Source organism: Balaenoptera physalus (assembly GCF_965194825.1).
Source record: "Balaenoptera physalus genome assembly, chromosome: 20".
Taxonomy (NCBI): domain Eukaryota; kingdom Metazoa; phylum Chordata; class Mammalia; order Artiodactyla; family Balaenopteridae; genus Balaenoptera; species Balaenoptera physalus.
In genome coordinates, this window is record NC_138901.1 from 64,520,620 (window position 1) to 64,649,649 (window position 129,030).

The 129,030-nt window shown below is 58.8% G+C and overlaps 4 protein-coding genes and 3 long non-coding RNA genes across 13 annotated transcripts in view; 4 read left to right on the forward strand and 3 right to left on the reverse strand.

Moving 5' to 3' along the window:
- The window catches only part of RAI1 (retinoic acid induced 1), a 106,934-nt gene extending 91,871 nt beyond the window's left edge, over positions 1–15,063 (reverse strand). For all 3 annotated transcript variants that reach the window (XM_082441322.1, XM_082441318.1, XM_082441321.1), the window contains exon 1: positions 14,630–15,063. The gene's annotated coding sequence lies outside the window, so the exon portion shown is untranslated. The remainder of the gene's footprint in view (positions 1–14,629) is intronic.
- Positions 15,064–47,762: 32,699 nt separating this feature from the next.
- PEMT (phosphatidylethanolamine N-methyltransferase) lies at positions 47,763–94,720 on the forward strand. Of its 4 annotated transcripts, none has more exons than XM_082441682.1 (7): positions 47,763–47,784; positions 56,517–56,624; positions 85,641–85,756; positions 89,850–89,995; positions 91,774–91,885; positions 94,088–94,162; positions 94,460–94,720. In XM_082441682.1, the coding sequence occupies exons 2-7, from the start codon at positions 56,532–56,534 to the stop codon at positions 94,515–94,517; spliced, it is 600 nt and encodes a 199-aa protein (XP_082297808.1). In that variant the 5' UTR covers positions 47,763–47,784; positions 56,517–56,531; the 3' UTR covers positions 94,518–94,720. The 4 variants fall into 4 exon arrangements, with proteins under 4 accessions (XP_082297808.1, XP_082297807.1, XP_082297805.1 ...); XM_082441679.1 differs by lacking the exon at positions 47,763–47,784 and adding an exon at positions 47,987–48,197; XM_082441680.1 differs by lacking the exon at positions 47,763–47,784 and adding an exon at positions 51,119–51,254.
- LOC309650399 lies at positions 76,522–83,771 on the reverse strand. Its single transcript, XR_014257557.1, has 2 exons — positions 83,695–83,771; positions 76,522–82,711 (listed from the first exon to the last, which is right to left on the reverse strand). It is a non-coding gene; the product is annotated as an uncharacterized lncRNA (long non-coding RNA).
- Positions 94,721–97,902: 3,182 nt separating the features above from the next.
- Positions 97,903–99,712, forward strand: RASD1 (ras related dexamethasone induced 1). Of its 2 annotated transcripts, none has more exons than XM_082441678.1 (2): positions 97,903–98,335; positions 98,638–99,712. In XM_082441678.1, exons 1-2 carry the CDS (start codon positions 98,050–98,052, stop codon positions 99,312–99,314), a joined length of 963 nt encoding a protein of 320 aa, XP_082297804.1. In that variant the 5' UTR covers positions 97,903–98,049; the 3' UTR covers positions 99,315–99,712. The 2 variants fall into 2 exon arrangements, with proteins under 2 accessions (XP_082297804.1, XP_082297803.1); XM_082441677.1 differs by having other exon boundaries at positions 97,906–98,335; positions 98,564–99,255.
- Positions 99,713–100,840: 1,128 nt separating this feature from the next.
- Positions 100,841–107,776, reverse strand: MED9 (mediator complex subunit 9). The gene is made up of 2 exons (XM_082441683.1): positions 107,480–107,776; positions 100,841–102,559 (listed from the first exon to the last, which is right to left on the reverse strand). Exons 1-2 carry the CDS (start codon positions 107,698–107,700, stop codon positions 102,343–102,345), a joined length of 438 nt encoding a protein of 145 aa, XP_082297809.1. The 5' UTR covers positions 107,701–107,776; the 3' UTR covers positions 100,841–102,342.
- On the forward strand, positions 106,846–110,987 carry LOC309650402. The gene is made up of 2 exons (XR_014257560.1): positions 106,846–107,190; positions 110,334–110,987. It is a non-coding gene; the product is annotated as an uncharacterized lncRNA (long non-coding RNA).
- Positions 110,988–122,923: 11,936 nt separating this feature from the next.
- LOC309650401 lies at positions 122,924–126,249 on the forward strand. Its single transcript, XR_014257559.1, has 3 exons — positions 122,924–122,948; positions 122,997–123,049; positions 123,127–126,249. It is a non-coding gene; the product is annotated as an uncharacterized lncRNA (long non-coding RNA).
- The last annotated feature ends 2,781 nt before the right edge of the window (positions 126,250–129,030 follow it).

Sequence of the window (129,030 nt, forward strand, 5' to 3'; positions counted from 1 at the left end):
GACGGCAACCAGTGTGGCACCTGGTCTAATGCACAGCACAGTGTCTGGCAATTAAAGGCGTCCAGGGGCTTCCCTGGTGGCGCAGTGGTTAAGAATCCGCCTGCCAGTGCAGGGGACACGGGTTCGAGCCCTGGGCCGGGAGGATCCCACATGCCGCGGAGCAACTAAGCCGGTGCGCCACAACTACTGAGCCCCTGAGCCACAACTACTGAAGCCCCTGAGCCACAACTACTGAAGCCCGCACGCCTAGAGACCGTGTTCCTCAACAAGAGAAGCCACCGCAGTGAGAAGCCCGCGCACTGCAACGAAGACTAGCCCCCCCGTTCACCACAACTAGAGAAAGCCGGCTTCACAGCAACGAAGACCCAATGTAGCCAGAAATAAAAATAATAATAAGTAAATTTTTAAAAATAAAAAATAAAAAAATAAAGGCGTGCAGGACACACTCGTGGGCAGGCGAATGAAGGAACAGACACCTCCCTCTGCTGCAGAGGGGCTGGGCCTGACGCTCTGGCTTCGTCTCCTCCCAGCTTCCTTCAGCCCAGGGGCAGCCTCTGTGAGAGCAGGAGGTGGGGCCTGAGGGCAGGCTCCTGGGGTCCCCTGGGGCAGTGCCTCTGGCATTCCAAAGTCAAGGCTGTAGCTTGTGATGTCTCGAGGGCCCTGGCGGGGAAGGCAGAGAGCACTGGGAGAGGAGACACCGGCTGCCTGAGCTCCGATCAGAGGTGATGGAGCCGCAAGGGAACTTCTAGCCCCTTCGGAGCCCAGAGAAGGTGGGCAGTGGCCTGGGGCCACACAGCAAGGGTCTCGGTCCCCTGACTCATTCAAGTCCTAGCTGAGCCTTTCAGGGGCCGGCACAGCCCAGCCTAGGCACAGGACGCCTGCTCTCTGTTAGAGAAACTCTACAAGTTTGGCCCATGCCTCTGTCTTGGCTCGTGACAAAGGCGCATCCCCACACGGGAAAGTGTAACAATGCAAACAATTTAATTACTGTCTTTCCTGCTTTGGCCACAGCTCCCCAAGGGCAGGGCTTATGAACAGCCAGATCACAGCTGATTTTAGCCCCGGCACACAGTAGGCCTGTAAACACATTTATCGGCCAGATGAAGTATTGTTACTACAAACAGTCGCAGCGCCAAAGAAAAATGTGGCCGGTGTGGGCTTTCCTGCCTCCCCAAAGCCTTCGGGCACCCCCTGCCCCCAAGCAGCAGGCTCAGGGGCCTGGACGGACCTCAGTGCCCTCGTGGCTGGGGCTGCAGGCAGGAAAGGGGCTTGCCCCCTCCCAAGCCTGACCCTGAGGCCGGCCCACCCTCTCAGCTGCCGGCTGGCCTGCAAAGGTATCATCGGTCCCGGGGGGCCCTCGGCAGCCTCATTAGGAAAGTAGTGACAGACGCGTTAGCTGCTGAGGTGGGGGGAGCTGAGGGCTGTCACGAGGCTGAGGAAAACCGAATGCCACTGGGCCGCGTCTGGGCCGGGAGCTGCAGCTAGCGAAAGGACAGAGACGACGCCCTGGTGCAGAGTCACCCCCAGAGCTGGGACGTGCTCCTGGGACTCGGGGCCCAGAGCCGGGTCTCCGCATCATTCCTTGCTGTTCTTGCTGCCTGCCTCCAGGCTGGACTCAACTTGACGAGTGACCCCCGACGAACCCCTGCCTGCTCTGTGCCTTGGCCTCTGTGTGAGAGGAGCATGGCTGGGAACCAAGCCCCCAAGCACGGAAGAGGAAGCTGAAGCCTGGGGGCTGGGGGGGGGGGGCTGCCGGAGCCATGCCCGGCATTAGGGGCTGCCATGGCCACCACAGGCTGTGTGCCCTTGGACCTCGGTTTCCCCATCCGTCAAACGTGGGCCCAGACCACCTTGACTCTGGAGTTCCCCCTGGTCTCTGAGTCACAGGGCAGGGAAGGCCCGGTTCTGCTGGAAGAGGCCCAGGGCCATCTGCCTCCCTTGAGTCCCCAAGGCCAGTCCTTCCTGGAGCCTGAGGCCCAGCCACACAGGGGTCGCAGAACACAGGCGTGCCAGGCATCCATCCCTCCCAGTGCCCGGGGCTGTAAGTGGATGCTCCGCAACCCAGCCGGCGGCCACTGCCTCTGCCTTTGATGTAAAGTCCTGCGCCACACTCCACGTGCACACAGAAACAGGATGCGCGCACACACAACAGACAGACAGACTCAGCCACACGTGGGGCCCCACTCACAAATGCAGACACACAGAGGAGCACGTGTGTCCTCCCCCCCGTCGTGGACACCACCGCACATGTAAGCACCCAAGACACGCTCGCAAAACCTGTCCCCTCAACTCGTTTCCCAACCGAGACACACACGCACAGACACCAACACAGACACCCCACTGTACACACAATCACACACACGAGCTCACTCTCAGCAATCCGACACACACAGACTCACACACGTGCCTGGATGCAGGAACCATCACCCTCCGTGTACAGAGCCCCCCAAAGACTTACAGACACACGCCACATACACACAGCCCCCAAGCCCAGGAACACACACAGACACACACCTATCTTGCCACTTGGTTAAATTCCACATGGCAGGCAGTGCCCAGCCCAGAAGAGCAGCTCCAGATAAGTAAACTGCTCAGAGCACCAATCTCAGCCCCAACCCTGCCGCCTCCTTGCTACAGGTGAAGTGAAGCAGGCCTTACATATTTTATACATGAACAAACTTGCTGAAAGAATACAATTTATAGGGCCATTGGCTGCAGGCTCCCAACATCCCTCCCGCATCTTTTCACTTCGGAGAGCACACGGCAGTGACGGCAGGTGGTGGCCAGTGGGGCATGCTGTGTGGTACCCCACCCGCCGCCCCTCTGCCTAGGGTGTTATTCCAGGGAAAGGAGCGTTCTGTGATTTTCCATCCACTAAATCCTGCTGCTGCTCAGGGACAGGGCCCTGTGCTCTCTTGCCTCTTCGGCTTTTCCCAACCCTTGGATGCCTTTTAAATGCCAATCCATCCTTGGCAACTCTGATTTTCCAAGGTCTGTTTCACACAGGGCTGGGATGTGTTAGAATCGAACTGTTGAGGAATGGGGAAGAGAAGGCCTGGCAGGAGGGACGGATGGGGGCAAGGGCAGCTTGTAGCTCGAGAGGCAGCTGGGCAGAGGGAGGCTGTGCCTGGTGCCAGGCCCGCACACTCCCGGGGAGAGGCTAAGGAGCCCAGGGCAGCAGAAACCTGCTCCTAGGAGGTAGAGAGGGAGCAGAAGGTGGGCCACAGGACCAACAAGGGGTCTTTGAGTCCGAGTGTGCTGGGCAAAGGAGGCCCTGGATGAGGCTGAGGTCTGGGACCTCGGTGTGGCCTTGCGGTTGGAGCCTGGGTCTCAGCGAGGGCCACAAGTCTTAAACGTACCTGTTCAGGCTGGGTGGCCCCTGCCCAAGCTGCCGATCAGAGTGAGTGGCTGTGGGGAAGGGCTCCTGGGGTCGGCAGATGGGGAGAGGGCGAACTAAGTTAGGAAGCAGCCCCCCAGCCCGACTCTTGTCTGAAGCTCTCCCAAGACCTGGTTGCAGTTCCCTCCAGACTCACAGACTCAGGAAAGAGGAGCAGGTCCCACAACAGGAGGGGAGAAAAGCAGGATGTCAGATGGTACACAGGGGAGGAGTGGCGGCATACTTAAACAGAGACCCCGTGAACGGGGGGCGAAGAAAAGTCAAATGCAGCTGCCTTTGGAGACTGGGAGTTTGGGTGAACTGCTTTTCTTTTAACCTGCCTTATTTTCCAAAAGTCTACAATAAGCCTGTCCTCCTTGTATAGTGATTAAAAAAAAGGTATTAAACCACCAAGTGCCTTACAAAACCAAATATATAGCATGACTCCACATCTTATATTTATTACATTTATCATATGTTGTTTATCACATGCCTAGAGAAAAAATGTTGACAATGGTGTGTCCTGGGGGTAGAATTATACGGGGTTTTTACTTGTTTTACGGCATTTTTATGTTTTTCTAAAATCAACATGTTTATAACCTGGTGATTTTATTAACAAGCTCAGGCCTGAGAAGTTCTTTTCCATATCAAGTCCCTCCCGCAGCTGCTGAAGCCCATTCTCACCCTCCCGGTGCGCGTGCCCCGGGCGAGGCTCGGGAAAGGCCAAGGACGACTGCCCCCGCTCAGAGCCCCCCTTCCTTCCAAGGCCCAAGGCTGCACCACGTCCAGCGGCCTGCCCAAGCCAGGTGGGGGCGGTCAGAGCTCAGCGAGTGCCCCGGGAGAGAAGGCAGCCCGGGAGTGACTAGCGGGCCACCGAAAGGCCGAGGCCCGAAGGGGCGCCAAGCAGGACCGGCGGCTGGCGGGCGAGGGGCAGAGCTAAACCCAGGCCCGCCCCGCAGGGCAGCGCAGGACGCACGGCCGCAGCTCCCCAGCAACCGGCACCGGACGCGGGAGCAGAACCCGGCCGAAGCCAGACCGCCCGGAAGCCCCGCCCCGCGCCCCGGTTCCCGGAAGCCGCGGGCTGTGAGGGGCGGGGCCTGAAAACCCCGCCCCCCCGCCCGGGTTCCCGGAAGCCGCGGGTTGGCGAGGTGACGGGCAGGGCCTGGAAGCCCCGCCCCGCGGCCGCGCGGGGCACGCCGGGAGGGGCGCTGCCATGGCGACGCAACGGCAGCCCCGCCCCGCCCTCCCGGTGTCGCGGTCTCGGCCCCAGCGGCGCTCATCCGCTCGGACGCGCGGAGGCTCCGGCGCGGCCGCGGTGGGGGCGCCGCCGGGAGCTAAGGGAGGCCAGAAAGCGCGGGCGTTTGCCCTCCCGAGGTCGGGGAGGAGAGGACATGGCCCCGGAGGCGATAATGCAGCTGCCTGCGTGTCTGGCCTGCCCGCTCCTGCCAAGCCCTCCCCGAGTTGGAGCTGCGCGCTCCTGGACAGGCGGGCCAGCCCCGCTAGGATCCAGGGTTTGGCCCCGAGATGGCCCCTCCACCACAGTGCAGACGTTCCGCGCCAGGGCCTGGGGCCCGAGATGCTGGCCTCTGCCCACCCACACGCCAGGCATCTGCTGCTGGACAGTGCAAACTCCTCTGCTCGGCTGCCGTCCAGGCCCCCGCAGTGCCCTCCCAGGAGACCCAGCCAAGCTGGCAGCCCGCCAGGCAGACCCTGACCCCTTCTTGGCCTGCATCCCCATAGGGTGGGGTCTCACACGACAGGCCAGGCCAGTCGGGCCGGATGACTTATCTCCCCAGTCCTGTGTGAGTGGCTCTGCCCGGGTAGGTGGGCAAACAAGCCCAGATCTGTTAAGGAGTGAAGTGGCAGGGCTGGGACTCGGCCAGGCTGACTCCAGACGCCTGTCCACACACAGTGGCACTCCCTGCTCCGTGGCCACCCAGCCTGGGCTGCTCCAGCCACCTATCTCTGCCCAGAGCACTGGCCTGGCCTGCGGTCCCCTCCTCCCCCTCCCTCTCCCCCTCCCACCAGCCAGCTTCCCTTCTGAGCCGCCAATCTACAACCACACAAAGCCCTGTTTGTTTGCTTTCTCTGCTGCTCCCCCTGGATCCGATGTCTTTCTCTGCTACCTGCCGGCCTGGCTTCCTCTCCATGCTGCCTTCCCAGCCTGCTGAAGGGAAGGAGGGGCCGACCATACAGCAAGCCCTGCCTCGTGGCCACCCCGTCGTTCCTAGAATCCACCTCCTTAGTGCTGGAGGCTGGGGACCGGCCAGGGCGATCTGACTGAAAATGGCTTTGCAGCCCCCTCACTGCCTCTCAGAATGTAGGGTGTCTTCTGGGTGGGGCAGGAGCGATGCCTGCAGCCAGGGGCTGGGACAGGGGGAGGGGAGCCAGAGCGGTCCAGCCAACCTCCCCTCTCCTTTTGTGAGCAAGGCCTGTTTTGTTTGTCAATCAGGAAGGCTGCCCCTGACTTCCCAGCAACCCAAGGGGGCTGCCAGAGATAAGGAGATGAATGGGACCAGAAACGCCAAATTCGAGGAGGCAGAGGGATGCCCCAGTTTCATGGCCTTCACCCACCCTCACTCTTTCTGGGGGTCCACAGGCTGCACTGGGAGCCTGGCTTGGTAGGTGCCCCCTCAGTGCCCACCCTAGGCAGGCACCTGGGCAGACCCCTCAGCATGGCAGGCACCCTCTTCAGTGTCTTGGGAAGCCCTATCGGCCTGAGCTGAAACAAGGCTTTCACAGGCAAAGAAAAATAAACACCCGCATTCCACACCACCTTTTTCTACCTGCAGAGTGGGGCTGCCCTCTCTCCCGGTTCAAATAAAGAAACCCAACACCGATACTGCACGGAGATACCACAATCTCTCCTGGTTCCTTCTACCCAGGGCTCTTTCATTGCGCCCTGCCGCGCTGGGTGGCCCAGGGCAGGTCCTAACCTCCCGGGGCCTCCCTCTTCCCCTTCCTGTCCCCTTCCATGCACAGTTTAACCCTTACAGCAACTCCAGGGTAAAGGTGTGGTTATGCCCGCTTGACAGATGAAAGGAAGCTCCAATTTCCAGAGACTAAAACTGCTCCGGTCAGAATTCAAGCCCACTTCTGACTCTAAAAACTTCCCACCAGGTCACAGTACTATCTCACAGTCAGACATTATCTGCTGACTGGATGAGTGACCACCATGAGGAGGTGAGCGAGCAGCAGGCAGGGCCTGGCTTTGGCACCCAAGAGATGTGGTTTCCAATCTCAGCTCTGCATTTGGTCGCTGTGTGACCTCATGCAGGTCACTTAAACTCTCTGAGCTTCAGTTTCCTTGATAATCTGTATGAGGCGGTTAATAAGGCTTAGAGAGGACCACCCAGTGCCAAGCACAAAAGCAGGCACTCGTTAAATGATGGCTTTGCTCCACAATCCCTCTCAGCAGCCAAAGAGCCAGGCATACACTTATTAGAGGAACCAGGCCTCTCGCACCTCTGCCTTCTCCCATCTGGCCCTGCTGCCGGGCATGCCCCCTGTCACCATCTCTGGCCCTCCGGAACGCTCAAGCTGAGCTCCCCAGGCTCCTGTCCTGTCCAGCAGACCAGGGCCTCTCTGTTTAATCTGCCAGGGAGGGGGCCCCAAAGGTCAATGTCACCCTAAGGGAACAAAGCCAGCTCCGTCCACATCCTGCTGGACTCGACAAGAGAGAGCCACTCAGTTAAGTCTGATCTGGCAAAACGTCTGTTTTTAGTGCTATTTTGGGCCATGGTGGGGATTTTCTGTGCTCCTCTCAAAGGTACCCTAAACCGAATTCCTCTCAAAGGTACCCTAAACCGAATTCCTTTCCATCTCCCCTATCCCTATCTGCGTTTGAAATGAAAGTATTGTTCTTCCTCTCCTTTTTTTCCTGCTTCTCTTTCCCACCTATCAGATGGATGCAAATGAGGGAAGGGGCAGAGCTGGGACCCCTCAGAGGGCAGCACTCCCCCCACCCCCAACCAGTCCCCCAGAGCACAGCATGCTAGGAGACGCAGTTGCCTCAAACCAGGCAAAGCAGAAAAGTCCTCGGCCTTCCGGTTCTGGAAGCCCTGAGGCCGGGTCATTGTCTGCTGCCGCCCCAGACACACACCAGGCGTCTGCCCCTCCCACCACACACCTTTGCCTTTCTGCTTCTCTGCCTTTGCTTGGGCTGCACCCGCGCCACCGGCCTGGAAGCCCTCCCCCAAGGCCTCCCCTGCGAGGAGCGCCTTCTTAGCTGCAACACGATCACAACTGAATCCACATCTATGAATCATGTCTTTCAGGTACTGTGGGCTTCAAAAGGGCAGGGGCGGCCGCCATGTAGTCACCCGTTTCTCCAGGGCAAGGCGGCTCAAACCCCATCAGCACTCTTGACATTTGGAGCCAGGTAATTTGTGGCGGGGGTGGGGGGGGGGTTCCTGTATATCCCAGGGTGCTAAGCAGTATCCCTGGCCTCGACCCACTGGATGCCAGCATCCCCCGCCCCCGCCCCATGAAGACAACCAAAAATGTCTCGACAGTGCCTAGCATCCCCTGAGGGACAAAATCACCCACAGCTGAGAACCACTGCCCTGAGGCCTGGCACCCCGCCCCCCAAAATGAGTGAATGCACGACTCTCCCTTCCTCCCCCAGTAGAAAGGGTGATTTTTATTTTACCTCTTTTCCTCTTATCATAATCATGTACAAATTTCATTTTCCCTAGCAGACCAGAAGCTTCCAGAATACAGGCCCATTTGACCTCAGCTGTGTATCAGTGCTGATCACCAGTTACCATTTTGCTGCAGGAATGACTCTCAAAGCATCAGAGAGCACCTGACTAAAACCCAGTTCTGCTCTCCCTTCCGCACCCTGCCCTGGGCTCCCGTGTGACTTTGCTTCAGCAGCTAAGCTTGTCTGGGCCTCAAAGTCTCTGCATCATTGTAACAATTCTTTGTCCTGTTAGCTAGTGGGAGGGTTACAACTTCACACCTCTAAAGGAGCTGTAGTGCCCAAGAAGAAATCTTTCAGATGGTTTTTAATTTACATTTTCTGAGAATTATTATTACTAATAGGCAACATCATTAAGCACTTTGCTATGTGCCAAGTACAGCTGATTGCTTTACAGGCATCATCTCATTCAATCCTCTTAAAAGGGAAACGATGATGTCGGTACTAATGTTTCTGCTGTCTATAAATGAGGAAAGAGAGGCCCAGGGAGCTGGAGGAACCTGCCTGAGGACATCCAGAGGTGGTCTGCTGGCCTCTGGCAACTGAGGATGTCAATCAGAAAACCTGTTCAGCTTCAACCCTCGATACTGAAATTACTTCTCGAAGTCTGAAGCCCACCTGGTACAGGGAGAGTTAGACCTTCCCAGGTGGACAGGCCTCACCCACTGGGCTCCTGCTACAGATACCTGGCCCCAGGGCCGCACGGAAGGTCTGACTGGAGAGGTACCTGGCGCAGCGGCCTGCCTGGGCCAGGGCTTGGGGGCGGGGCTCGGAGGGCTGCCACCCCCTTCCCGGGTGTCAGCCCTCTCCGGAAGGCCCTGGCTGGACTGCCTTCCCTCAGTGCCGAGCAGGTGCTGAGATTCTTCAGGGCAGGAATAAAAAAGAACCATCCTCGAGCACCTTCTGTGTATTTCTATGTATTAAAACAGGCTCTGTCTTAAGAATTTTATCTGCATCAACTCACTAATTCTCCCAACAACCCTATGAGGCAAGCGCTGCCATTTCCCCCATTTTACAGATGAGTAAAGCAAATAAGTAACTCGTCTGAGTTTGCAAGCGGCAGAGCCAGAATGTGAACCCAGGCAGCTGAACTCTGAAAGGTGTTCACGGCCAAAAAGTCTGTGTTTACGGCTGTGTTCCCAGCACCCTGGTGTGCGGGAGATACTCAGTATGTGATTTATGAATGAATGCACAAAGAAATGAATGGGTTTGTGGTTACACTGCCGCCCAAGTCCACCTACAGCACAGGGGCAAAGCCCCTTTGCAAACCGAAACTCTGGCCGGAAAACTGTAATTCTCACCTGCCCCACCGGGGGACAGAGACACGCAATCCATCCACCTCAGCCTGGCTGGGGAAGGAACAGGCACCAAACTCCTGGTTTGGGCCAACGTCGCCGCAGGGAAGGCTAGGGGAGGAGTGATAACAGCGACCCCTTCCCCCACAGTCCTTCAGCAGAAAGAGTACTGGTCCCTGCCGAGTCCACGCGCCAGCAGCCAGGAGGGGCCTGTGACTGTGCCCGTTTCAAAAGGGGGGAGACGGAGCCCCTGAAAGGACGGTGGCACCTGGATGTGAACCCGGGCTGGCCTGTGTTTCTGACCCCATGCTTTCCAGATCACAGAGCACACTGAATGCAGCAGTTACCGCCCCCTCTCGGACAGGAGGGGAAACGTGCTGGGGCGGTGGGGGGGACTGGGGAGGGGGGATGGAGAGGGCGTGACTTTCCTGAAGCAGCAGCTGGAACTCAAACCCTGTCCTGACTCCAAACCCAGGGCCGCTCCCCTGCTCAGCCCTGCTGCCCAGACTGGACTGAGGCATGTCTCCAGGGAGGGGACGGGAGGAGAGGGGGCCAAATGCAGCGTAGTCTGCACCAGCTCCCTTGGGACCCCCAGCCTGGGGCCCGTCCTCACCCTGAGGGGCCCCAGCCCCCCCCACTGGGCCCCTACACCTCCTAACTGACAGCTCCCCTCCGGGCTTGCGGGACCCCTTCCCCCTGAGGCCGATCACCATGCAGAAACTGGACGCCTGCTGTCCACTGGCCCTGAGCATCTCATCTCCGGGGCCGGCAAGCCCAGGGCCAAGGGGCAGAAACGTGGCGGGGAGGGGGTGTCTGCTGGGTGAGCGACGATCGGCTGGTCACGCCAGAGCCCTGGTGCTCCTGGCCCGTCCTTCTGTCCTTCCTGACTAGGCGTCCTTTCCCACGTCGCCCTCTCCTCCTCCTCCCCACCCGCCCCACCGGTGTCCCACCACCACACACACTATCCACACAGATTCGAGAACCAGTAGAGCAAAAGCTCTCCTCTGGCAGCCGAGCCTCATCTGCACCTCCAGCTGCTGGCACCCACCCTGGTGTCACATTCCAGTCTCGGATCCCGGTGACCCACCCAGGCACGGGGCACGGCTCTGCCTCAATCCCGGGAAACAGGACGAGCCAGTTTCTCCTCAGCCCCCCAGAAGGAGCAGGGGCCCCTCTCTGGCCTTGCCCGTCTCCTCTGAGGGTGATGAACAGAATCCCCTGACTGGCGCCCCAAGAATCCCCAAGATCCCACAGGGGCCCCCGAAACAATGCTGGGCTCCCCCGCCCCACCTCACCCAGCCCTTCCTGCCGGGAAGACTTCTGAGGGCCCTGCGCCCCCGGCCTCACCCTTGGAGCTGGGGCCGCAGAGAGGAGGCGGCCTAGCTCTGGGCCTGGATGCCCTGGCCTCCTGGGGAGGACAGACACCGACAGAATTACCGATAATTCTGTGATAAACGCTATGCCTCAGCCGTAGACAAAGGGAGATGACTCAGTTCTGCCGTGGAGGTCAGAGAAGGAGGGGACAGGACGTCTGTTTGGGTCTCGGGACACAGGGAGGAAGGTGAAGGGCAGCCCAGGTGGAAGGAACAGCTTGGGCCAACGTACAGAGGCAGTAATGCCAGGGCTGCATCCTGGGAGGGGGCTCAGCTGTGGCAGGAGGGGACGGGGCTTGAGTGGGGCCAGAGCAGGTGGAGGACCAGAAAGGCCTGCACGGCGTGGGAAGGACTCCAGAGCAGATCTTGATTCAGAGGGCAGCAGGAGCCCCGGGGAGTCACTGCCGTGGTTGAGAAAGGGCACTCTGCAGTGTGGCCCACGCTGGGAGGGGGCAGGATGGAGGCAAGGAGGCCAGTGAGGAGGCCGCGGCAACAGCTAGCCTCTCCCACCACGTTCTTTCTGAGCCAAGTCCTCCCTCCTGGCCACAGGACACCGGCCATGCCCGCTGCAGCTGCCGAAGGATCGTTGGTGCGTTCCCTTTGCCAGCAACGCCCCCTCATCCCCTACCTGTGCTCCAAGCACCTGCTCCAAGCCCCCTCTGCCAGGAAGCCCCCACCTCCACAAAGCCCCAACTCTGGTCAAGTTGGGACGTACTCACCCCTGGATCCTAAAGCTCAGGCTACCTGCCCGCCACCCTGGAACTGGATTCCGTGGTCCCCTCTGCCCCTCCCCGCGTGACCAAGTCCCGCCAAAGACACCGACCCACTCCTTCCCTCGTTGTCCCCAGAACACCTGCCAGTGTTTCCGTGCAAGGCCCTGCTTCCTGCCAAGACCTGGCACGAGCTCCCACTTGTCCCCTTGGGTACCATCTGGTTCTCACCCCTGGGCTGTGACCTTGGAGGCAGGTGCATTAAGCACAGGACTTTGAAACGGGGGGCCCTTGGAAAATACCTGGTGGGCCAGTAAGCCCAGGTGCCTCTCCCGAAGGAACGCTGCCCGGTGTGCAGGGCTCCGCCTGGTCCTGCCTGCGGAGCCACGCGTCGCTGGGGGGACATCCCTGCCCAGCCACAGGCGCCATTAAAGCAACGAGGTGCAAACGTGGACGGCCATGGGAAGACAGTGGTGATAATAATGGTGACAGTGGCAGCTAACGTTTATTGGGACAACTACTGTTCTCAGCTTCACGGGTTGACGTGGACTCACTCGCTTGTTAAAGCTTCACCACAGTCCTGTGAAGCTGGTACTGTTATTACCCCCGTTGCACAGATGGGGACACAGAGGCACAGAGAGGTGAGCAACTCATTCAGGACGTGGTGGAGCCAGGAGACACCCAAAGCCTTGCCCTGGAGCACCTCACCTGTGACCCCGCCAAGACAACAGGAAGGAAAAGGGAGCTGACCACTAAGGGCCTGAGGGGCGGTCTCGTTTGGGGTAAGAGGAAACTATGTATTTGTGTATATGATACATGTATGCATAAGAGAACAGCAAACCATATTCAAGGTGTTAACTGGGGTTACCTGGGGGGGGCACTTTTACTCTGTGTACTTCTGGGTTATTTGCATTGTTCGCAATGAGAACAAATCCATGTCTTACCTGAGTAATTCAAAAAGAAGAAATTGAGAGAAACTGTCAGGGCCTCAATTAATGTTTGTTGAATGAATAGAAGGCAGACTCATTTTCTAGGCCTGTTTTTTCAAACTCTGGGTAGGACCCATTAGTGGATCATGAAATCAATTTAGTGGGTCACAGAAAGCAATTAAAAAAAAAAACAAAACCCAAATAGACTAGAACAGAAAGTATCAAACCAGGGTACATAACAGAGTAAAGAGCTATTTCACTAAACTTTTTTTTCCGTTACACACAGTGGGTGTGAATGGAATTGTGACCTAAAATGCATTTCTTACTATAGGTCACAGCTGAGGGTTTGGAAGCCACAGTCCAGACTAAAGAGTCTAAGGAGGAATAAGCAGGGTCCCTGCCTGCAGGGGCCTCCTGGTCCACAGGGAGAGAAAGACCCTTACGGAGCGGGTGACCCCCCTCTGTTTAGGAAGCTACAAAAGCTTCTGGCTGTTGGGAAAGGTCACACTCAGCCCACTCCATACTCGGCTTCTGGGGCCAGGATCACCCCTGGACACATTCTCCTTCTTTCCAAGCCTCTTGCCTGTGAGAGCCTTTGCCACAGTTTTGGGGCTGAGCCTCCCCCAAACCAGAATGTCTATGTCCACTCCTCTGTTACCCAGAAGGCCACTTTTCCTAAGGACTCCCTTCTGGACACTCCTGAGGCCCTCACTGTCAAGGGGGAGGGGTGGGAAACTAGAAGATTCCTTTCCAGCTTCCAGATCCTGAGGCCACGTCCCAGGGAAGCCTCTGGAAATGCAGCTGTGTGGTCAGTCGGGAGGGGCCTCCACTGAGTCTGCAGCGAGGGCTGCCCCCACCCAGGGTACGCCTGACCCCAGGCAGAGCCAGGTCTGAATGGAGGATGCGGTGTGGGGAGAGAGGCAGAGCCCCCAGCCTGGGGCTCCCACGGCGCTGGCGCCTCCACATCAGAATTCGCCTAACCCACCCCGCCTCCCCTCCCCGGGCAGCAGACAACTAAAAAAAGATAAAATAAAAAGAAGTAATTCCCCTGCTCTGACGTCAGCGCGAGGTCTTAACAGCCCAACAGCGGCATGAAACTGGATTGCAACCAGATGTAATGCCCTTGAATCCTCAACACGCCGCTGCGTTGGAAGACAAATGGGGGGGGGGCACTCTGGGTGGAGGGAACCGTGAGGGTCCCGCATGGGTCCCGGACCGGAGCCTGCGGAAAGCCTGGGAAGCCCGGGGCCCGGGTCGCCATTCAGGCGCGCTGCCTCCCCTCCCCCAGCCCCCCAGTAGCGCATTGTTACTCTCGGCAGCCGTCTCCATTCAGGCCCTGAGCCCCAGCGCCGCGCCCGTCGGGGGCTGCCCGAAGCAGGGCACGGCTCGGGCCGCACTCCGGCCCCTGGCGTGGATTTGAGGACGACCCAGAGCCCAAGAAGGGAAATAGCTCGCTGGGAAAACGGGCGCCCCAGGAAGCTGGGGCCGCCGCGGCCTCGGGCCTGTCTGGTGTTTCGCTTCCCCTCCGCCCCTCTTCGGCCGCCCCCGGCGACCAAGGCTCCAAATGTCAACTCCGCGACCTGCAACTCCCCCCCCGCCGCGCTCGGCGACACTGCCTTGCGCCCGGTCCCCGCGTCCTCCTCCCGGGTCCCCTGCCTCCCAGGCGCGGAGGCGCGGGGCCAGGGACCCGACCGGCGCGCCGCCGTCCGTCCGGGGACACGGGACTCGCGTGGCCGGAGCCCCCACCGTGACGTCACCCCGAAAGGCCCGCGCGCCCCGGGCCTGCCCGCGTCGGAGCTCCCCGGCCTCCGGGGCCGCTTCCTGCCGGGTCGCGCGGCCTGCGCACAGGCCCGGGCGCCGCCGCCCGCGAGGGGGCACCGCCGCGGGCTCCGCTGAGAGCCCCGCGCGCCACCCCTCCCCACCACGGCCCTCGCCGTCCCTCGAGGCCCTGGCTCCCACGCCGTGGCCCCGCCAGGCCCCGAGTCCCCCCGGAGAAGTCGGCTCCCCGCCCCCCACCCGGACGCACTCACAAAGCTCGCCTCCGGCCCCGGCGCCGCGCGAACGCCCCGGTCCCCACCCGCACTCGGCTGACCCCCGGCGCCACCGCGCGCACAGCCCCCGCACCCGCGACCCTCGCTCCTCGCGCCCGCACCCCGCAGCTCCCCGACGGCCATCCGGTGACCTCGCGCCCCCCGCACACAAAGCACTTCCCCGCAGCCCCCCGCCCCCCCGCCCGGTGCTCACCTCAGCGCGCGCTCACTCGGGGGCCCGGGGTCTGGCGTTGCGACTTCTCTGCCCGGAGACCCGGGCGGCCATGGGGGTCGGGGCGCGGCGGCCCGGCCGGCCAGCAGCCAGGCAGGAAAGAGGGTGGGCCTCGGCGCCCCCTCCTCGAGCCGGCGCTCGGGCGGCGGTCTGGGCGGCCTGCTCGGCGCGCTCTCGCTCCGGTCGCGCCTCGCTCCGCACCTCGCCTTCCGAGCGCAGCCGCGGGCAGGGGCGGCGCCCGGGGCGCGGGGACCGGGCCCTGGCTGCGCACTGCCGGGCCTGCTGGCGTCGCAGGGCCGCGGGGAAATGCGGTCCCCTCCGCGCAGGAAGAGCCGGCGGCGGGCGGCGCACGGGGGGAGAAGACAGCGAGAGCGCGAGGAGAAAAGTTCCCGGCCGCCTGGCTGCGCTCGCTCGCCGCCCGGGAGCCAGGTGGGCCGCGCGCCCCGACAGCACCCCCTGGCGGCCCGCGCCCGCCGCGGACCTGGGGGGAGGGGGCTTGGCCGGGGGACTCCGGGGGAGCCCTCAAGGACTCGCGGGCCGGGGTCGGGGTCGGGGCCGGAACCTCGGGCGGAGGACGTGGACCGGCACCGGTCTTCAGATGCTCCCAGGCTCTGGCCGGGTCCCTGGGCCAGGCTCCCGCCCTCACCCACCACAGCCCTCCTGTGACCTCCCCTTCACAGTCTGGGAAACGTTCCGACCTCTAAGCTCAGTAGGCCGCCGAGCATGGATTTCTTCACTTACTGGCACCTCGCTGGACGCAAAATCAGCAGAGACAAGTGGTCCTGTCGTCATGGGGCTGGCACCCTGGTGGGCAGAGACAGACAGCAAACAAATGCTTCCACACGTGAGGAAGATCGTTCCAGGGAGTAATGAGCGCTAGTCATTAGTGAAGTGAAGAACAGGGGCTACTTAGCCAGGTGTGGGCAGGGAACTGACCGTTCCTGGCAGGGGGAGGAGCAAGTGCAAAGGCCCTGAGGCAGGAGAGAGCAGGGGGACAGGCAGAGCCGTAGGGCTACCAGGGCCTGGTGGGGATCTTGGATGCAATTCTAGTGCCATTGGCAGAGCTTGGGCAGAGGAATGCTGAATGAATGGGTGAGTGAACCTATTATGAGCTTACAGACTCCCTGACTTCCTGCCCCAAAGCCTCCACTCGCCACAGCTGAGGCAGAAGGCCTCCTGCTTCCACCCGGCCTCTGGGGTCTGTTGGTCCCACGAGCAGGGGAGGGTTCTCAAGGAGTCAGGGTCCCGGGAACTTCAGCATCCTCACCTGTAGGTAAGGCCAGGTGGTGGGTACGGTGCTCTTACTCTGTGACAGAGGACTGTCCCCCTGTCTACACGTCCTCTCATCTGATCCTGACACCCACGGCCCCTCCACCCCCCAGGAGGCAAACCCACCACTTTTGTTCACGAGGAAACTGAGGCACAGAGCAGTGAAGTCATCTGTCCAGGGTCTCAAGCTAAGGTGACAAGCAAGACCCAAGACCTGCACCCAACTCAGCCACCACCCCCGAGGGCGAGCTTGAGAGCCGGACAGAAGTGGGATAAGAGGGTGCACAGCGTGGTTTTAAGCACAGGTTCTGGAGGAGACAGACCTCGTCTCTAAGTCTGGCTTCTCTGGGCCCAGCTGGGAGGCTTTGGAAAAGCCAGTTAACATGCTGAGTCGCAGTTTCCTCATCTGTAAAATGGGGGTAAGAGTAGCACCTACTTCCCGGGGTTCCTGAGGAATAAAGGAGGTGGGAGTGTGGAGCGTCGAGCCCGGAGCCTGGAGGCTGTGAACGCTGTTAGTACTTTAGGTCACAAGCTAGAGGAGGGGGAACGGGGCTTCCATACATCCAGGGGCTTCTACCCCCTGCCGTGTCCAGCCTCCTGCCCTCCCTGCCCTCCCCTGCTCTGGGGAGAACCCAGGGAAGGCCTGGCACCAGGGACCTCAGTGGGCGGTGACAAGAGGGGGCGCCCCTGGGGGAGGAGGAGATGGCGTGGTCTAGGCACTAACCACTGCCATTCTGAGCGCTTGTTGTGCGCCAGATGCTTTCCGTGGGTGTGAGTTTCCTAGGGCTGCTGCGACAAATGACCACACATTTAGTGGCTTAAAACAACCCAACTTTATTCTTTACAGTTCTGGAGGGCAGATGTCCGAAATCAGCATCAACAGGAGAGTCCGTTCCCTGCCTTTTCTAGCTTCTGGAGGCCACGTGCATGTCATGGCTCGTGCCCCCTTGGTGACCTCCAGGAACCAGAAAACGCAGGAAATAATTGCTTCTGTTGTCACAGCTCCTGCTTCCTCCCTTGACCTGCTTGCCTCCTCTTATAAGACCCTTGCGATTCCATTCGGGCCGCCTGGATAATCCAGGAGACTCTCCCATCTCAAGACCCTAATTTAAGCACACCTACAAGGACCCTCCACCCCGTGTTTTGCCACATAAGGGAACATTCACAGGATCCGGGGATCAGGACCCGGATATCTTTGTGAGCCATTATTCAGCCTCACACTCCATGCATCCTCTCAGTGCTCCCTCATCACAACTCATTGTACAGATGAAAGAATTGAGGCTCAGAGAGGTCAGTCCCTCATCCAAGGTCACACAGCAGGTGAGCTTATTCACCTCTCCCATGCATATTAATTGAGTGCCCACCGTGGGTCAGACACTGGGTTAGGTTCTGGGTTGCCATGTAAGAGCTACCTGTGAAAAACATGCTGTGGAGCCCAGGCACGAAGTGTCATGACCTGGTCCTGTTGAGGAATTCAGGGAAGGCTTCCTGGAGGAGGTGACCTGTGAGCTGAGATCTGGAGGGTGATCCTTAGGCCTCTTCAGAAGGCTGGGTAGCCCAATTTAGGGAGGGGAGGCTTCTGAGCAGGAGCGTGCTCAGTCTGCTCTGGGCACCATCAGGGGTCGGTCAGCAGAGCCAGCCCCCGGGAGATTTCTGCTGAGAAGCTACTTGTCACCTTTCGTGAGATGTGGTGGGAGGTAAGGCGGGAGTGGGCCTGCTGCCCAACACAGACACGCAGTAAAGACAGTGTTGCTACAAAGATGTCGAACTTGCAGCCCCGAGGTGGGATCCAGGCTGCGGGCTTGTTTTGACTGGAGAGAAAAGTGTCTAAAGATTTTGGAGTTGAAATACCTTTAAGGAATCTAAATTCTTGTGGCCCTACCACTACCCACACCCACATTTAAATCACCAACTGCCCCCAAAGGCACTGGATTTGAGATATCCTCCCCCCTCCCCAGGGGTCTTAAGACTCAGTTTTGCATCTGTGCCTTGGCCTGGAACTCCCCCTCGGTTTTCTCCTAGGCCAAAAGGAGACAATGACTCCCTGCTGAGGGAGAGAGGTCCCCGGGGCTGGAAGACAGGGAAGCGGGATCCACCTCCGGACAGACTCCCGTACCCTGAGGGACTGGCTTACTGGTGGCTCGCCTCCGTGGGGACGTCCCCAGTTCGGGAGCCCCCCTTGCTCACACGGAAGACCAAGCACAGGGAGGGGAGGCACCTGGAGTGGGGTGTGCAGAGTGGGCTGCAGATGCGTCTGAGGGCCCAGCTTGAGCTCCGCGCAGCCAGCCTGCCTACCCGAGGAAGCTACATTAGGGAGGGATAAAGCCCTACCTTGTCTCAGCCGTTGTGGATCTCTGTGACAGAGAACCTTTGTCCCAGCTCACACACCTGTCTCTTGGTGGTTATCACACCTTGATTTCCTGGGGGAACATTCCTTCCCACTATCTGCCCATGTGGTTCAGCCTGGGCTGACACTATCTCTGGGAGAACAGAGATGTTCATAGGATTCAGGTTTAACCAATCAAAGTGCCCCACTTCCCTGGCTACAGTGGCTGGTTCAGGGATGGCCACATGACCCAAGGCTGCTGGCAGTTTTGCAGGAAGCATTGAGCTTTGCTGGAACCTCCAGGGGGTGTTAAGCTGGTTGGTTGTGGGCCTGAGAATAAAGCCAGTTTGTAGGAGAGCAGTGTCAAAACACACGTAGAGACATCGGCTGGGCACCTGGATCCAGCTACGCCTGAAGCTCAATTACACACAAGCCAATAAGTTTACCTGTTTACCTAAACCAGCCTAAGTTTGTTTTCTGTCGCTTGTCTCAAAGAGAACTAAGGCTGATTAACCTGGAGAAGAAAAATTAGGGTGAGGAGGACAGGGGACTGACTTCTTCAAAGATCTGAAGGGCTGCCCTGGCCTTGTGTACTCACATGCAGGTTGTGGGTTTCCAGTGAGTGGAAAGACCTGAAGCAGCATTTTGACTCTTTATGTGGCAGAACTTTCCCACAATAAGAACTGTTCAGAGGGGACCATGCACTGCCTCAGGACAGAGGAAGTTCCCTCCTTGGGGCTGTGCAAATAGGCAGGATGTGGTGGAGGGGAGTCAGGCTGGCTGCAAGGACAGCGGTCCTGTCATCAGATGGATACGAGCTGGGACCTCAGACCAGCTTTAGTGGACAGCTGGGGATCATCAGTGACTCCCAATGTTTAATTGTAAAATATTTAAGATAGTCAAGAAGGTACGAGAAATATTCAGGGATCACCCCTGCATCCACCACTGTCAGCTCGAGAAATAAAACCTCATCGATACAGCTGAGCTCCTGGTCATAGACCCCCTCCAACTTCAAGCTGTTACTACGTGGGCACCGTCCTCAGGCTTGTGCAGGTCACAGGTCTTTCTCAAACAGAGGTTTGAATTGCCATACTTTCAGGCTGTACAGATTTTTTTCTCATTACCAGTGGTGAAAACAAAAGCACTTAGGTACTAATAAAACATGAATATTTTTCTTCCTTCCTTCCTCCCTTCCTCTCTCCCTCCCTTCCTTCTTTCTTTACTTCTCTCTTGTAATAAAAACCTATGACAGAAGCAGTCCCCAAACCATTTCTTACCTAGTTTATATGAAAGCTATTGCGCCCCTCCCCTCCCAGCCCCTACGCCCCGCCCCCTCGCCCCCTCGCCCCCCTGCTCTGTGTCTGGGCTCGGTCTCCCCTCTGCACACTGTGGACGATCACACTTTCAGGGCTGTGAGGACTGAGGCTGAGATGAGGCACACCCAGCACTTGGCACGTCCCCTGGCGCGTGTGTGGTGAGAGCCAGGCTCTGGCGCTAGTGAGGATGACGGTTATCCAGGCGAAGTGCCCCAAGCTCTCCGGCCCCTCCCCTGCTCACCCGCCTGGTCCAGGCTGTCCTGTATCCTGTCAGTTCTACGCTCTGCTCCCTCCTTGGTCGCGGCCTCTGCAACTTGTCTCCTCGCCCTGTTTCAACACCCCCATCCACCCTCTTCACCGTGGCCCTGCTCTGTTCTGCTGGGTCCCTCCCTGGCCTGCACTCCCCACACACACACCCCAGGGCTGGCCTGGCCCGTGCACATCCTTCCGGCTCTTCCCTGCAGGATGCCTTACAGGTCCCTCAGTTGCTTCAGCTCCTATCTTCTCAGCGTCCCCACATGCCGTTACCTCTGCCTGAGACACCCTTCCCTCTTTGCCCTATCTGGCTGCTCCCGCCACACCTTACCAGGCTCAGATGAAGAGTGGGCTCCTGGGACTTCCCTGGTGGCACAGTGCGTAAAAATCCGCCTGCCAATGCAGGGGACACGGGTTCGAGCCCTGGTCTGGGAGGATCCCACATGCCGCGGAGCAACTAAACCCGTGTGCCACAACTACTGAGCCTGTGTGCCACAACTACTGAAGCCCGCATGCCTAGAGCCCATGCTCTGCAACAAGAGAAGCCACCGCAGTGAGAAACCCGCGCACTGCAATGAATGAAGAGTAGCCCCTGCTCGCCGCAACTAGAGAAAGCCCACATGCAGCAACGAAGACCCAACGCAGCCATAAATAAATAAATAAATAATTTTAAATCTTTAAAAAAAAAAAAGAGTGGGCTCCTCCAGGAAGCCCTCCCAGACCTCCCCCGGTCACCTGAGGCCCTCCTGTCACATTCCGGGTTATCACTATTCTTTGCGAGTCTCTCTGGCTCCAGGTGGTGAGTTAGTTCCCTGAGGGCAGGCGTGCTGTCCTCTTCAGGGCAGACCAGTTTTTTGCACAGTCATTTTAAAAACAATACTTCTCAGTTTTCTAAGTTCTTTGCACTGTCAACTCAGGTCAGCCTCCCAAGAGCCCAGGGAGGGGGCACTGCATCGGCCCATTTTACGGATGCGGAGGCACCAAGAGGGCATCTCCCGTGGCTGCCGTGACCACTGCCACTGACCTACTGCTTTAAGACCACAGTCCTGGAGGTCAGGAGTGCAGCTCAGCATCACTGCAGCTCCAGGCGACAGTGGTGTCTCGCCCTTTTCAGATTCCAGGGACCGCCTGCGCCCCTCGGCTCGTGGCCCCTTCCTTGCCTCTCTGCTTGCATCGTCACCTCTCCTCGCCTGTGTCGGTTCTCCCCCGCTTCTCTCCTGAAAGGACACTTGTGATGACATGTAAAGCCCACCCGCATAAGGTGGGATCATCCCTGCATCTCAGGATCTTTAATCACACCTGCAGAGTCCCTTCTGCCACCTGAGGTCATACTCACAGGTTCTGGGGATTGGGGTGTGGGTATCTCTGGGGCCATTATTCAGCGGCCACAGAAGCGTCCCCAAGCGGCAGAGCTGAGACACCACCGGTGGTCTGGCTCCAGTCTCTGTGCCATACGTAGTGCCGCCTCCCATCCTGGAGGTTTGTGGCCTGGCTGCCCGCGTGGGGCAGGGCACTCGAGGCAGAAGGAGGAATGCGACCCCAGCCTGCAGGCAGGAGGAAAATCCACACAGCTCTGTGGGGTGGAGGGAGAGTACAGGTTACGTGGGCCCCATGAGGCATCACTGTCCGCGGCGGGCCACGTGGAGGCCGTGGCCTGGGAGCCTCCGTGGCGGGTGGGGCACAGCTGTCCCTCCCACCTCCTCCCACCCCCACAGCAGGGCCTGGACGATGGTCCTTCCAGAGAATGCACCGTTTAGGATGTGCCAGGCAGAGGGCCAGACAGTTTTTCCTGTCTCTCATTTAGACTTGACAACCCTAATCTCTCGTGTACCCATTCTGCAGATGTGCAGATTGAGGCTTATCTACAGTGGCTGGCGTTTCTTGACCACAGCCAAGCCCTGTGCTCCCTGCCTTTACAGGTCTAGTCTCCCAGGGTGCCCATAGTGCCCTACAGGGAGGAACTGTTCCCCGTCTGATTGTATAGAGGGGAAACTGAGCTGAATGATCAGAGGATTGTCACAGACACAGAGAACAGTGCCTGGCAGAGGGATGAGGCCCAACTGGCCTCCAGAGCTGCACTTTGGTGTGGAAGCAGAGGGCCCCAAGGTCACGTTTGGGTGGGCTGAGGGGCCCCGAGGCCGCTCCCTGTCAGGCCCACAAAATGGCAATGCTGAAGCCACCAGACAGCAGGGTGGGAGCTGTGGGGAGGGGACAAGGGGAGCGGGGGCACCAGGGGAGGGAGTGGAGGAGGGGGAGGGGAGGGAGTGGGGAGGTCCAGGAGGGTCACCATAGTAACGGAGCCAGCTCTGCTCTCAGGCCTGGCTGCCCCTGGGGAAGGAGATAAAACGTTTTCTATCGATTTCTGTGTGGAAAGTCATCGGTGATAAGCTCCTCCGGCCAAGATGGGGCTGGAGGCCTGGTTGGTGGGAGCGTGCGTGGTGACGGCACACTCCCGGGCTGCGGAGTCGGATTGGGAGGTGACCAAGCCAGCAGGGGCAGGCTGGGCGGGGAGCCACATCCTGGGCTTCAACCTCCCGCCTCAGCCTCCCCCTCCGCTCGATGGAGCAGCCGCACCTGGGCTGCCTGCGTCCCTCCTGGCTGTGCTGTGTCAGGGCTGAATGACAGGAGGAGAGGGGCTGGGGCCCGGCGGGCGTGGTGGACCGCGGTGCTGTTCACCTGTACCGTCTCCGTGGGTGTCCACCTGCATCTGCGGCTTCCTGCCGTCCACAGGCGGTAGGGTCTGCCTTGTGCCAGGTGCAGGACTGGGCAGGGAGCAACGGTGACCAAAGCAGACGCAAACTCATGTCCTCGTGGAGCTGACATTCTGGGGGGTGGGGGGAGACAGACAAACACATAGATAAGTAAATACACAGGCTAGTTGTGAGGAACTGGCTCTGAGTTACTTAAGTAGGAAGTCGTGGAGAGCTGGAAGGGGGTGCCTGCCCTGCCACGGGAACAGCAGGTGCAAAGGCCCTGAGGCCGGAGTGAGGGGGACGGGAGGAGCCCTGTGGGCCAGAGACGGTCAGGAAGGGCATGGGTGGCCACGGAGAGACCTCTGGCTATGACGCTGCGTGAGTGGAACACCTTCCAGATGGGCAACCACAGGGACTGGCCAGGGTGTGGGCCATGGGGTGTGAAAGTTCTAATCCCAGATATATTCTGAAGGTAAAATTGACAGGGTCAGAAAGAGAGGAGTCCAGGGCACTTGGGGGCTTTGGCCTGAGCGACTGTCCTCGTGCTTGCCTTAGGCAAGGGGCCCGCTCTTTGTGGGTGTCTGAGGCCCGCAGGCCCAGGTGAGTGAGGGTGGGGTCTTGTGTCTGCACATGCGGCTATGGGCATGTGCCCTCAGAGTCTAGGGCAGGGGTCTCACCCCTTCCTCCACGCCTCCTGCTTTCCCAGGTGGGGCACCAGCCCCAGCCAAGCAAATCCCTGCCCACCTCCTGTCTGCAGCCCCCAGGGCCTGGGGGCTGGGAGCTGGCGAAAGGCAGAGGGAACGGGCCGGGAGGGGCCGTGACAGGCCCTCAAGAAACACTCGTTGGGTGAACGCGGGCACTGGGGATCCAATCCCTCCGGGGGTTGCTGGGGTCCGTCCTGGGGCCCCGAAAGGAGGAATCTGCCCCACGAGCCCTCACACCCCGGGCCCCTCCCTCCGGAAGTCAGGAAGCATCCATGGGTCCGTTCAGCTCCCAGAGTCCCTCCACTCCCCTCCTCCTCCCCACATCCTGCCCAGCCTCCAAGACCAGCTCAAAGCCTGGCTCGGGGAGCCTGAAGAGACCCCAAGAACGCGGGGCCTGGGCCACCAGAGGGGCCCACTGCTGCCGCCTGTTGCCGTGTGTCCTGGGGCAGGTCTACCTTGTGTCCACCTCTCTGGGCCTGGAGCTGCGGCGCCTGTCCCGTGGGCTGGTCCTGCCAGTTTCTGACCCGTCAAGGGGGCTTCGGGAAGGTAGGAGGCGGCCCGGGTGCCCTCCCCATGGTCACTCCCCCCACCACCACCCCCGGTCCCATTGCCCCCATGCCCTTCATTCTGGGGGTCCCCCCAGGCAGGCACCGCAGGCCCCTGAGGCCCCTGACGTTGGTACCACACAGGACCCGGGGTCTGTCGCTGTACACGGCCTCCCTCGGTCATGCACTGGTCACGGCCAGAGCCAGCTTCAGGAGTGGGCACAGCTCAGACCCCGCGTGGCTCTCTGTGGCCCACTGAAAATGGCCCCCAAAGACACCCACGCCCCAACCCCTGGGACCTGGATGCCACTTACATAAACAGCGAAAGGAGTCTTTGAGGGCGTGATTGAGTTGAGGACCGTGAGGTGGGGAGGTAGTCCTGGACCATCCACGTGGCCCTAAACGCCACACAAGTGTCCTCTGAGAGCGGCCGAAGGGGTGTGATCCGCCGGGGAGGAAGCCACGTGGCCACAGAGGCAGAGACGGGGGCGGGGCTACAGCCACGGGCCTAGGAAGCCACGGAAGCTGGGAGAGGAGGCAGTGTGCCCGCCAGCACCTTGATTCGGCCCAGCGATACTGGTTCTGGACTTCCGGCCTCCAGAACCGGGAGAGAATAAATGTCTGTGCTTTAAGCCACCACGTTTGTGGGGCTGTGTTACAGGGGCCACAGGAAGCGAATCCACGTACATTTTAGGACTTCTCGGCTACCACCCTGAGCCCCCTCCCTGCCCACTGCCCACCCGGAGCTGGGAGGTGAGTGTGTAGGGTGGGGGGTGGTCACTCACTCCTGCAGACCCCCAGGGGCAGGTGGAGGGGAGGGAGGTGGCCGGGGCCCAGAGCTGCTGGACCCTGAGCTCAGGCCTGGGCTCCTGGGGATGCCTGACCTCGGCCCAGCTCCTGAGTGTCAGGGTGCAGCTGGGGTCACCCTGGAGAAGGCGGCAGGGTTCCTCCTGGCCTCGGACCAAAGGGCACAGGATGTCGTTACCCCCAACCCTTGCTGGGAGCTCGGCAGGAGGAAGCCCACAGAGCAGGGCTGTGTCCACACCTGCGTGTGTGTGTGTGAGTGTGTGCGTGCTGGGGTGTGGGGCACAGATGCGCAGCGCTCCCACACTGGTAGGGAGCAGGTGTGTGTACCTGGTACAGACCCAGCTGAAAATGCAGGCGTGCCAGAAGCAGCCGGCTTCCTTCCTGTCTTTAGATCGGTTTAAATCCTGTGCTAAGCCCGCCTCCAGCTGGCTGCTGGGCAACTAGATCTCAGCCGTTACTGGGGCTCCCGTCCCCTTCAGTGACGCGAAGGTACTCAGGCCACTCTGAGTCTGGCCACCTTACCTGGCAGGGCTGCGGGTCAGGACAGGTGACCGCCTCTTCCTGGCCTAGAGAGACACCAGCAAAACTCCCTTGGAGAGGAAATGCCGGGGCCACCTGCCTGCTGGAGCGGGGGAAGGGCGGGTAACTAGCAGACAGAACAAAACCAAGATGAAAACCCACGACCGTCTGGAGCCCTGGAGGTGGCTGCTTGTAGAGGTGTCAGTAGCCACGTGGGGCTGTTTGAATTTCCACTCATTAAAGGAGATAAAAAAATGTTTTCTGTGGTTTCTTGGTCACACCACCCACAGCTCAGGTTTTCGAAGCCACGTGTGGCTACCTCGGGGGACATCACGGAAAGCGGGTGGTCCAGCACGACACGAGAGCCGTGCTTTTGAGTGGAGAGGCCTGCCCGTTTTACAGACGGGAAGGCTGGGACCAGATCCAGCCCTCAGCCGCTGGAAACTACAGCTCCTCCAGGCTCCATCCCACAGTAACCCCAGGGCGGCCTGGCAGAGTGAGCGACGGTGCTGCCCTCTGCACCCCTGGGCAGACGAGGGCTTCAGGACAGTGCACCTGCCCCGGCGGGAGGTGGAGCCCCCCGAGCCCGGCATGTTGAGGGGCCCTGTGGCTCCAGCCCTGCCTGGGGCTGGCCACCTCACCCTTCTGTGACTCAGTTTCCCTTCCAGGAGATGGGGACTGTGACAGCCTCACAGGGCTGCCATGCGGTTTCTATAGGTTAATATCTGTAAAGTGCTCAAGTCAGGACACAGCCTGGTGTGCAGCAAATGCCAGGTCCGCTCTCTGACATTTCAGAGACAATGGCGTTCCGTGCAGAGGAACAGGCCCTGTGCTGTGTCCTAGTGACCACGGGTGCCGGGCTCCTCTCCCAGAGGCTGGGCTGGGACTCGGTTGGACTCAAGCCCCTACATCATCCGTGCTTTAGCATTCACCTGACAAACGTTTACTGAGCTTGCTCTTGGGGGGCGCCAAGCTCATGCGATATAAATCTGGAGCTCTGGGGGCCATGCAGGCCAGGGAAAGCTGATCTGAGAATAAAGTAAACCAGCAGAAAGGGAAACCCAGAGGAAGGCTCCTGATGACGTCTGAGAACTGGATCCAGCTTTATCTGAAGCTAGTTTCTTTCCAGTTACATTCACCAAATAATCTTTTTGTCATTTGCAACTCAAAGACTAATGGGAGGCCATCTCATCCAACCCCTCGCCCCTGAAGCCAGATCCTTTTCCGTAAAAACTCTGACAGCTTCTGTTTGAATGCCACTCATGAGGGGGATCTCACTACCTTCCAAGGGATGGCCAGACTGCTTGCTGCTGGAGAAACCATGCTGCTGAGATGGAGCCCAGGGCAGTGGTCCAGGGCTTTCAGCCCTGCTGGCTACCTGCTGGGTGACCCTGAGCGAGAGACTTTCCCTCTCTGAGCCTCCGTTTGCCACCTGTGGAATGGGTTCCCTGGCAGCGCTCAACTGGAGGACACTGAGGACCCAGGGAGAAAACGTGTGTGAAGTGCCGGGCCCACGCCGCACCCGGCACAGACCCTGCGGAGCTGGAGCCTCGTGCCCGACGTGGATGGGGAAGTGCGGGTTCCACACACGTCTGATAGGTCAGCTCGCGGCCAGGAAGGGCTGGCACCGGGGGTCTGTGGGGAGCCCAGGAGCATCGCCACAGCCGTGATGCACACGGTTTGAATCCTTCCTGGCCACTGTGCACAGCCCGAGCTGGCGCTGTCCGTTGTCATGGTGACGGAGGCCCGCTGGAGTCCTGGGCTGTCAGTCACCTGGGCCTGTGCCGTGGGACGCGGGCGTGAGTGGTTTGTGCGCCCGCGTGTGTCGGTGCGCCCATGGAACGCCTGTGTGCAAAGCTGCGCGAATCTACACGTGGTGACATGTGGGTAGCGTGTGTGCATCGTGTGTCTCTGGCCTGAGGCCGGGTGGGCGAGGGGTGGCCCAAGTGTCTGACTGCGGCCCTCGTGGGTACCCCTTCTGAGCCGCAGTTTCCTCCTCTGTGGACACAGCAGGTTGTGAATGGCAATCGCACCCGATATTTCACATAATCTTCACGTGAGTCCAGGGACGGCAAAGTTATTCATTCAACATGTCTTTATTGAGGGCTGACTGTGTGTCAGGCCCTGTGGACACAGCGATCAAAGTCCCTTCCCTTGGGAATCTTCAGCCTGATGGGAGATGGACAGCACGCAAGTCAGCCAATAAGGACAGGGCATGACGGGTGGTCAGGGGGCAGGCCTGTGAGCAGAGGCCAGAGGAAGGAGGGACATGCAAGCAGAGGGAACAGCAAGTGCAAAGGCCCTGAGGTTCAGGGGCTGTGGGGCCGATGTGCTGGAGCAGTGTGGGCTCCACAGCGAGGGGCCTGTCAGGTCACCGGCAGTGACGGGAGGGAACAGGGGGACCAGGGCTGTCCACAGGGCCGGGCAGGCCGGGGCTTGGATGCCAGGCCTGGGGAAGAGGTTTAGTTAAGGCCGAGGAAGCCTGGGCCGCTCTTCACCTTGGAAAGGCTCAGTGAGCCTGGGGACTGGTGTGGAAGACGCATGGGGGTCCCAAGTGGTGGGTGACAAAGCTGTCTGCTGGTGGCAGACAGCTCCCCTCCCCTCTTGCCCGGAGTGACTCTGCTCCGGGCCCCCTGCAAGCTCTGCTCGGCAAAACAAACCCAGAACCTTCACAGCTCGGTAAGAGGACAAACAACCCAATCAAGGTGAGCGAAAGACCCGAGTAGACACTTCCCCACAGAAGAGGTACAGAGGGGCGGCGAGCGCAGGGGACAATGCCCACCACAGCCACCAGGACGGCTACAAGGGAAAAGCGGGTAACACCAAGCTCTGGTGAGGATCCGGGACACGGGACCGGGGGAGCGCACACATGGCTGCGGGAATGTGAAATGCAGAGTCACTTTGGAGAACAGTCTGGCAGTTCCTTATACGGTTAAATATGCACTCACCATACAATCTAGCCTTTCCACTCCTAGGTGTTTACCCGAGAGAAGTGAAAACATATGTCTGCACATATGCTTGTGGCAGTTTTATTCATAATTGCCCCAAACTGAAAACAACCCAAATGTTCGTCAACTGATGAATGAATACGCAAAACGCGACACATCCCTACAATGAAATATTATTCAGCGATAAAAAAGAATGCACTGCGGGATAGGCAGAGCCATCAATGAATCTCACATGCGTTTCCCTGCACGGAAGGAGCCGGATCGTGAGGCCGCAAACTGTGATTCTGTTTACGTGACATTCTGGGAGCGTGGAAATGACAGGGACAGAAAATGGACCGGTGGCTGCCAGGGCCTGGGGGTGGGGGGAAGGCCAAGCCAGGGGGCACCCAGGAACGTTCGGGGGGTGAGGTAAGCGTTCCATGTCGGGACAGTGGTGGTGGTTACACGGTTTTACATATTTGTCAAAACTCATGGAAGTGTACACTAAAAACCGGTCAGTTTACCTGTATGTCATTACACTGTACTGATCCAGCCGCAAAGCCTGGGGCTCATGACTTCCCACCCTTCACTAGAGCCACGGAGGGACCTCCAGAGACACCACTCTTGGCCCCGTTCCGTTCGGCCGCCTGGGCCTTAATCTGGCTGTGAGAGAAGAATCAAACACTCTCAGTGAACGTTTGATTGACTGTTTTGGAAATGATTCCCTCCCCAAATTGAGGGCCTTTGTTTTCAACAGCTGAGGAACAGCCGGGCCAGAATGTCAGGGGGTGCGGAGGAGGTGGGCTTGAGTGTGCTGTGTGCATGAGGCAGGGTCCGTGTGGTCTCCTGTAGAATGTGGCGTCTGTGACCACCACGGGCGCTCTGGTTCCCCTCCTGGCACCAGGCAAGGTGGCATGGACGCCCCCGCTCGCTTTGAAGTCAGGGTGGCAGGTGACTTGCTCCGGCCAATGAAATCGTGCTCCAGGAAGCAGCTTCAAGAGAGGGATTGCAGTTCTTCCCTTTCCCTTTGCCCAGACCTGCCCACCCTCACCAAGACAGAGCCTCGGCAGCCTGGGTGACTCTGACGTGTGGTGTCTCCCTGCCCCTTGGGTCAGATGTGCAGCGTGAGCGAGAAATCACTTCTTTCTTTTTCGTCCTTTCCGCCCTTCTCATCCTCTTGACAGTGTCTTTCACAGAGCAGAGGTTTTAAATTTTAATGAGGCCCAACTCATCGATTCTTTCACTGATGGATCACGACTTGGTGTTGTATGTAAAAAGTCATTGCTCAGCCTTTGTTCTTTTAAGGCTTAAAAGCCACTGAGATTTCGGGGCTGCTTGCTACTGCGGCAGCATAACCTCATGTGTCCTAACTAACGCAGCAATTTGAACAGAACTGTCGCTTGGCCTGCAGAGTCAGGCTCCAGAGCAGACCGTCCAGCTCTGCTGCAATCTGGACAGTGGGGACCCGGGGACCCCCCGCCCCTGCCAAAGCTGGGCCAGGATGCCGCCACCACCACAGCAGCAGCCCCCCAGCGGTGGATCCTGGAGCCAACACCCCACCCCCAGGCAGGGAGGAGCCCCTCCCTCCCTCTCCTTCCTGGTCTGAGGGTCAGCATGTTGGCCGGCCAGAGCAATTTCGAATCCAGAACCCAGCTGCAGGGGATCGGGAACAGGGACTCAGCTTTCTGGCCTCACTGTCCAGAGGGGCGGAGAAGGAGTGGGGGATGGGTGCTGAGGGCCACTTGGCTGTGGCCCACAGTGGGGGTGGGAAGGGGGGCACTGTTGCCAACAGAAGAGGCTAGGGGTGGCTGGTGGGAGGGGAGAGGGGCTGAATGGGCAGGTGGCAAAAATATGAGGGTGCTTGGGGGGAGGGCAGGGTGAAGCTTGGCCCTGGAGAGGGCAGGAAGGTTGGGGAGGGGTGGGAGGGGGTCCAGAGATGGATTACTGTTTGATCCTGGCTGTGGTCCCGGAGAGCGTTCCCCCCAAAGTCATGTCCACCTGTACCCACAGAATGTGACCTCGTTTGGAAACAGGGTCTTTGCAGATGTACCTGGGTAAGGATCTCAAGGTGAGATCACTGTGGATTTAGGGCGAGGCCTAAATCCAATGACAGGTGTCCTTATAAGGGGCAGATGCTACACAGAGACACCCGGAAGGCTGAGGACTGTGGTCGTCAACATTCCCGGTCACGGCCGGGTCAGTGTCCCCGGGGAGCAGGTGTCACCTGCCTGCACGGCAGAACTGAGGGGAAACTGAGGAGTTCTTCCAGAATCCTGGCTTCCCAGGCCTGGGGATTCCTGTAAGGGGACAAAACCAAGTCCAAATTGAGGGTTAAGGGTTACGACACGGGCTCAGCGGTCCAGGGACACCGTGTGGTCTGCAGAGCCGGAAATATCCGCTCACTGGCCCTTTACAGGTTTGCCGACCCCTGTGTGACTGGCCGTCCACCTGGGGCCTCCGGAAGGGAAAGGGGGCAGGGTGCCAGGCGTCAGCAGGCCGGCCCAGGAAGGACAGGTGCATGGCTTCCCCGTGTCCCCGTCGGTGACACGCCTGGCCCTGGTCGCCAGCCCTGAGGTGGGGAGGGGGCAGCGTGGGACCCACCGGTCAGAGGCGCTCGGGGCTGGATGGGCCTGTCCAGACAGGGACCTGGGGTGGTGGCCATGTGGGGGAAGAGCCCCAGGAAGCCCCGTAGGGAGGAAGGAAAAGAGGAACCAGCGCCACAGTGTCGGTGGCCTGGGTGAGGCTGGGGTCCTGGGGCACCTGGGACCAAGCTCCACCGGCCACCCAAAGAGCAGTGCTGGTCATGCCCTCCACAGTCCACCAGGTGGCGCTGCTCCCATGGCAATGACTCCCTCCCACACCCTTTTTAAAAAATAAATTTATTTGTTTATTTGTTTACTTATGTATGCCTGCGTTGGGTCTTCGTTGTTGCTGCGTGCGGGCTTTCTCTAGTTGCGGCGAGCGGGGGCTGCTCTTCATTGCGATGCACGGGCTTCTCATGGCGGTGGCTCCTCTTGTTTCGGAGCACGGGCTCTAGGTGCGCGGGCTTCAGTAGTTGTGGCACACGGGCTCAGTAGTTGTGGTGCACGGGCTTAGCTGCTCCACAGCATGTGGGATCTTCCCCGACCAGAGCTCGAGCCCGTGTCCCCTGCATTGGCAGGTGGATTCTTAACCACTGTGCCACCAGGGAAGTCCCTTCTGCACTTTCTAAAGGGCCAGAGACACCAGGGTTCCACCTGCAGCCCCGCTCAGATGACAGCCCTGCAGGACCACCTCTTCCTTCACATCTGCTCCTGGCCTCCACCCCACAGGAAACCAGTCTTCTGGGAAAATCCATGCTCCCCTCCCCTCACGGCTTGCCTTCCCTACCTGTCTTGTTGATAAAATAGAGGGTTCCGAATCCCTCAATGGCGGGGACTGTGGGCTTCCCGGCCCCAAGTCCACGGCAAGTGCAGGGGACTCGGTGTGGAGCCCCCATTGGGAGGAGACCCGCAGATGAAGAAGAGCTGGAAGCTGGGGAAGCGGAATCAGAGGCAGAGAGAGTACCTGTTTCCGCTGGAACTCACGGACACAAACAACAGAAACGTATTCTCTCCAGCTCTGGGGGCCAGAAGCCTGAAACCAGTACTGCTGGGCCAAGATCCGGGTGTGGGCAGGGCTGCCTGCCCCCAGGCTCCAGGGGAGGGTCCCCTCCAGCAGACCTGCTCCAGCTTTGGCACCTGGCACCCCCTTGGCCGTGGTGTCCGCCCCCCCAGTCTTCAAGGCCAGCACCTCACCCCCCTACACCCCGCCTCTCTCCTATAAGGAAACAGGGGACAGCAGGCAGGGCCCCGCCTACCCAGGACAACTCCCATCTCAAAACCCTCTACTTAGTCACACCTGGAAACCTCTATTTTTTATTTCTATGTATTTTTTTTGCTGTAAAAGGGAACATTCACAGGCTCTGGGGATTAGGACATGGACGTCTCTGGGGCCGTGCTTCAGCTGCAGCAAGTGTCCAGGGTGGAGGTGCTGTCTCAGGTAGGGGATGTTGAAGCAGAGGCCTGAAGGCGGCGGGTGAGGGCGTCCAGCAGGCCCCAGCCTGGCCCGTGGTAGTCGCCCAGTTGGCCGGTTCACCATTCAATCAATAATTAACAGCAGGCTGCCGTCCTGAGCACGTAAGCGTGGCTGCAGCTCCACGCTGAACCTGACGCAGGTCCCAGCAGCAGGGATGTGCAGCTGCATCTTCTGGCAAAGCTGAGCGTCAGAACGGGACCATCCACAGCTCGGGGCCCCTCCCCACCACCGCGGGCTCCCCAGTGCACCTGCCCACGGAGGCCAGGGCGAGGATGGAGACTGGGCTGCAGGCTGGCTTCTGTCCTCTGAGTGGCACAGCCTCTCCCCCGTCACTTAGTGCCGAGCCTTCCCGGGCCAGGGGCTCAGTGGCTCCCTCAGGGCCTGCAGTCTGGACTCCCCGCAGCCCCGATTCCCTGAGGCTTCACAGGAGCCCCTGCTCCACGAGGCCACCTGCTCTCTGGACACTGGTGGGGTGGGCCTGGGGCTGTGCTGGGAGGTGACCGGCCCTGTGGCCGCGGGGCCAGGCCAGACTCTGACCACTGTCTCCTGGCCCTTCCCCCCCCCCCCCCCCCCCCCCGAGCCTGGTGCCGAAAGCAGGCAGGACCGGGCCTCAGGGGTTTTGCACTTGAAATGCATTTCCCGCTGCCCTCCAAACCCGCCCTGAAGGTCCCGCCCTGGCACCTGGGATCACAGCTGACCCGCCACGGATTTCTGTAGCATCCACTGAGCACGTCCTGAGGGCCGGCTCTGCCTCAAGCACTTGGCGTGGTTCCCCTCGTGCCCTCACATCTGCTCTACGAGGCCTGAGCTCACCGTCGAGGGGAAGAGTCTCGGCAACCAGCCCAGGAGAGCGGCCAGGAGGTGGCAGAGTCAGGAACTGGGCTGGGTCTGCCTGGCCGCAGCGCCGGCTCGTTCCCTGGGGCTCAGTGTCGGGGGCTGGGTTCAGCCCCGGAGCTGCCGGTGTGGCCAGCACTCCCTCCCCGCCTCACCTTCTTCCCACTGCTTCTGGGGTGGGGGTCACCTCCCACAGAAGTCACTGCTCTGGAGCCCTCGTCTTGGGGTCTGCTTCCGAGGGGACCCAGCCTGAGACACTGCTGAGCCCCATGTGGGCCAGGCCAGTCACATACGTGGCCTCACTTACCCCTCCAGGGTCCGCCCTTACCCAAATACCCAGTAGATATCTGCCCTCAAGGGTCCATCGGGCGCCCAGCCCGACACAACGGTCCCCCCAGTGATGCGGCACCATCACATCAGGCTGCTACGTCCCCGCCCACTCCCAGGACGGGAGGAGCTGCTAGAGGCCGCCCCCAGGGCTGCAGCAGCAGGATGAGCACTTGGCATTGATCCGGGGACAGCGGAGGACACGGCCTGCAGGGCTCACCTGCCCGGACCTCCCGTCACAGCCAAGGGGGCTGACGGTGGTGGCGTGAGGGCCCCTGGGCGTGACCCTCTCGGCACCTCCGTGATGCTGTCCAGCCCTTCTGTCTTTGTGAGATTAACCAGGGGGGCTGCCCCCTTGCCTCCGGCAGCCCCGGCCCCCGAATCTCACCCAGGCCATCCCCAGGGGAAGCTGGGTGGGCAGTGAGGCAGGCAGGGGCGCATTGCCTCTGGCCAAGTGGGTCCCCCCACTGAGGGCTGCCTGCCTGGAAGCTGGACTGCTCTGAGTGATGGAGATCTGGCTGTTTATTATTCTTTCCATTTTCCTGTATTTTAGATATTTTTCTTACAAAGGAAGAACAGAAGAGTCAGTAAGACGTGCTGGCTTAGGATGGGCATTTGGAGGAGGACCGTGCAGCCTGGCTGGGACTGTGTGTGGGTGGGTGTTCGTGTCTCCCTCGTGTTCCAAGAATGAGCACAGGGATCATGGCCAGGGCTGTGGTTACCCAGCTCCTGAGGCCGGCCAGGGCCCCCCGCGCACACCCCATCCCTTCCAGCAGCTCCATCTCTAGTTCCCACTTTGCAGAGGAAGACACCGAGGCTCAGAGAAGTCCCACAGCCAGGCCCAGTGGAGCTGGGATTCCAGCCCAAGTCTGGAGGGCAGGTCATGTCTGCACAATTCCGGGGGGGCGCTGTGCCCACTGCAGATTCCTGATGTGTGGGCACAGCCCGCGTGGCCCAGCGCGGCAGCCCCAAGGCCGAGGGAGGCGGGGCCTGCCTGGCCTGTGAGGAGTCAGGTCCTGCATGCACGGGGAAGGGGGGGGTTGGTGGGGGTGTCCCACCGCCCAGGTGAACAGGGCGATACAACACAGCTCCTCGGAGGCTGGCGTGGACCTTAGAGCTGACATTTCCCTGGCCAAGCTTTCCTTCTTAGGAGGAAATGTAGGGTGACTCCAGCAGCTGTGTTTAAATGCCAGAGTTCACTTGACCTTCAGAAGCAGAGAAAACTGGCTTGTTTCTCACAAACATTCCCATCTCTCAAGGAAACTCCTTTACTTCCAAACACAGCAGTTCCACACTGACCAGGCCTGCCAGGCATTACTGTGCAGGCTGTGCACTGCCTAACCCTAGGGAGGATGTCGGTCATGTCCAAGTCTGCACATGTACCCCTGTTGGGTTGCACAGTGCCCAACCTGTGCAACTGGGCATGGTGGCCCTGAGCCCCAGAAACATCTCCACTAGGTGCACAGGTGAGTGGGTCGCCTAAAGCTGTGAGTGGGCAGGTGTGCTTACCTTCCCGTTGATATACATCCCACAAAAAAGGACCTGGAGGTTGACGGCCCACCTCCCAGTGAGCGTTGTGCATGCCCTCCTCCCAGTAACAGTGGTGTGTTTAAACATTTCTTTTGTTTCTCCAAGAAGGTCAACCCAGACCTGGAGCTTATCATACAGGGATGGTTTGGAGGGGTCAAAGGGAAGCTCGTGGAGTGGGAGATAACAGCCTTCGAAAAGCACAGTGATGGGTGGGAACGAGCAGCTCAGGGCTCGTAAACAGCCACTGGGAGTTGTGCTCAGGCTTCACCTGGACCATCTTATCACAATAACCCCATGAGACTGGAGGTATTATCACCATTTAACAGATGAGGAAACTGAGGTTTAAAGGGATTTGCTCCAGACATGTAGCTCAAGGGCTTATTTCCTGCCAGCCCTTTTCTGAGAGCTTTACTTGTGTTAATATATCGAGTCTTCCCAGTGAGCCTATGAGGTAGGTACTGCTATCAGTTCCATTTTATAGATGAGGAAACTGAGGTGCAAGGGTTTCACGTACAGCCAGGGAACCACAAGCTGGGAGAACACAGAGCTCACATCATAACCCCTGACAGCTCCGGTGTCCCTGTCTGTGGATGGGGGAGATGACAAAACTTCTTTGGGTTGGCTGGAGGCTCCAATGAGACCCTGATGCCTGGACGAGACCCATTCAGTACCTGGCACACAGTAGGTGCCTGGTCCGAGTTCGCTGTTGTCACCCTGTTCTCAGTCCCGGACTCCTCCCTCTGTTTCCCACATTTGGCTAAACGTTGTCTGCCTGGGAGCACATCCTCCTGCCTCTGGCTATTTTTAGTTCCATTTCCTTGGAATTCTGGATTCTACCTGTGAGCCCAGTGGTTATTTGCAGCTATGGTGGAGCGCCTTGACAGTCCCTCAGATAGGAGTAACTGAGAATGCTGTGTTTATTCTGCAGAATCCACTGATTCAGCCACCACCTTCACTGGGGGAGTGACTCACGGACTTTCCTTCCATCTCCTGGGGACAGAGTCCAGCTTTGCCAAGTGACTGGGATAGTCTCTGCTGGGAGAGGCCATCTGTACAGGCTGTAGAGGATACACCAAAGGCTTCCTGGGAAGAGGCACCAGGACAGAGCTGCGGGCGGACGGACGTGGGAGGGTCCCGCGGATTTATCCCCACGGAGCCTCAGGCCTGCGGAAGACCAGGCGTGGAAGCCCTGTTGATCCTAGGAGAAGGGGACTTTCTGGCAACAGCCCCAGAAATAGGACTGGAAGTTGAGGCGGACATCGTCGGCCTCTTTCCTAACACCTATTCCTTTTGTGCTTACAAAACCTCCATTAATTTTTAATACAGTGTTCTAAGCCAGTCATGATCATTTTGTTACCAAATTTCCCAGTGTCTCGTGTGGGTTGTGTGACCCAGTTCTGGCCAATCAGTCCTAAAGTGGAAGTCTGCTGTGGGGGCATTTCTGGGAAAGCTTTTGCTCACTTGATGAAAAGAGACAGGTGCAGCTACTGTGGCCCTTGACCTTTCCCCTACCTTTGGCTTGTCTGGAAGCCAAGTGTGATGACTAGAGCTATGGCAGCCATCTTGTGACTATGAGGCCAAAGCATAAGCCTGAGAGGTCAGTTATATTAGGGATGGTGGAGTCAGGGTCCCTGGTGCTAGCAACTGCCTGCCTCTAGTTGTGTTGTGGAAAAACGAACCTCCTATCAGTTGGTTTAAGCTTCTGTTGGTTGGATTTTGGTGTTTTGCAGGTAAATGTGTTCCTAACTGATACAGACTTGAAGGCAGGGTGGGCAGCTGTGAGGGCCATCCCTGCTCAGAGGTCCACAAACAGCTCCTGGGACTGCCCTGTGCTGGGGCCTCTGCTGGCCCTTGGTGACATCCGGTGACTCAGGCCCAGACCTTCACCTCAGGGGGTCACAGCCCACCAAAAGACACGACAGACAAATTGTGCAACTGGTATGAACTGTTGCCAGCTCTCAGGGTGCAGGAAAGCCCTTTTCTTTTGAAAACCAGATTGAACCCTACTTTTGTGCCCATGTGCCAGGGTTGGAAAAACTGCACAAGAATGTGATGAGGAAGGTGGGGCTGCTCATGGTCAACACGAGGTACGGGGGCGGGGAGGCTTCAGCTGGAAAAGCCCAGGGACCTGGCCTTGCACGCCTGACACCCCCGCGGACCCAGGAACGTCCGGGTCCGAATCTGGGCCTGGTTTACACCCGGTGTCTCAGGGGCTTCCTACGCGCGGGCCAGGACCGGAGAGTCAGCTGCTGCACGAGGGTCGCACTGAGCTGGGCTCATGGGTCAGGCCGGAAACGAGCAGGGTACCACCTCCTCCCGCTCATTGGCTGCGACACAGTCACGTGCCCACCCCCCCGCCCCGTGCCTTGGATGCACATGCGTCTCCCAGCGCCACGCCCACCTGACCCCAGGCCTGCCCTCCCCCAAACCACACCTGGCTGTCTCGGCGTTAGAAGCTTCCTTGACCTCCGCACCGTCACGTCACATCCTGGGCGGGATGATCTTGGCTGAGGGGCTGGACCCCGCGCTGTAGGAGGCTGAGCAGCGTCCCCGGCCCCGGCCTCGCCCTACCCGATGTCCGCAGCACCTCCCAGCTGTGACAACCACAGTTGTTTCCAGACGGCGCCCCGGGTCCTTGGGGGAGGTGGTTACGTGGCAAGATCACCCTGACTGAGAACCCTGGACTTCCGTGGGGCGTGGGGGACTGGCTGTGTCTCCCTGTGTCTGTAGCAGCAGAAAAGGACAGCAAGACGGCGATTCAGTTCCCAGAAAGTCACAGATAACATAATAATTGGGTGAGATCAACGTTGTGATGGGGTCTCTGTGGGGCTGGGGGTGTCTTAAAGGCAGGACCAAAGGATCAGCTCCGTACAGGGGGTGGGGGACTTGGCAAATGAGGAGACACTTCAACTAGGTCTGAAGGCTGGGAGAGTTTGCCAAAGGGTGGGGAGCCGGGGCGGGGGGAGGGTGGCTTTGGTGGGTTTGCAAGGACGGCAGGTGCATTCTGGGAGTTGGAGGTGATTTGAAGTGGCTGGAGCAGGAGTGGGTACTGGGGAGCTGCCCCCTCTGGGAAGCCCCCTGCTCACTGGGTCCGGTCCCCTCCTCTCTGTCCCCACTGTCTCGCCCAGGCCCACTGTACCGCTGGCCACCCTGTGAGGCCTGCTTCTCCTCAAAGCCCTGTCCTTTGTTCACTGTGTCCCAGTCCCTTGCACACAGTAGGTGCTCAGAAAACTGAATGAATGAAGCAACGAATGAAGGGTCTGATTCCTGGAGGGTCTCCTGTGCCCGCCTGCGATGACCGGATCTCGGTCTGGGCAGTAGAGCCACGGCAGGGCTCTGAGCAAGGGCCACCTGCTATCGGTGGGGGATGCTTTGGAAACGGGGGAGGCTGGGAGGCCAGGTACCTTGATAGTCCAGGTGGGAGCTGATGAGGCCTGAGCCTCAGAGGAACAGTTACTCTGAGGACTGATTCCTTGTGGTGGGGAGGGAGGGGGCAAGGGGGAGGGGCGCTGGGTCGGGGACCAGGGAGTGGAGAGGGCTTCGGGCAAGGTGTCTGGAAGACATCCCCCCGCCCGCCCACCCCCGCTCCCCCCCCACGCTGGGGAGGAGTTCAGCATGTGGAAGGAATCTGGAAGAGAAGTCAAACGAGAAATGAAAAATTAGGAGTCATTCATGTGTAGTGATGGGCAGAAAAAACACGTACGTAATTCTATTTTTAAGAAGCAGGCAGTAGCTATTTCTGCGTTCATACGAGGTGGCAGCAGCACTAATGCTTAGAGGAAAAGCAGCTCTTGGCTGGAAAAACACTTTGAGAGCCCTTGACTGGGTGGAAGGCCTTGGGTTTGCCTGGAAGCAACCTCCCAGGGGAAGGCGTGCTCCGTCCTCCCTGGAGACGCACAACAGGGGCTCATGTCCAGTGATGGGGCTGACAGCCCCGAGAAGCTATGTCCCGCCTTCCATTTTAAAGACTCCTGATGTGTAATTACCCTTTACCTTAGAGCTCAATAATATAAAGGCAAATAACCAATTGAAAATGGGCAAAGGATCTGAACAGACATGTATGCAGAGGAGACGTGCAGATGGCCAGTAGCGCAGGAAAAGATGCTCGATAGCATTAGACTTCAGGGAGATGCAAATCAAAACCACAGTGAGGTACCACCTCACATCTGTGAGAATGGCCATCATCATAAAACCAAGAAGTAAGTGTGGAAGACGTGGAGAAATTGGAAACTTCGTGTGCTGCCGGTGGGAACGTAAAGTGGTTCAGCTGCTGTGGAAAACGGTCTGGAAGTTCCTCCAAAGGCTAAATATAGAGTTGCCATGTGACTCAGTAATTTCCCTGCTAGAGAATAGCCAGGAGAAATAAAAAAAGTGTCCATAAAAAAAAAACACCTGTACGTGAATGTCCACAGCAGCCCTGTTCACAGGCCCCAGAAGGTAGAAGCGACCCCGGTGTCCGTCAGCAGGTGATCAGATGAACAAATGTGGTCCATCCACACGGTCGGATGTCATTCAGTCAGAAAGAGGACCGAAGTACTGACACCTGCTACAACGTGGGAGAACCTCAGATACATTGCTCTCAGTGAAAGACGCCAGATGTAAAAGGTCACCTATCGCCTGGTTCTGTTTACATGAAACTTCCAGGACAGGCAAATCCATGGAGACAGAAAGTAGATCAGAGGTGGCAGGGGTGGGGGCCAATGGGTTCGGGTTTCCACGTGGACGCCGGAAGTGTTCTGGAATGAGTTGGTGATGGTGGTCGTACGACATTGTGAATGTGCTAAAAAGCACTGAATTGTACACTTCAGCATGGTTAAAATGATTAATTTTATATCAATACAAAACCTTTTTTAAGTGTATGGGAACTCTCTGTACTTTCTGCTCAATTTTTCAATAAACCTAAAAGTATTCTGAAAATAAGGTCTGTTAATTAAAAAAGCAGAATAAAACATGAAGTGGCCACGAGAAGGGTGCAGTCTGTGGCCCTGGGCCCCGCAGTGCCACCAGCAGGCCTCTGGGCACTGGGACCCCCTCGTGCACTCAGGGTCGTCAAGGCCGCCCGCGCCTCCCGAGCCCCCCAGCTCACCCCGTCCTCTTCCTGAGCAAAGTCTGAGCTTCGGACGGTCCTCAGAGGCCGTCTGCCCGGAGCTGGATAAAGGGCTGCCGCCTTTGACCCTCACGACAAGCTCATGAGGAACTGGGGGCCCAGAGAGGTCAAGGCATCCGCCTGGCATCAGTCAGTGCATGTGTGCAGATCTGGGCGGACCCCAGGTGTGCCCGGTCCCCGCGTGGGCAGGAGGGGAGCCGCTGTCGGTCAGCTCCTGGCCTCTGGTTGGCAGTGCTCTGAATCAGAGATACACAGCCATGGCCCTGGAAGCACAGAGGTACACTGCCACCGACATACACAGACCATACTGACACACCCATTCACACACACTTGCGTGGATGCTGAAGCAGACTTGCACACGCCTGGAAACACACAGACACACACACACCCACACCCGCACTGAAACAGACCCAAGCGCTACCATCACACGACACACACACGAGGGCCTGGGCCCAGAGCTGGGCTGACGGAGGGGGAGGCCTGTTGGGGTGGGGTGGGGCTAGGCTGGCTTTGAGTTCCCCGTGGTCTGTGGGTCACAGTGCCCCGGCCGGTCCTCCCCACCATCACAGCCCACTGTAGGTGCCGCTGGGCAAGTTGGGATCAGGGGAGGGGCAAGTCCAGGACCAGGCAGGGTGCTCCGAGAGCTGCCCCGTAGCTGAGGGTCAACTCTGCTTCCAGTTCATTAACCTCCGACGCTCTGAGTCCTCGAGGGCAGAGCCTGGGTCTCCTCACTGGACCCCGGGCGGCACAGCCAACGGTCCGAGCAGCGGCTCTAGTGACAGTAGTCACGCAGGACAAGCGTTTACTAAGTGCTCTGCATGCGCTGGGCCCTGTGCTGAGAGCGCAAGCCCCTCCCACCCGCCCCACAACCTATAAGGTCCGTTCTGTCGTTGACTCTCACACGGATGGGAAACAGAGCTCTGCAGAGGCGGAAGCACCTGCCCAAGATGCTCCTGGAGCCGGGCTGTGTCCGTCAGCTACTGCTGCAGTGATTCTGCAGAAAGACTGCCCACACCAGGGCCTTATGGCCACGAGACTTACACTCAGGCTGCGGTGCTGCCTGACCTGGCCAAGTCCAGGCCTCCTCCAGGGGTGTTTGCTCTGGGGTCCAGGCCATGTGCTTCTCGCGCTGGTCACTGGAGCCCAAGGAGCCCAGGCAGATCACGTGGGCCACGTTCAGGGCCTTCGCCTCATCTAACGGCTCTGTATGTCCTGCCCGCTATGGTTCCATCAGCCCGAGCAGCTCCCAGGCCCAGGCCCGGGCCCAGGTGGATGGCACGGGGACATCCACTCTGCCCTCAGTGAGAGGGGAAGCGTGAGGGCCAGTGTTTGCTGAGCAATAATCCAACCTCCTGCTTGGGCTTAACTCAGAACCTGGGGCCACACGAGCATGTGACGTGGCCTCCATTGGCGGACAGCGGGAACAGGGGGGGACACAAGGGTCAGGCCTACGGGGTCGCGGTCCCGGCTCCAACTTGCTGGGCCTCACTTTTCTCATCTGTAGAGTGGACAGTTGGGCGGTACAAACGGGATAAAGTGTCTCAAGTGCTTGGCTCAAGGCCAGCTCAGGGGAAGTCCTCAATACATAGTGTTCTCTAGCTGTTCTCAACAGGGGCCCACACACCCCTCCTTGGAGCCATTTGGAAAGGTTTGTGGGGCGTTTCGGGCTGGGGGTGTATTTCCAGGGTGAGGGCCAGGGATGCTCATTTTGCCCACAGCACAGAGCGTTGTCCCACTTGCCCTTGTCCAGAAACCTGAGCAGATTCTGACCCGGGCATTTCCTGTCTGGCCTGCGAGGGGCGGGGGCTGGACCAGGAGGAGGCCCAGCATCGCCCACAGATCCAGCGGGTCTGCTGGCTGCTGGGACGCTGGTTCCTCCATAGGGATTTTCCCCTTAGATGTCGGAGATGTCAGCATACCAGGGACGCATGGACCAGGCAGCAGGGGCTGGGGTGACAGCCCGGACCCTGGCTGCCTCTGAGCTGCCCTCCTGAGTTGGACTATGAAACCCCGGGAGTTTTGTGAATCGGTGAGAACAACAGGCCAGGGCGACGGCCGAGCAGGTAGCACAGAGGAAAGGAAATAGCTGAACCCGTGCATCTCCGTGGAGGAGAGGCCCATGCCCAGGGGTCAAGCTCAGGCACCGGGAAGGGCAGCTGGAAGCAGGCTCAGAGGTCGCAGCCCTGAGGGGACGCTCTGGCCCCGAGACCACCAGACAAAACCCAACTGAGGGCCGGTCTGCTCACCAGGACAGTGGGTGAAATTAGGACGTGGCCTCTGTATCCACCAGAAACCCCCTGATTGTAATCATTGTATCGAGGTTTCCCAGGAGAAGGTCTTTGTTCCTAGGAGATACGTCCACTGAAGGGTTTCGGGGTGAAGAGTCTGCATGTACTCTCAAATAGTTCATATAAAAATAACTCCATATAGGGACTTCCCTGGAGGTCCAGTGGTTAAGACTCTGCGCTTCCACTGCAGGGGGCACGGGTTCAATCCCTGGTTGGGGAGCTAAGATCCTGCATGCTACACTTGCGGCTCAGCCAAGAAAAAAAATACACCCCCCCCAAAAAAAACTCCTTATAAACAGATAAAGCAAATGCTGAAGAATGAAAATGGGTCAATCTAGGTGAAGGGTATAGAGGTGTTTATTGCATAATTCTTCCAAATTTTTTGTGGGTTGGAAAATTTTCAAGGTAAAAAAAATTGTTAATCACTTAAAAGTTACAACGGCCCAATTCATTTAATTAAAAAGTTCAAGAGATTGCTAAGACTGAGGCTCACAGGTCTTTCTGAAGGAAAGCCCAGGAGGTGCACTGTTAAACAGCGCAAATGAAACACTATTCTGATCAAAAGAAAAGCAGGGGCTTCCCTGGTGGCACAGTGGTTGAGAATCTGCCCCCCAATGCAGGGGACACGGGTTCGAGCCCTGGTCTGGGAAGATCCCACATACCGCGGAGCAACTAGGCCCGTGAGCCACAGCTACTGAGCCTGCGCATCTGGAGCCTGTGCTCCGCAACAAGAGAGGCCGCGACAATGAGAGGCCCGTGCTCTGCAATGAAGAGCGGCCCCCGCTCGCTGCAACTAGAGAAAGCCCTTGGACGGAAACGAAGACCCAACACAGTCAAAAATATAAATAAATAAATTAAATTAAAAAAAAAGAAAAGAAAAGCACATGGGAAAATGTCCAACATCACAAATAATGGGGAAAAAACAAGTTAAATAAGGTATAATTATTCAACTATTAAATTAATGGAAGTATATTTGGAATAATAAGATCCCACGCTGGTGAGTAAGCGAGGCACAGACCTGTGGAAAGAGGTCGGGCTGACCGTATCCTCTGTGCTCCCAGCAATAGTCCTAAACACGACTCCGCACGTGGAGCTGACCCTGTGCGCGAGGCCCTGCCCCGTCCTTAGCGCTAATCACGGCCGCTTCCAGCTCCTGCTCAGGCTGTGCCCAAGAGGCAGCCTGCACAGTCTCCAGCCTGAAGACCTGCTGATACTCCACTCGCCCTGAGCTTTGGGCCAGGACTGCTGGTTCTCGCGCACATGCTCAGCCCCTATTACTCCCCGCAGCCCTCAGAGCACCCAGCGCCCCGCCCCGCCCCCTCTCCTCCGCTCCTGGAACCTGGGATTAAACAGGAAAGGCCCCTCCTCCAAGAGGCTCCTTGCAGCCGTCTCCCCTGCCTGACCCACTCCAGCCAGGTAAAGTGCCTGGTGGGTCCAGGGAACTCGGAGCAGCTAGAACTTGTCTCCGGGGTTTAAGAAAAATGTTTTGGGTAATTCCCAAATGTTGGGGGATGTGGTAGTTGTCGTCCTGTTTTCTAGCTTAATCCAACCGTGTTTGGGAGAATAAACTATGTGATCGCAATCCTTCGAAATCTATTGAGATTTGCTCTATGTGCCTGCATGTGGTCGATAGTGGCCAATGCTCTGCGTGACCTTGACAAGAGCGTACACTCTGCCGCTAACGGGAGGAGGCTTTGTGGGGATCAAACCCTGTGGGGGTTTCCCTGACTTTCCTCTCAGGGACCAAGATAAATATTTTAACTCCCACAAGATGTTTCTATTGTTACAAGCGTCTAATATTGAGTAGCTTTATTTTTTTCAGTGCTCTTCACTCCTTCCAGCGTTCCCAGGTTCCTGACCAGCCTGCTGGGGATGAATTCTCTTAACCTTCCTTTATCTGAAAACACCTTTACTTTGTCTCCATTTTTGAGGGATAATTTCACTGGACTGAAATTCACTCACTCACCGTCATTCACTCGTGTATTCATTTGTTGGGTGAGTATTTGATGAGCCCTGACTGGTGCTGAGTGTGTGCAGGTGCAGGAAACGCCCTTGCTCTCCAAGAAGAGAGGGAAGTGTGTGCCTGGCAGAGGGAGAGGGATGTGCAAAGGCCCTGTGGCTGGAGCACAGGGAGCAAGAAGGGCTGGGGAGGCGGCTGCACCTGGACCACTCGGGACCTTGTGGGCGAGGAATCATGCTTTGTCCTCGTCCTTATAGGAGCAGTGAGGCTTCTCAGAAAAGACAAAGCTTTAACTGGCCCGTGAAGGGTGCACGCGGTGAAAAGAAGCTGAGAAGGGGGCAGAAACCTGATGGGGTTGACCACTGACTGTCTGAACCAGTGCTGGCTCCTGTAGTGGGTCCTGTGCTGGGCTTTGGGTCACCTGCTCCATCCTGGTGGTAAAGGCCAGGCTTGGCTCTGGGCCGGCAGTTTCTAAGCCTGTCACTCATTTGGCTGTGTGACTGTGGTCCCTTCCACGTGAGTCAGCTTGCCATCTCTCCTTCACAGGGCTGTTATGAGGCTCAGAGAAAACGGTGCTGAGCGCTGGGCCTGCAGCTTTGCAAGAGTTCAAACATCTTAGCTCTTGTTTTTATGGTTAGGATTTTCTCGTCCACTGAGAGTCAGAGAGGGTAAGTCGCTTGCCCTAGGCCACACAGCCAGGATCCTTCACCCTCTTCATTCCACTGACAGGGTCCCTGAGGCCCAGAGAGGTGGTTTGCCCAAGGATGCCCCAAATATGGGAGTGGCGGAACTATTCACTCATTCACTATTTATTGAGTGCCTGCTTTGTGCCAGGCGCGACCCAGGTGCCAGGGAGGGAGTGGTGTAGAAACAGATAAAACCCTGCCCTCGGGAAGCTCATATTCTCCTCGGGGTGACTGATGCTACACAGAATAAATAAGTAAACCAAATACATTTGTTAGGTGGCGACAAAGGCTTTGGAGAGAAATACAGTTGGGAAGGGGATGGAGAGTGGGGGGAGGCTGACAAGTCCAGTCGGATGGAAAGGTGGCACTTGACCTGAAGGAGGTGAGGGAGGGGCTCTTAGGACATCTAGGGGAGCAGCATTTCAGGCAGAAGGCACAGTGTGTGCAAAAGTCCTGAGGTGAGAGTGTGCCTGGGGTGCGCCAGGCACAGCAAAGAGCCCGCAGCGATTGCCGGTGCTTCCTGGGCCTTGGATTCAGGTGAGTCTGCTGCGAAGCCCTCCTCCCAACAACAGAGGTCGCTGGGGAAGGGGCTCCTCCCAAAGCCCCGGTGGAAGGGAGGGTTTACTCTTTATGAGCAGTGCTGCCCTGCCCCAGCTCCCACCCGGCTCCTACTGAACCTGCCGTGGTCAGGGTGAGGGCAATCAGGCCTGGATGTAGGAGGGGAGCTGGGCATCATGGCCGCGGCCCCTCAGTACCCTCCTGGTTTTAAAGAACTCCCGATGACCTGGTTTCCGGTGACCTGCGGTGCACGCCACCGCGCCAGCCTTCCCCTGCTCCCCACCCCTCAGGGGAAGCTGCCCAGCCTGGCTCCTCACCCACGCCCTCCCGGGGACTCGCAGGCCTCCAAGCTAGTACCCGGCTCTCCTGGGCCCCCGTCATGGGCCAGTCCTAAACCGCAGCGTGTTCGTGAGTGTCAGGAGTATGATCTTAGGCGAATCTTGATTGTATAGAAAGGAGGGAGACAGGCATCTGTTGAGAACCTACTGCGTGCCGGGCATTTTGTGCACATCGTTACCGCTAATCCTAACCACAGCCTCACTCGGGAGATACTATCGTACCTATTTTATGAACAGAAAATAGACTCAGTAGGGGAAGGTTTAGGTTTTACCCAAGGCCACTCAATAAGCAAATGTTAATTTTAGTAATAAAAGCTGTTTTTGGTGATTGCTGGGAGCCAGGCAGTCAGACCCAGGGCCACTGGGGCAGGGAGGACGGCAAAGAAATGGCTGTTAGCTTTGATCCCCTCCCAGCAAAGGTCAAACTCCTGGCCAGAGAGGTCATCTGGAGATGTTTGTCCTGGAGCTGACTGGGAGACACTCCTGATAAATGGCTCCCATATCGGAAGAGCTATCAAGGGGCAAAGAGAGATAACCCTGAGGGTAGAAAGGGGCTGTTTGTTAAAGCTCCAGCAAGAGGGACTTTGGGTCGGGATCTGGAACAAACATCCTGTCCAACAGAGGAGCATGCTGCCTCAGAAGTGACTTCTCTGTTTGCCAGGGATGCCGGAAAAGGCATATTCCCCCGAGAGAGGTCGGCCTGGGGACTCCCCTGCACACTCAGACCTGGGAGTTTTCAAAGGGCCAGGCAAGACTTCTGCCCCCAGATATCTTCAGCAGGAGGTTTTTGATCTGAACAGTCCCGATCGATCACACTGGAAGCTGAGTTTGGCTTCTGCACGTCTGGGTGTGTTCCTTTCATGGAGCGGGAGCGGTGGGGGTGGGTTAGGGGTGGAGGAGTGGATTCCTCTAGTTGCATCAGCTATGGTGTGACCTCTGACATTTACCTTTCTTTGTTCCCAGATAAACCAAACACACAAAAACTAATTTTCCTGGCTTAATAAAAGAATGGGGGGTGGGGGGGGAGGAGAGTGGCCTGGTAGGTGGGGAGAAAACTGGGGCTTGGGTGAAACAGACTGTAGTGGGGGGGGGGGAGTGCTTCCTGGGGGCCCTCCCCCTTGGCGGGCTCCCCAGAATTGGCTCTGGTTCCGGAAGGCCCTGCCTGGACACCCTGATGGGGTGGTCAGTGGGCGAACCAGCCCTGCAGCACCTGCTGTGCACCCAGCGCGTTCGTGGCCAGTGGTTCTCAAGCATTTCCCACGGGTCAGGTCCTGTGCCGTGGGTTTTACCAGCAGGTATTTCCCTTTTACTTTTGAGAAAACGAAAGTTGCCTCCAACCACAGAGCTAGTGCATGCACCAAGGCCAGCACCCTCCCTGTCTCTTGGTGGGCCTGCCCCATCCTAGGGATGCTGTGAAGGTCAGCACAGGGGTGGGCACACGGTGGCAGCTCACAGACGCCCTGGGCTGGTAGGTGCTGAGGGCCAAGGGGGAGAGAAGTGGGCCGGAATCAGGAAGCAGAGGGACTGCCAGGGCTCCCAGGTATGTGACACCTAGCTACAAAAGGGGCTCTCTTGGGACCCAACCAGCTAAAATCCCGCCTACTTTTCTAAACCCCTTCCCTCCCGCTGTCCCCCCTCCACCACTACCCCAGCCTTTTCCGGATTACTGAGGACCCCTCTTGTCTGTCTCCCGGCACCTGCACAGGTGGTCCCTCCTCCTGCCCCCGCAATTTGCATGTCTGCCACCTTCTCCTGCGCACAGGCCTCCCTCGGGCCCTTCCCTGAGCATTCCAGGGCAGTGTCCCCCGTTTTGCCATCCCAGCCCGCATCAAGCTATAACCCTTGATTGCTGCTCGGCTCTCATCTCCCAGGGGACAGTGAGGGCAGCCCCGGTGAGTGCTCGAGGGCCAGTGGAGGAGGGGTCGCAACCGGTTGGGGGGGGGCGGGAGCTGCGGGGTGTGCCCGTCCCCCGCCACAGGCAGCCTTAGGAGGGGCGGGGGGCCGAGCCGGCCAAAGTCCAGGTCTGCGGGGCTGTGCAGGGCGCTACTTAAACCTACGACCCGCCGCAGCCGGCCAAGGACAGGGACACCAGGTCAGTTGGCGGGCCGAGTGGGGAGCCGGGGGCCGGGGGCCGGCGGGCGGGGGTGCCCAGCAGCCGCGTGGCCTACTCGGGACTGGCCGGCGCCGCAACGGGCGGCCCTGGGACTTGTAGTTCTCTGCTCCGCGAGAGGCCGGTGCGAGCCCGGGAGCGCGGCGCTGCGCGGGGACGGGGACTACATTTCCCAGAAGGCCGGGGAAGCGCGGTCACTGGGAAAGCGCCGCGGCCGGCGGCGCTTCCCGGGCGCGATGGGGCCGGTCTTGGCGGTTGGGGGCTGCCGCGAGGCCCGCGCTTGGTCCCTGCAAGGCGGCCCGCGGCCGATGGGTCCGGGCCGGGCGGGGCCCATGCGCAGCTCGGTGGCGGCGCCCGACTGCTGCGGGGGCCTCGGCAACCTGGACTTCAGGAAGGTACCGACCGCGCCAGCAGCGGGGCCGGGAGGGGGGTCGCTAGGGCGGTTGGGTCCGCGGCGGGCGGTGCCACCGCCTACGCCCGGGGGCGGTGTCGCCGTTACCAGGCAACGGGGGCGGGGCGGGACCGCGGGTGCGTGTGTGTGAGTGCGAGTGCGCGTGTCCGCACCCGTATCCGCGCGTGGGAGCGCGTACACGTGTGCACCTACGGGATCGCTAGGCTCCGGGGAGGAGGCACCCCGAGCTGAGGCCGGAGGACAGGCCTCCTCCCGGGTGGACGGGCGGGGAGTTCGCGGCCTGCGGAGCCCCTAGCGGGCCGGGCCGGGATGGGCCAGGCCGGACCTGGTTCTGAAGACCAGCCGGGCCCCTGGCCCCGGCCCTTAGAGTCTCCTCTGAGACAAGACATTCACCTTTTCGGCGTCAGCCACTACCCGTGGAGCCCTCGAGAGGTCCCTGCCAGAGGCCGCCTTTTGTGGTCCATTCACTGGTACAGCCGGTACCGATCGAGAGCAGGTGTCCACTGAAGAAAAACGCACAACCTAATGGTTGCGAGTTGTGTTTTTTGGGGGCCTTACTGAGGACTATAGCCCCGGAAAGAGCCTCTCAGTAGCTCTGAGGGGGAGCCAGGATATATAGGAGTTTTTGCTGGAAAAAAAACCACGTCGAACATCAAAAGATTACTGCTAATCACAAAAAAACAGTCTTGTACGTGACTTTAGCACTTTTCTATTTGTGGGAAGATGCAAGAGTCTGGGCTCCTTGAAATTATTCCTTAAATCTGCATCTTAACTGCCTGGGGCCTGTCTCCTCTTTTTCTCCATCCTGAATCCCCCTCAGGGTGCATTGTGGGGTTGGCAGCAGCAGCTGATGGCTTGATGGGGGGGCAACTTCCCTTGTTGACTGGAATGGCAGGCGACATTCTTTGTCGGCTCTCACTGACCTTTCACTCCACTGAGGCTGGAAACTGAAAATTCTCTGCCGGAGATAAAGCTGGTCAATGTTTTAGAAACTGGCTTGTGGGGAGGTGGGTTGAGATCCTGAGATAGCTGGTCCCTGTTTGAGGAGGTGACCTCATCTGAGCCCTGAGTGATATGCCCTGGGGGGTGGGGGCCCAGGTGCTCTGGTGGGGGGGGGGGCTGGCAGAGCCAAGGCCTTGAGGAGGAGTATTTGTTCAAGAACAAAGATAAGCCTAGCGTCTGTCCCCAGGGAGTGCAGGACAGTCCCAGGGGATGGGTGGGAAACCAAGGAGAGAGGAAGACTTATAATTTCAGGGAACTTTCCTTGAAGTGCTGGGTCACACCGCACGGCTCAGGCGTGTTCAGAGTGAGCTCGCCTGTGTAATAGGCACCCAGATCCAGTGGATTGTCACCAGCCATCCTGGGAGGACGATCCCAGCAGATCTTGAGAAGGGCAAGGAGAGGGCACTTGGAATGCCAAAGGGGACCCTCGGCATTGCCTGGCTTGGGGTGGATGCTTCACGGATGAGAACTCCGGGGGAAGGATGGGACACCATTAACCGGAGGTGGGGAAGCCTTCGGGGCTTCTGGTGGAAATCAAGGGGGCAGTGGGCCCCGCTGCAAGGTTAAGGTCCTGCCCTCAGGTCTGAGCAAGGCCTATGTTCTAGAGCTAGCAGTGGGGGAGGGGGAGATTTCCTGGGTGTGTGGAGGAAGGTCTTTTCTGCCCTTCTTCCCTCCCCTGTGGGTCTGTGCAGTTGGAGCGATCTGGGAACCTTTCAGGGGACAGGTCAGGGTGACCCTCGTTGGCTAACAGTCCGTTTTTTCCACTGCAGCCCTATTGGTACAGTTAAGCTTCCTGTTGCCAACAACGTTGAATGTTGTGTATTTGTCCCACTTGGCAGCCCTCCTCCCTCCTCAGTGAAAACGTCTGGTTTTGAGAGATGTCATCCTCGGGATGGTTCCTCTGCAGCCGGGCGTCTGAGCTGCATGATGGCAGCGCGTTGGCCCCACGCCGTCCCTTGGCGGTAATATGTCACGCTGAGAATGTAAACTCTAGTAGCCACAGTTGAAAAAGTAAGAAATCGGTGCATTACTTTTGACGATATATTTGACCCAATACTTAAAATATGTCATTTCATCACGTGGCACCGCACGTCCTCAGCAGTCACACGTGTGCTGACGTGCAACCATGGGCACAGTGCCCTTGACCACTAGCTCCTGGGCCTGCTCCAGCTGGTGCGGAACCTGGGCTTTGTTTTGAGCTTAGAAAGTCCCCCCTTGGGCTGCGCGCGTCCCCGCTGCAGCCTCATCGACCAAGGCTCTCCCTGCCCTGGACTCAGCCAGGCTCCTCAGCTCGGCAGCTGAGTGAAGCCCGCTGGCTGGTGGGCGATGGAGCCGGACTGAGGGGCTCCAGTGGGGCCTCGGGGTGCTGGCTTCTTTGGGAGCACAGGCTGCCAGGGCACAGTCGGGGAGCCCCTTTCATGCCCGTTTCCAGATGGTTCTCCAGCCCTTGTGAGCGATGGGTGGTGTAGGTGTCAAGAGGGGCCCTTCAGTTACCTGCTCTGTAAAATGGGACCTTTGTCAGCTGTAAAGTGCAGCCCACCTGAGGGTGGGTGCTCTTCAGAAGGCAAGGCCCCTGTGCTCAGGCAGCGTCGAGACCATGCTGGGCGACAGGCCCCTTGGGCTGCACAGTCCCTGTTTGTGACTCATCTGTGACCATTTGGGAGGCAAATCCCAGGGGCAGGTAGGAGCTGCCTTCCAGGGAGAGATGTTTGCCTGCTACACAGAGTTGTTTTTCAAACTCTTTTGGCGTTATCACATTAGTTAGAATAAACATCAGGCCATTTCTCTGGACGACTTGTTGTGTGAAGTTCTCAAGGACATAGTTTTTGTTTTCAGTGTTTTTGGGTCAGAGTCCAGACCTTGGGCAAGTCACGTAAACGGGCAGAGCCTCGGTTTCTTCTGCCTCTGTTGAGATGATCGTAGGGCTTTACTCATCCGTCTGTCAGTATGGATGTTCTTTTCTTTTTTTAAAAAGATATTTATTTATGTGTTTTGGCTGCGTTGGGTCTTAGTTGTGGCACGCGGGATCTTCGTTGAGGTATGTGGGATCTTTTGTTGTGGCACATGGGCTTCTCTCTAGTAGTGGTGTGAGGGCTTCTCTCTCTAGTAGTGGTGTGTGGGCTCCAGACTGCGTGGGCTCTGTAGTTTGCGGCACGCGGGCTCTCTAGTTGAGGCACGCAAACTCAGTAATTGTGGCTTTAGTTGCCCCGCAGCATGTGGGATCTTAGCTCCCTGGCCAGGGATCGAACCTGCATCCCCTGCATTGGAAGGCGGATTCTTTACCACTGGACCACCAGGGAAGTCCCTATTTGTGTTCTTTATTTTATTTTTATTTTTATTGTATTGTATTGTATTTATTTATTTATTTTTGCTGCGTTGGGTCTTCGTTGCTGCACGTGGGCTTTCTCTAGTTGCGGCGAGCGGGGACTACGCTTCGTTGCGGTGCGTGGGCTTCTCATGGTGGTGGCTTCTCCTGTTGCGGAGCACGGGCTCTAGGCGCGCGGGCTTCAGTAGTTGTGGCTCGCAGGCTCAGTAGTTGTGGCTCACGGGCTCTAGAACGCAGGCTCAGTAGTTGTGGTGCACGGGCTTAGTTGCTCTGTGGCATGTGGGATCTTCCCGGACTAGGACTCGAACCCGTGTCCCCTGCATTGGCAGGCGGATTCTTAAGCACTGCACCACCAGGGAAGCCCCCTACTTGTGGTCTTTAACAAGGATCTTTCTGGTATTGATTTCTAGTTTGATTCTGTTATGGTTCAAGAACATACATACTTTTACCTTTTCTTTCTTTTTCTTTTATGTGCACTTGAGAGGGACGTGCCTCCTGCTGTTATGGGGGGCTGGTGCTCAGGCCCACCTTGTCCTCACCGATTTTCTGCCTACCTGTTTTGGCTTCATGTGTTAGCCTCAGTTTTTCAGTCTGAAAAATGGGCATGTCTCACAGGGTTGTGGGCGGACTCAGTCACAGAGTAATAAGTGAGCTTCCTGTATCATCTCACTTAATCCTCCTGATGGTCCCAGGAAGGAAGTGCCACCCCCATCAAAGTTTGCCCAGGTTCCCACAGGGCATTGGGCCCTGTCTCAGGACAGGCTCTGCCGCCTCTGCAAAGCCCTGTCCAGGGCTCGGTCAGCTGGCTTCCTGTCACTACTGCCTTGGACACAGAATGCGTCCTTAGGTAAATAGATTTAGGCACCAGCGTTGCAGGGCCTGTCCGGGGCCCCTGAGGGCGAATGTAGAGAGAGGTCTGCGGCTTACGGCCCCGCAGAGGAGAGGAGGCCCCAGACCCACTCCCGGGAAGGGCCCACCTTGCCCCATGGACACGGGACCCCACGGGCCCTCAGAGCCTCTCTGCAGATGGCCCAGGACAGGCTCGTTGGAGGAAGAGTGTGAATAAACAGCTTCCTGGAAAGAGTCATGGATTCGGGACACTGGGGCAGCCGCTGGCCGCTGTCTGTATCGTAGGAAAGCAGAGCCTTCAGGTGGTCTCCAGGGCTGGCTCGCCCCCCATCCCAGCGTGTGGGCCGCACCCCTCGCTGGCTGTTCCTTAGGAAGGGAGCATTCCCCGAGGGCCCCTCCAGAGAGCATCTGTCTGTAGCGCTGGCATCAGGCGCACAGGGAGGGGCCCTACAAGCACCCTCTGCCCCTTGTACCTTGGCACCTGTTTTCCCCTCTCATCCCCCTGGGCGGAGATGGGTCACGGAGCTTCCTGTGGCCCCTCCCGGAGGGTGAGGGGGAGCCCCCAGCCCAGCCTGGATTATCCGCTGCCCAGAGACCTTCTGTGCCTGGTGCCCCGGCCATGAGGTTGTGGCCGCCTTAGTATAAAGCTTCTTTGTGGCCGCTCCTTCTTGTGTGTGCGCCAGGCTCGGGGCTTGCAGCAGAAGTTTCCCGGTAAATGTCTCCTGAATCACCAAGAAGGCCCGGGGCCGGAGGGTCCAGCTGGAGGCCCGCCCCGCTGCCCCCACCCCGTCCCCTTCCCTCGGCAGTGAGCGGTACGTGGGTCCCACCTGCGGTCGATGTGACTTTGATTCCCTGGGCCCCTGCTGTTTGTTTGGATGTCACAATGTGACCCTGGGTGATGTTGACTCTCACACGGTGAGCGGCATCGGCTCTAGCTGGTGAGCCCCTCGCGGGAGCGCTGCCCGGGCAGCGGTAGGTAGCCCATCTCCTCTCTGTTCCAGCACCGGGACTCCGCGGCCCGTGACCTTGGAGCCGGGGGGGCTCCGTTGTTAGGGTTACTGGGAGCGGAAGGCCAGGACTTCCGCTGCGTTCATCAGGTTGGGCAGAGGGTGGGTGGGCCCCGCTGGGCCCCTCCCCTTAGTCGAGGTGGCCCACAGGGGTACAGGGTGACGGGGCGGGGGTCTGGGACCCTCCTGCTCTGCTCTTGCCTGACCCGGGAGGGCACCCTTCCCAGCGGGCTTTGGGGGTGACAGCAACCGGGAGGGGACCTGCAGGCCTCTGGAGCGGGAAGCCAGGAGGGGGCCCTCTGCTGCCACCTGACTTGTCTGTCATTCTTTCCTGCTTGGTGGGCCCTTCTCTGGGCAACGCAAATCCCCCCTCAAGGTGACCGGATACTTCCTGGATGAGAGGTTGACTGAGGGCCCTGGGACCTGGGCGGGGGCCGAGGTTCCAGTTTTGACCAGTTCAGCCCTAACAGGGAGCCCCGGCCGGATGTCTGCTGCTGGCCACCTCAGCCAGTGTCACTGCTTAACCGCTATGCCTCAGTTTCCCCTCCGCCTCTGCTCTCCTAAAGGCGAAGAAGCAGTCTCTCTCCTGCTCACTTGCCCGGCCTCCTTGGGAGTGTTCGGGACTTATCCTCACTCCGGTGCCTGAACCCGGAATCTGGGATCTGGAATCCGGAAGCGCTGGCCTGGCCTGGCCTCTGGGAGCCTCTGGCTTGATTATCTCTGAGCTGGCACGACAGCGGGGCTTGTCTTGCTGGGTGGTGGCCCAAGGTGAGGTGTGAGAACTTGTGTAGATGCGCACTGGTCTTGTTGCAGGGGCTTAGCTCGCAGACCCCCAGAGTGGAGCCTCCCGGGGACGCTCAGTGTCTGCTGAATGGCGAGGAGTGGAATCCTTAGAAACGTCTGAAGCGTTTCCCCCGGGCCCTTCGGGGAAAGAGGGGGCAGCTCCCAGTTCCCCTGCTGACCTTCTTTCCTGAGGTGTAATTCACGTAGTGAAATCGTGCCCAGATGGAGAACTCTCACGTGTCCCCGCCACCCAGGCTCCATCACCCCGGAAGCGCCCTGCGCCCTCCCAGGCTGTGCCCCACCTTGCTCCCCAGGCAGCCACTGGACCGTCTGCCGGCTTCCTCCTGCTTACCGTCCAGGGCCTGGGTGAACGGGAGACCCTGGCCGCCATCTGCACCTGCTCCCCACGTGGGCAGGCCTCGCTCTTGACCCTTTACCCTCTCTCCTCTTGGCCCTGCCAGCCCAGGGTCACCCAGCCCAGGGTCACCCGTGGGGCAGGAGGCACAGCATGAGGGCACATGGGTTTTGCCTGGGACTGTGGGATTTCCCACCCTCGCAGAGGTGACTGGCCCCCGCAGCAGCTCCTGGCTCACGGTGGAAAGTGACGGAGCCCGAGGCTTTGTGAGTGGCGGGGCCTGGAAGGTCTGACCCACCGGCAACCTCAGTGAGCTTCTCCGTAAAATGTCAGGATGGTAACGTTTAGCTCCTAGGGTTGGTGGGACGATTGCAGGAGAGAATGTTTTACTTCTCTCTGCTGAGTGGGGCTAGGCTGCAGCCCCCTGTGGGCCATGGCATTTGCGGACATTGGCTTCCCCGTGGACACGCTCGCCACTCTGGAGGCAGGAGGATTCTTTTGGTTCAGAGGAATGACGTCCTCGGACGGAACTCCATAAAAGGGAGTCTGGCTGACAATGACACCCTTGTCTGCAGAAATGCTGTATCAACTCCCGTGGGAGTTGTTGCTGTCATAAGAGTCTGCAAGTGGTGAGAAGCATGTTTTGTGTGCTGCCCTAAGCTGGACGTGGTGATTCGGGGGGCAGGCCAGGGCTGGGGGCCGTTGGCAGGAAGCGTGGTGTGCGCACCCGGCTGCCCCCCAGCTCTGCACCCTGGGCACGGCTGGTGGATTCCACCCCCCCCCACCCCCCGCAAGCCAAGGCTTGTGACTTACCTTCCAGTTGAGACTTACTGTTATTCTGAATTGCGTGTGGAGAGCTGCCATGAATTTCTAAAAAGAAAAAGAAAAATACAAAGGGTAATGCAGGGACTCAGTGAACACTGACCACCAGGACGTCAGCAGTGTCTCATGGGTTTTAAAGGGAGAACTCAGCATTGGACGCATCCAGCTGTTTCCTCCTCTTGTCCCTAGAGGCAGGGTCTTAGTTCTGTCCCCGGGGACATCTGGGCCACGTCTGGAGCCGTTTTCGGTTGTCACGGCTGGGGAGGGCGGCCGGCATGGAGTGGGTGGGGGCCGCAAAGAGTGACCGGCCGGAGGGTCTACAGCGTGGAGGTGGGGAGACCCGGCCCGGACACAGGGGGCAGTGAGTCTGGGGCTCAAAGCTGGCCCTCTCCACATACGGGAGGGGCGCTCAGCGCTGTGTGGTGGGTGCAGGGTGCTCTGGGCTTCTGCAGCGCCCTTGTCCATTTGACATGCGTTTGAGAACGTGGCAGGTTGACCCAGACCTGGTCTGTTTCAGTTGCCTGGTTTAGCTGCTTTGGGGACGGCGCATCTGCTTTACCCGAGCCCCCGGCGTGCACACCCGTTCCGTGCGTGCTGATAGGAGCAGCCGTGCGCGTGTGTGGGCGCGCTCGGGGCAGGCGCCCGGGGTTGGGAACCCCCACGCTCAGGAGCGCCGGTCCAGGGGCTGGGAAGAGGACACCGCTGCTCTCTGCATCTGCCTCTTCCTGGCTCTCGGAGGCTGAGCGTCTTCCCACGGACGTCGGCCCCTCGGGTTGGCTCTGGGGCCTCTGAGCACCTCTGTTGGGTCCTGGTCACCCTGGTGCTGCAGGCACGGGTCCCGGCGGGGTCGCTGCCCCGCCAGCGTGCTGGACGCTCATCCTCAGAGCCGCTGGTTTCCTCCCTGTGCTTCCGCCGCTGGCCCGGCCGCTCTCCGACAGGCACGACACGGCCGGTTGGGTTTCGGCTTTTATCTTCCGTTTTATGAGATTACACTGTAGTAACCTTTGCTGGACTTGGACGTGCCCAAGCCTCCTGACCTGTTCCTGGAGGGTAACTTTGTTTCCGAGTTCTGGGGCTTGTCACTCGCTCCCGTGTCCGGCCAGGTAGGGCTGGGCAGGGCAGGCAGGTCTCCCGCTGACGCCGGCTCTGTCCCTGCAGGCAGACCTCTGCGTTATGACCCGGCTGCTGGGCTACGTGGACCCCTCAGAACCCCACTTTGTGGCTGCAGTCCTCACCATCGCTTTCAATCCGCTCTTCTGGAATGTGGTAAGTGCCCCAGGACAGGCTGTGCAGAGGGACGGATGGACGGACGGGTGGCTCTTCCCTCTCCTCGTCTGTCTCTGGCCAGCATGGGAGCGGCCTCCTGCCTCCCCGTCGAGGTCAGCCCCCAGGGAGGACGTTGCCCGGGGAAGCCCCTCACCGCAGGGTCCCACGACATCGTGGCCTCAGCGGACAGCAGCTCTCAGCTGGGGTTTGCTGCCCTCCTGCCACACACGCAGGGAAGCCGCCTTCTCATGACGCCCCCCGCAGCAGGCGTGCTCCATAAACATCATCACTTTTCCTGATCGAGGCTTCCTGCAGAGTGGTCTGCAGCCCTCGGGCTGAGGGGTGCTGGGGGCAGCAAGGAGCTGACAGCAAGAGAAACGGGAGGCAGGTCTGCGCCCGGGTCTTCTGGGGGTGCAGGGCCGCGCGGAGGCTGGGGGCCTGGGGGGCTGACCGGGTGGGAGGTAGGTGGGGAGTGGGCTCTGAGCAGTCCCTCCTGCCAGCCCTTCTCGGAGACACCCCTCCGCTGTCAGGATGTGGGGGAAGCCCGAGGGGTTTCTGGTCTGCTGTCCGGCATCTCTGGTGGGGTGGAAGGGGCGGTAGGCGTGCTCCCCGGGCCGCCCCCCGAGGCGTCTGCCGATGCAGAGCCGTGGACGTCCTGTGCTCACCTCGAGGGCGGCCTGCTGAACGAGCCTGGGCTCGGCGTCAGCACACACCGTTCCGCGCTGTCTTCATTTCAGGTGGCCGCTCGGTCCCCGGGGCAGAACAGGACGTGTTTGCGTCTGGTTGACGAGTTAGGTCTTTTCTTCATCTGGGGAGAGCGGGTGGGGGCAGGCTGCTCATCTCAAAGAGGCTGCAGTCAGCACGCAGACATATGCGTGCCCTCCCGACAGACAGACTGGTCTCCTTTCCGGGATGGACACACGGCCTTTTTCATACGCCCCGCTGGTTTCCTGTGCCGCTGTAACAAATGACCACAGGCTGGGTACTTTAGAACAGCAGGAATATATTTTCCCCTGGCTCTGGGGGCCAGAAACCTGAAACCAGTACTGGTCAAGATCCAGGTGCGGGCAGGGCTGTCCGCCCCCCGGCTCCAGGGGAGGGTCCCCTCCAGGAGACCCGGCTCCAGTCCTCAAGGCCAGCATCTTCCCCCTGCCTGCCTCCCTCCTATAAGGAAACGGGGGGGGACAGCAGTCAGGGCCCCGCCGACCCAGGACAACTCCCATCTCAAGACCCTGAACGCAAGCTAAGCCCCCTCTTTGCTGAGCAGGCAACTGCCACCAGTTCTGAGGTCAGGACGTGGACATCACTTAAGCCTGATTTTCGGCTGCCACACCCTTTACCCTTCATTGTCTGGTGCTGCGGGAGGGGAAGGTGCGCTGAGTGGGACGCGGGGAGGGTGGGGGGAGAGCAGAATCACCGTGGGGCGAGGCGCGGGCCACCCCAGCTCTGGCCGGGGCCTGTCAGGTCAGGGCCACTCAGGCAGGAGGGACCAAAGCTCCCCAGGAGGCCTGAAGATGTTTCCCCACCAAGCAAGCTCCGCTCCCCCGCCCCCCAGAGCTCCTCCGTCCCTGCAGGCGCCCTCCCGCGAGGCCGCGCGGCCTCTCACCCGGCCGTGGGTCTGTGTGCTTTAGCTTCCTGCGTAACGCACCTGCCATCTAGTGAGTGAACTGGTCTCCGGAGTCCTGTGAGCCAGGTAGAGAGTGTTGGAATTGAGCTGAATTGTAGCACGCCCGGCTGATGTCAGCATCGTTTGGACGTGTGGGGAAGACCCTCCCGTGGAAATTGGTGCAGAATCGGAGGGGGAGGCAAGGGCTGTGGGGAGCTCTGGCCTGCCCCAGAGCCTCCAGGTGGAGCCAGGTTTGGGGAGTGGCTGCCCAGGGCTGGGCCCCCTCCCGCTCCCCGGGCCGCAGCTCCTGGGGCGTCTCTGGACGCGCTGCGCTGCCTGCCCCCCTGGCCCCAGCATCCCTGTTGCTGCGCCTGCAGGGGGCCTCCCGCCCTCTCTCGTGGGGTGTCCCTGGCCCCGTCTCTGCCATGACCTCCTCTTCCTCTGCCTGTCATCTGTTCACTCACTCACCCCACAAGTGCTCTCGGGGACCCCGCCGTTGGGGTGCTGAGTGGCCCGCGGGGGCGGGGGGATGAGCCCGCCAGGTGCGCGGATGGGTTAATGTTGGGAAGAACGGGTGCTGCAGAGGGGCCAGCTGGGGCGGTCCCTGTGTCACCTGTGTCTCTGTCTGGCCCAGAATCTCCTCGGTGCCAGGACCTCGCGTCCAGGTGCTCGGCCGTGCCTGGGCACGTCCAGACCCCGCAGAGAGCTCGCTGTTCGGCCCTGGCCCACACCTCCCCGACATGCTCCCTCCCCCACCTGCAGGAGAAGGCCGCCCTGTCCCGGGCCTGGACCAGCCTTCCCTCCTTCCTCGCCGCCGGTCCCCCTGCTGAGCGCGGCCCCACCAGCCGGCTCCTCCCCACCTTCCCCTCGTGCCCTCACCCCGCAAACAGGGCCAGGGATTGCCCCGCACACCGCCTTCTAGGACAGAGTGTGAGCAGGATGGCTGACCCGCTTTATCCCTGGATGTCCCGTGTCCCCAGAGCCCTTCGTCCTGGTAGGTCACCTGGTCTGCAGGGAGACGCACCTCCCCAGAAAGGGCGGCGCTCCCCGTGCGCCTTGGGGGGCCCTGGCACAGGGGCGTTCTGCCGGCTGAGTCCTGGCGGCCGCGGGCTCTTGAGGGAGCGGGGGCAGCAGGACGGTAGGTGGCGCTGTGGGCAAGGCCAGGGCGAGGGGGCTCCCCGCAACCTTGTGTGCGTTTGCTGCGCGGCTTCGGTGTCTGCCTCGGTGTCAGCCACTGTGGGGTGGGCTCGGCTGCCCCGGGGACCCCCACAGGGGCCGGGAAGCTGATGCTGCAGATGCTGAAGCCAGGACAGGGGCTGGGGTCCCAGCCCCTGTGTTCACGCCCCCTCTGGGCCTTGGTTTCTCCGTCTGTGAATGGAGGCCCATCGGGCTCTGAAACACCGCAGCCACTCAGCTTACCCTGCCCCCCTGGGGTGACCCCGTGCAGGCCCCCTGGGAGAGGGCGGCCTGCCTTCCTGGAGCTGGCAGCGAGGTAAGATTGGGCATCAGACCTGCAATCCAAACGTCGGAGTTGGTTACAAGGAAGCTGGCGTCTGGAGCTTGTCCAGGAGACGGGGCGAGGGCTTGTGCGGCTCCTTGGCCTGGGGGCCGCGAGGGGACGAGCCGGAGGTTTGGCTGCTGGAGACGCTGGGATGCGGTGCGGGTGGGGAAGTGGACGGGCCGGCCGGTCCCCTGCGGGAGGGCCCTGAGTGCTGGCCTGCAACTGGTTGCGTGCTAGAGCCGGCAGCGAGGGGCGTGTGCGAGGTGTACACGCGTGTGCCCGCGTGAGTGTGGGGGAGTTGGGCCGGGCGTGGACAGGCTGTGTGACACCCTTGCTCCCATCTGGCTCAGAAGTCCGGCTCCGAGGGCACGGCCACGTACCCACCGGCTCTGTGCCGAGTTTCTAGACTAGGCGCGTCCTGCGTTTGCAGGGATGCTGAGTGGGGCTTCCTGGTAGGGCCCGTGGCCCAGCAAGGGCTTTTCTCTGAGCGGAGCCGGCTGGCTGGCCGGGCCTCACTGAGACCTCGGCTCTGGGACCACAGGGCTCTGGCCGGCCGGCCGCCGTCCCTTCCGACCGATGTCGCCCAGGATGCCGGGGAACAGCATCTCCCCTGTCCGCTCGAGCTGTGCTCAGAGCTGCTTCCTGCAGAGCTGATGGGTGTCTGGCCCTGGCTTTGCAGTGGGGACACTCAGCCCCTTGTCACCAGGAACCAGGCTCACTCCTCTGGCTGCGACGTCGGCTCGAGCGCAGGAGGTCCTGTGGCGTGTGTGTGGGTGTGCTTTCCGGGGAGTAGGTGTGTGTCCTCTGGTGCAGGCAGCCCTGCCCGCCCCTCGGCCCCATCCCTCTGAAGGGAGAGCCGTGCCAGGCAGCAGCGTCCTCTGTGGGCAACGGGCTGCAGCTGGGCTAATTTTAGGTGTCCGAGGAGCGTGGCGGTAAAGTGTACGTGGCGGCTGGAACGCGGCCAGCTTGCCTTCTGCTGGGACTGCGCGGAGGCCGAGGGGGTGAGGAGGGAGGCTCTCCCACCCGGAGCCCCGGTGAGACCCCACCTGAGCTGGGCTTCCTCTCCTTCCCGGATCCTGACGCTCCAGGGATGCGGCCTGAGTTTTCTCACGAGTCCTGCTGGGGGCCGTGTGGGTAGAGGACGCGCCTCTCCTGCGATGCTTCACTTGGACACGACCCGGCCTCTGTAGCAGCAGCTTGGGCGGGACAAGGTGGCTGCAGTGGCGGGAGGGCTCCTGGTGGGTCATCTCTCGGGCCACTCCCGCACGGAGGGGCGGTTTGATGACCTGGCCTCCCCTTGGTATTCCCAGCAGATCAGCCCTCCTGCTTCGACCTTTCTGTAGACCCCGCAGCCTTCAGGGCCCGCCCACACCTCTGTAGGGTGTCTGCTGTGACCTTCCCTGGAGCTCTGGTGTCTACCCTCTGCCATCAGCAAGCGTGGTCTCCTTGTGCCCCCCGTGCCTTTGCACGGCCTGCTCCCTCCTAGAAGGGCTCCTCCACACCAGCCTGCCTCCTGTTTCCCTCCCAGGCCTTCCCTGGCCTTCCCTGGCCTTCCCTGAGCCCTGGCCCCGAGCAGACGTGGCCCAGCTCCCTTCCAGCCTCCCTGACCGCAGGTCTGTGGTCGCTGTTCGTCGCGCGTTTACGTTTCACCTCCTACCTTAGACCGAGGGCTCCTGCCTTGGAGTTAAGGGCAGGCCCAGTGTGATCACAGGTGAGCCCTGAGTGGCCCGGGATGCCGTGGGCCAGGCAGTTTCTCCGCTCGGTAGAGGGGTGCTAGGTCCTCTCGCTGGCCACACGGTGCCCACCTAGCTGTATCGTTGGCTCTGCCCCATTCCCTGGTCTTCCTTTGAGGCCAGCTGACATTCTGGGGAAAATGTCCAAGGCTTGGGTTTTTGTCTCATTTTACTGCTGACTAGCTCTGACCTGGGCCTCAGCTGCCTCATCTTAGTTCTGGAGGAGTGGCCTTTGCCCAGCTTTTCTCAAGGGGGGCTGCCAGGCTGTGGGGGGAGGGCAATGGGTGTGAAAGGGTCTGGAAGCACCCGGGCATACTTGGCCCAGAGGAGAGGCAGCCGTGGGAGCCGCCTGGGTGCAGGCGCGTCCCAGGTGCAGGCGCGTCCGGAAGCCCTCTTGCACCAGCGCAAACTCCCAGAGCTGCTGCCTGAGCTGAAGGCCAAGTGCTTTCACTTGTCCCAGAGTCTTATGCCCAGAAAAGCTGCATGGCCTAGGGATACATCGTGGAGAGTGTTTTGTAGCTGGTGGCCCTTTCCTCGCCTCCAGGGATCAGGAATTGGCCTGGGAGAGGCTCTGAGATGCAGGGGCGATGGGTGGGCTTGTCGCTGGCCGACGCCGGGCCACGTAGCGCCTGGAGGTGCCGTGGGCTCCCCGTGGTGTCCGGCCGCTGCCCGCTGTGGGGCCCGGGGAGCCCCGTTCCTGCCACCTTTCCTCTCATCCCGCCTCCTGGTCCCCTGCCCTGGCACTCTGAGCCTCAGGAGGGCTAGGATGCGAGGTGGTCAAGTGCCGGCCCAAAGACCCTGGCGATGGATGCCCACGGCACCTCAGGGAAGGCCCCTGGCCTCGCCGTGTTGCCGGATCTGAGATTCTTGTAGTTTCTCCAAAGAGGCATCAGCCTGGAGTGTGGGCTCCAGGGAGGCAGAGATCACGAGAGTAGGGGGGCCGGAACACAGGGGTCCTGGGCAGAGAGGGACGGAGAACCAGGCCACCTGATGCAGCAGGGACTCAGGAGAGGGCGGGGTGGGGCCTGCACAGCTTCCCCAACGGTACTTCCCGGATCCGGTGCCTGTTGTCTGAGGCTCTGGCCAGCCTCAGAGGGCAGCCCCTGTACTCGGGTACCAGGCTCTGCGGGGAGCGAGGGTCGCCCCGCCTGTACACACCTCTGCTGCCTTTCGCTCTGTCCAGCCGCCCCTGCTGCAGAGGGTCCCAGGTGGCCCAGGGGCTGGTGGGTGTGCAGCACAGTGAGGGCCACTGCAGCTCAACATCGGACTGACCCCAACTGGCCACCAGGCGGCGCACAAGGGATGCGAGGTCCTCCTGCCTTCCAGGGCTGTGCTCGTGGGCAGAGGGGACCGCAGTGAGGATGGTGAGGGCCCCTCAGCCCCCTGGCTGGACAGGGTTACCCTCCTTCAGGGTCATCCTGCGGCTTAGGTAGGAAAATAGCCTGCGAAGCATACACCTTCCACAGGTGTGTATACAGGGGACCTGCTCCTGGCACATAACGGGCACCTGTTCTTCGCCTGGCACCCCCACCTGTCCGCCCACAGGGCTCCAGGTGAATAACGGGTGGGAAGGGGGTTCTGCGAATTACAGTAAGAAGAGTCTAGCCCTTGTCCTGCAGTCACGAGTGAGGTGGCTGGGCGTGGGCAGCCTGCGAGGGTCAGTCAGCTGTTGGGCGTGGTGCCTTGCTCTGTATCTCCCCACCAGCCCTGGGGAGGGGAGGGGACCGAGGGATTGCACCGCAGTGACGGGGGCAGGACAGCCCTGGGACTGGGGGCGCTGGGGGTGGGGCGCACTCGGTGATGGCCGTCCTGGGAGGGAGAATCACTGTCACCACCCCCCAGTGGATTTGATGTGCAGACCCGGGGTGGGGGCGGGTCAACCCCAGGCTTTTCAGAAGCAGCAGCGGAGGACCAGAGAGGTGGCTTGACCTGCCCGGGTCACACAGCTGTGAGAGCAAGAGCTGGGCCTGGCAGCTGGGGCTTCCGCTCCCGTGTGTCATGCCCGCCCCGTCCCAGCCCCCGGAGGGCCTGCCTGGCGCAGACACAGCCCTATGTGGCGGCCTGGCCTGGCCCAGATTGGGCAGGACCCGGGGCCCTGCTGGCCGAAGAGGCCCTCACGGCACCTGCTGGGGGTCCAGCCCTGCAGCCCCGCCCCCTGCAGCCTGGGGCGCACGAGCGTGCCCCGCGCCGGCTTCCTGGCTGGTGTGCAGCCCGCCCCGCCTGTGTCAGTGTTACGACGGCACGTGGCCTGTCTGTGGGCAAGGCCGCGAGGGGGGCGGCCGCGAGGGGCAGCCGCCTGGAAGGGGTGCCCGGGCAGGGCGGCTGCACGTCCTCGGGCCCGTCCTTGGCCGCTCGGCCCTAGGAGCCCGGTGCCGCCGTGCCACCCGCCCGCCCCCGAGTCCCCCCTGCCCGTCTCGCCAGCCCGGGGAGGGGCGTGGGCCTCTGAGCACACCAGCTTGTCCTGCTGCTGTTGCCTCCTGGCCGGGACCTGGGCAGGACTTTTTGCTTTTCTGAGCCGTGGTTTTCTCATCTGTAAAACAGGCACAGTCGTCAGGGCCTCGAGGTTTGGGTAGACCCTCGCTTGGAGCCGGCCGGCAGCTGCCACCCCTCCTTCCTCTCCGGCCACCTGGTGCCCTCTGTCGGCCTCGCCCTGGCCGTTCCTCGTGGCTGGGCTGCCTGGGCAGTGATGCTGTCTTGCGGCGACAGGGCTGCACTTGCCGGCCCAGCTCGGGGCAGGCCCCCACCCTGCTGGCCTCGCCGTACCTTCCGGGACAGGTGCTCCACGTTAGCCATGCCCAGGTGCCGCATCAGCGCCTCTGAGCCCGTGGCAGGTGGCCCGAAAGCAGGGTGGGGAGTATGTAAGTATCGGCCCCATCGACCGTCAGGCTGCTCGCTAAAGGACAGAGGTCAGATCTCACACCTCGGCTGGTGGCGGAGGTGAAGGGACCCGATCCCCTAATGCTGTCTCCGTGTCCTGACGGCCAAATACCTGCACAAACTGCTTTCCAAGAAACAGACGAGGGGAGAGGAAGGGGTGTGGTTGAAAGCACCAGGGTTGCTTGGCTGGCAGGACCGTGGTCCTCCCGGAGGTGGCCACACGGATGCCACTAGCAGGGGCAGGGCCCTTCCTCGGAGCACTGTGGGCTTAATGGGTGCAGAATTCGGGTCCCTCCGAAACAAACCCTGATGGCGTGGGAAGGCGTCCGGCGTGGGGGCAGTCCTCAGCCTCCTCAGGAAACAGGAGGAGTCGCAGGGACCTTCACGGGCGAGGAAGGGAAAAGGGCAGGTGCTCCCTGCCTTCCCTCAGCGGAGCCCAGACGGCGACCCCGTGGCCAGGGGACAGGCAGAGGACACTGGCCGGGTCTCCCCGTCCGGGGGCAGTTGGAGCCCTGACCCTGGTTCTCTGGCCCAAGTCTGAGTGTGGCCTGCACGGAGGGTCTCAGCACTTGGTCCCGAGGACACGGTGGGGATGGTGGGGACCTCATAGCCTTTCTAACCCTGCCGCCTGCCAGGCGCCTTCAGGCCTGACTTTGTGGAAGGGGTGAGCGGCCGCGGGGGTGGGTGGCTGGGACCCCGCGGGCCGTGGTGCACAGGCGGGCAGCCCTCCAGCAGGCGGGGCTGGAACAGCGTGTTTAGAAGACACTGTTCCCCGACACGGATTTGACACCTTCCCGGGTCAGTGCTGACCTCCGCCCCCGCAACGGGGAGCTTGGAAAGTCAGGTGTGAGATCCAGTGGCCTAATTTTAGACCTTGGGTGTGCATGTCAAAACTGCAGGATAATTAAAGAGAGAGAGAGAACGAGGGCAGCCCGGCTTCAGCCCTTAACTCTGAAGCCAGCACGTTCCCTGGGGGAGCATCACCTGTCAGCTGTCAGACAGGGCTGCCCGTGGCCTCGGGGGGCGGATAGGAGCAGAGCTTCTCTCTTGGGGCCCCCCCCCCGGGCGGAGCTCAGCGGAGATGCGGACGGGCCAGCAGGTGGGCTGAGGCCTCGACGCTGGAGAACGCGTCACGGGGCGGACGAGGTGGGTTTGTCCAGCACCTTGTGGGAGGAACCTGCTCTGGGCAATAAACCTGCTGGTGCTCAGCGAAGCTTTCAGCTCACACAGGCCCCCGGCCTGCTCAGGGGTCAGACGGCTCATTGGCCCTGGGGCTGGGAGGCGGGCCCTGGGCTGTCCAGTGGTTCTGACCCCTCGCCGGCTGTCACATCTGCTGCCCACATCTCCCTCCTGACCTGCCACTTACCTGCTGTTTGGGGCTTGTTAGAATCATGTGGGAAGTGAGAGCATGTCCCCCTGAGGCGGGAGTCGCCGTTCCCCGCGGGGGGGCACCTGGGAAGAGCGGCGTGACCCTCCTCCCCTTGGTCGGCCTCGAGAAGATGCAGGATCGATCGCTGCAACCGGCCCCCACCACCCCCCGGGATCCCTGCCGTCTGCCCCTCCCCCTGGGCACGGTCACTTGTTTTAGTCTTTCTGCAGTTTAGGACGTTGAATGTTTAAATGTTGGCCACACATGTGCACTGTCCACCGTCTGCGGAAGGCGGATGGTGAGAACGGCTGTCTGACCCCTGCCCCAGGCCCCGGACGTGCCCTGCGTGGAGGCTCGTGTGCCCTGAGATGCCCACCTGCACCCACCGCAGCCCCTGCAGGTCCCTCATCCTTTCGTTCGGGAAAGCAGAGGACGCTGATCTTAGAGCAATGGTGGGAACTGGCCTTTGTTAGGGTTCCCTAAGCGCTGGGCCCTGTCCTCACAGCCCCTCTGAGTGGGTTTTGGAGGCCATTCACGTTCACACCCAGAGGCCCCTTCACTCTTCCAGCCCCTTGTGGGGATGTCCTGTCATTCACTCACCAGGCCCCACCCGTGGACGAGCACCTGATGTCACACTTTGCCCCGTAAATAGCCCTAAAGTAGACGTGCTCATCCCGCTTATCTGCGCACGTCCCGGATCTGCTTCTGGACCCGGAACCTCCAGTCACCGGACCGTGTGGCTGTGACTGGTGGAGCTGGCAGGGAGGCCCAGGGCCCCACGTCCCGAAGCCGACTGGCTGGTGGCTTGAGCGCGACCCTTGACCCCTGGGTGCTGCAGGAGTCCCTGAGCCGCCTCAGCCGTGCATCCACGAGGCCCCTGGGGCTCCTGCTTCAGCCCGGGCTGAGCAGCGGCTCGGGAGGCTGTGCAGGGTCTTCCGGAGAGAGCGTGCTGTCGCGCTGCGGGCAGGGGCCGCGCTGTTCTGTGTTCTGTCTGCCGCGTCCTCGGGGGACGCAGAGCCATAAGCCCCCCCTCAGGTCCCCGGAATGTTCCCGCGGTGGGGGAGTGGAGATTAGCACAGAACACGGTATTTTGACCCAGGCTGTACTCAGTGAGGAGAGACTGTCCCCAGTCGCAGGGCTCTGCGAGGGGATTGGGTTTCCATCAGGACGCAGCCCTTTTGTGCTTCTCTGCTGCCGGGTGGGGGGGGGGGCGGTGAGGACGTCACAGCCTCTGGGAGCTGTGTGGCCGTGACCAGGGCGCACACCTCCCAGGGCCCAGTGCTGGGTCCGGGAGACTTCTGGACAGATGTTCCAGATCGGGTGTGTGTGCGGCCTGTGGCGCCTCTGTGTCCCGCCCGTCTTCAAGGCCTGCATCCACACATTTGGCCGCTGGCCGCGGGGCTCCGGGCCGCTGGGGGCCGCAGGCGAGATGACCCCCCGCCCTCTCCACGCCGCTCGGCCCCTCCGCGCGGCCTCCGGCCTCGTACCTGCTCCCTGCCGGTGCGGGCAGCCTCCGAGCCCGGTCTGTGGACGGCGGGTCCTGATCAGCCGGGGTTCCTGCGAGGAGCAGGTGGTGCCGGTGGGCCCTGGCTGCCGGGGATTCCTTGTTCGACCCCTGTGATCCTGCGGCATCTGGCGTTTCAGATTTCCTCTCTCTCTGGCTCCTTTGTTCCGCTAGCTCCTCCCCGACGTGTGGTTCCCTTTGTCACCTCGACTGCAGTGTCCCTCCCAGCGCCTCTGGCGCTTTCTGGTGAAGACAGCTTACCTGCTAAATACTATGTCTGAGGTGCAGAGGGGAACCCTGGCCCACTCCGCCCCCCACCCCCCAGGCCAGCACGTGGCCTGGCCGGCTAGACGGGACTCCGCTGGTCTGGTCCGGACAGCACCCCGGGGCGTTGCAGGCCACATGTTCCTGCTGGAGGACCCTTCTCTCTGTGCTCTGTGTGGGTCTCCTTTTCAGCCCTCAGGCCTCGAGTGAGGGTCACCTGCCAGAGAGGCCTCCCCACGGCCCTACCCCAATTTATTCTTCCTCCCAGCGCCCGTTCTCTGGCGATCGCATCCCCAGCACATCTGCCGCGCACTGGAGGCCCCGAGGGCAGAGGCCACGCTGGCCTGGTCTCCTCGGTGCCCATTGGCTGCCGGGGCCGGGGGGGTCAGGCCTGCAGCGCGGGGAGACTGGCCTGGCCTCGGCTGCTGTGTAAATGCGTCCCCCGGGTGCCCCTCAGTGCTGCGTTAATTGTCCTGAGCCTCTGCCCCGGGAGCAGGAGGGGCCCTCAGGCCCGGTCCTGGAGAGACCACGGGCTCCCCCAGCCTCAGCGGGTCGCCGGGCTCAGTGCTGAAGGTCATGGAGACTTGAGCAGAGGCCCGTTCCCTGGCCACCTCGCTTCTGCCCTTTAGAAGGAGAGGAAGCCAGTTGGAGCCCAGTGGACAGGGCCCGGGTCGGCTTGCGGCCAAGTGAAGGATCCCGGCTCAGCGTTGAGCTGCGCAGCTGTGAGGACGCCGAGCGCATTTGTCGGCACAGAAGCTCAGCGGTTATCAGGAGCTCGCTGGGACTTGGCGGTGGCCTCCAGGTCACAAGCCGGGGGCCACAGGCGGGGTCAGCCCTCCCCTGGAACGGCAGCCCCTCTTCCCCTCTTACAGGCTGAGCCCCTGGACTGACAAACGTGCCTGCAGATTCCCACCCCGCCTGGGGAGAACGGTGGGGTCGCCCCCTCCCTGGGCTGCACTGGCTTCCCGGCATCTTTGTGCCGGTCCCCGGGCGAGAGGCTGGTGGCCGGCGGGGCTGTGTGCGGGACGGGCCGCTCCAGACTGCTGCTCACAGCCCCGCACTCGCGCCCGCGGCAGACTCAGCAGGAGTCAGAGCCTCCGCGTTTTGCTTAAATCTGTCACGCCCGCCACCCCCGGCCTGGCCCCATCTGCTTCTGCACAGAGAGCCCCGCTGCTCCCGGGAGGCCCCCAGGCCATTTGAATGTGCGTCCGGTGGGTTCTGGGCTGCCGGGCCGGGGCGGGATGGTGCCCTGCAGGTTCCTGCCGCACCTTGGCTGCGGGACACGCTCTCCCTGGCGCTGTCGCTCCCCTCTTTCCCCCGTGAGCCATGGCTTTGCCTGCCCCCGCCCACCGCCCGCGCAGAGGCGGCCGTGGACGTGGGCACTTAGCAGGTCGGGGATTTGGCCAGTGTCCGAGCGCAGGACGCCCGGGAGGCTCGGAGAGGAAGAGGCCCCTCCCCGGGGTTCCCAGGCTGCTTGAAGAGGGGGGGCGCCTCCAGAAAAGACTCCGGGGCTCAGAAGACGGCATGTAGCCCAGGGGATGGAGGGGGCAGAGTGGAGACCCCCGAGGACGGGAGGCTCCTGGGCAGAGGGAACTGTTTTTTTAATTTGCACATTTTAAGTATGCGGAACAGTGGCGAGAACGGGCCTGCTGTCACCCGGGTCCCAGGACATCCTGCACAGTTGCTGCCCCTGCGTTGTTGCATCCCCAAAGCTAAGGACGTTTCCTGCCTCAGCACGACCTCATTATCATGAGAGAGAACATTGTGAGCAAACTTTGGAAGCAAGAGCAGGGTTTGTTCTGTGTTCTGGAACGAGCGGGTGAGTCATGGCGTTGGCCGCCCGCCCCCGGCCCCGGGGACAGGGGAGGCCATCAAGGCCCTGTGGTCCGGAGTCTGGACGAGGTGAGGCCTGGACCCAGGATACGGACGTGTGGGGACGCGGGGCCTGTGGCCGCTGGGTGGCCTGGGACGCCGGCACGGAGCAGGCCTGCCCGGGGGTGGCCCGTAGGGCTGGGCTCCATGTCGGTGGTCCCGGCCGGCCCGCCTGACGTGCCCAGGAGAGAGGTCAGGCTCTGTGGGGTGGGGCCTCGTCGGGGATCCGGCGACGTGCCGCCCGGGGGCAGCTGGGGACACCAGTGGCCCTCAGGACTGGGAGACGCCTGGTGAGGCCAAGGGCCTGGGGCCGTGGCAGCTCTGGAAGGGGCACCGGAACGTCACCTCCGTCACCAGAGTGGCCTCCCCTCCCTCCCACGAGCGTTTCTGGCTCCGGTGACAGAAACGCTGAAGGTTGGGGGGCCGTGGGGGGCCGCAAACTGCCCGCGTCTCCGCCCGGGTTTCACGCGGCGGAAGCTCCTGGTCTGGTGGGAAAGGGCTCTTGGGCCCCGAGCCATCGTGCCCGGCCCTGCAGGGCGTCGGGGCTGGTGGGGCTGTTGGAGTCCAGCCCGTCCTGGAGATCGGTGCCAGCAGATCGGGGTGGGGGGCAGGGGGAACAGCCCGGAGGCCCAGGGGCTTAGTGGCTAGAGACAGGCTCTGGGTTCAAGGCTGGGCTTTCCCACTTTCCAGCTGTGTGGCTTTGAGTGAGTCACTTAAGCTCTCTGTGCCTCTGTTCGCTTGCGTGTAAGCTGAAGTGCTTTCCTCGGGGGCGGCGGCGGGCGCTGCACACAGTAGGTGCTGTGCTCTGATCCCACCCAGCCGTCCTGAGAGGTGCTGACTTCTCCTGGGAAGGCCGTTCCCGAGGTTCGCCGAAGCAGGAGCTCCACCTGCGAGCTCTCTCCTCCGAGGCGCAAAGCCTGTTGTTACACGGACCTGACGGCCACCAGGGTCCCCAGAGTCGCGTGCCCCGTCAAGCTCGGAGGTCAAGGAAGGCAGGAGCTTGGTTTTGCCGTCTGCCTGCAGCCGTACTCTGAGCCCCGGACGGCCCGAGGGGTGTGTGTGTGATGCCTTCCGCGGCTGCTGCTAGGACAGCACCGTCCAGGGGTCATCCCGCGGGTGGGGAGACGGGAAAGGGGCTCACACACCAGCACGCCCGAGGAGTCGAGGGTGCAGCAGGGCCGTGGGTGTGCACAGAGGAGCGCGGAGCCAGCTTCGGGGGAGCTGCGTCGGGAGCGAGCGGCTGCAGGGCCCCCACCGTGTCCTGGAGCAGTGCAGCCCCCTCGCCATCCCGGGGCGTCCGCTTAAAGCGCAGACTCTGACTCGGCAGGTCTGGGGCAGGTCCTGAGAGCCTGCCTTTCTAACAGGCTCCCAGGCTGCCGGTCCGGGGGCCACTCTGGGTCTGAGGAACAGGTTTAGAGGCAGCGAGGAGGCCAGCCTGGGAGGGAAGGCAGCTGGAGAGGAGCGGCACCGCGTCCCCAAGCCCTCCTGGCGTCAGGTCCCCCCAGACGGGGCGGCGTCCCCAAGGGACGGCATCGTGGCCCCGGTGGCCTCAGGCCCTAGTGACTGCTCAGCAGCGAGGGCCCCCAGGCCTGGCTCAGCCCCGCTCACACCTGGATGCCACACAGGTTCAGGAGTGGGTGCTGTCCTGGTGGAAAGGTTCAGACCACGCTCGCGACTTTCTTCCACGAAAGACAGTCCCACCAAAGCGCGATGCCCTGCCCTGGCCGGGTCGTGTCCCTGCTGTGGCCCAGCTCACTCCGGGAGGCTGGTGATGGCCAAGAGATGGGCCCCTCCCAGCTCCGGACGCCTGACCAGGAGGTGAGCTGGGGTCTGGGCCACAGCGAGGTGAGCACGCTTGGTGGCCTCAGCTGGTGATCTCCGTCCCGAGCCGGGGGCCGCGGGCCGTGTCACGCCAGTCCACGCAGACGGGGCCTCTTTTTCTGGATTAACTGTGAGGGAGCACAATTTGGCAAAGCACTTTCCTCAGCGCCGTGCCTGCCTCGCAGGGTAAGAGGATTAGCTGCACCCTCGGGCTCCGGCACCGGTTTGTGACATTGGCTGGCGGAGCTTCACTAGCCCTCCAGCACGTTCTCCGAGGCAGTGCTGGGCGCCGGGCCCATGCCCGTCCTCTCTGGGCAGGGGGGTCACGAGGAGAGCCCCCGGGCAAGTCCCGGCCCTGCCTCTGTGCATCGCGGCAGGTTACCTTCCCTCTCTGAACTGCAGTTTTCACCTGGAAAGTGGTTGTAGAAATATTGATCTGCCTTCTCCCCCGCCACGCAGCCCAGGTCTGGGGCTGACCTTTCACGCCCAGCGAGTGGGTGGCCTCCTGACAGACGCCACCACTGTCTGCTCTCTGGAGCTGGGGACCAGGTGCCACACCCCACTGCTGCCGCCCCCTGGGGGTCCCAGGGCCGAGAGGGGGCAGACGTCTCATCTTCACCCACCCGGCTCAGCGGGTGACGGGGAGGCTACAGGGGGGCTCGCACTGCTCCCTGCTTCCCAGATGAAAGCGGTCTGGGACAGAGGGGCTCAGGCCCGCCCTCCTGCAGAGCCCCCCGAACCCTCCCGCCCTCCCTGCCCGTGGCCTGCTGGCCGCCCCTGCCCTGGACTCCTCCCCCCTTCCTTCCTGTGTCTCTGTCCAGGCTCAGGAAGGGGTCTCTATGCCCCAGGCCTTGGCGCCTCACTCCCTCTGTCGGCTCCACGTCCTGCCCCCACCTGGGCCTCGGGCTGTGGACTGTGGGAAGTGCCCCCTGAGGGTCCCCTGCCATTGCCTGGTCAGTCTTCCCAGCCACCCTCCTGGGGTCGCACAGCACGGGGTGGGTGGGCACAGGTGCCCAGACCGCTGAAGGCTCGCTTCCCTCAGCCCAGCAGACGCGCGTGCACACAGAATCCTGGGAGCAGCTCTGTTGACACTAGCAGAGCCCGTGACGCAGGGCCCCCAGCTGGGGTGCGTGAGCTGGCCATGGTCCATCCACACACAGCTCCCTGGACGGTCTGGTGGCCACACACGCTGGAGAAGGCTGGACGGGGCAGAAACCAGGCCAGGGGCCGTGGGGCAGGGGCTTGGGGGCGCGGGGAGCTTTCCAGGGCGACGGGAAGTGTCCTGTCTCAAAAAAATTTTACTTTTACCTCTAAAGCTGACCGAAAATAGTCTCCCTTTCTAAAATAAACTACTCTTAACTCAGAAAAAAAAGAAAAAAAGCCGTCTGGCCACAGGTGCAGATGCTGTGCCGACACTGGCGTTGGCGCTGGTCTTGGTGGCGTGTCCCGCCCGCCCGCCTGCGATGCCAGAGGGGGCCCAGCTGCCTATCGAACCCGCGTAGCTAGACAGCTCCCCAGCTGAGCGCCAGCACGGCCCAATTTCCTTTCCGAGGCTGAAGTCCATGTAAATATTGACCAAATCAGGCAGACCGGGTTGTGCACTGTATTTGGTTAGTAGTTGAAGAGCTACTCACTCCACGGCTATTTTCTCAGGGGCTTCCTACAGGTGGGCCTTGTTTCACTTAAAAGTTTAAAAAGACCCTAAAGAGCTGTGCGTAACTCAAACATTGTAAGTGTAGGGAGAAAACCAGCACATTTAGACGAATCCCCGAGCAAGCGGATCGTTCAATAAAGAACCACCTCTCCCTGCCCCGTTAGTGTATTTATTACGTAAAACTGAAAAACAGGTATTTGGTCTGCTTAAGCAAGGACTGTGTCGCTGGGTCCACGGGTGCCCCCTGCCCCAGCCTGGGGCTCTCGGGCCACGTGGCCGCCTCATGGCCTATTGAGGGGGTGATGGGCTTTCTTGTGGGGGGCTGGCGGCTTCCCTGCTTCCTCCAGATGTGCATGGGTGGGGTCCCTCTGGCGTCCTCCTGCACGACCCCGTCGCAGGCACAGGGAAAGCAGCTCAGACAGGATGGGCTGCCCGGGGGGGCGGGGGGCAGGTGGGGAGCGGTCCTCACAGCCGAGCCGTGCCCCCTGAGGGGTTTGCTGGCTGAGAGCTCCCAGGCCCTTTTCCCGGACTCCCTGCAGTGGCAGGTTGGACCCCAAGATGAGGTCCCACCCGAGTCACAGCTGTGACCATCTTCCGAGTCAACAAAGGCACCCAGAGCCGCCCAGAGGCCAGGTGGCAGGGGGGGGACCCTCGCCAGCCCCGCCACGTCCTAAGTGCCTGGCCCGAGGCCCCGCTGCAGAGCCAGGATCTGGACCAGCCGTCTGTCCCCCGCCTGCCCGGTCCAGGGCTGGCCCGTCCGAGGCTGGCGGGCTCCACGGGGGCAGAGCCTCTGGGTCCCTTTCCTTCCCCCAGAGGCAAACATCAGGGACGGGAGAGGGGTCCAGGAGGCAGAGTGTGATTAATCGACATCACAACAGTGATCCTTTGGGGGGCTGGCACAGGGGTGGCAGTTGTGTCCTGCCCTGGTGAGGTGACCTTGGTCACCCTGGGCAGAAGGGGCCTGGGGACCTGCCTGGACAGGATCTGCCCTCTTGGGGGTATCAGCAGGGGGCGAGGAGATGCAGGGGACCCAGGGCCCAGGAGCAGGAGGGAGTCTTGTGACTTGGTCTCGTGGGTGAAGGGAGGCCGAGGAGGTGGCAGGGGACGCTGCGGGCCGTGCCGGAGGGCTGAGGGGGCCTGGCAGGCATTTGTGCAGGTGGAGGGCAGCTGGTGTGGGCGCTGGGGGCTGCTCCCCGCCCCCTGGGGCGAGCGACAACAGCCCCGCCCTCCAGCCGTCAGCCGGAACCCGACCATTCATCACATCTCCGCGTCTACGAATTGTGCTTTTCGCGGTATATCTAAGAAATCACTGCATAACTCCAGGTCATACAGATTTTCTAGTTTGTTTTCCTCTAAAAATTTTGTAGCTTCAGGTTTTATGTTTAGATTTATAACCCACTTGTGTTAATTTTTGTACGTGGTCTGAGTTCTGGGTTCTGCGCACGACACCCAGTGCCATTGTCCCCTGCCCCCTGAATTAATGACCTTTATACTTTGTCACAGATCGGTCGACCTTACACACGTGGGTCTATTTCTGTACTCCCTGTTCTGTTCCGATGGTCTGTTTGTCCGCTTTGGCACCAGCACCCCAGTCCTGGTCACAGTTGCTTTATGATACGGTTCAAAATCTGTCGACTTGCCCTCCCTTTGTCCTTCTTTTTCAGTTGTTTTGCCTATTCTAAGTCCTTTGCACTTTCATGAGAATTTTAGATTCAGGTTGTCGATTTGCAGCAAGCCTGTTGGGGTTTTGATTGGGTTTGCGTTGAATCTGTAGACTAATCAAGGAGAATTGATATCTTCATAATACTGAGTTTCTGGACCCGCGGACACTCTGTGTCTCTCCGTTTATTGAGGTCTTTTCTTAAAATTCTTAGCGAAGCTTCACAGGTTTCGGGGTGCCAGTCTGGCATTATTTGTCGATTTCATCAGAGTTTATGTAGGTGACCGTGTGTCACATTTTACTTGACATGATGCCTTCTTCCTGGTCTAAGGGAGCATCCGGGGTGATGTCAGCTCTAGGGTTTTCCAAGATGCCTTTTGTTAGGACGAGGGCGTTTCCCGCTACTCCTCATGTGCTGAGTTTCTGTCAGGAGTGTATGTTGGATTCTTGTCAAATGTTCATGTCTATTAAGGCGATCGTAGTGTTTTTTTTTACTTACTTTGTTTATGTGGTGAATTACATTGACTGGTTTTCAAACGTTAAACCAACTTTTTGTTCCTAGTATAAATCTCACTCGGTCATGATGTATTATCCTTTTAGTATGTTGTTGGATTCCGTTTGCTAATTTGCTAAGATTTTGTCTAGGATTTTTGTATTTTGTTCAGGAGGGGTATTTTTCTCTAGTTTTCTTGCAATGTTTTGGTATCAGCTAATGCTGGCCTCATTGAATGAGTTGGAGACTGTTCCTTCCTCTTCAGTTTTTGGGAAGAGTTTGTACATAATTGGTATTATTCCTCCCTTAAATGTTTGATAGCATTCACCAGTGAAGCCGTCTGGACCTGGAACTTTTTCTCGTGAAGGTTTTTGACTATATGTTAAAATATGTTGATGGGTATAGTGCGTGGTCAGACTCTCTGCTTCTTTTCCTGAGTGAGCTTTGATCAAGTTCATTGGTATAAGTTGTTCACGTGTTCCTTTTTCTGCCTTTGTGTCTTTTTTCCTTGATCTCTATTCAGATCAGTCTGAAGAGAGGTTTTATTCATCTTCTCAGAGAACCATCTCATGGTTTCATTGATTTTTCTCTAGTGTTTTTCTATTTTCTGTCATTGATTCCCACTTCAAACTTTCTTTTACTTACATGGGTTTCATTTTCTCTTTTCTCTTCTTTCTCTAGTTTCTTGTGGGAGCTGAGACCAGTGATTGGAGACCTTCCTTCTTTCTCTCCTGTGGGTGTTCAGTGCCATAAACCCTCCCAAGCAGCCGCATCCCACAGACGCTGGTATGTTGTGCTTTCATTTTTGTTCAAGTCAAAATCCTTCTGGTTTCCCTTTCCATTTCTTCTTTTTCCCGTGAGTTGTTTTTTTTTTAGAAATGTGTTACTTAGTCTCTAGACGTTTGGGGATTTTTTTCAGAGATCTTGCTGTTATTAATTTCTAATTAACTCCATTGTGGTCAGAGAACACACTTTGTGTGATGTATAATTCTTTTGAACTTACTGGGACTAGTTTTATTTCCCGGCATGTGGTCTATCTTGGTAAATGTCCTGTGTGCACTTGAAACTAATTTCTACCTTTTTTTTTTTTAATTAATTAATCTTTTTTTGGCTGCATTGGGTCTTTGTTGCTGCGCGCGGGCTTTCTCTAGTTGCGGCGAGCAGGGGCTACTCTTTGTTGTGGTGCACGGGCTTCTCACTGCGGTGGCTTCTCTTGCTGCGGAGCACGGGCTCTAGGTGTGTGGGCTTCAGTAGTTGCAGCACGCAGGCTCAGTAGTTGTGGCGCACGGGCCTGGTTGCTCCACGGCATGTGGGATCTTCCCAGACCAGGGCTCGAACCCGTGTCCCCTGCATTAGCAGGTGGATTCTCAACCACTGCGCCACCAGGGAAGCCCACTCACTCTCCTTTTGACCAGTGTTAGAAGGATGTCTCTTGTGCCAGCCTGTTACTTTGATCTGGTTTGTATCTTTACAAGCAAAGTGTATTTTGTGGAGCCAGCATGCAGTTGGATCTTGCTTTTTTATCCAATCTGACAATCTCTGCTTTTTCTTTTTTTTTTTTTTTTCTGTCTGAACCCCATGGCATGTGGAACTTCCCCGACCAGGGATCAACCCCGAGCCCCCTGGAGTGGAAGTGCAGAGTCTTAACCACTGGACCGCCAGGGAAGTCCTGACAATCTCTGCCTTTAAATTGAGATGTTTGGCCGTTAGCATTTAATGTTATTGATGGGGTTAGGTTTAAATCAGTGTCCTTCATTCCTTCATGTCTGGTGTCTGGAAAGCCCTTGTATATTTGTTTTTGGTTGTTTCGGGTGAGAGGCTAAGCTCCATCCATCTTAGCTGGAAGTAGAAAGGACAAGCAGTAATAACTTAATACCATTCAGTACTCAGCCCATGTTCAGTTTTCCCCAATTGTCTCAAAAGTATCTTGTTCCAGTTGGTGTGTTTGAATCCGGATCCGAATAAGGTCTACACATTGCATTCAGTCGATGTGATTCCCGAGCCCTTTTTACCCAGACCAGTGTCCCACCCCTTCTTTCCATGTCATTTATTTATGGAAGAAACTGAGTCATTTGTCCAGTAGAATTTTCTGAGTTTGAGAGATTATATCTTTGTGATGCTTTTTAACATGTTCCTCTGTATTTCCTGAACCTGATAGTTATAAAGAACACTTTGTAAATGTGCTGCGTGTTCGGCTGAAGCATGGGAAATTGCCAGTATTTGACCGTTTGCCCTGCAAAGTGCCAGGTCCTGCCCCTCCAGGTCACGCTACCTGTCCCAGCCGTCAGGAAGCGCCACTTTGTGTGACCCTGAGACTGACCAGTGGATTCAGGAGGTCAGCCTGACCCGCACGGCCAGCTTCTCTGCCCTGTCCCTGATGATAGAGTTTCCTGGGCCCTCATTTAGGAGTTGCAGATGGTGATGCTTCACCTCCGTCATGCCACGTCGGGAACCTTTCGGGTTGTCTGGGGTGGGCAGTAGGATTTGGGGGCCGTCTCCCAGGCAGTCAAGTCCAGATGTGAATTCACCGCTGGGGGAAGACTGCGTGCCGCTCAGCACTGATGTATTCCCTGGACAAGCTGGTGGAAGGTGTCCAGTGAGCAGGTGATGGCTGAGCGAGCGCAGGGACAGTGGTGAAGGGGCAGTTCGGCTGGGGGAAGCTGTTGTACGCCACCCTGTGCGACAGGGCACGACTTGGGACTCCCTCTCGTGGAGCCCCCCAGCCCCCACCCCTCCCAGTCCCTCCAGGCCAGGCTGTCGCCCACGTTTGGATGGAACCAGCTGGGCGGGCCCCACCGAGCCCCGCTGCAGGGAAGCCCCTCACCCAGCAGGCTGGGTGGGAGGCCGCTGAGCTGTCGTGCGTTCCCGCGTCCATCCGCGCGTGGAGGTCAGCGCTCGCAGGGGCCTTCTGTTGGCTGCCTCGCGTGCGGGTATGACACTGAGCACAGACAGAGGTGGGATGCCACTTGACTGTGGAGCCAGGTGCAGGGAGCGGGAGGTTCTGGCTGTGCTGGGTGGTCCATGGCAGCTCGTGGCGTGCATCGCGGGCAGGAGAAAGAAGGCGAGAAGGCTGGAGCAGCTGTGTGTCTGGTGGGAGGGGGCCGCCACCCGAGCAGGAGGGGTCGTTCGTGCTTCTGGGCTGTGGGCCCCTTTGAAAAACGCAAGGAAACTCTGGCTTCTTCTTAGCAAAAGCTACAAATGCAAAAGCACTCGGCCTTTGCTTCCGTTTGGGGATGTTTACTGAGCCCCGGAACACGCCCAGGCCCCCAGCTGGAGAGCCCGGACTAGACGGTGGCCGGCCTCCCTCCTGCGGGATCCGGGGCCGCGGGGGCTGCGGTGGGAGGTTCTGGCAGACGGGGCCTGGGCACAGCAGGCTTCCCTCACCTGCGGGCGGTCCCCCCGCCGCCCCCGCTTGTCCCCCCGGAAGGAGGCAGACAGCGCCGCCGTCTCCTCCAGACACGCGTCAACTCCCGGGCTCTCACGGCAGCGCTACGAGGTGCGGCATCGCTGCTCGGCTCCCTCTTCCGGGTCAGGAAACTGAGGCAGAGCGAGGGGCTGCGATGCCCCCGGGTCACACAGCTGGGAGGCAGAGGAGCTCGTGGGCGACCCGGGACCCAGCACCCCCGCCCACCTGCTGTCCCCCGGGCGCTGGGTCCACGGCCAACAGTCAGCTGCCCCACTCCACTCGCGGGCCTCACTTCGAGGACACGTGGGGCGTCCGAGAGGCTGGGGGCGTCCAGAGCAGCCCCCCGCCGCGTTGCGGAGGTGCTCGGGGCACAGGCTCCTGCTGCTGCCCTGGCTCTTGTCCTGTGGACCCGTCCTGGCTTTGAGTATCACTGTTAAATTGCATGTACCAATCAAAGCAAGCACTTTTACTGCCTGTGTTTTTTCCCCCTTTTCTTTTCAAGAGAACACTCTAGCACAGCACCAGGCCTGTAGTAGGTCCCCCAGTAAGAGCTGGACGGATGGAGAGATGGGCGCTTGGTGGGTGGGTGGATGGATTGAGAGGAAGGACTTATCATGCTTCCAGCGCTGGAGACTTTCTCTGCTCTGTGGACCACAGGCCCTGAAAAGACCCCCCGAGTCCATCTCTGTCCTTGTGGCCTCACCCCCATGCCCCGTTTCAGTTGCTGTCACCCACGCTCACTGTGTCCCCAGTGAGGTGCTCGGACAGTGCGGGCTGCTTGGCGGGTCCTGGTTCCAACAGGTGCCACTGGGCTGTCAGCCTCCCTGTGTGAGCGTGTCCCAGGGGACACACCATTCCCTGGCCCTGGGCAAGCATGCGGTCCCTATGACTGTCTGTGGTCAGTACCACTGGCGTTTCAGGCAGAGGACACAGCCCACGGGCACACAGTCTGTAACAACTGTCCAGGGTTCGGGCCTGCTGAGCCCGCGGCGGCCCCCCTGGCTTACACACAGGAGTTCCAGGTCCTGAGTCAATGACGTTACCTGTCAATGCTCTGATCCCGGGCCTCAAACCCAGCAGGCCTCCTCTGAGTGCTGGGACACAGCGCCCTGCAAAGCTGGTGGCTCCGAGCTCAAGCGCCTCGCGTGTCCTGGGAACGTGTTTTTTCTCCTTCCCTGTGGACACTGGCGAGTCGGCTCTGCGGTTAATGGGGCTGCCCGTCCTGCGGGCATGTGGGCGTTGTCTCCCTGCTGCCCCCCCGCATGAGCCTGCAGGAGCCCGACCCCACACGGGACGCCTGCTCCCACCCCGGGCGTGGCTGCGGCCGGGGTTGCCGTGCAGGGTGGAAGCCCCCATAGCCTCAGTGTCCAGATTTTTCACCTCAAATTGGATGCCTGGGTTTTTGTTTTTTAATTAATTAATTTATTTTTGGCTGCATTGGGTCTTTGTTGCTGTGTGCAGGCTTCTCATTGCAGTGGCCTCTCTTGTTGCAGAGCACAGGCTCTAGGTGCGCGGGCTCAGTAGTTGTGGCGCGCGGGCTTCGTTGCTCCGCGGCATGTGGGATCTTCCCGGACCAGGGCTCGAACCCGTGTCCCCTGCACTGGCAGGCGGATTCTTAACCACTGCGCCACCAGGGAAGCCCCAGATGCTTGGGTTTTAATGTGGAAATTCTAAATGGTGTTGAATTGTTGGGTCAAATATTTTTAATTTTTATTTATTTATTTATTTTTCATTGGAGTATAGTTGCTTCACAATATTGTGTTAATTTATACTGTGCAGCAAAGTGAATCAGCTACACGTATACGTATATCCCCGTTTTTTGGATTTCCTTCCCATTTAGGTCACCACAGAGCACTGAGTTCCCCATGCTATGCAGCAGGTTCTCACCAGTTATCTATTTTATACATAGCATCAATAGTGTACATATGTCAATCCCAGTCTCCCAATTCATCCCACCCCTCCTCCCCACCTTGGTGTCCATACGTTTGTTCTCTGCGTTTGTGTCTCTGTTTCTGCCCTGCAAATAAGATCATCTGTACCAATTTCTTCAGATTCCACATATATGCGTTAATATACGATATTTTTCTCTTTCTGACTTATGTCACTCTGTATGACAGTCTCTAGGTCCACCCACGTCTCTACAAATGACCCAATTGCGTTCTTTTTCATGGCTGAGTAATATTCCATTGTATATATGTACCACATCTTCTTTATCCGTTCCTCTGTTGATGGACAGCTATTTTTAAATGCTGTGGGTTTGACCAAAACACCTCTGGGCTACCCCTTACGCCCTCTGAGCCCCAGGACGCGGGCCCCGGGCTGCCGGGGGGAACAGAGCCACCTCCTTTACAGGCAGACCCAGCACCATCAGCATGGCCGAGTGGGACCCAGAGGTGACCAAGACGCAGAGGCTGCTCTTGGAATCAGGGCCCCTGGGGGAGGGGCCCTCTCCACCCGGACGAGGCGCTGGTGCTGGCGTGTGGCCGTGCATCGCCCGCTGGGTCTTCCCCCCACACTGGCAGGTGGATAAGGAGTCCCTGGCCCGTTCGTCGCATTTCCCTGCTGACGCAGTTGAGGGAATGTACAGCTGGTGGCTGGCGGTCAGGGACTAATTCCCCCGATTTCCATCCATCCCAGCCCTCCTCCTGCCCCAACAGCCTCCTTCCTGGCCCAGATTCTGTGGGAGAGGTTTGCAAAAAAAAAAGAATCAACATTTTGGGGAAGAGGCCTACCCGTTACAGAGGTGAGCTGGTGACCCTGCCAGGGGTGTGGGCAGGGTGGCCCAAGGTGGCAAACGCAGAAGCAGCCCAGTTCACTTGGATTTCAGGGAAACAACAAATTGGAGCAACATTTGGGGCAACTTGTATTAAATTATTTGTTCTTTATATGAAATCCAGGTTTACCTGGGGGCCTGTGTTTCTCTGGCAGCCCTAGGGAGAGGGAACGTGAGTGTGGGGTAGGGCCAGGGCTTGGGCCAGGACATCTCCATTTTGGGGTCCTGGCAATCTAGAGGCCGCGCCAAGTCAGGAGAGGCGACGGCAGAGCGTCTGGTCACTCTCGGCCCACGGGACGCTGACCCGCATCATCTCACAGCCCAGCCCTCGGTGGCCAGTCCCCTGTGGTCAGCTCCACTGCCTGCTTCCGGGCCCCTAATCCGATGAAGTGTGCAGCTGGGCCCCGAGGAAGGCTAGGCGGGACATTAACCTCAGACCCAGCAAGGCTCCTGGCTGCTGCTCTAATGATTGCCTTGAAATAACAACCCATCTAAGGCTGGCCAGCCGGGAAGCAGACAGCTGTTGGTGAATCGGATTCACTGTTTCCCCCCCTCCCTCTCCCACCTTTCGTCTCTAGGTTGCTCAGAAAGTGCAGTCATGACCCCGCCCTTTCCCAGGTGAAGGAGCAGGTGTTGGGGGGCCATCTGGGAGGCCAAGGCGGGCAGAGTGGTCCCCAAAGGGCCTTTGGTGGAAAGACGCTCCACCGTCCGCAGAGCAGCAGGGGGCCCAGCCCAGAGTCCGGAGGCCCCAGCGCCCGGTTCGCTCGGCTGAAGCTTGGCCCCCTCTGCTGCCCAGGGCTCTGGGCTGGGGTGCAGCCGGTCACGGCCCCCTTGGATACGGGGGAGAGACCCCTCCTTCAGGGGCCGGACCTGGCGTGTTGGGAGCAGAAGAGTCTGCCCGGGTAGGTGACGTGGGTGGCCGTTCTCATCTGTCCCTAGAGCTCAGATTCTACAGGGATTGGATGTTTAAAAAGCTGCTTTACTGAGCTAGAGCGTGTATACAATAAAGTGCACACATTCTAATGTAGTTTGAGTCTTGACAAATGTATACGCCTGTGTCACCACCGCCCTGATCAAGAGGGAGCCCTTCCTTCCCCAGACGTCCTCTCCCGCCCCTTCCTAGTCAGTCCCCAGCCCAGCCACCGCTGCTCTGACTCGTCGCCGTGGGTGGGCGCTGCCCTCCAGGCCTCTGTGAGGATGGAAACTCCTCTTGCTCGGCATGAAGCCGACGACAGCCGTCCTCTGGATGGACCACACTTCGTCCACGTGCCCCGTTCGGTGGGTGGCCGGTTCGGGGTGGGGGGAGAGCGCGGAACATGCCCGCACCGACAAACGCGGCAGCTCTGGGTCTGGCCCCCGGGGCTTGTGCTCCCGCACCGGGCCTGCAGGAGGGGTGAGGACGTGGCACTACGTGGTTTCCCACCGACTTCAGTGTCCTTTTGAAAGCGTTAGCGCGTCAGCTGGGAGGAAAACTCAACGGCCGTTAAAGCTGCATCTTGAAATCCCATACCAGGAACAAGGTTTTGTGACGAAGACAGCATGTTTGAAGGACAACTGGGCCCCTGCAGATAGAAGGGACACTGGGCCCCCGCAGGTAGAAGGGACACTGGGCCCCCGCAGGTGGAAGGGACACTGGGCCCCCGCAGGTGGAAGGGACACTGGGCCCCCGCAGGTGGAAGGGACACTGGGCCCCCGCAGGTGGAAGGGACACTGGGCCCCCGCAGGTGGAAGGGACACTGGGCCCCCGCAGGTGGAAGGGACACTGGGCCCCCGCAGGTGGAAGGGACACTGGGCCCCCGCAGGTGGAAGGGACACTGGGCCCCCGCAGGTGGAAGGGACACTGGGCCCCCGCAGGTGGAAGGGACACTGGGCCCCCGCAGGTGGAAGGGACACTGGGCCCCCGCAGGTGGAAGGGACACTGGGCCCCCGCAGGTGGAAGGGACACTGGGCCCCCGCAGGTGGAAGGGACACTGGGCCCCCGCAGGTGGAAGGGACACTGGGCCCCCGCAGGTGGAAGGGACACTGGGCCCCCGCAGGTGGAAGGGACACTGGGCCCCCGCAGGTGGAAGGGACACTGGGCCCCCGCAGGTGGAAGGGACACTGGGCCCCCGCAGGTGGAAGGGACACTGGGCCCCCGCAGGTGGAAGGGACACTGGGCCCCCGCAGGTGGAAGGGACACTGGGCCCCCGCAGGTGGAAGGGACACTGGGCCCCCGCAGGTGGAAGGGACACTGGGCCCCGCAGGTGGAAGGGACACTGGGCCCCCGCAGGTGGAAGGGACACTGGGCCCCCGCAGGTGGAAGGGACACTGGGCCCCCGCAGGTGGAAGGGACACTGGGCCCCCGCAGGTGGAAGGGACACTGGGCCCCCGCAGGTGGAAGGGACACTGGGCCCCGCAGGTGGAAGGGACACTGGGCCCCGCAGGTGGAAGGGACACTGGGCCCCCGCAGGTGGAAGGGACACTGGGCCCCCGCAGGTGGAAGGGACACTGGGCCCCCGCAGGTGGAAGGGACACTGGGCCCCGCAGGTGGAAGGGACACTGGGCCCCGCAGGTGGAAGGGACACTGGGCCCGGAGTCCCGGGGGCGCTCGGGTGCTCCTCTTTGTGGCTGAGTGACCCCCCCCCCCAGGCACTTCTGAGGGGCCCCGTCTTCCCGACGTGTAAACAGACCTCATCCCACCCACCCCAGGCTTGTTTCTTTCTTTTTTTTTTTCTTAACATCTTTATTGGAGTATAATTGCTTTACAACAGTGTGTTAGTTTCTTTTTTTTTTTAATGAATTTATTTATTTATTTATGTTTGGCCGCGTTGGGTCTTCGCTGCTGCGCGCGGACTTTCTCTAGTTGTGGCGAGCAGGGGCTGCTCTTCATTGCGGTGCGCGGGCTTCTCATTGCGGTGACTTCTCTTGTCGCGGAGCGTGGGCTCTAGGCGTGCGGGCTTCAGTAGTTGTGGCTCGCAGGCTCTAGAGCGCAGGCTCAGTAGTTGTGGCGCACGGACTCAGTTGCTCCGCAGCATGTGGGATCTTCCTGGACCAGGGCTCGAACCCGTGTCCCCTGCATTGGCAGGTGGATTCTCAACCACTGCGCCACCAGGGAAGTCCCGGTGTGTTAGTTTCTGCTGTATAACGAAGTGAATCAGCTATTCAGTTTTTCACCATTGAGAACGATGTTGGCTGTGGGTTGGTCATATATGGCCTTTATTATGTTGAGGTAGGTTCCCTCTATGCCTACTTTCTGGAGTGTGTTGAATTTTGTCGAAAGCTTTTTCTGCATCTATTGAGATGATCATACGGTTTTTCTCCTTCAATCTGTTAATATGGTTTATCACGTTGATTGATTTGCGTATATTGAAGAATTCTTCCATCCCTGGGATAAACCCCACTTGATCCTGGTGTATGATCCTTTTAATGTGCTGCTGGATTCTGTCTGCTAGTATTTCGTTGAGGATTTTTGCATCCGTGTTCATCAGTGCTATCGGCCCAGGCTTGTTTTGAGTGTTAAGTGAGCGCAGGTAAAAGCACTTAAATCGTCAGGTGCTGAATCGACGGTTGTGATTTTTATTGTTGGCGTTGACATCCCACGCTTCTTGGGACGTCAGCGCCCCTCCCAGCTCACTCTGCCTGGACGTCCCGTCCACCCTTGTGGCTTGAGTCTCGGGTCCATGTGTGAAAGCAGGCTGCTTCCTCTGGCCAAGGACACTTGCGTCCACTTTCCCGACGGACAGTCACCCTGCAAGGACCTCCCTTCACCCCTCGGTGGGTCCCCCTTGGTCCAGCTGCTTTGGAGGGGACTGTCCCCCAGGGGCCCCAGAAGGAAACGTGTGCAGGTTCCTGTCCCGAAGGCCGACCACCCAGACGCCCTCCCGACTTAGAGCAAGTTGGCCCGGCTGGCTTTCGTGCCACAGGGACAGGCAGGCAGCCGTGGAGACGGCCGAGGCGGGAAGGGAGCTGAGGAGCCCGCCCTCAACTTGGCTCCACTGCTAGCTGCCGAGGGTTGAGATTTCAGGCGTGACAAGTTCGAAAAAATACAGGAAGGCTTCTGTGGCTAAAAATTAAAAGCTTGAAAGTCTGTTCTTGGCGGCGCACTGGGGGGTGGGGCTGAGGGCCCAGGGCCCCGTGGGAGCGCCCCGCGGATGGTGGCGCTGGGCCACGTCCGCAAGCTCCCTGCCCTCCGCGGTCCCGTGTCATGCAGTGGGCGACCCGAGTGTGTGCCGGGCCGTGGGCAGAGGAAGCCAGGGCGGCAGCGGGCCGCCCCCACCCCCGTGTTTGTCGTGTTTGCCAGGAGAGGCTGCTTCCGGGAGCACCTCATGGCCCGTCCGTACAGGACTCGCAGGGTGGACGCCCCACGGGGCTGGGCTGAGACCCCCGGCCGCCAGCCGCATCCCCCCATCCTCCCTCCTCCTGAGCCCTCCACCCCGCTCCCGCGCTGCACCGTGACTCTCCGCGCAGGCCTCACGCGCAGGCTGCTTCTCTCTCCGCTCCGCAGGTCGCGAGATGGGAACATAAGACCCGAAAGCTGAGCAGGGCCTTCGGGTCCCCCCACCTGGCCTGCTACACCCTGGGCGGCGCCATCCTGCTCCTGAACGTCCTGCGCTCCCACTGGTAAGGCCCCCCGCCCCCCCACAACCCCGGGCGCCTACGGGAGGGGCAGCCTGACCGCACGGAACCCCGTCCCCTCCACGAGACTCCCAGCCGCCCGGGAAGGTTCGTGCGGGGTCAGGCAGCACCCGGGACGTGGAAGGAAAACGGGAGCCGCGAGCTGTTGGGGTGCGGGGGGCGCAAACGGATGACTGGACCAGGGAGCGAACGGATGGACTGTTGGCTTTCACTGTGCAGGGGCTGCTTTGAGCTGGGCTCACCTCGCCCGCCCGGCTCTGCTGGCTGAGAGGCGCCCGCGTGGAGGGCAGCGAGCAGTGACCTCGGGGGGAGCGGGGAGGACAGCCCGGCCGCCTCTGTGTCGGCTCCTGAAACCCTCTCTGGTTGGATGCTGGTGCGTTTGTGCTGCACTCTGGCCTTCCTCCCCCAGTTACTCTCTGGAAACTCAGCCTTGGGGGGAGGAGACCCAAACGGCCCCACCTGGGCTGCCAGCCCAGGTGCTACCCTTCGGCTCGATTGATTTTTTTTTCCTGTTTTCTTCCCTAACGAGCCTTTGCAGACACTCTGGCCCTTCTGAATGAGTGAATGAATGAATGAATGAGTGAGCGAATGCGTGAGTGCTCGAGTGGGCACATTCCATCCCCGACGGCCCCTTTCTTCCTGGCTATCTCCGAGGAGGCATTTAAAGCTTCTGAAACATCAGTCTCTTCAGGATACAGGACCTGCTGCCTTTTTCCCTAAAATGATGTGTTGTTTCCAGTTCTAGACTTCTGCATTCTTGGCTTCCTGAGTCCGAGATGTAAAGAGAAAACCCCAGTCGGTCTCTCCTCAGCCTGCTATCTGCTGGCCCAGAACCCTGGGCCAGCCCCAGCTGCTGTTTCTGTGGGGTGGAGGCTGACGGTCCATCCGCCCTGCAGGTGGGCTGCGCCCAGGTGGGCAGCCAGGCGGGGGCCGGGGGAGCAGAGGGGCGGAGGGTGAGGCGATGGAGAGCCCGGCCGGCCCAAGGGCTGAAGGGGGCCCCCCTGGGGCCCCGACCCAAGCCCAGCCTTTGCCAGCGCTCGGCAGAGGCAGGCGGCTTTAGACAAGCCCCTCTCCCTGTCCGTCCTGCTTCTGTACCCCGAGGGCCAAGCCCCGAGGGCCGACGGCCCTTTCCTGTCCCCCCTGTTTCTTCTTGTGTCCTGGGCCCTTAGGAGGCCTGGGAGGAAGTGACCCCAGGTCCAGCGCCCTCTCCCACCGTCCAGGCCCCTGTGTCAGTGCCGGCCAGGCCTGGTGTCTGGCTGAACTGGCCACCCAGGGAATTTGGAGGGAGAGAAAGGACGACCCCCCCTCCCCGCCCCCCGCAGGCCTGTTTCCTCTTCTCCCCTCCCGGGTCCGCCTCCCGTTTGCCCCCTGCTGACAGGTCTGGGTGGTCTGCCTGGGGCTCTGCGGGAGTCCCGTCCCCTTCCCTAGCACCCTTCACCTGTCGCTTTAGGTGGTTCCTGCAGGTGGGTTTTGTGTGTGTGTGTGTGTGTGTGTGTGTGTGTGTGTGTGTGTGTGTGTGTGTGTGTGTGTGTGTGTGTGTGTGTGGTAAAACACACATTACTAAAATTGACCGTTTCAGCCATCTTAAGGTATAGTTTTGTGACGCTCAGGACCTCACCACGTGAATGGGTGTCGGTCAGTCACGGGCTGAGGCGCAGCGGGCAGGAGCCGGGCGGTGCTGGGGGCAGCAAGCCTCCCCCCACACCTGTGTGCTCGTTGCCTGAGGGCGGGTCCCTGCGTGTGGACCGGCGCATCGGCGGGGTGTCAGCACGGGTGGCTCTGTCCCTGTGGCCATCTGGGTGCCAGCCGTTGCTGCACCAGAGTCCAGCTGGAGCTGCTCAAGGACACCGTCAGGACAGGCCTGATGGCCGAGTGGCCGCACGAAGGAGCAGTGAGCGGGGCAGACAGACGGGGGCAGCTCACGGCAGAGCAGGCCGGGCAGCCGGTGCAGGGGGAGCACATCGAGATCGGGTGGGGCCTCCCCCAGGCTCCTGGGCGGGGGACAGGACTCGGCTCCTGTGGCTGCAGGACCGAGGCCCTCACCCTGGAGTCTGTGCCCTCCCCACAGCGGGGCGGGCGCCTTCTTCCAGGCCAGCGGGGGAGTCTCTCTGACCTCCAGAGCCTCTTTGAAAGGGCCCCAGGGTAACCTCCTTTTGGGTGAAATGCCCTGACCTCGCACCACCAGGTACTGGCCCCCCCCCCCAACCACCGCATTCACGGCCCGCCCCCCAGGGGAGGGGTTGTGGGTTTATGCAGAGCAGGGTGAGCCTGTATCAGCCTGGGCTCCTCCCCCTTCCTTTCACCAGCCGGGCGGACGTGTAAGACCGACAGGCCCTCTCTTGGCTGTGATGGGTTTGGGGAACACTTTGGAAAGGTGATGTGTTGATCAAATGTACAGAATCAGTACAGCATTGGAGCCCTAAATTCCACATGATTTTTCACAGGTGGAAAATGTTACCCAGGTGAACATTTTTTTTGTTTTTGTGGTTATACGCTTATTTTAATGTGTATTAGAAAAAACAAGTGAGCCTGTCAGATGCTACTTTCGTGGACAGTTTTGCTTAGTGTGGGTTGAAGAAAGGGGCGCTTAGTGCCCCGAGCCCGAGATGGTGTCGTGGCCGCGTCCCCGAGCGGCCGGAGTTCCCAGGGCTTATCGGCTGCGGATAGAAAGGGGCGCCGAGCGGGACACCCCTCCCCACCTCCACCCATGTTCCGGGGTTTCTGGGGAGCAGAATGCAGACAGCTTTGTCACATTGGTGACCGAAAGCTCAGTCCAGGTTTTAAAAGCAGAACTAGAGACAAATGGATGAGCCTCTCCATTCGCACCCCCAGCGCAGAAAACCCCAAAAGAAACTGCGTCTCCTCCGTGGGATCACAGCTCCGGCCCCACCCAGCGTGCCTGTCCTGCTTCATCTCGTGGTGTCACCCTCAGCTCACTCCCCGGTCCCTCCAGCTGTCCCTGAGCTCTGTGGGCAGAGCCCAGCGGGTCACATACCTCCCAGTGTCACCATCACAGGGGTGAAAACTGAGCCTGGGGCACCCAGGTCTGTCTGAACCCAGTGCCACTTTTCTGCCCGAGCCCACGTCTCTTCCATCGGGTCGCCATGCGGTGCCCCTCACTAGAACTTGGGGCCGTGGGCGCACCAGGCCGCGGGTGGCCTAGCGATGGCCAGAGGGGACCCGGCATGCCTCGCTGCCCTAGGTTTGGGGGTCGGGGGTCAGCCCGGGCGGGGGCTGAGCGGCAGCGGGTCATCCGCGTGGAGGCCTGAGCCCCTCCCCCCCTCACGCTCACGCACACTCGCTCTGCCGCGTGGTCCCTAACGCTCTGGTGGCCAAGGAGCCAGGGGCCTGCAGGTGGGCTCTGCCCAGGCCAGGGCCCACTTGCTGCCCACACCTGGCTCCTCCCACTCCACCACCTGCAGACAGGAGAGGTGGGAGGGGGCGGAGGCTGCTGGTCTCTCAGAGCCGCGGTTGGGGGGCGGGGGCGGGCACGGGCACGGGCACGGCCACCTAGCACAACACCGGGTGTGCGCGGCCCTGAGCCAATCCCAGCGGCTCAGCCTGGAGCTGCAGGGTGACCCTGAGCCCAGGCAGCAGGAGGGGTGGGTGGAGAGCAGGGGGTGTGGGCAGCGTGACCGGTGGCCAGGTGTGCCCTGACACACGTGTGCCACTGTTTGACAGGTCACCATGCAGGCCTCTGCCCACGGCGTCCTGTTTGCTGTTCAAACAGACACTTCTCCCTCCCTCCCTGCCCCCCTTCTTCCCTTGCAGGGAGGGGAGGCGAGGGGAGGGGGCTGCTTTTCCTCTGGCTGCTGAACATGTGCTGTGACCCCTGCTGCCTGGCGTGGGCCGGGGCCAGGGAGATGCGCGGGGCAGGAGGCGCCGCTGTTCTCCACGGGCTGAACGTAGTTCGGGCGGCCCCCCTGCAGCCCACTTCACTCGCTTTCGGCACCCGCCTTGCCCTGAGTTCGACACCCCTGGCCCGGCTACTCTGGGGGCCCCAGGGGGTGGGGGCGGGAAGGGCAGGGTGGTCCCTCCGCACAGCAGTGACCTGTCTCTCCCGTCCCCTGCCCCGCAGCTTCACGCAGGCCATGCTGAGCCAGCCCAGGATGCAGAGCCTGGACAACCCCTTGGCCTACCGCGTGGGCCTGGCACTCCTGGGAGTGGGCGGCGTGTTTGTCCTTTCCAGTTTCCTGGCTCTGGGCTTCACCGGGACCTTCCTAGGTAAGACCCCCAGGGCGGGGGGCCGGGGCCCTGCTACCACCAGCTCCAGGCCGCCTTTGCTCCTCCAGGCCTTGGTCTGCCCTGCTCGGCTTGGGAGGCCGGGCTCTCAAACCCCATCCAGCTGCTTGGCCGCCAGGAAGGGTGGGATTTCTGTTTGCTGTGTGCGGGCTGCGAGCCGGAGCTGGCGACAGATGGGGGGCGCTCGCCTTCTGCTTTCCCCACCGCCTGCGGCTCTGCTGCTTTGGGGCTGGGAGCCCAGTGCTGGCCTGGCTGGATGTCCTCCTGACGTCAATTCCCAGCAGCTTGGAAGCTCGCGAAGGGGAGCAGCCCGGGGGCGGGGTGGGGGCTGCAGGGGCCAGGGCAGCCGCGGGACTGGGGCGGGGAGGGGGCCACTGCCGCAGAGAGCGCCCTCCGGGCACACGGGGCACAGGGAGGTGACCCGGCTCTGACGGCCTGGGTCAGGGGCTCCTGGGTCCTCCTCCCCTCGCCCCAGCCAGCTGTGGAGTCTTGGCCTCCATTCCCTGCAGTGCCTGGGGCGGCCTGGGGCTCTGCGGGCTGCAGCAGGGGTCCCACAGAAGACCCTCGGAAGGCAAATGAGAGTTGTCGTCCTCTGGGGACCAGCACTCGGGCGAGGACCCGGCAGCAGCTGGAGGGAGCCCGGTGCTAGAAGAGGGTGTGCAGGTGCAGGCGGAACCCGGGAGGGGTGGGGAGCAGGGCCGTGGGCGGGAGGGCGGGGGGCTGGTGTGCAAGGGCCAGTGGGGCCGGAGTGGAAGGCCAGCCGGGGGCCACGTCACACGTGTCCCGAGAGCCATGCAGGGGACTGAGGTGTCACTCCTGCGGAGGAGGGGGCCACAGGCGTGGTCTCCCAGCAACGAGGCGGCGACCGGTGGGGCCGAGACGGGCTGGGGGGCAGGGAGGAGGCGGGGACCACGGTGTGGGCCTCAGGAGGAGGAGGGAAGGGTGGTGCCGTCGTCTCAGGTCAGGAGAGCAGGGGTGAGCAGCCCCACAGCAGAGGGCGGCGGGCGGGGCGGCGGAGGGTCTGGAGGGGGAAGGGGGAAGGGCCCAGATACCAGCCGCCGTCACGGAGAAACGGTCTGGAAACTCAAGGGGCCCACGGGCTCAGGGATGTAGGGCACGGCGGCCGCTTCCCTCCTGTGAGTCACCCCAAAGCTGGTCTCTGTGCCCCCGGGAAGAAAGGTTCCCGCGGCTCCCCGGCCCCGAGCCCTCTGTCCCCAGACAGCGATGACGCCGCTGCCACTCCTCCTGCCCTACTTGTGCCTGGAGCTCAAGGGACGTCAGGGAGAGGGGGCCTTAGTGAGCAGTGCTGCGCCCTGGGGCGATGCCCTGGCTGGGCTGCGCTGGACACTGTGCCTGTGTCTTATGCCTCTAGGGGAGGCTTCTCGGGGCGGCCACACGCTCCCCTGTGAGCGGCTCCGGGCCGGCTGGTGGGGCCCAGGGTGGGGGGCAGCCCAGCGGGGGGAGGAGGGAGGAGATGGGGGCAGAGACGGTGAATAGCAGGCAGGCCTGCCTTGGACGGTGTGGCGGGAAGGGTCTACAGGAGGGGATGTGAGCTGAGGGAGACGGCAGAGCAGGAGAGGTGTGCAGAGAGCGGGAAATAGGCACCCCGAGCGGGGGGAATGGCATGTGCAAAGGCACAGAGGCAGGAGCGGGTGGGCGTGGGGACTCAGTCAGTGCCTCGCCCCTGGGGACCCCAGGCCCCTCCGCCTGGGATGGGGTGGCCAGGGTGTGACCCCCCGTCCTGCCTACCCTGTGCACAGGCGACTACTTCGGGATCCTGAAGGAGGCCAGAGTGACCACGTTCCCGTTCAGCATCCTGGACAACCCCATGTACTGGGGCAGCACGGCCAACTACCTGGGCTGGGCCATCATGTAAGTCCCGGGCTCCCCCTGCGCCGCCTGGGCGATGGGTCAGCTCTTGTGCCACCGTGGAGTCCCGGGCACTGGTCAGGGTCCCCTTCCTAGGACAGGGGTCGGCAAACTCCCTATTACAAGAGTGGGAGGTCCCCGGGCTGCAGGCAGGTGAAGGAATGGCCGTGGCTGGGGGCCCCACTGCCTTGTTCACGGACACCGAAATTAGAATTTCATGTAATTTTCACGAGTCACAAAATATTCTTTTGATTTTTTAAAACAATTAAAATTGTAAAAGCTGTTCTTGGCCTGGGGCCTGCAGGCTGCTGACCCGGTGCTAGCACGTTGGGGCTGCGAGGCTCCCTGCCCACGGCCAGGCTGCAGGGATCCGCGCCCTGCGGACGAGGCCCCGTGCCGACCGCCGCCTGCATCGCCGGCTGTGGGTACCAGCAAGCGACCCGCCGTCGAGGAGGCTGGCACAGGGCATCACGCCGCTCGCCCCCCAGAGCAGCTCCCGTTTGTCCATTTTCTGGATGAGGACTTCTTCCATAGAAAGTTTTTTTTGTAGAAAGTGTTCTGCTTTTATTGAACGCTTGAAAACCACTTACCTAGAAGGTTTTCAGTGCTCCCAGAGACCAGAAGGGCGACAGGACCCAAAGGAATGAATCTCAATGGTGGAAGGTCTGGAGCGAGACGTCCCCTCCCAGCCCCACCTTCAGGGGTGGCCCAGGATCCAATCACTGGGCTTTGAGTGACGAGGAGCTAGGGGGACATTTGTGGGTTTGCGGGACACCCCCCAACCCCAGCTCATTAGAGACAAGCCATTACCCAGGGCGCCAGACGCTGACCCAGCAGGGCTGCCCCAGGCCTTCCGCAGCCCATCTGTCCCCACCTGCGGCCCCACGGATGGGCCTTCCCGGTACCCAAGCAACCAGGTGTGTGGGAGCCCCAGAAGGCCCAGAGCAGCGGGATTCTGGGGGCACCAGGAACCGGGCCTTCTCTCTCTGGGCCTGTCAGCCCGAGTGAGACGCCCCCTGCCCAGTATGCCCAGCCGGGTCCCTGGGACCAACCCCACCACCACCCCAGGCTCGGGGCCAGGCCTGGGCTCTGGCATGTGGGTCACTGTGGACCTCAGTTTCCTCATCTGCAGTGTGGGATGATCATCTCCACATAGGTTGTTAGGTGCGACAGGTCTTTGAAGGTGGGAAAGTTCACGCAGACAGAACGGAGAAGGTCCTGTGTCGGGGTTGACCAGGCGCCGGCTGCCCCCACCCTCGCCTCCGTCGAGCCTAGTTAACTCGGCTTCCCAGGCAGGGGCCGCCAGCCTTAGGGATACTGTGGCCACAGAGCCCTGGCCCTGAGGTCCCCTGGGTGGGGGGCTCCAGCCTGCCCCTCCCCAGCTCCTGGGCTGCCTGGCTGTGCGGGGGAAGCCCTGCCCACTCCAGGAAACAGCACCAGGGCCAGTGAGCAGAGCCTCAGGAGGGCAGATCTCATTTCAGCCCCAACGCATCTGTGGCCTTGGCATCTCCACGGGGCAGTGCCGAGGGCCAAGTGGCCCGGTCTGCTCTCAAGCTTGATTTGAATGGAGCCCATGGAACGGGAGTTGGCAGTTTCATAGGGGACACTTAACCTTCACTGTTGCTGGAGCCCCCAGATGGACAGTGTGAGGTCCCAGCGGGAGGGGAGTGGGCAGGGCAGAGGGTCCCCAAAGGGTATTCGTGTGTCTTCGTGCCCCTCTGCCTCGGGGCCCCTGGCCTGGGGCTCACGTTCCCCTTTGGCTCCTGGGCTCCACCAGCCAGCTCCCCTCCCTCGCTCCTCCCCGACCGTCTATGCAGGGGCTCAGCCCCTGCAGCAGTCACCAGCAGAGAGCCCGTGAAGGGGCCCAATGGACGCTCCGCCTGGCTTTGGCGGCCCTGGACCCATTTCTAGAAAACAGCCTGAGAACATCGCCTCTGGTGGGCAGGGAGAGTGTTTTTGGCCCCGGGACAGCCTCCTGGGCAGAAGAGGACATGCTGACCACCCAAGTGATTTGGGGAAGCCAGCCATTCCTTCCTCCCCACGTCACTGTTCTGAGCTCCTGGCTGGGGCTGGAGGGCTGAGGACAGGGCGCTGGGCCTGGACGGGCAGTGGCGAGCTGGTCCCCATGTCAGGGCCCGGACCGTGGAACCCCGGTCTGAGAGAAGGCTGGACCCAGGCCTGCCCCTGACCCGCGTTTCCCTGCAGGCACGCCAGCCCCGCCGGCCTGCTGCTGACCACGGTGGTGGCGCTCATCTACACGGTCGCCATCCTGTACGAGGAGTGAGTAGGCACCGTCTCGGGCCGGGGCTGCCGTGTACCGTCCGCGTGACCTGCACCAGCCCTGCCTCTCCCTCCAAGGCCTTTCCTGGGGCCTGGGCAGCTGGCCATGCCGAGTCACCGTCAGGGTGGCCGGCGAGCAGCAGAGAGCGGGCACAGGGCGGCCCGGGTGCTGGGCAGGTGGTGCTGGACCCTCCTGCTCCCACACGGACCCCTCAGCCCGTCCACGCCGGGTGGGGGGCCTGGGTGGCAGCGTCAACCTCGACTCCAGCTAAGTGAGCCTCTCTCCCACCCCCGCAGGCCCTTCACCGCTGAGATCTACCGGCAGAAAGCCTCCCAGGCCCACAAGAGGAGCTGACGGCCCGTGGCCACTCCGTGAGGGTCCCCACCTCGGGCTTGCCCAGAGCACACGCCCCTTGAGGGGAGGGGGAGAGCGGTGCCCGGCCTGGGCTGTCCAGTGCCTTGGAAACGTGGCTTGGGGGCCTGGAAGGCGCCGTGTGGCCCCAGAGCCCCCTGCCCTGCCACCCACCATGTCCTGACCAATAAAGGCGCCTGACCCCAGCCCCCACCTTGGTCTCTGTCTGTCCAGGCCGGGGAGGGGCAGGCTGGGGTCTGGGAGGGGGGTCGGTGAGCCAGGAGGGGCGCCGCCATCCACGCCGAATGGGGGGGACTGCCCAGGCCTTTGGGCCTCCTGTGCCACCAGCCTCGCCCCACTTCTGCCCCTTGTGGGGGGCCGGCGGGGCCTGGGTGGGAAGCACTGGGCCCTCCCCCACCCCCCTGCTGAACCCCGTGTCTCTGGTTACTGACATTTCTCTCCTAATCCTTCGTGGACCTCGCGTGGCCACAAGGAGCAGCTGTGGGGCCATCCGGGGCTGGTTGCCAGGCCTGACCGCAGAGCCACGGGGACGGGGAAGGACCCCCATTTGGGCCCGGCCTCCCCTGCACAGCCCCCAGCCCTCCAAGGGCATGGAACTCGCCTTTCCTCCCTTCAGGATGACAGACAGGTGTGCTCTATCTGTGCGCCTGGCCCTACGCCTTGTGTTCTCCCCTGTGAAGTGGCTGCCATAGCCGTGCCTGCCCTGGGCACCGGAGCTGCTGGGCCCCCACCCCGCCATGGAGCGCCTCAAGGGCGCCCTTTGGTGTCTGGGTTCCAGAGGTCTCCGGGCTCCAGGAGCCACAGGAGGCATGGAGGCTGATCTTACCCAACACCTCTGCTCACATACCTCCAGGGACAGGAAGCTCACCCCTCCGCGGGCACCTCTGCACACACATCCTCCGCAGCCTTCGAGGACGCGCTGGCCCCCATGGCCTAAGCCGTCCCTCTGTCAGGGCAAGACCGAGCACCTCCGGGCCCCTGACCCGCGGGTCACGCCGCCCTGAGGGGTGGGCCCGGACTGGGGAGGGTCGGCTGTGCTGGGAGCAGCCCACAGCTGAGGAGGGAACTGCCGAGGAAGCGAGGTCAGAGGGGAGCCCCAGCTCCGTGTAGCCCTGTCCTCTTCGTCAGGTGTGGCTGTGGGCCGGGGTGACACAGGACCCTCTGGGCGAGGAGCTGCGGGGGCTGGGCTCGGGCGGCAGGCTGGCGCTCTCCACAAGCATCCATCCGCACGCCCCCCGACGGGGCCTGCCCGGCACTCCTCAAACACGGCTTTCAAGAACCTTCTAAACAACTCTGTGCCAGCAGACCAGGCTGTGGTGGACACTTCCTGCCCTGGCGTCCAGCTGTCCGACCCCAGCCCACCCCCAAGGTCTGGCCAAATGGTTTAAGAGGTTCCCATTCCACTCTGAGCTGGAGAATTGCTTCACTGCAAGGAAATGATACAGGCAGGCGCTCAAGCATAGGAAGCGAGATCACTGGTAACATCGTAAACCTGGACAACCTAGAACTAATGCAATGGTGGGGGGGAGGGGCACACTTTGGGGAAAGAACAACAGGTGTGCTCAGGGCCTAATGAACTTGGCTGACCTGGGAGAACAAGTCTTAGAACCTGGCATGTGTGGGTGGGGATGGGCCCAGGTGCCAGGAATCGAAGGTTGAGCACCCAGGCTGGGCTCAGTACCCGCCACTGTCACCAGCTGGAAGGGGCCAGACCTGGGGTGGGGGGAGGGAGGCTCTGACTCTAGCCTGGGTCCTGGCCCGCTGACCTCCCCAGGGAGAGCTGTGTTCAAACCCTGGACCCTGCAGTTACTAGCTGTGGGCCCTGGGCAAGTCACTTCCCTTGCCTCAGTTTCTCCATCTGTAAAATGGAGAGAGTAATAGTTCCCACCCCTCAAGGGTGCCACGAGGAAGGACTTAAGAACAGTGCCTGGCATGGAATACATGGAATAAACACTCTCCTGGTTCCCCTGCAGAGGGTGTGAGATTCTGCTGGAATCCTGGTCACAGAGGGCTGGCCGAGAAGCCCATGAGAGTCCAGAGGCCCTGTGTAAACAGCTAGGGGCGCAGGCTGGCACCCCAGCATTGCCCACAGCTCCGACCTGCGTGGATGGGTCGGGGGGTGGCAACAGCTAACGACCCTGGCTTTCTCCCAAATCAGAGAGCCTCGCCTGTCACCGCGGGGAGCGATGGCTTTTCCATGAACTCCAGGCTGGAGCTGGCCAGCCCCGGCAGCCTCTTCCCCAGCCTTTCGGCAGCAGCCCACTCCTGGTTACTGATCTACCTGCTGCCCGCCCCCTGGTTTGTCCTGCGGCCTCGTGGGTCATTTACTATTGTTGTTATTACCAGGTCCCGCCCCTACACAGTTCACAAGTTCTCAGCCAGTCAGAGCGAGACCACCATCTTCCAGAAGAGGAACCCGAGGTCCAGAGAAGGCCAGAGACCGCTGTGATACCCACACAGCATTCAGGCTCACTCTGGCTTCGAGACCAGGTCCCCCAGCTATAAAAATGGGAATGTTGGCCCATGGGACTCCAAAGGCACAAAATGCTATGGGGAAGGGAGGGGACACTGGCCTCAGACTGACTTCGGAAGGGCAAGCCTCTGGTCCTTCCAGTCTCCGACAGGAAGATGACGGGACAGCCTCTGGCTGAAAACCCCTGCCAGGATCCAGCGGATCTCTGGTTGGGAGAAAGGAGCTGAGCCTGCGGTAGAACGCGGGGTCGGGACGCTCTGGCTGCGCTGACTCCAGCCCTGAGCGTGGCGCTCACGGCTCCCCGTTCTGGCGGCGGGGCCTCTGCTGCACTCTGGCGGCCGGAGCGCGCGGCGCCCACCTCGCGCTGGCACGGCCGCCCGGGAGCAAAACCCGCCTGGGACGCGAAGGGGCTTACGCTGGGCCAGTTCGCAGAGCTGGTGAGAAGGTGCGCAGAACCCGGACGCGGTGCCTGGCACCAGGCAAGCACATGCCATCACGCTGCCCAGTGTCGTTATTCTCTGGGGAAATTGCGTCCCAAAGAAAGTGAGTGTGTGCGCGTGTGAGTGCTGCGGTGGCGGGGGAGGGGGGGTTCCTTGCCCCAGGTCAGAGGCACAGCCGGGACTGCGTCCCCGACGCCCTTGCGGCCGCTGAGCCCCGCGCAGCGGAGAAGCACAGGGTCCGCGTGCCCATAGCCGCAGGCAGACCCTGGACCGTTTCCTTCCCGAGCCCCGCGAGCGGGAACGGGCAGCGGCCCGCGGAGGTGGAAGGAAGGCGCGGCGGGGCCCGCGGGCGTGCGCACCATGACGCGCAGAGGCTGGGCGGGCGCGGGGCGGGGCGGCCACGTGGGCTGCATATAAGGGCAGTCGCTGGGCGCTGAGAGGCAGAGGTTTTGTCCGGGAGCTAGAGCCCAAGCGCAGCCGCAGCCCGAACCCGAGCCGCGCCGCCCGGCCGCTCTGCCGGCCCCGCCGCTCTGCCCCGTGCCCCCAGCCACAGTCGGCTCGTCTCGCGGCCCCGCGCTCGCCCCCGCGGTCCCTCTGCTCAATGAAATTGGCCGCGATGATCAAGAAGATGTGCCAGAGCGACTCGGAGCTGAGTATCCCGGCCAAGAACTGCTACCGCATGGTGGTCCTCGGCTCGTCCAAAGTGGGCAAGACGGCCATCGTGTCGCGCTTCCTCACGGGCCGCTTCGAGGACGCCTACACGCCCACCATCGAGGACTTCCACCGCAAGTTCTACTGCATCCGCGGCGAGATCTACCAGCTCGACATCCTCGACACGTCCGGCAACCACCCCTTCCCCGCCATGCGGCGCCTCTCCATCCTCACTGGTGAGCCGGGGCGGCCGGGCAGCGGGCGGGGGAAGGAGCGCGCCGCCGCAGTGCCGGGGACCCCTCGTCCCCGGGCGCCCGGACGCCCGGGCTGGAGGCGCAGTTCGCGGAGAGTTCGGCGCGACCCTCGCGGCGGCCGGAGCCCCGGCGTCGGGAGGCCCCAAAGTCAGCCCGCGTAAGTTGTCCCCTGGCGGCTGCCCTCACCCTCTCCTTTTCTGCTCCCCGTAGGAGACGTGTTCATCCTGGTGTTCAGCCTGGACAACCGCGACTCCTTCGAGGAGGTGCAGAGGCTCAAGCGGCAGATCCTCGACACCAAGTCTTGCCTCAAGAACAAAACCAAGGAGAACGTGGACGTGCCCCTGGTCATCTGTGGCAACAAGGGGGACCGGGACTTCTACCGCGAGGTGGAGCAGCGCGAGATAGAGCAGCTAGTGGGCGCCGACCCCCAGCGCTGCGCCTACTTCGAGATCTCGGCCAAGAGGAACAGCCGCCTGGACCAGATGTTCCACGCGCTCTTCGCCATGGCCAACCTGCCGCGCGAGATGAGCCCGGACCTGCACCGCCAGGTATCGGCGCAGCACTGCGAGGCGCTGCACAAGAAGGCGCTGCGGGGCAAGAGGCTGCGGCGAGCGGGCGGCGACCGGGACGACGCCTTCGGCATCTTGGCGCCCTGGGCGCGCAGGCCGAGCGTGCACAGCGATCTCATGTACATCCGCGAGAAGGCCAGCGGCGGCGGCCAGACCAAGGACAAGGAACGCTGCGTTATCAGCTAGGAACTCCCGCCCCGCGCGGGCGCAGAACCTCAGGAGGCCCTCTTGTCCAAGAGTCTAGTGTCCGGGCCGTGTGTCCCGAGCCCCGTGTGCGCGCGCGCGCGCGGACGGGCGTCTTCCTTCCCAGCGCTCCAGCCTGTTCACTGGGGAGACTCAAAGGAACCGAGAACGGACCATCATCTGCTCCAGAAGGAAAGAGAGCTAGCTGAGCCCGGGCTCCCCCAACCTCGGATCCCCCGTTGGCGCCCGCTAGCCCCACTCGCCCAGCAGAGGGTGAATCTGCCTTGTTTCTCACAAAGACCTAAGGATGGGGGTGGGAATGGGAGTTAATCAGCCACCACTGGGCTTTCAGCAATGGGTCCTGCCGGCTGGAGGGCCAGGACAAACGGGGCGTTATCTGTGATTGGGGGTTGCCATGACAGCTGGCCTGAAACTGAGGGCGGGGTCCGATCGTAGGGAGTGACTTGTTTACATGTGTGTGCAACTGCACAAAGCAAAACATAAATCTTGCACTTTATAGTAGTTCTGGTGTCACCGTTGGACATGAACAAAATCTTACCTAGGTGTTTGTACTGTGTCTTTGAAGTTAGTCTTGTTACTGGTTTTTTAATATAAAATAAAATAAAATGGAAAACCATGCTTCCTCTGCTTTTAGAAATAGGTGGAAGGGGGAAAGGTGAGAAGGGAGAGGCAGGTTTCTACTTCTGTGGAATTAGAATCCCCTTCCCCAGAACTGGAAAATAATCCTGGCTTTCTGAAAACAGCTTCAGCCCCCCTGGGAGAAAAGGCTCCATACGAGCTCCAGATGACTGGACGCCTTTCCACTGGGGAGCCATTCCTTAGAACGCCAGGACAAAAGTAAAGGACTTAAGGGTCCTTCCTAGAGATGCATCTTTCCAACTGTTTACCTGCCTAGTCTGCCCACTGGCCCAGCCCCAAGGGCCTCCGGGACCGGCCAGCGCCGTCCTATACTCAGCACAGGCCCAGGGCAACAAAGCGTCACCAAACCTGGAACCCACAGACGGTTCAAGGGGTCCCTCAGGCCCTCTTCTGTGCAGGACCCTCATCCTGAGTCAGCTTCAGGCTCTGCCACGTAGCCCCCCTGGATCCAGTCACAATCAGCGGCCCCGGCCCCTCCGGCTCCAGGAAGCGCTTGCCACCCACGTGGGGTCCAGCACCCCCTCTCAGCAGTTAAGGGCACCCAGTCCCAACTCGGGACCCAGCTCTCTCCGCCACTTGTAACCGTGCACGCTTGGGGCAAGTGATGCCTGCCAAGCCCCAAATTCTCCGCCCGTGAAATACAGAGAGCAGACGCCTCTGCTTGGGGTTGCTGTGAGGGCCACGGGCGACGTCTTACATGGTGCCCGCCAACGGGAATCCAAGTGAGGCGTCAATGCTGTCCCGGGGAGGGCTTTCAACCGTTGTGGGGGACTGCCCCCCCCAGGGCCCAACCCCCCTCTGAGAGGAGGAATGGCAGCCCCGGGGGCTGACTACAGGCGGGATGGCGCCCGCGGGCCAGCTGCACCCTGGGGATGGATGCCACTCCCGGGAGGGTCAGCCCACGTTCACGCTGGTCTAGCTGACGTGGCCGTGTGTGCTGGGGGCTGGCGCGGGGGCACAGACTGGAGGTGCCCACAGTTCCTTCTGTCTCCTCCGAGCAAAGCAGAGGTTTTCCTCTCAACTATCCAAAGGGGATGTCCTACTGTGAATTTCTCAGTACAAACCCAAGACGTCCTGACAGCAGAGCACAAGTTCTTTTAATCACACGCTTGAAAAGTGTCACAAGTCACAACTCTGGAGCACAGGAGAGGCCCATGGGGAGCCCGTGTCCGCCGCAGCCTTCCGGGAGAGCCCGGCCGCCTGGTATTTCTGAGCTTCATGTCCCATAGTATTTGGTCGGAGCCTTAAAACCGGCCCACACACTACTCTGAAACGTCAAGAAAATAACTGATTCAGTTGATAACAGCCCCACGGTAGAGCTGGTCTAACAGGTGACACCCACTTAAATTCAGAGCCTGCGCCTCTGGCCAAGGCCGCTGAAACCTGACACCCCCCCCCTGCACACCTGACAGGTGGCTGCCGGCAGACGTGGACAGAACCCCTGCTCAGAACATCTTCAACCTACATTCCTGCCAGCTGGCAGGCAGCTGTTAAGCCCCGACTCGGTCAGCACAGGTTATGAGCCCATTTCTAGATCGAAATGATATTCAGCCACCTCTCCCGCATCCTTCAGAGGCGAAGGAAAGAGATGCCCTTACCTCAGTCTGGTCACACTAACACAACGTCCGCTTAGGAGAAACAAAGGTATTTATAAGCATCTATGAACCAGGCCTTGGCCGCATGACTGCCAGGTCCAGTTCTCCCCACCCCGAGGGGCCATCAGAACCGTGGCTCTGAGCGAAAAGCGCATCATGACCACCTGTTTGCACGCAGTGAGAAGGCCAGAGGGGAAGTCGTGGTTAAACCAGGAACAGGACTCTGAGAAGCTGGAAGAAGGGTCTGTTCACCTGGAGACCACGGCCGCTGAGACCACGTGGTCTGAGGTGGTCTGGCCATTCTTGGGCGTGAAATGGCTCAATGAGCTGCCTGAAGGTGACAAGGGACAGAGGAGCAGGAGTCTCTGCCACCCACCCACACGTGGGAGGCAGAAACCTGGAGGCGGGGCTGCCGGCAGGGCCCTGGGTGGGCAGCCCACGGACAATGACACCCACCCCTCAAACACAGAAGGAAACAACGATTCCAGAGCAAAAAGCCACCCTCCAGTCTTCAGGCACAGTGCCAGTCTCCCAAGGCCTTCTTCCATCCTAAACCCTCGCCATGTGAGCGCGGGCCTAACTGCCCAGTGGCCTCCACGCGCCCTGCTGCTCACTCAGCACTGGCCACCGGGCTACCCACCACCTGGGCCGGGAGCGGAGGGGAGGGGCAGAGGGCAGCCGCCTCCCTTCCTGCTTTGCCCCGGGATCTGCCAGCCCCGCCCCTCCGGCCTCAGGGGATCTGCCAGCCCCGCCTGAAGGCCCCGCCCCTCCGGCCTCAGGAGCCCTCCTCCTTCCGGCAGCAGGCGCACAGGCATTATGCACCTGGACCGTGGGGACAGCACACAAGGACGCCCGGGGAAGCCAGCACGCACACCGGCTCCGCAGTCAGGGCCGCGTTCAGCTAAGCAGGCAGTATCAGAGACCCCTCCACAGGGCTGGAGACAGGGGGCCCGTGCCCCGCTCGTCCCGGAGGCCAGCTCATCTACTCCTTGGGGATCTCGAACATGCACAGGCTCTTGTACTTCTGCAGGAGCTCGTTCTTGGTCCGGACCTGCTCGCGGAGGCGGTGCAGCTGCTGCTGCTGCCGCTCGGGGCTCAGGTGGATGCCAGGCATGGCGCTGACCACCTTGCGCATCTCCTGGAACTTGGTCTTGAGGGCGTTCAGGTCCTGGTGGACGTCAGGGCTGTCCTTGTCCATGCTGCAGAGGCAGAGGGCAGGTGTTAGCACCATCAGCCCAGACAGCTCCATCCTCGCATCCCCACGTCAGAACGCCTGTCGCCTGCGTCCCCCATTGGGCTGGGCTGTGCGCCCGGGGGACGGGGCGGGTTCTTGCTTGCGCAGCCGCAGTGCAGGCGGCACCCCACCCGCCAGCATGCGCGCGCCGGACGCTGAGCCCTCCCGCAGAGCTGCTTCCCCAGCCCGGGCCGTGGGCACTGCACACACTGAAGCGACATTTGCTGAAAGAGTGGACGCCTGGCAAATAAGTTCCTAAGTGTCTGCTGAATGAATGAAAAACTATTACCAATGTCATGTAACACACGGCAAGTAACACTTGCTGAAATACCACATTTCTTCTAATTTGAGACATTCCAGGCCAATCAGGAGACTATCAACGAGCAAAAGATAATTTTAGCTGACGTTCAGATGCTTGAACCTGTTAACATACATCCTAATTTCCATAGAGCTATTCATAAATTTTAAACTAGTTACAAGCTACTGGAAAATGTTCAGCAGGCACGCGTCCTCTCCCACCACACTCGTGTAAATTCCTCGCCTTCCGGTCACGCTCATTTTCAAGGCAGGATCGTACTCTTCACCTCACAGCTATTATTAGCTGCCCAGAGATCCATGCTCCCTGTCACGACTAAATTAAAAGCAAACAACAAGAACAAAAACCTTCACCTACGATCAAAGAAACGGCCTGTCAGTTAGTTGCTCCTATAAATTTTTTAAAAGTTAGTAAATGGATGGATGAGCTTTTGAAAACAAGGCAGTTGAGACTAAAATCTAAAAGCCGATTCACAGGCTGTTTTCAAAGTCACCCACTGAGTAGCGTGAGAGGGGAAAACTGTCAATGATAGTTTATTTTTTTTAATAAACGTTCATCCCTGATGGGAGATTTCAACCCAGATGGTGCTAATTCATGTTTATTATTAATCATTTCTCTGCTTACGCAGACAGAATATCCATCTTTCCTGGTGATCCGCCGGTTACAGCTCATTCCTGACAAATGAGACGCACCAGGCCTGCTCACTATTTATCAACAGCTTGAACTCGGAAGCAAGATTTGGAGAATCAATAGTTTATTCTAGGGAATGGATGGCCAACCAAACATTTCCTCTTGTCATTTGAGGCCCTCAATTTACACACCCCATCAGTGGTACACCTTACCCCAGCTTCGAGGGAGCACCTTATATTCTAATTCTTTTATGTCTCAGCTCAGATCTACAACGCTGGACAGACACCACCTGGGCTTCTGAAATCATTCCACTTGGATGGCATATGTGCTAACACATCGTTACGAATTTAAGTCCCAAGGGAGTTTTGAAATTAAAATAGTTTTAAGAAAACTGATTCACACCACACAAGTCTCAAAGGACAAGGTAAAAACAAACAAAAATATACAAAATAAAAATCTGGTAAATAACAAGATCCTACTGTATAATACAGAGAACTATATTCAATATCCTATGATAAACCATAATGGAAAAAAATATTTTAAAAATGTACACATACATGTAACTGAATCACTTTGCTGTACAGAAGAAATCAATACAACATTGTAAATAAACTAGACTTCAATAAAAAAATGCAAAAAAAAAAAAAGGGGGGGTAGGAAATTAGGAGCCATGTGCAAAGCCCGCCCGGAGGGAAGCTGAGCTGGGGGGCGGCTGTGCAAGCTTCTCAGTCTGCCCGAGGGGGAGGCAGCGGGACCCTGACTCCAGCCGAGAGAAGAGATGGCCTGGGTACCAGGGAGCAAGCGGGAGCTCCAGGGGTTCCGCCTCTGTGGCCAGTGCTGGTCGGCACCTGACCCAGAAGGAAACAAAGGAGACCAGGCTGGGTGGAGAAGCACAAAACCCACAAACCCGGGCAAGGCGAGGGGGCTCAGGACACCACCACATGGCTCGAGTGACGGGCCACTTCCGGATGGTCCTCTGGGCAGGCCCGGGCGATGCGCGGTGTCATCCCGGTGGGGGACACGGACTCGGGCACACTGCACAGGTCTAGCGGGTGAGCCTAGAATGATGCTTCACTTGCAGGTGCAAACGGGCGTCAGCTGGGCAGGTGTGTCCCCTGGTGACTCAGAAGCAGAAGGAACCACCAGGTCACTGAAGTCACGTCCTCCCAAACCCGAGAGGCACTTCTTTGATCTCTTGGTGGCACCCGACTCGGGAAAGAAATGGGAAACCATTTCTTCCTCCTCAAAACCTCCGACCCCCTCGGCCTCACGTTCCCACAGGCCCCCGTCCTCCTCGCCGACCGGCCCTGGGACCAGTCTTCTTCCCGCACTAATGTCAGTGGCTGGCATCTTTCTAAAAGAGTAGGGCTTTTAAATTACGACAGTAATAGGTGCCTGAGGGAAAAAAAATGTTCAATGACAGACAACCAAGGCTTAGAAAAGGGAAGTCCCTTTAATCCCTTGTCCCAGGTAAGCTCTGTTAACACGTGGTGCGTATTGTTTAATATCGCTTCAAGACAGTAGCACACAAACACACACATACTCTTCAATTTGTTTTGACAAAACTGTGGCCACACTACACACATGGTTCTGATTCTTGCTTTCTTCATGTAAAATGCACCTTGGAGGTCTGTCCATGTTAAGATGTACACAATTATACGGCTAGATTACTTGGCTGTTGATGGGGACGCGCATGTTCGCCACCGATCGCCTGCAATCCGAATGGCGATGACACCCCACACCTACACCCCTGGGTGCCGTGCGCCCCCTCACCCCCGCCAGCACTGCCACCCCCCCAGGGCACCCCTGCAGCTCCTCCCACTACTCCTGTGGACCCAGTCCTTTCCTCCGCCTAAAACCCTCTGTCCCATCTACCTGTACAAAACCCAAGCCTGAGCGCAAAACCTTCAGATGGCTCCTCGGCTCCCAGGCAAGTTCACTCTCTGTGTGTTTGTGTGCGTGTGTGTGTGTACGCGCAACCTCAGGACCACCCGCAAACAGCCTCCGACCTCCCGGGCTCCCTGCTGTCTGCCCAAGACAGAATGCCTCCACTCTTCACTGTCCTTTCAGAGGGCACAGAGACAAGCACATGTGACCAAGCCGCCATCTCTCACAGGAGGATGCTCTTGAGAGCGCCTCACAACAAGCTTATGACGTAAGTATCACTAGGCCCAGTTCACAGGAGAAAAGGAGGCGCAGAGCAGCTGCTTCACCAAGGCCAGCACATTATAAAGCTATCATCTGAACCCATCATTTGAAGTTCATGATTATTATTCACATATCAGAGATAAAAAAATTAAGGCCTAGAAAGGCTACGTATTTACTAAGATTACAAGGCAAGCAAGCGTCAGCATGCAGATCCGAATTCAAGGCTATCTGACTTCAAAGCCCATGTTCTCTCTCGTGTACGTTACTTCTCCATCTTTAAGTGCAGCCCAACCCAACTGCTCTATCAGGGTGCAAGAATATACACCATGTATTTTCATTTCTCCATATTTTCCCTAAAACCAGAATAAGTATATTTGGGTTGATCTGGATAACGCTTTTATAATCAAGCACTGCCCTGGGATTGCAGGGTCTGCATTTGCGTTTGTGTTCGCTATGTCACTGCAGCCTAGAAGTGCTACTTGATGATCACAGGCTCATGAGGACAGAACAGTCTGCCTTACCCGATAAACAGTATGTTCGCACCAAGTGAAGCCAGATGAAGTCAAGGTCTACTGTGAGAACAAATGCTTTGCAGCTGTTTGAAAAGCGGTGGAGGGACTTCCCTGGTGGTGCAGTGGTTAATAATCCGCCTGCCAATGCAGGGGACATGGGTTCAATCCCTGGTCCTGGAAGATCCCACATGCCGCGGAGCAACTAGGCCCGTGCGCCACAACTACTGAAGCCTGTGTGCCTAGAATCCCGTGCTCTGCAACAAGAGAAGCCACCGCAATAAGAAGCCCGCACACCACAACGAAGAGTGGCCCCCGCTCATGGCAACTAGAGAAAGCCCGCACGCAGCAACGAAGACCCAACCCAACCAAAAAAAAAAAAAAACCCAGCTGGGCCAGTAACAATATTTTCATGTTGTGAGTGGCAATTCCATTTCAGCAAAACATCCAGGAGCACAACTGATGTTCACTTGAATATTACTGTAAAAGTAACTTTGTAGTAATTTACTTTGTTTTGGTTTTAATGGCTGAATAAAAATTTTAAGCCCAGGGGCTTACACTTTGTTACCATAAATAACGGTAAAAAAATAATTTGGGCAAATGTGGGGATTGGGGTGACTTTGGTTGTGTGTGTGTGTGTGTGTGTGTGTGTGTGTGTGTGTGTCTGTGTGTGTGTTTCTCTTCTAAGGGTCAGTTTGAAAAGTCAGGTAACCTGAAGACTGGCCAAAAGGAGACAATCACCCCGTGACAGCATGTCAGGGCACCGTCAGCGCTGGCAGGCGGCCGGCACCCGTTTCCTGTAATGTTCCCATCATCACCCCTATAATCTCTTTGCATTATGGGTTATTCTCTCTCATGGTTTTCCCTTCTAACTGGTTACCAACGTGGGCGTGAAAAGTCCGCCCTTTCACCTGTACACCCCACAGCACTTAGCAGTGTGCCACACACAGAATATGATCCACATCTGCTGGATCTGTTGGGAAGGACGCCGAAGTGAGTATTATACCCCTAATTACAGGTGAAAAAACAGGCTCAGAGAAGCCTGACTGGCTTCAGGCCACCAGGCTGCACACGAGTGGTCTGACCGTAACGGGGCCTGCCAGCACGAGGCCTGGCAACTCCCAGGGCCAGAGTCTGCTGAACTCTTGGGACGACTGGGGGTGGTCTCGGCGAGGCCGCTCCCCTCCGGGTCGGCCTCCTCCTTTGTACCGCGGGGCGCCCCCGGAGCTCGGAAACGTGACTGGCAGCGGGGGGCCTGCGGGCTGGCACCCCCGGGCCTTACCATTTGATGATGTTGTGAACCAGAGGGAGGAAGGAGCAGTTCTCCTCAGCCTTCACGCCGGCCGGGGACGGAGGCCTCGGCGGCGGTTGCGGCTGCGGCGCAGAGACCGGCGGCGGCGGCTGCGGAGGCGGCAGCGGCTTCGTCTCGGGCAGCGGCGGCTCTGCGGGTGGCTGCAGCGCATCCTCGGCCTGCCGGCCGACAGACACCCCGACAGAAGCCATGGCACCCGGGACGCACGCAGCCGGTTAACAGGGCCGGCGGCCGAGCGCGCCGGAAGTGTCTCGGACTCCGCACGTCACCACTGTGCGCCGCGGGGGCGAGACCTGGAGGGAAGCCGTGAGGTCGCGCGCCAGGGCGCGGGGCGGGGCCAGGGCGCGGGGCGGGGCCAGGGCGGTTGTTACTAGGCAACAGGCGGCTGGCGGGTCCGGGGTGGCCTGGGTTTGGCTGTGCCTGAGACAGCCAAATTTTTCAATAGTCAGAAATAGGAGGTGTACTTCAGGAATAACATCTTATTTCTATTCACGTTACAAAGAGGGTCCAAAAGCAACCAGTACAGGAAGACTTGAGATAAATAAGGCCTCGCGAAGAGGGGACAGCACCTTCCGGGCACCTGCAGGTGTCAGGCCCTGGGCCTGCGGGCGTGGAGAATCCGAGGGGAAGGGCCCAGGGTTCCCACCCGCGCAGAAGCCTCCAGGGGAGAGGCCCTGAGCCCGCCCTAAGGACGCAGAAACAAAGAAATTGCGAGGGACTAATAACTGAACACTTAATTATTATCATAATTATATTATCACTTATCATCTTCTGGATGACACACGCTGTGCTAACTGTGGGGGAGGGGTTGGGGGGCTGTCTCAACTTCAACACGAGCGGGGATTGCCGAAGGGTGTTAGTGCCAGGAATAAACATCGTATCTGAGGGGGAAGTCAACGTCAGGTGTTCTCCGTACCCGTGGGCCAACTCCTTAAGCGCCTGGGTCTCAGTGTGCTCACCTCTAAAATCTTCTTTAGGTCAGGGTCATGGCAGAGCCTAAACTACTTTCCAACTTCAGACACATGGCTGATCTCCAAAGCTGTCCTTTGCATGAGCTCTCACTCCCTGGGATCTTAGGCCAAAGCGGGGACTTCTCCTGGGTCTGTGGCTGTGGTCCTCAGAACGAGTCCTCCCGAGCCATGATGCGGGGCCCTTCCTCAGCGGCTTTGGAGAGGCAAGGGGTCCACAGTCATTGGCAAGAGCACTTAAGAGCAAGGTGGCCGGTCCCAAGGAAAGCCTCAACAGTGATATTTTCAGATGCATCTGGAGGGGTCTATGGAGGCAGGTCCTAGGGGAGGAAGAGTGTAGAAGGAAGTGGGGAGGTCGGAGGGTGTGCTGAGGGGCGCTTTGGTAGCGGGCCTCAGCACAGCTTTCTTGTAAGAACTGCCCGGGGCACCCCACAGGGCCAGCATGGGGAGGGGGAGGCCTGCTAACCATGGGCCTCTCCCCCAGGGGGAAAGTTCAGGGGTCCTGGTGGAGAACAAGGAGGAAGGTCCTGCTGCGACAGGACCAGATGGGCTTGAAGAGACTGTACCCCCTTGGAGTCATCTGGGGAGATAATGACGGTATAATAATAGTAATTACCACAACTACTGTGGATCAAAAGTAGGTACAAGGAACAGAGCGCAGTCATCTCATTTAATCCACGAAAAAGCTCTAGAAGGCAGATGTTAGTATCTCCATTTTATAGATGGTAGATTCTGGCCCCAGGGTCACACAGCTGCCTGATACAAAGCCCATGGTCTTAACCAACACAGAGGACACCTCAGGTCCCTACCAGTTCTGTGACTGTATGATTCAAAATGTTAAAGTGAGGTTTTTATTCAGAATCAGAAAAAGAATCCAAAGTTCATCCACAATCTCCCCATTGAAATCACGTCATCTTTCCCTCCCAGCGTATTTATAACTTCATTACAAGCCCCGACTTTATCGTTGGCAGAATAATGAGGACATCTCTTTAAAAACAAAAACAAAAACACTTCAGATATAAATAGATATGGCTAAAGAAAATAAATTGAAAATGTAGGAAGCAGGAACGAGTAGGGTGCATTGACAGTTTGCCCTAAAAATAGTTAATATAATTAGTGGTAAAGAGTAAAGCTGACCTCATAACATTGGCAAGAAAAATGTTGGATTTCAGAAAAATACTGCCTGTGCTGGTTTCAATAAGGCTGAAATTACCACAGATGTGTGTCTGCTCAGAACTGCTCTGCTAAAAGTTAAAAAAAAAAAAATAGAAGCCTCACTGATACATCAGGACTGTGTGGTGTTGATGTCCCTGAGTAAAGCTCTCTGCTCGTTGAGTTCTTGGCTCTCCCTGCTTCTCATGGGCCCCTGCGGGCCAGCTGGTGGCCAGGCCAGGCCCCGCTCAGCCAGTTTGAAGCTGTGCGACTCTGGACTCTGCCCAACCTCCTTCATGCAGGCATACAACCTCCCGGGAAGACTGAACAGGTTATTACACATAAATCACCTTGAAAAGTCCCCAGGAACAGTAACAATCACTTCTGACTTCTCAGACTTAGGGCTTTCTCCTTCACCAACTGACAAAACCCGGACTTAGGGCACTTAAGAGGAACGAGCTGGATCAATGCCCTCCAACAGAAACAGAACACAAGCCACTTGGGTCGTTTTCAGTTTTCTAGTAGCCACACACAAAAAAAATCAAAAGAAACAGGTGGAATTAATTTCAGTAACATATTTTACTTAACTCATGTGTCCCAAATATTACCGTTTCCACACGTAATCAATACTAAAAATGATTAAAGAGGTATTTTACTGTTTTTTATGCTGTCTTTGAAATCTACTCTATATTTTACACGCATAGCACATCTCAGCTGGAATAGCCACGTTTCAATTGCTCAGGAGCCAAACGTGGCCAGCGCCCGGACCTGGGTGCTGCAGGCGGGGAGATTCTGACAATATCAACCTGGACAGATCGCAATCCAAAGGAAATAGAGTATATTGCTACTTCTATAAATATTTGCAACATGAAAAATAACACTATGTATCATTGGTAGATTTAAGACATACATGTAAAAGTGTTTTAAAAGGAACTGAAGGGTGCACCTCATACTCACGGAAAAGGGGAAGGTGATATAACCGGCACTGCAGCTTTCTGTGTGGTGTTGTATTTCTTTTATAGATTATAAGGAAATCTGTGAACGATTGCCAAGTGTGGGAGGGATACCTTAGAACCCAGGCTCTGCTCTTTCTGGCTCTGTGACCTCGGATAAGCCATTTAGCCTTCCCGTGCCTCAGTTTCCTTATCTGCAAAATGGAATCATAACAGCACCTAACAGGACTGCTATAAGGGTTACAGGAGTTACCGTGTGGAGAAGGCTTCAAACAGTGCCTGACACTAGGAAGCAACCATTGAAGCTTTAGCTACTACTGCTACTGTTGTATGAAATTTCTCAGAAAAAAAAAAAGAAAAAAACCTCACGATTACTCCTTCTGAAACAAACTGTTACTACAAGAACACACTTAAGAACCAGGCTGCATCCAAGCCTTGAACTTTCTGATTCTCTAAGTGGCCCTACGCCACAAATAGCTATGAATGTGCTCATGATACATTTCTGCTACCTGAAGTCCAAAAATAGTCATTTCTCTGTCAGACAAACATCGTGGGGGTTGTTAGACTGATCATGTCGTTGAATGATTGGGGCTTTTTCTTCAGAGCTATATTCTTACATCTGATTCATCCTTTTCTTTGATTAACTGGAGCCTCAGGCGGGTAGGAAAAGCTACAGGATACTTTGCTTTTTGTGAGTTAAAAAAAAATTAGGCAGCAAACATGGTTCAGGCCAGCATAGTGCGACGTGTACCAGGAATCGGCTCGTCCGAGCCACGATTCACGGCTCAGACCTCAGGACGAAAGCTTTTCCTCTGATCCTCCCTGAGGATGGCCTTTCTCCTCTCGGAACTGGATTTGATTTTCTTTCTTTCTTTCTTTCTTTTAAAGTCTTTATTGAATTTGTTACAATATTGCTCCTGTTTTATGTTTTGGTTTTTGGGCTGCGAGGCATGTGGGATCTTAGCTCCCTGACCAGGTATCGAACCCGCACCCCCTGCTTGGAATGTGAAATCTTAACCACTGGACCTCCAAGGAAGTCCCTGATTTTCTTCTTTTTATTCCTTTCAACCTTCCTCTCTTACTCTAAGATACTCCAGAATGCCCAATTTCTCCTCTCACTTATGTTAGTGTTTGGTTTCTCAGAAGCACTCCTTTTGGGGCGTTTCAGCACACGAATTTGACTAAGTTTCTTTCAGACTCAGAATTTTCTCCATAAAACCTTTCCTTTAGTCCTTATTCCTGCTTCTTTTTATCTTTGACCAGACCTCCATCTGCTTTGGATATAATACAAATGAGAGGCAATCCATTCCAGAAACCGGTTTTTGTCTAAAATGTTTCGTTACTGTCCCGACGCCTTACACCGTCTGACCTCCTTATTCAGTCATTTTCACTCACATGATTTGTGAGCCAAGTTTTTTTCTGTCTCCTCAACAACTACAGTCTTAACCTGTCCTGTTAATCCTTTTCGTCACTTTCATTCCTCCCTTTTTCTGGAAGTTACCTTGTTTCCCTTATTGGATTTATTTTAAGTCTTTTGACTCTCGATTGCTAACTCCAGTTGCAAAATTATAGTTAAAAATTATTATGCACCTGGCGTGCTGGAGAGGACCGGGCATCTGCTGCCTGTGAGCGGCGTGTGGCTGGTCCTTCTGCCCTGGTCCCATGGTGGGTTTTCCAACCTCTTGCGATGGGAGGAGTTAGCCTGTAACCGCAGACATTCAGAATGCCCCCAAACTGCAGAGGCCAACAGGTCCCAAGCTGAACCCTGGAAGCAGCGTCGAGAGGAACCAGCAGCGTCTGTCCCGCTGTCCATCCTCTCCTTACCACGTCTTTGAAAATGTGGTCTGGTGAGCGCTGAACATTTCCTGCCAATCTTCGGCTCAGCCACGCGGTGTGACCCTAAGAGCCATCATTAGATCCCCCTGCCCGTCCAAATGTCGTGTTCTGGCCCCTGCTCTGTGCCAGGACCTGCCAGACAGGGGAGAAGGAAGGCCCCGGGCCCGGCCACAGAGGAAAGGACTGGGGGTCCCGGCTTGTCCCCGAGATGCCCTCGTCTTCCAGACGAGGAAGCAGGGGCCTGGGGAGGCTGAAGGAGTCACCTGTTGGTCGAGGAACTGGGGTCGGCATGCGATGCTGACACGAGGAAGAAATCAGGAAGCGGAAGGGACAGATAGTTCAGGGATAACGGGTTTCCAGCCTATGCATGCTTCCTCCCCAGCGTGTGTACTGGATTTAAATCCGCAGGAAGTGTTGTCGCAAGAGTTCAGGGCTGCTGGTGAGGGGAGGGCTGAATGCAGCCCCAGAGCAGAAGGGGAGGGGGTGTCATGCCTCTGGGAGCATCGCTGGTTTGCGTGAGTCCTGATTTTTCAGGTGGCCTTAGTGACAGTTGACAAGGGGGGTGGCTTCTGTCATGGCCTGACCAAGGGCTGCTGCGGCTGCAGGGAGAGAAGACAGCGTGGAAGACCGTCCCCATCCAGGGGGAGCCAGGAGCTCCCTGTCCATTTTTGAAAAGTCCTTGGCAGCCAGGCTTACAGAAAAGCCAGCCGCGGACTGAGGGCTCCCGGGGACAGCACTGCCCTCCAGCCCCGCCCCAGACAGCCAGCTGGTTTCCTGGGTGAGAGCTGGGTTTTCTTGTAGTGAGAATCAGCGGGGAAGGAACAGAGGTGCAAAGTTAACCTGAAGCAGTGACAGGAGCCCCTCGTCATGTGACCTCAGGCTGCAGGGGGGCCCCCTGAGGGACAGGCTTGAGGAAGAGTCTCCACCCCACATCTGCCAAGTACCAGCTCCGTGACCTCGGACGAGTGATTCCACCACCTGTACTCGGGCATCTCAGTAGTACCCACCCTTGCCCACCTGGGCATCCGGGGGTAAGAGACCATCCCGTCCAGGGTCAGGCACAGCACGTGGGGCTCGGGGCCCCAGGGAATGGGGCTAAAGGACGATTCCTGCCCGTCCCTGCAGGTGGTTTCCTGTTCTTTCTTCTTCTGTCTGCAGTTACACATCTTGGGAGCCGCCCACACACAGTGCCCAGTTAGCCAGCAGCGCAGGAAAAGCAAGTCAGACATCAGAGCGAAGAGAATCGTGCTATTGCGCCTTCCCTCCTGTGCATTCGGCGTTTCAGCTCTTGTTCTGGTGTCACGTGCAGCCAGGCTCACAATCTCGTCATCGTGTGATGCTGCTCTGGGGACGGGAGTTCAGGGGTTAGTCAGCACTGATGGAGCCCGGCCCCGGGCACGCGAGGAGCGAGGGTTGTGAGGACGGCGGTTTGACTCTGGAAGTGAGTCGTCTTGCGGGGGTGGGGGGGAGTGAGAACATTACCCGAGGGACAAGGCTGGCGTTGGCCGAGAATTGATTTCCCCAGAGGAGATACTTGCTGACCCCCTGTACACGCGTTTCACAGGCAGATCCACTGCATCTGGTCTGAATGACGTGGGCCCTGCTGGGGGGGTGGGGGGGAGGAGGATAAGCTCTCTTCAAATGGCCTTGGCAGGAAGATGGGAGAGAAGTGGCGAGGCTGACTTCCACGCGCCCAGTTCCTGGAGATCTTGGTGGGGGGGGTGGGCGGGTGAGCAGGTGGGGGAGGGAGACTGAAATAATCTATCGTGCAATGTGGACATTTCTTGCAAGACAGTTTTTGGGCTCAAACATCATCCATTGCCTACATGTGCTCTCCTGGCCTCCACTCCAGCCCTGGGGGGGTGAAAGGACTGAGCTGAACGAGTCCCCGTCCTCTCATTCCCCTTGGCCGGTGACTGCTCTAGAAGCAGCCGTGTGAGACTGTGCGGCCGTTGATATATCAGCAGAAGTCTGTGGGTGGAGCTTCCAGGAAAACTTGCATTCTTCTGTGAAAAAGGGATAAATAAATGTGGCCGGGGCTGCTAGTTCCTCCCTTCTTTCTTCTTGGGATGTGGATGTAATGCCTGGAGATGCATAGCCATGTTGAGGTCATGAGGCTACAACGTGCAGAAGTGGCAGATACCGAGCTCCGCTCTCTGACAGCATCATTGCACAGCTGCACAGGCCAACCTCCAGGCTTATTAGGTGGGAAAAAGAGGCCATCTCTTACTAGCCCCTCATTCCCTCCTAAATAACAATTTCCTTAAGGATTTTTTTAAATTCTAAAAATAATATTATTTTAAAGTCTATTAACAAAAAAATATTCAGTGAAGGAGTTTTGGGAAAGTGCAAAAAAAAAAACACAGAAAAGAAAATAAAAACTTTCTTCAAACACCTAGACATCCATGTTTAACATTTTGTTGTCTGTCTTCTCCTACATTTTAAATGTATGTGTGTTTTTAAAACAAATTTGGGATCATGGTGTTTTTTTTTAAGGATTTATTTATCTATTTTATTTATTTTTGGCTGCATCAGGTCTTAGTTGCGACATGTGGGACCTTCATTGAGGCATGCGGGATCTTTTGTTGTGGCGCCCAGGCTTCTCTATGGTTGTGGCGTGTGGGTTTTCTCTTCTCTAGTTGTGGCATGCAGGTTGGGCGGGTGGGCTCTGGAGTTGTGGCGTGTGGGCTCCAGGGTGCGTGGGCTCTGTAGTTTGTGGCACGCAGGCACTCTAGTTGAGGCGCATGGGCTCAGTAGTTGTGGCACGTGGACTTTAGTTGCCCCACAGCATGTGGGATCTCAGTTCCCTGACCAGGAATCGAACCCGCGTCCCCTGTATTGCAAGGCAGACTCTTTACCACTGGACCACCAGAGAAGTCCCGATCACGTTGTTTTGTAAACTGGTTTTTTTCCTCTTAACAACTTGCCGTGAATGGCTTCCCATATAAGCTAATATTCACTTACAACATGGTTTTCGATAAAAGGATGCATGCAAAAAACAAACAAACAAAACCACCCTAAACTAAACCAAAGAGAAAAAACAGCAAATTGCCGCAAAAAGGCCAATAATAGCCAAGATTCTTTGAGGGACAAGGCACCCTGAGAAGCCTGCAGGATTTTGGGAATCACAGTGATGGCAGGGAACCTTTGGGGACCATTTTTACTGAAATGAAGCAATTTTCACTTCCTCTGGGATTCTTGTTTTTTAAGCTGTCTGGGAATCTCATTTCAGCCTCTTAAACACTTTAAAAAGGAAAATGGTTTATTATTGGTTCCCTGTCACCTCTTTCTGCCAAAGGGCCAAGACACTAGATCTTAACAGTGACATATATCTGTACACACACCCACGGGTACAATGGGCTGTGTGCCCAGGTCTCCATCAGAGCCATTCTGCTCCACACCTGAGAGCCAGCGCCCAGCAAGTATGCTCTTTGACGGTGGCCTCTGCCTGATGGCTGGTGTTTCGACTGAGTTCTGAGCAGACCTGTCCTTGTTTTCATGCTCGTTCCTCCACGATTGCTTCATCAAAGCCTAAACAACCAGTAGGCAATGTGGTGTTACCTTAAAAAGTCACTGGAGAGGGATGCAGGCCCCCCTCTGCCCCCTGCCTGGCTACAACTACACCTGTGATGTCTTCACCTCGATAGGCACCCACGCGAAGCCCCAGCTTTCAAGCAGCAACACTCGGCCTCCCTCCGTGGGCTCAGCGAGACCTGGAAGGGCTTTGAAGGGCATCGTGTCACGCCTTCGTCCGATTTACAAAACAGAAATGTAAACTCAGCTCTACCGGGTGAGTTTATAATCTAAACACACACCCACACGAGAAAGAGAAGATTAGAAATTACGCTCAAGAGCAGGGTTTTTTTTCTTTCTGGAATTAGCAAGCAAGTCATTGGGATTCCCGAATAGGCAACCAAGAGGTCAGTTACCAGGGTAACCAGATAAAACTCTTAAGTTTTGAAATGTGAGAATGTGGTCCAGCAGGCAGAGAGAGTTCATGTGAGCAGTGAGCAGACTGGCACATCGTTCAACGTGCTGTGACGAGCAGTTCCTGGGTGTCCAGGTGCTGGGACGCAGCGGGAAACACAACAAAGTCCCTGCACTCCTGGAGCTCGGATGCCAGGCCAAAGCCGCAGTCCACTTGGCTCCCACGATTAAAATCTATATGATGTATTTTTTTTTTTTAAAGAATTTCTTTTTTTTAATAGTAATCTTTTATTTATTTATTTATTATATTTATTTTTGGCTGTGTTGGATCTTCGTTTCTGTGCGAGGGCTTCCTCTAGTTGCGGCAAGCAGAGGCCACTCTTCATCGCGGTGCGCGGGCCTCTTCACTATCTCGGCCTCTCTTGTTGCGGAGCACAGGCTCCAGACGCGCAGGCTCAGTAGTTGTGGCTCACGGGCCTAGTTGCTCCGTGGCATGTGGGATCTTCCCAGACCAGGGCTCGAACCCGTGTCCCCTGCATTGGCAGGTGGATTCTTAACCACTGTGCCACCAGGGAAGCCCCTATATGATGTATTTTTAACTTTGAAGTATCACATACATCCAGAAAGGTGCATGAGACACGCAGTGTACAGCCTGGTCGATGTGCATAAAGCAGACACACCCACGTACCCAGCACCTCGACCAAGAGACAGGACTTGAGCAGCATCTTGGAAGCCGCTCTGTCACAGTCTCCCCGGGAGTAAGCACCCCTGACTTCTGACGCCATCATAGACTCGTTTCATCTGCTTTCGAACTTTCAATAAGTGAAATCCTAAAGCAGGTCCTTCTCCCCTGGCTTCTTTGTTCAGCATTATGTTTGTGAGATGAACCATGTGGGGTGAGTAGGTGTAATTGTCATTGATGTAAAGTGAACTGTTACGTGAATACCCCTCTGTTTGTCCATCCACGGTGGCCGAGCAGTTAGGAAGTTCCGGCTCTGGGGCTGTTACGGGACTCGGTGTCCAGCTGCCCCCTGGGAGTGCGGGCGCTGGGCCACAGCTGCGCCTGCAGGCGGCTTCCCGGTGGCTTATTCCGGCTTCCGCTCACATCAGCGGCTCCGCACCCTCGCCAGCACGTGACACCGCCTGTGCTTTTCACATTCACCACCTTGGAGGTGTGTCTCTGTATTGTCTTCCACAGCCTTTTACAACACAGGCTGGGGATAGGTAACAGGAGAAAGGTGTCATGGCAGGTTGTGATGTCCAGAAATGGCGGTCACCGTCTCCCCTGGGACCCCCTGAAAAATGGTGGGCAATCACTGTGTTAGCTATTGTCTTGTTCTTGACTCAGGGAGAATATGGTGCATGTTTTACTGTTAAGTGGGAGATTTGCTGTAGGTTTTTGGTAAAAACTGCGAGTTAAGGAAATTTCCATCTATTTTAAGTGACTAAGTTCTTAGTGATTTTCCTAATAAACTTCTTTCATTGATAAGTGTAACTTCAGTTCAATAGACGATCTTTTGACTAGAAATGACCCAGATTCTGTCGCTGGTGACTGGATCAAGAAAGACCAGTTTGCCCCCACGCAACCGAATTCTCCCTGAGACTGGAATTCTCAAATTGTTGCTGAGTTTGAGGAGCAGCTGCAAAGCCGAGCAGGGAAACCCTGCCGGGGGCATCGCCTCTGCTCACTCCTTGTGTAAAACCCTATCTCGTAACGCTTTGACCATCAGCATCTTCATTTGTAAACGATGGAGCTGGACCAGGGTTCTGGCCATAAGGTCCTTGGCTGTGAGTCTCTGAGGCTATAAAGGGGACAATAAACTGGAAGGTAATACGTATTTAAACCCCAAATAGTTATTCGGTGGTGGGATTGTGGGTGCTGTTTATTTTGAAAAGATCTTAGTGTGATTATATGGCCTTTTTCATAAAGGAGAGAGTGTGCCATGGGCCGTATGTTTTCACCACAAAAGGTACACATAACACTCTGTTCTGCCGGAGAAGAAAGAACCAGGAAAACTGGATTTAACAGTCAGTCTGGAGGATTACTGAGGGGTGAATATCCATGGCTGACCTTCTGAGGCCCAGCTGTGGGCTCTGTTTTTCCCTGTTTTGGGGGCTTAAGCAAACTGTCCTTTGACAGGAAAACAGAAGCCCCGCGAACTGGGCTGTTGCAGAACTGTACCAAACTGATTGGAAAAGTCAGCTTCTGCCTGATTTACCGAAGTCTTTTTGACCCTGGTGCAGCCACCAGCAACCAGCAGTCAGCAAATGGCAGTCTGCTGCGCGGCATGCAGGATCTTAGTTCCCTGACCAGGGATCGAACCCGCGCCCCCTGCAGTGGAAGCTCGGAGTCCTAACCACTGGACCACCAGGGAAATCCCCCTGTCTGGGTTTCTTATGAGCCACGGTACATGGGATAGACTATGGGGCAGCAGAAAGTTATTCTGAAAACTTGGTCAAGAACATTTGTTCCAATCCTCTAGCTGCCTGTCACTGCAAGATCTTGGCCAAATGCTCACAGATCCTGAAGCTGGACAGACCGGGTTCAAATCCCAGGGGCACCACTTACCAGCTGTGTGACCTGGGTACATACATGACCTCTATTTCTTCCTGAGTAAACCTGGAATAATAACAAACATATCTAGCTCAGAGGGCTTGTATAGGTTAACTGAATTAATCCATGAAAAGAGCACAGTAAATGTTCAATAAGTTTAGCAGTGGTGATGGTGATGAAGAGGATGATGATGGTAGTGATTATGATGGTGACAATGATAGTGATGGTGATGGTGGTGATGGGGATGATGGTGATGATGATGGAGGTGGGGGTGTTATCACAATCATGGTGACAATGAAAACGATGATGGTGATGGTGGTGATGGTGATGGTGTTGGTGATGGTGATGATGATTATGACGGTGATGATGATTATGACGGTGATGATGGTGGTGATGGTGATGATGGTGATGGTGATGTTGGTGATGGTGATGATGGTGATGGTGATGTTGGTGATGGTGATGGTGATGATGATGGTGATGATGATGATGATGATGGTGATGGTGATGATGGTGATGGTGGTGATGATGGTGATGATGGTGATGGTGGTGATGATTATGACGGTGATGATGGTGGTGTTGGTGATGATGGTGATGGTGATGATGATTATGACGGTGATGATGGTGATGGTGATGATGGTGATGGTGGTGATGATGATGATGATGGTGATGATGATGATGGTGATGATGGTGATGGTGGTGATGATTATGACGGTGATGATGGTGATGGTGATGATGGTGATGGTGGTGATGATGATGGTGATGATGATGATGGTGATGATGGTGATGGTGGTGATGATGATGATGGTGATGATGGTGATGGTGATGATGGTGATGGTGATGATGGTGATGGTGGTGATGATGGTGATGATGATGTTGGTGATGGTGATGGTGGTAATGATGGTGATGATGGTGATGGTGATGATGATTATGATGGTGATGATGGTGATGGTGATGGTGGTGATGGTGATGATGGTGATGGTGGTGATGATGATGACGGTGATGATGGTGATGGTGATGATGGTGATGGTGGTGATGATGATGATGATGATGATGATGGTGATGATGATGATGGTGATGATGGTGATGGTGGTGATGATGGTGATGATGATGACGGTGATGATGGTGATGGTGATGATGGTGATGGTGGTGATGATGATGATGATGGTGATGATGGTGATGATGGTGATGATGATGATGGTGATGATGGTGATGGTGATGATGGTGATGGTGATGATGGTGATGGTGATGATGATTATGATGGTGATGATGGTGATGGTGATGGTGGTGATGGTGATGATGGTGATGGTGGTGATGATGATGACGGTGATGATGGTGATGGTGATGATGGTGATGGTGGTGATGATGATGATGATGATGATGATGGTGATGGTGATGATGGTGATGGTGGTGATGATGATGACGGTGATGATGGTGATGGTGATGGTGGTGATGGTGGTGATGATGATGGTGGTGATGATGATGGTGATGGTTGTGGTGACCGGTTTGTGTTGGTCTCAGACTATTGGCTGGGAATGCCAGGGGTGCTCGCCTTGTCCTGCACTGCTTGTGGCGAGCCCCCAGAAACATTTCCCCTTTTGGAACCAGTGTTGTGGCTGGACCAGCCCCTGTGGTTCTTTTTATGATGGCAAGATACACCTCAGCAATAACCATCAGGGAACTTTGAAAAAGCAAGGTTTATTACTCACAAAAGTCCTGGAAGGTACCCAGCGAGGTGAGAGAGAGAGAGAGAGAGGGCACAGGCCTGAGGTTCTACAGTTATTGGGGTTGAGGGTGGGGTACCTAGGGTTTTGCAGCTTTATTCTTTGTTGACAAATTGAAAACATAAGAGCGAGAATTAGGGTGTTGGGAAGGAAAAGTGGGGTCACTCAAGCAGCCAGTTATCTGGGTCACCTAGGGCTTTCTAAAAGGAGAACTTCATGGGCGGGGTGGCCTGGCTCTTTATATGCTTGCGTAGCTGGTAACTGTGTCACACAGCTGGCAATATGTTTATTCGAGATGGATGTCTCTGAAATGAAAGCCTCGGCAATCAAAAGCTTATTGTCAGGCACTTACTTTACAGCGAGGGTGGCGATTAGTATGAACACATTTTGGCCTATTTTTACATCAGTCTCTAAGGCCTGTTCCAGGAGGTCTTCTATGAAATCTTTTATCATCCAGAGAATCAACCCAAAGATATCAGCTGCAGGACCACATGTCAGCAGGACCCTGGGGTCCCCTCTTCCAGCCTCAGTTTAGCTTTTGTAGCTCACGTAGGCTGCAGAGCAAGCAGCCCAGGCCTGCCTTCTACGATTGCTTGCAGCCCTGCAGATGTTGAACTGAGCTGTGATATCTCAGTCGGGCAGAACCACCTGTACTTCAGGGCTAGAGATGTGCAGAACAGTGACCCACGGGCCCCTGCCTCTCTCCAAAGAGTGGATCTCCTCCCTACCTTCGTGGACAAAGCGCCACCTCCCTGGGCACCTGGTGTATTAGCAGGTCGACTCCCAGAAGGCCCAGATGCTGTCTGCTTCAGAGTCAGTGCTCTGCGATCACACAGCAGAACTTGCGGCGTCCTCCCTCTTCTCCAGCGAGGCCTGTCTCCTAGAGCCAGCTGGGTGATGACACTGGCCTGCGCTCTACCCTCTGGTCCTCTCGGGGGTGCTGCAAAGCCGGGGCTGGTTTTATTACTCTGTCTGTGGCTGAAGCCGAGAGTCAGAGGCCTGAGCAGCAGTGGCCGCAGCCCCGTGACGGCCCTCACCGCCCCTCAGTCCTCTTTTTCCACTTCCGGCCACGTTGGGACCCGCTCTGGCTTCCAATGCCCCGGCCTTGCTCCTCCCGAGAGCCGGCCCTGTGGAAGGGGGGCGGGCTGCCGAGGACTCTAGGTGGGGAGAGGTGTCCTGGCTGAGTCGGGGCACGGCTGCCGGTCGAGACCCTCCAGTTCTCAGGAGCAGCGTCCTTCCCAGCGCTTCTGACGTCCTCGCTTCGTTGTGGGGAGATTGTTGTTGCTGTCGTTTAAAAAGTCCTTTTCTTCTCTGTCTGCTCCTCAAGGAAGGTCCTGCCACCGGGGTTAGGCCCAAGGTGATTCCGTGAGAGACACTGTCAGTTTCTGCTTTTGGAGGGAGTTAAGAAAAAACCCAAAGCATCCTAATTCCTGTTTGGACCCTCTTCAGACCGAGCCCAAGTCTGCCTGCCGGGGATGAGCAGAAAATTGTAAAACAAAGTGCAGTTGACGCCCCTCTCTGCAAGATGTTTTCCTCCTTCTCTAAATCCAAACTTTTTTTTTCTAATAAAGGAACTTTGGGAAAAAATGTCTCAATGTAAATAGATTTTAATAAGCACTTGTTGGACTCTGCCTGGCAGGTTTTCCCATTTGCCGTTCAGAGCTTCCTTGAGACAAAACACCCAAGTCTTCCTGACCCAGGTGCCACCCGGGAGCCAGTTTCATGTGGGGCTGTGATGAGAATTACACTGGTGAGAATGAGATGATAGAGAAAATCTCCAGGAAAATGTCAAGAGTGCTTTAAGCCTCCTGAAATGAAGGCCCAGTCCCAGCGGCCGAGCCGCCCACCAAGCTGGACCCGGCAGAGTGCGGAGTTGGCCGGAGAGGCAGGGCCGATCCTCCCCGAGGCCCAAGGCCAAGGCCCAGGCAGAGGCCCTGCTAGGAGAGGGGCCACCGCAAAAGGCCCAGGAGTAGACGTGACCGAGGTAGAAAGCAGGGCCGAGCTGTGCCCCCAGGTGGCAGGGGAGGTGGAGGGGGTGGCTAAATGGGGACGGCCCACCCGTGCCCACCCCTCGGAGCCCCTCCTGCATTTCCAGTCCCCTTGGCTGCAGCCGGAAGCCCGCACATCTGAGCCTCTGTCGGGCAGCTGCAAACTGGCTGCTCCTCCTGCTGGTCTTCGAGCCTCCCAAGCCCCACGCAGCTCCTGCCCCAGGTGCCTGGGTGTCCAGGTGCTCCAGGTGTGCCCCAGGTGCCTGGGCCTCCAGGTGCTCCAGGTGTGTTCCAGGTGCCTGGTCCTCCAGGTCCTCCAGGTGCTCCAGGTGTGCTCCAGGTGCCTGGGTCCTCCGGGTGCTCCAGGTGTGTTCCAGGTGTGTTCCAGGTGCCTGGTCCTCCAGGTGCTCCAGGTGTGCTCCAGGTGCCTGGGTCCTCCAGGTGCTCCAGGTGCTGTTCCAGGTGCCTGGGTCCTCCAGGTGTGTTCCAGGTGCTGTTCAAGGTGCCCGGGCCTCTAGGTGCTCCAGGGGCTCCTCCACAACACCTGCTCCAGGTACTTAGATGATGCTGAACTCATTAGTCAATGTGTTAGCCAATCGCTTTCTCACTTGCTCCCCAAACCAAACTCCCCAGCAGTCACTCAATCAGCATATGATTATCTGCATGAAGTATCCGGCACTGCTGTAGACGTGGGGAGGCCCCTGTGAACGAAGACGGGGTCCCAGCTCCTGGAGCCGATGCTCCTTGTGTGGGAAACAACAATCAAAAAAGCACACAGGGGTTGAGAGGCCGGAGAACTCAGAGTGCGGCCCCGGACCAGGACCGAAGGGCCCGCTTCCCCACGGGGGAGGGGAGGGCCGGCCAGGCTCGGGAGGGTGGCAGGGACTCTCAGGGGGTGAGTGCGGGATGCGCAGGGACCCCTTGGTGCCGGGCCGCTTTCCGCTCACAGGGGACCCCGCAAACACCTCGCCTTCAGTCCTCCCACAATAGCCCTGGGAGGAGGCGGCCCGACAAAGGAGATTCAGGAACTGACCTGAATCCACATGACTAATAAATAAAACGAGCCCTCACAGCCTTCCTTCTATCTGTGGAGAAAAAACGAGGACAATTCCTTCTAAAGATCTGCTTCACTCTGCAAAGTCCCGTGAAATGAGTGTTTCTCTGGAACTGGGGCAGTCACAATGGAACAACGGCCCTGACACCATCTGCTCCCCGCTCGCGTTTGAATAAGGCCCATGCGCGTGCCCCCCACGCGGAGATTCAGGGGAAATTGGGTTTCTGTGCACCGCTCGGCAGGGGAAGGCGGCCGGCATGGGAGGCCGGCCCTCGGCTCCGCAGCCTGACCCAGTTAGCGCCCCACGGCCAGGTGCAGACCCCACGCGGGAGCTCGGGGTGCCCCACGGGCGGGAAGGAGGGTCGCCGGGGTTCCTGGAACCTGCACCTGCAAGGGACCCCCAAATTAGAAAGGGGACGGGCTGAAACGCCCCACCCACCGCGGGGAGGCAGCCCCAGCCGCAGCCTTTGTGCCCAGCGTTTCGGGCTGGGAAGGTGACTATCCGTCCAGTTGCCGCTCCCCGGCCCGAGCTGTGGCTGGAGGTTCCCCGGGCCCAGTCAACAGCACTGACCACCTCGAAAGCCCAGGGCTGGGCCCCGGTCAGGAAGCCCGATGCCGCAAGGCCCTACGTGGAGGCAGGGGTGGCCGAGAAGCAGAGTCTGAGACAAAGCCGGGCGGGGCCGCCACACTTGACCAGGACGCCCGGTGCTGAGTGAATAGCAGCCACATTCTGAATCCCTAGGCAGACCGACCTTGTACATGTAGGATCTAATGTAATCTTCATGAAAGCTACCTTCGGTGACAGATCTGCTACTTGCCACGCATTGTTCTGGGTGCAAGGGACACAGCAGGCAGCAGGAAGATGTTCGGGAAGGCTTGGTCTTTGTGCAGTTTCTGAAAGGGGAGGAGAAAGGCAAGGTGTAAACAAAACATAGGGTCAGATGGTGAAAGTATCTGCTTTGATTTCCAGCCGCACCCTCCGGGGCAGAGACTGCCTATTAGTCCCCAGGGTCTATGTTCTTCCATAGCAGTAGAACCCCAGGCTTTACCTGTGTGCATGGTAACTCAGAACAGAGACTTCATTTCCCCCGGCCTCTCTTTCTGCTGGTGAAGCAATTAACTGAGAGGTGGCCAATGGGATGTAAGCTGAAGTCATATATAAAATTTTTGGAGGCATCTTTAAAGGCACAGGGCATGACCCTCCTCCCTTTCCTCCTTTTTGTGTCCTGGAAGGTGGACATAATGGTTGGTGCTCCAGCAGCTATCTTGGATCATGAAGGAAAAATAAACCATTTTGTTTAGTCTATGGTTCTTTGGGGTTTTATTTCTGTTATTCACAGCTGAACTTAATCTTAACTAATTTAGTCCCTCTTACTAACTGTGGGACTTTGAGCAACTGGCTCAAACCTTCTTTTCCTCGGCTATAAAATGGGACACATTGTAATACCTACTTCGTAGGGCTGCATATGCCAGTGGCTTTCAAAGTTGAGTGTGCGTCAGAATTACCTGGAGGTTATTAAAGCCCAGAGCGCCGAGCCCCACCTGCAGAGCTTCTGATTCAGTAGAAACTCAGAAATGTGCGTTTGTACAAATCCTCAGATGTTGCCGCTGCCGCTGGGCAGACACTACACCTTGTAACTGCAGCCCTGCGTAAGCGCCCCTGCCCCACGCTGTGCAGCCCCCCGGAAGGACACGAGGGAGGTCCAGACTGCACCCCCAGGTGCAGCATCCCGTGACCTTTCACCTCTGTGCCTCTCCTGGGCCCCTGGGGCCCTGACCCCCGATTTCTGGAGGAGTGAACCCGATTCAGATGCCGTGTGCAGAGGGCTGCAGTGGAGGGCCCAGGGCCCAGCCCCAGGGGGGCCTCTGGGCACGAGGCGGCCTCTGCCCACTCCACCTGCGGGGAAGTGGCCTCCACTCCCATTAGTCGCAGGGCGGCTCAGGCAGCGAGCACCACCTTCCAGGCCCCCCTTCTGCCACACGTGTCGTCCTACCGTCTGCAATGGCCGGTGGGGGACCAGCCCTGGCCCGGGGCTCCTGGATGGTGAGCAGGACAGGCGTGTGCTTCGGACACGTGCACCTGCGCTCGGAAAGGGGCCCGTGAACACGAGTGGGACTGAGGCTGGGCACCCCTTCTCCATTGGCCATGGCAGAGACTGCTTCTCGTGTGAGAGGGGCCCGGGCGCCAGCTGACTCCACGAACCCCTCCCCGCCAGCCGCTCCAGCGTCATGAGCGGGTGTTCACTGCTAAAGGCTGCACCGAGAGGGCGTGGGGACAATGCGTGTCCCCGACCTAGTGGCTAAGAGGGCAGGCTCTGCAGCTCCTTAGCTGTGTGACCTTGGGCGAGGGGTCGAACCTCTCTGAGCCTCAGGCTCCTGCTCTGTAAAATGGGGGTGATCATAGTCTCTAGACCCTGCAACGACCCAGGTGCTTGTTGTAGGCAACATAAAATTAATTAGCTCTGCTAATTGAAGCAGAAAAGACATTTCCTCAGAGGATATTGACAAAGGGGGCTTCCCTGGAGCCCCCAGGAGGTGACTGTACTTCACAAGGCAGGTGGTTGCCAGATGCCCCCAGAGATTCTGATGAACTCTGATGAACTCCGATTCTGATGAACGGGGGAGAGGCCCAGACACTGCCATTGTTATTTTCAAGCTCCCCAAATGTTTCCAAGTTGAGTCGGGCTTAAAAAGTACTGCCCTGGACCTTTATATATGAATTCTGAAAACTTTTTAAAGGGAAATGATGAAATGATCTAATAGCCCCAGAGCCTTCAGAGTTTCTGTCCGTGCAGACCCAGGGCTGGTACACCCTGCTTTAAATGAACCGAAGTACAGTGCTCGAGGCTAAGCAGACTCAGCCAAAGGGCTTGTTAAAGAACGTCTGCTTTTAAGGGGTACTTAAGCAGTTAAAATATGACTCAGTTCGCTGTCTCATAACTGCTTTAAATAATTTCCGAACAAGGTGGAGTCAGGGACGGACGAGACGGTGTGTTTGCACACAAGAGGAGCTGCCCCGCTCGTTCAGACAGTCCGGTGACCCGCCGGCCACGCAGGACCAGTGCCTGCCGTCTGGACGGTACTTGGGCTTCACGGAGCATTAAAAAGAAATGAGGAAATGAGGAGGAACGTAGCTAATTCTGGGAACAAAGCTGAGATTGCTGGAACTGGGGACTGGCAAGGTTATTGCTCCTTCTTGCGTCACTTTTTGGCCGTTCTTTCCTCCCCAGTCTGGGAAGGCACCCACGTGGCCATAGCTTCCTGTGTCTGCCATAATAAATGGCCACAAAGTGGGGGCTTCCAAGGACACAGATTTGCTCCCTGTCTGAAATCAAGGTGTTGCAGGGCAGCGCTCCCTCTGAAAGCTCCTGGTAGCTGTGGCCGCATCACTCGGCCTGTGTGTTTGTTGCCTCTTCTGTCTCTTATCAGGGCACTGTCATTGGATTATTACCTGATTACTCAGGTAATCCATGGTGATCTCATCTCGAGATCCTTCATTTCATCTGCAAAGACCCTGTTTCCAAATAAAGTCACCTTCACAGGCTCTGGGATGGGACATATCTCTGTGGACCCACTGACACCTTTGTTCAAAGTGCATTTCTACGTTGAGCCCGGACTGGTTCAGCATTCTGAATCCAAAAGTATGCTTTGACCTAGCTCTGGATTCCAGATTTGGGTAAAAACATCAGCTTCTGAAGGGCCCTTCAGAGTTGGCCTCCGCTGAGCTGGGGCCCTGATTCTCAAACCCTACTTCTGCTTCTCCAAGGTTAAAATGCAAGGATGGGGGACAGGGGGTCATCTAAAGTCATTTAAAATGCAGATTCCAACCAGAGGTCTGGAGTGGGGCTGACTGTCTGCGTTTCTAACAGCTCCCAGGTGATGCTCATGCAGAGAAGCAAGCCTCCGGTGAGTGTGAGAAATACCAGGTCCCTGCCTCGCCCAGTCTCCACCCAGGATGGTGGTGCAGGCAGCCTCTGACACCTGAGAAACCGGTCCGGCAGCCCCCAGCCCCAGGCTCAGGAGCAAGGCCAGAAATGAGCCCCGGCCTGCTCCTCCCCAGAGGCACCTCGGGATCCTGGAGGCCAAGGGGCTCTCCCGCCGTGGTTAGGAATTCCAACGGAGCCCATGACCCGTCAGGAGAAGTCTGCACTCTTCCCACCACGCCCACCCCCACCCCCTCTCTCTTCTGCCCTCTGACGAGTTCACAGTCTGGTACTGAGACCAGCCCCCGGCTCCGCCTGCTGCCCCCTTGCCCACCCAAGGGGCAGCCCAGGTGAGGGCACACAAGGTGCCCCTCCCTCCCACCAGCCTGGGGTGCAGCAAGGTGTCTAGCACAGGGACAGCAAGTCCGCTGGGGGAAGAGGTGACTGGATATTTGAAGGGCCTCCCAGAAAACCTTGTCATTCTGCAGCTGGGTAAGCGGAGCGCCCTTGGCCATGTGGCCAATGCACGTGTCCTTGCCGGCGGGCGGCACAGGGGACAGCGGTGGAGGGAACCCAGGAAGGAGGCTCCTGTGCCCGTCCATCTGCCTGGGGCCGAGGAGGAGCCGGGAGAAGGGTGAGCTGAACGCAGCTGGGTGATGCTGCCGCCAGCCCCTCGTTCAGCAAAGGGCAACACCCCAGACGGCAGCAGGTGCATCCCTCCCGGACTGGCCAGGTCCCGAGGCACCTCAGAACTGTGCGCTGCGCGTCCTTGAGCTTCCAGGTCGCTGGTGCAGCCATGAGAGGGAAGCTTAATTAAAGGAGGCTTGCACGCCCTTGAACTTGACTCCCACTGTGTCAGGCCATCTATTCCCTCAAACTGACGTGAAAGGGAAGGGCTGGGCGTCAATATTATCTGCAAACAACTACAAATTCCTTTAGGAGAAAGTCACACTCCACGGAGGAGACGCTTACGCGTGGTTCGCAGCCCCTGCGCTGACCTTCCTCACCACTCTGTTTACAGTCGGCCCCGGAAGTGCCTGGTGTTCGGCTGATGTCAACAGTGACCTTCCAGGAATGTGTGCAAACCAGGCATCTTTGGATGGCTTACCCAGGCCCTTTCCTGCTCCCCAGCACCCTGCTTCCCCCAACAAGGAAGTGGCTATTTTAGGCGGGAGAAACAAGATGGCAGGATTTTCCCCAAAGGCAGCAGTGCCTGACTCAGGGCTCGGCAGCTCCCCGGACAATGGCCCTGTGTGTCCGGCCCATCCTTCGGTGACTTACAGACAGAGGGAAGCGGGGGGAGAGGGGATGGTGATTGGTGATTAGTGATCCTGATATTAGGCAGGACTGGCCCAGTGGGTGCCAGTCACGGAGAGAAGACCAAGTCCGCAGAAGGAATTACTTCTGGAAGTGATGAGCTCCCCATCAGATAAGGTGTGCGAGCA

What these genes read in the sequence shown, in the direction of transcription:
- MED9 (XM_082441683.1), bottom strand. Translation starts at nt 107,700, where the DNA reads ATGGCTTCTGTCGGGGTGTCTGTCGGCCGGCAGGCCGAGGATGCGCTG. An exon ending in GTTCACAACATCATCAAATG is followed by an intron (nt 102,560 to 107,479) that starts GTAAGGCCCGGG and finishes CTGCCTCTGCAG; the next exon opens with CATGGACAAGGACAGCCCTG.
- PEMT (XM_082441679.1), top strand. Translation starts at nt 48,039, where the DNA reads ATGGGGCCGGTCTTGGCGGTTGGGGGCTGCCGCGAGGCCCGCGCTTGG. An exon ending in AACGTCCTGCGCTCCCACTG is followed by an intron (nt 85,757 to 89,849) that starts GTAAGGCCCCCC and finishes CCTGCCCCGCAG; the next exon opens with CTTCACGCAGGCCATGCTGA. An exon ending in TACCTGGGCTGGGCCATCAT is followed by an intron (nt 91,886 to 94,087) that starts GTAAGTCCCGGG and finishes GTTTCCCTGCAG; the next exon opens with GCACGCCAGCCCCGCCGGCC.
- RASD1 (XM_082441678.1), top strand. Translation starts at nt 98,050, where the DNA reads ATGAAATTGGCCGCGATGATCAAGAAGATGTGCCAGAGCGACTCGGAG. An exon ending in GCGCCTCTCCATCCTCACTG is followed by an intron (nt 98,336 to 98,637) that starts GTGAGCCGGGGC and finishes CTCAAGCGGCAG; the next exon opens with ATCCTCGACACCAAGTCTTG.